The following is a 120,756-nucleotide window of genomic DNA, read 5'->3' on the forward strand; positions in this document are numbered from 1 at the left end:
GGACACAAATCCTCTTACATGAGTTGTACCTGTTTATCTGCAGCCTTCACTTCTCTACATTCATTCAATGTCCAGAATTTACTCAGCTTGTCTGAGATTTCACAGGGGGCAGCGAGCTGAAATGACCCACTGCAGAGCTCAGCTTTAAGTTTTATACAATGTTCATTACTCTGACTATAAAACATGTCTCTGTTACTGCATAAAGAAGTAAAGGAAATTTTAAGACTAAACCCCCCCATCCTGTGTGGTGCAGCAAGCTATCGAGGTACATGACATGTTCATAGGAGGGACATATCACAGGCATGTCAGCTGTCATTTCATTCAAAAGATAACTTAATGCCGGACTGTAAAATATACATAATTGGGCTGCAGCACATCAGACACAGAAATATTATAAAGTGGATCTGAGGAAGTTTCATAAACATTTTACCATCCAATCCTCAGAGCCGTTCCCATGTGATGTCATTTCTGCAGCTTGGGGGCCAATGACTCCGATACCCCGGATCCGGCTTATACTACAATAAACTAAACTTAGCGGTACAACAAACCAACTTCAGGCAAACCCCCCCACATTCTGTACCCCACTGTGCACCCCTATTATACCTCACAGTGCACCCCCACATTCTATACCCCAATTACACCTACTGTGTACCCCCACATTTTATACCACCATATTACATCTATTGTGCACCCCCATTACACCTCATTGTCCACATCCACTTTCTTTATCCTAATTACACCCCACTGTGCACCCCTATTATACCTCACTGTGCACCCCCACATTCTATACCCCATTACACCCCACTGTGCACCCACTATTATACCTCACTGTGCACCCCCACATTCTATACTCCAATTATCTACTGTGCACCCCCACATTCTTTACCCCCATTACACCCCACTGTGCACCCCTACTATACCTCACTGTGCACCCCCACATTCTATACCATTAGACTTCACGGTGCACTCCTATTATACCTAACTGTGCACCCCCACATTCTATACTCCAATTACTCCTATTGTGCACCCCCACATTCTATACCACCATTATACCTCACTGTGCACCCCTATTATACCTCACTGTGCACCCCCACATTGTATACCACAATTACACCCTATTGTGCACCCCTATTATACCTCACTGTGCCCCCCCCCCCCACATTCTATACTCCAATTACACCTCACTGTGCACTCCCACATTCTATACCCCATTACACTCCACTGTGCACCCCCACATTCTATACCCCATTACACCTCACTGTGCACCCCCACATTCTATACCCCATTACACCCCACTGTGCACCCATTATTATACCTCACTGTGCACCCCCACATTCTATACTCCAATTACACCTACTGTGCACCCCCACATTCTATACCCCATTACACCCCACTGTGCACCCATTATTATACCTCACTGTGCACCCCCACATTCTATACTCCAATTACACCTACTGTGCACCCCCACATTCTATACCCCATTACACCCCACTGTGCACCCACTATTATACCTCACTGTGCACCCCCACATTCTATACCACCATTATACCTCACTGTGCACCCCCACATTCTATACCACCATTACACCTCACTGTGCACCCCCACATTCTATACCACCATTACACCTCACTGTGCACCCCCACATTCTATACTCCAATTACACCTCACTGTGCACCCCCACATTCTTTACCCCCATTACACCTCACTGTGCACCCACTATTATACCTCACTGTGCACCCCCACATTCTATACCACCATTATACCTCACTGTGCACCCCCACATTCTATACCACCATTACACCTCACTGTGCACCCCCACATTCTATACCACCATTACACCTCACTGTGCACCCCCACATTCTATACTCCAATTACACCTCACTGTGCACCCCCACATTCTATACCCCATTACACCCCACTGTGCACCCACTATTATACCTCACTGTGCACCCCCACATTCTATACCATTAGACTTCACTGTGCACCCCTATTATACCTCACTGTGCACCCCCACATTCTATACCACCATTACACCTCACTGTGCACCCACTATTATACCTCACTGTGCACCCCCACATTCTATACCATTAGACTTCACTGTGCACCCCTATTATACCTCACTGTGCACCCCCACATTCTATACCACCATTACACCCCACTGTGCACCCACTATTATACCTCACTGTGCACCCCCACATTCTATACCATTAGACTTCACTGTGCACCCCTATTATACCTCACTGTGCACCCCCACATTCTATACCACCATTACACCTCACTGTGCACCCCCACATTCTATACCACCATTACACCTCACTGTGCACCCACTATTATACCTCACTGTGCACCCCCACATTCTATACCATTAGACTTCACTGTGCACCCCTATTATACCTCACTGTGCACCCCCACATTCTATACCACCATTACACCTCACTGTGCACCCCCACATTCTATACCACCATTACACCTCACTGTGCACCCCCACATTCTATACCCCATTACACCCCACTGTGCACCCACTATTATACCTCACTGTGCACCCCCACATTCTATACCATTAGACTTCACTGTGCACCCCTATTATACCTCACTGTGCACCCCCACATTCTATACCACCATTACACCTCACTGTGCACCCCCACATTCTATACCATTAGACTTCACTGTGCACCCCTATTATACCTCACTGTGCACCCCCACATTCTATACCACCATTACACCTCATTGTGCACCCCCACATTCTATACCGCCAATACACCCCACTGTGTACTCCCATTACACCCCCATGTGCACCCCCACATTCTATACCCCATTACACCCCACTGTGCACCCACTATTATACCTCACTGTGCACCCCCACATTCTATACCATTAGACTTCACTGTGCACCCCTATTATACCTCACTGTGCACCCCCACATTCTATACCACCATTACACCTCACTGTGCACCCCCACATTCTATACCATTAGACTTCACTGTGCACCCCTATTATACCTCACTGTGCACCCCCACATTCTATACCACCATTACACCTCATTGTGCACCCCCACATTCTATACCGCCAATACACCCCACTGTGTACTCCCATTACACCCCCATGTGCACCCCCACATTCTATACCACCATTACACCTCACTGTGCACCCCCACACCCTAAACCACCATTACACCCAACTGTGCACCCCTATTACACCTCACTACGCACCCCCACATTCTATACCGCCAATACACCCCACTGTGTACTCCCATTACACCCCCATGTGCACCCCTATTATACCTCACTGTGCACCCCCACATTCTATACCACTATTACACCTCACTGTGCACCCCTATTATACCTCACTGTGCCCCCCCCCCCCACATTCTATACCATTATACCTCACTGTGCACCCCCAAATTATTTTTCCCTTATGGGGGGACTGCCCATATCCCCAATCAACAAAACACCTCAGAAGCCTCCTGCCTCCATGACGCATGCGTGCTACTCAGCAAGCCGAGACCGCCTCCACTGCGCATGTGCGAACTGAGAAGGGAAGGCGCTTCCTAATTGGACGGTGTCAGCGCGCCTGCGCAAATCTCGGTTCCCACAGCAACGGGTAAACAGACGGAGGAGCCGGTTACTAGGAGACGGGAGGAAGCTGCAGACAGAATCATCGCACAGAGCAACAGAAGACATGGAGTCCGGGGGACAGGAGGGGGACATGCAGCTGGAGCTGGACTCAGTCATCGGGTTTAATGGTGAGAAGGGGGCTGGGAGAGGGGGGGGAGAGGTGAAGGGGCCCTGAACCCAGTAGGGGCCCCGCTAGGATGACTCCGCCTCTCTTCTGATCTTCCTGATATTATCTTTATTTTTTCTCATTTGTTATATATTAACCATTTACTTCCCTACTGACATGTAAAATGTTTTTTTTTTTAATATAGAAAATTACTTAGAACCCCCAAAACATTATATATATATTTTTAAGCAAAGGCCCTAGAGAATAAAATGGCGGTCGTTGCAATTTTTAATGTCACGCGGTATTTGTGCAGCGGTTTTTCAAACGCAATATTTTGGGGGAAAAAATACTCCATACTACTCAAATATATTCTAAGAGATCCATTAATACCGGGAAAGGTATCAGTAACCCCTTCATAGATGTGTGCAGACTATTGCATTAGGGTGTGCACCCCAAAACTCAACCACACGTGTGTGTGTATATATATATATACAGTATTTCACAAAAGTAAGTACACCCCTCACATATGTGTAAATATTTTATTCTATCTTTTCATGTGACAACACTGAAGAAATGAGACTTTGCTACAATGTAAAGTAGTGAGTGTACAGCTTGTATAACAGTGTAAATTAACTGTCCCCTCAAAATAACTCAACACACAGCCATTAATGTCTAAACCGCTGGCAACAAAAGTCAGTACACCCCTAAGTGACAATGTCCAAATTGGGCCCAAATAGCCATTTTCCCTTCCTGGTGTCATGTGACTCGTTAGTGTTACAAGGTCTCAGGTGTGAATGGGGACAGGTGTGATAAATTTGGTGTTATCGCTCTCACTCTCTCATACTGGTCACTGGAAATTCAACATGGCTCCTCATGGCAAAGAACTCTCTGAGGATCTGAAAAAAAGAATTGTTACTCTACATAAAGATGGCCTAGGCTATAAGAAGATTGCCAAGATCCTGAAACTGAGCTGCAGCACGGTGGCCAAGACCATACAGCGGTTTAACAGGACAGGTTCCACTCAGAACAGGCCTCATTATGGGGGTGAAAGTGCCCGATATTGGGGGGGGGCAGGAAGGGGGTAAAAGTGCCCGGTATTGGGGGGGCAGGAAGGGGGTGAAAGTGCCCAGTATGGGGGGGCAGGAAGGGGGTAAAAGTGCCCGGTATTGGGGGGGGGTGGGCAGGAAGGGGGTGAAAGTGCCCAGTATGGGGGGGCAGGAAGGGGGTAAGAGTGCCCGGTATTGGGGGGGCAGAAAGGGGGTAAAAGTGCCCGGTATTGGGGGGGCAGGAAGGGGGGAAAGTGCCCGGCATTGGAAAGAGCAGGAAGGGGGTAAAAGTGCCTGGTATGGGGGGGGCAGGAAGGTGGTAAACGTGCCCGTATTGGGGGGGGGCAGGAAGGGGATGAAAGTGCCCGGTATTGGGGGGGGCAGGAAGGGGGTGAAAGTGCCTGGTATTGGGGGGGGGCAGGAAGGTGGTAAAAGTGCCCGGTATTGGGGGGGGCAGGAAGGGGGTAAAAGTGTCCGGTATTGGGGGGGTCAGGAAGGGGGTGAAAGTGCCTGGTATTGGGGGGCAGGAAGGTGGTAAATATGCCCGGTATTGGGGGGGGGGGCAGGAAGGGGGTAAGAGTGTCCAGTATTGGGGGGGGCAGGAAGGGGGTGAAAGTGCCCGGTATTGGGGGGCAGGAAGGGGGTTAAAGTGCCCGGTATTGGGGGGCAGGAAGGGGGTGAAAGTGCCTGGTATTGGGAGGGGCATGAAGGGGGTAAAGGTGCCCAGTATTGGGGGGGGGCAGGAAGGGGGTAAAAGTGCCCGGTATTGGGGGGGCAGGAAGGGGGTGAAAGTGCCCGGTATTGGGGGGGGAGGCCGGAAGGGGGTGAAAGTGCCCGGTATTGAAGTGGTTTAAATAAAGAAACAATGAAGGAAGAACCTCCAGCAGTGACAGCGAGGTCGGTTATTGATGGATGGTTGCCTCCACGTCACAAGCTTAACCAACCTTTCCATTCCAGGCCACGTGCCCTCTGGGCTGATCTCTCACCCGGATAGGGAGCACCTCATCTACCCCTTAGGATGCACCGTGGTCATTGAGAACCTCAGCAAACACAAGCAGCATTTTCTTCATGGCCACACCAACAATGTCTCCTGTGTGGCTGTCTCCAATAGCGGACGATATCTGGCATCGGGGCAAGTCACCTACATGGGGTTCAAGGTCAGTTCCCCATAATCCCTCTCAATCCCTCTCATATTTACCTGTACATTCACACCTAGCGTCCAACCCCAGTGTATGAGCCTCCGGTGTTTGGGTGAGGCTGGAAGGTACACGGCCGCTGTTCTATCAGAAAACCCTACCCCATCAGATTTCCCTACCTACGTCATTTCCGGTGCAGGCTCGTCATGCACCAGCTGTAGCCGCGTCACACGTCCTACTGCGCATCAACGGATCGGGTAGCGGCATCTCTTATAACAAACATCCATCCGATCTCCATGGCATACACTGCGCCGAGCCGACAATGGGACAATCCTATACCCTACCCTGTTATCAGAGATCCCGCTGCCCGACCCGTTGGTGCGCATGCGCCGGCGCATGCACACTAGGACTTTTGCCTGACCCTTACCATGTTATCAAAATGCCCTACCTATTCTGCGCATGCGCAGTAGGACTTGTGTCGCGGCTACAGCTGATTCATGACGTACCCACAGCTGATCCGCAACCGGAAATAACGGAGGTATGGAAATCTGATAGGGTATGGTATTCTGACAGAACACCGGCCAATGCTGCTGTTAGAAATCATGGGGCCTCGTACAGCTCACCAGACGAGGTTCCCCTCCCCCTCCAAGCCTGGGTGGTTGTGTGGGTGCAGGTATAGGACCCCGAATACGGCTCCAGCCGCATGAACAAACTGCTCATTCACATGGCCAGAGCAACTGTGTGAATGAGCCCTTAAAGTACAACTGAAGGCAAAGATTTTATTTTTGCTTTGGACAGAGTGGAGAGGGATTCCCCTCTCTCTATTGGTCCTGTTTACCATTATCATTGAAAGTAAAAGAAAATCCCAAATTTTGGGTTGTGCCCAGAAAAGTAATAGAGGGCAAATCTTCCAATGGGGACACTAGTTCTGGTGACTTGGAGGTCCCCAAGAAATTCCCTTAATTTGCAGGGTTTTCCTCTCACTTCCTGTTTTGGCTATGGGACAGGAAGTGAAGGGGAATCTCCACAATGTGACACAGATGGCAAAAAATTAACTGACAGGGGTTATAATCCTCCCTGACTCCAAAATGGGGAAAAGAATTGCCTATAGTTCTACTTTATGTTTTCTTTGAATCATTTTTAAAATTTTTTTTTTTTTTTACATTTTTTTATAGCCCGAGGGGCGGAATTTGGTGAACTCTAAGGGGTCTAAACAGACCCCTAATGTCTCAAGACAGAGAAAATGATTGAGGACACAAATCTCAAATCCTTTTTCAGCAGCCTCAGTTGCTATAGAATGAATGAACAGGAAGCACACTATACAGAGGCTTCCTGTTCATTCACAAGCTGGGCATAGAAAACAGGGGGAGGAGACACAAGGGAATCAAAACTGCAGAGGAAGGGGATCCTGGAAAGGAGAGGGGGTGATCGGAGTGGCGAAGGGGGGCCAATCGCTGAAACTGATCCTGCTGTGGCTCCTCCTGCGGCTGACAGTCTCAGGAGGGAGAGGAGGGGAAGCTGGCTGTGCTGCTGGGGGGGGGGGGGGGGGGGCGGGTGCCTGCGACATATAGCTGCCTGTTGAACTGATGGGGCCCGGGCCGTATAATGTTTGGCAGGTGCTACCACCTTATCAGCCCTGCTGCCGGCGGCCTGTCACAGTCTATGAGACGCTGACAGCTGCTGTGGCTGGACAGGGCTGGACGGTGCACTGATGGGTACAGTATATATGCAGGGATGAATGCTTGGAACACAAGAAGTCTGCATTCTGAGCATTCCCCCCTGGGTGCATGCTGCTCTAAATATGCGACCACTCAGTGCACCATCCAGCCGCAGCAGCTGTCAGCTTCTCATGCACTTTGGGTAGGCCACCAGCAGAGGGCATGTACCTTCCACCTAGGGCTCCATTCACATACTGGTGTATCGAATCGTGAACAGAATTGCTGCGATTCTGCCCACGATCCCGAATCATTGCAATTTGCGGGAGGACCGTGCTATTCCCGTGACTTGCAATGGCACCCCAAACGCGGCGCTATTTTGCTGCGATTATCTCCAGACGATTCACGGTAAAATCGTGCAATCAGAATCACAGGACGTCTGTCGCCCAAAAAAAAGTACAAAAAAAAAAAGGGCGGAGCTTCTATGCATTACTGACTATTTGTTCATACCCTTACATTGACCATATCACACTGGACCAGAGCGCCAGCTATCTCCTTATTCAAAAAAAGTACAAGAACTTCTTTTGAACAACAGGCTCCCATGATTCTGTTTGCGTGATTTCTACAGTGATTCATTGAGTGAAAATCGTGGCAAAATCGCGCCCCGTTTTGAGTACTGTTGCAAGGCGATCCGACACGCCAGTATGTGAATGGAGCCTCAAGGCAACAGCCTCATACAACGGGGTTACAGACCAAGTGTATTCAAGGCCTTTAAAAACTTCTCCTGTATGGAATTATTTTTTTCTCTCCCTCTAGGCGGACATTCTCCTGTGGGATTACGCTAAGAGAGAGTCTTGCGGCACACTGACCCTGCACAAAGTCAAAGTGGAGGCCCTGGCGTTCTCACCAAATGACCAATACTTGGTGTCACTGGGAGGGCAGGATGATGGCAGGTACGTCAGGCCAGTCATGTGACAGAGATAGAGAACGGCATAACCTGCCAACGTCGTTACCTAAGGATGCCATTCCTGGGCAAAGAATGCCCCACTTCTTCTTTTAGACACCATAAGAGGGGAAGCCATGCTGTAGGCTCATATATTATAGAAGAAAGAAAACTCCCCTTGGTGTTGGGACTTTTAAGGCATTGTATATTGCAGGGGTCTTCAAACTACGGCCCTCCAGTTGTTCAGGAAGTACAATTCCTATCATGCCTTGTCATGTCTGGGCATGTCAGAGTTTTACAATGCCTCATGGGATTTGTAGTTCCGCAACAGCTGGAGGGCCGTACTTTGAGGATCCCTGGTATATTGGATCATGACAAATGAAAAAAATATGTAAATAAAACTAATGTTTATTAATCCATAGAAAAATATAAAAAAGATTATAAAATAGTTACACATGCAAGTGAAGATACCAAAAATGCATAAGATACATAAGAGTGTAGATGCAGCACAATAGCAATGACCTGAAAATGCACCGACTGTGGAGGGTGTAGTGATGAAATTGTGACTTTCTCTATCCAACGCGTTTCGGAGAAAGAGCTCTCCTTCATCAGGGGGTATGGACGGTATCACTACAAGTCAATCACAGAGCGAGACATGTGGATATTGAATGTATCTTCTTAAAAACAAGGTCTGGTATTTCTGCCTGCCCACCCAATATATGACACGCTGTACTGTATAGAGGGTCGTTAAGAAAGAAGGCAATGCCATAAAGTTATGATCTTATAATGTTCCTCGGATTTTATGTGGAAAAGCCACAAATCAGGATAATAGATATCACTGAGACCCAAAAGAACTCCATCCCTGGAAGTCCCAAATACTGATGTAAATGTACCGAAACTGGTACAGCTATAAAATTCCACGGATACCCGCCGATATCAAAATGGTATACGTTTCGGTGTCATCTGTTACAAGTCCAGGCTCCTTATGTTCATATATTAGGTTGTTATTGAACAGTTTACCTAAGGGCCCTTTCACACTTTAGAGAGGAGGAAAAAGAAAGGATGAATGTCCTAGAACAGGGGTGTCAAACTCGCCGCTCAGCATTATGGTTCACATCAAAGGGCTGGTTGTATCTGTAAGACTAGATGTCCAGCAGAGCACCCCCATTCCCCTAAATCAGAAATCAAGAGTCCCCTACCCCATTACATCACAGTGCAACCCACCTTACCATGTGCTGCTGGAAAGAAGCTGAGGAGCAAAAGTGTGGGGTCTGGAGGAGGACTAGAGGAGGGCTGGAGTCTACTGAATGCTGATACCAGGGGAGGCAGAGACTAGAGAAGCACAGGATCTGTAGGAGGAATAAAAGAAACGGCCGCACATCACTGGAGTTCCAAATGCCTTTATTGTGATTACAAAGTGGCACGACAAAACACCAACCAGTCCAGGTAGACGCGTTTCATACAGTACAACTGTGCTTAACCATAATTAGTAATGATTAGGAACAGTTGTACTGTGTGAAACGCGTCTACTTGGACTAGTTGGTGTTTTGTCGTGCCACTTTGGAAATCACAATAAAGGCATTTGGAACTCCAGTGATGTGCGGCCATTTCTTCTTTTCTTGACATTGTTCAATGGAGGAGAGCCAGGGGCTGGCACTAATGTGGAGGCTCCATCGGATTCACTCATCTCACCCGGAGCAGCAGATCACAGGGCCTTGTGTTTGACAAAAGATAAAGCTAGGGACATCTAACCTAACAACTACATAGAAAAAAGATTAACCATCACAATACATGGGCGACACCTAGTGTCAAATTTTTTTTTTTAACATTTTAGAATAATCGCCCGACCTAAAAACATTGGGAAGAAGCATCTAAATCGGGCCAAGAAAGTCAAAAGTTAGAGATGAAACAATTAAGATCAAAGTCAATGTTTATTCCTTGTGGGTGAAAAGAATTTAATTCAAACATTAATTTTGATTCGCTTCTGCTTAATTCATTATTCTTAGTACTACATCTCCAGTGGGGCTTATAGTTTTCATTCGCCCAGAATTTTAATACTGAGGGGTCTTTTGAATGGTATTGCGCAAAATATCTTCAGACACTATCGTTGCTAAAACCTTTGAATATGTTCTGAATATGTTCATGTATCCTCTTCCACATTGGACGTTTTATTCTCCCTACGTATTGCATCAAGCACAGGCATTGGAGGACATATAATACACCTTCCGTCCTACACAAAATAAAATCCTTAATGGTAGATTCTTTATAAGGCCCCTTTCACACTTATGCAACTTGTCATGCAACTTTGGACATCAGAACTGCATGACATGCCGTTCCCCATGTTTTCCAATGATACCCATTCATATATGCGCGACTTAAAGCAGAGTTCTGCCTCCCCCTCCAAAAATTAAAAGTCAGCAGCTACACATACTGTACACATACTGTACACATACTGTAGCTGCTGACTTTTAATCTTAGGACACTTACCTGTCCTGGAGTCCAGCGATGTCGGCACAGCAGCCGATGTTTTCATTGCCGCCACTATTACCGGTCAGGGAACCCGGCAGTGAAGCCTTGCGGCTTCGTGGGCGTGTCCCTACAGGCATAGACAATCTGAACCTAAACAGAATCCAGGTTCAAGAAAGAAAGAGGAGCTCAGACAGGCTGAGAAAAAATACAGTCCAAAGAATTTGCAGGAATAATCCATGGCATGGGAAGTAGGAAGAGTCTAAACTGAATGTCCAGAAGTCTAATTAAGCTTTCCTGGTTAGGACAGGTGTGCACTGCAGAGACCAGAACTGCAGTGCTGCGTAACACCCAGATAGCAAAGGTTCAAGACTGTTAATTTTAATGGTTGCCATGGCTCCATCTCTGATCTTTCACGTCCTCCATTATCATATAGGAGCCTTCTTAGAGGATTTGCATTTTACCGATAATACATCCAATTTAGGGGCAGCAGGTTTCTTATTTTCTCCATGTCAGTTGTCAGATTTGTTCTTTCAGCGTCATCCTATGGAATGTGTTAACCAGAGAGGCTATCTGCGGGAGCCCAGCGTCATCGCTCAGTGCCGGACATGCCGTGGCTGTGGCCTTCTCTAACAGCAGCGATGATGTCTTCATAACTAGTGGAAAGTAAGCTGACTACCTTGTTTCACAATCTTCTGTCATGTTAATGCTTTGTCCTCACACGGAGCACTCTTACTTGGGATTGAACAGAATAAATCTTTTGAAGGGCCAGGCCCTGATAATGGACAAACGTTTTTGGATACTTGACCATTACACCTATTGTATGGCTAAAAGTTTGTAGAACCCTCCAAATGATGGAGTTCAGATGTTCCCAGTGAAAGGTACTGTTAATATTACAGCATACAAAGACATTGTAGACATTTGTGCTTTTCCAAACCCATGGCAAAAGTTTGGTGAAGACCCTACTTTGTTCCAGCATGACTGTGCCCCCCTTGTGTACAAAGCCAGCTCCATAAAGACATAGTGTGACCAGTGGGTGTGGAGAAACTAAAATGGCCTGCACAGATCCCTGAACTTAACCCTACTCAACACGTTCGGGTTAATTGGAATACTGACTATTAGCCATGTTTTCTCATCCAACATCAGCACCCAATGTCACAAAAGGGCATAAAATCCCAAAGACGATCTTCAAAGTCTTGTGAAAAGCCTTCTGTAACGTACCCGGTGCTGGAGTCTGAAACGCAGAGGTAGGCCTCTCTTACAGCTCTGGCTCAGGAGCCCTGGTAAGGTAATAGAGAATGACAGAGCACACGAGTGCCTGTAAAGTCTTCTGCCAGCAGGTGCTGATGTACGTTAGGGTGCGCAGATATGACTGGCTGGATGCACACATGCAGAAGAACCAAAGCTGGTGGCAAGTATGGGTCAGCTAATGCAGGTGCAGGTATAAGAGCCAAGGCAAGGTCAGACAGTCCAGGTCAGCATCGTTCGGGCATATCAAGGTACAGACAGCCAGCAGCGGAGTAGTCAGGAACCAGGCCGGGGTCGGTAACAGCAAGGCAGATCATCCAAAGGAGCAGGAAGAAGAATAGTCCAGAGGTAAGCCAGGGGTCAGTACGGGTGTCATTCAGGTACAGATAAGGTCAGGAAAAGAGGATCAACACAGGAACAGATGCATAAACTCTCAGGATTGTAATAGACCTAACGGCACTGACACAGAGGACTAGTGCCGTTTAAATAGCCCGCCTGGCGCTAATGCGCACTGGTGCATGCGTACCTGCTTTTGCATGCGTGCGCACCTACTTGTGTTACACAGCCACGGGCAGTGGTTCTTAGGCTGTGCGTGCAAACATTTTTCCTGACACCTTCCAAGAAAAGTGGTGACTGTGGGGTCCAACTCCATATTAATGCCCATGGTTTTGGGAAGGGATGTCCAACACGCTCATATATACTGTAGGTGTGATGGTCTGGTGTCCATAAACCTGTGCCCATATGCTGTAGTGTTTGTTTGCTTTTGATGATCCTAGAAATTTTACCCACCTAACACTTCCATTATTGACTCCGGTGGTACAATCTCTGTTTTTTTAGCTCCCAGGTCTGCTCACCTTCTGCAGCGACTACACCATTGGTTGTATTTGCCAGTTCTGCTGGATTTCTAACTTATTTTAAAGTTTAAAAATTGCAACTGGGGGATGGGAACACTTCCAAGGTGAGCACAACCAGACCTGAGAATAATAGCAGGAGGATTTTGTTGCCAGAGTCTCTGATATTTATAAGGCAAGGGAGCGACTCAGCCTCCTGAACTTTACCTTCAACTCTAAAATACAATTTTGGGTAGGTTGGACAGGCAGAGATTTCACTGCAAGAGTTTGTGAGAGACATAAGAGCTTGTTAACTGTCCAGTATCTACTACTTATTTGTCATATGTTGTACAGTAAGACATACTACTGGTAGTGCAAAAGCTTGTAATGTTGTCTATATTATTCTTACTGACCCCAATGTTGTGTCTCTCCACAGCGGCACGCTGCGTGTCTGGGAGGTGGACCTGCCGAACAGAAAGATGCGTCCAACTGAGTGTCAGTTGGGTCAGCTGAAGAGGGTGGTCACCTGCCTGGCTGTGAGTCATATACTAAATCCTGTCTTTTTGTCTTTGTTACACGCCTTGTCTGATCAAGGTGCTTCCTCAGCCCCTTCTCCCTTACAAGAAAAGAAGCCCTCTGTCATGGTCAGGCTCGGAGACCAGTAGCTATAATAGTACAGAGACTCCCATCGACCAGCAGGATGAGTATACAAGGGGGTCACCTTGGGCTCACGCGAGGTGCGGGGTCTAAGTTCTAACCAGTGTTCATCAGAGCTCCTGATGCTGGGGATGGGGTTTGCTGCATGTTAGTATCAAGTTGCGGTCCTCAGGATCGCCCCAACAGGAGGTGAGCAATCAGGGGCCCAGTAGCAGATATGGCAGGCAAGGATCAAGCAGAATCATAGTCCATAAACAAGCCAAAAGTTGGTAACGAGTGGTTGCAGGTTGGGATTAAGCAGAAACGTAGTTGAGGAACAAGCCAGAGGTAGGTAACGAGTGGTATGGTAGGTACAGACGGCAGCACGAGTGACAAGAGCAAGATATTGGCTGGAGAGAGCAAAATAGTCTGGCAAACAGGAAGTGCAGAGACATGGCCTAAATCAGGATGTTCATGGGAGGAGCAAAGGGTTCAAGGTTCATGAGAAACAATACGTAAGGCAAGGAATACAAGCAATACATAAGGAATCAGGCAGCATCTCAGGTGGCACAGTGAGAAGAGTTATTGCCAGACACAGCAGAGGTCCCAGGTTTAGGTCCAGGCCCTGACAAGCAAACTGCCCTTCTCTATATAGACACAGACAAAACAGCACGAGCAGCTGCGTTACCCACCTTCTGCTCTCTTTGTATACTGATACATCTAGACAGGCCTTTCACTGCTTTCAGCTTTTACTGATATCAGGACGCTCCAACTCTTTCTGCTTTCAGAGGCAACACTGTCACTTTACTATTGCTTTATAGGCAGTGGTACAGCTCCTGCATTACATCTGTGGTTCCACACCTTATATAGGAGAAACAAATAGCTACAGAACCATAGCACATCATTGTCTAATGCAGTGGTCTCAAAACTGTGGCCCTTGGGGCACTATTTCATTCACAGACACCAACGAAGGGGCACAATTCCTCACAATGACACCACACAATGGCGCACAGTTCCTCCCAATGACACCAACAATGGGACCCAATGACATCAATAATGGGGAACACTTCCCACCAATGATACTAGTGATGGGGCGCAATTCCTCCAATGACTCCAACAATGGGGCACAATTCCTCCCAATGAAACCAGCGATGGGGCACAATTCCTCCCCCAGACACCAACGATGGGGGACAATTACTCCCAATGATACCAGTGATGAGGCATAACTTCTCCAATGACACCAACAAAGGGGCACAATTCCTCCCAATGAAACCAGTGATGGGGCACAATTCTTACCAATGATACCAGTGATGGGGCACAATTCCTCCCAATGAAACCAGTGATGGGGCACAATTCCTCCCAATGAAACCAGTGATGGGGCACAATTCCTCCCAATGACACCAATAATGGGGCACTATTCCTACCAATGACAGCAATGATGGGGCAATATTCCTACCAATGACAGCAACAGTGCGGTCAAATTAAACCAGCAATGGGGCACAATTCCTCCCAATGAAACCAGCAATGGGGCACAATTCCTCCCAATGAAACCAGCAATGGGGCACAATTCCTCCCAATTAAATCAGCGACGGAGCACAATTCCTCTCAATGACACCAATGATGGGGCAATATTCCTACCAATGACAGCAACAATGGGGTTCAATGACACCAACGATGGGGCAATGTTTACTCCAACTGATGCTGGGACATTTTCTACTCCCGATGACCACAGTCCAGCCCTCCTAATGCTGAAGGACAGTAAATTGGCCCCTTGTTTGGAAAGTTTGGAGACCCCTGGCCTAATGCCACCTCTAAATTCTCCCCTTGCTTTGCAGGAGTAGGTAGGTCTGGAGGTCACAATAGGTAGACACAGTCAATAACTGATTATATTCGCCATCTTTTCTGGGTCATTGACTTAAAACACAACTGATGTCTCACACCTTGCTATCTCCTTATAGGGGGTCTCAACTGTGGCTCCTGACACGACCAAAGGACTGTACAGTGAATATAATGCTCCCACCCTTGAAATTTACTTCTGCCACAATTGATATTTCTCTTAGAAAGTTCCAGTATATTAGATCTGGGTGAACAGAAAACCATAGAAAATGGATGGATAGACCAGAAAAAAATAACTAGAAGTCGGTCTACAAGCTTTTTTCCTTCACTGACTTCAGGGGCCCCAAAGGGCCAAAGGGCAACATGGAGCCTGCACCAGGAGGCTACAGAGATCAGTAACTTGACTCTGATAGCTTCTATATTATTATCAATGTATGCAAGTAACCTCTTAGCCCTGTTTACTGCATGTGGCCAAAGGACCGCACACTAACTGCCAAAGGGCCGCATGTGGCCCCCGGGATGTTATGATTTATGACTCATTTTGTACCCCTGAAGGTTATGATTTATGACTAATTTGTGCTAGGAAATGTCCTAAAATATGTTTTGAAAATGCTACTTTCTGCTCTCCTGCTCCAGTGCTCTGTTGTAGCAGAGCTGAGTAACAGCCACACCCCTCAGCACAAGTGTCCCTACACAGACTTGTATTATAGAGAAAGGTTGGGGGCGTGTCTGACCAGGTTTATTACTGAGTGCTGATTGTTGTGTGAACTGGGTCTGTTCTGTTGCCTGTTGGAATGTACGGTCATATTCAGACACCTTGCACATGTGCTGTAACAGGAACATGCAGAAAATATGAAAAAATGGGAATAATGTGAATGCATAATTTAGTATATGACTTCAAATTAACTTTATTAACAAGCGCTGCAGAGGGCATGTATGCATCTCTCTAGGTCCTGGATGGTTGTCACCTGGTGTAATTGTTGTTCCATAGTGATTTGACCATTGTCCTCCTCTCAGGTGGCAGAAGATGACAGCTGCTTCTACTGCGGCACCTCTACAGGAGATATCCTGAAGATGAACACAAGGACCAAACTGCTGAATAGCTGTGGGCCCCAGAAAGGCAGATTCAGCCTGGTAAGAGAACCTGTCACGTTTCCTCTATAATACTTATGTAGTCAAAGAACAGCAATGTTCACTGAGGAGGACCGGTCACCTACACACAACAACTAGGAACAACTATCTAAAAATGCAGCACATAACTTGCGGTGACCGGCTGCTACAGGTGTATCATTTTCTTTGGGATCACTTTTTTAGTCACAATGGCTGATATAAATATTCTTGAGCAATGAAAACGTACTCTTGCACATTTTGCAAAAAAAATTGTTTGGGGGGGGGGGGGGGGCGAGGGAAGGGGTGCCTAATTTACTTATTAAATGCCTCTAATGTCCATCCTGCCGTTCATTTGTTCACCACACCAATCTACTTGCAAAATTTCTATTGATGCCGGTGCCCTCATTTTCTGAGATTGGGCCTGTAAAATGCAGGCGGCCCTATTCCTGGTTCTGACTGCTGGAAGGCATGTCCAGAGCAGGATCATGTGACAAGAGACCTGCCCAGAGGTACTATGGAGGGTCTGATGACTGGTGGGTATATATTTAGGAAGCAGAAGAAGAGATTCATAAAGCACAGATCCACTGAATGAATGAAGCAGAAGCAAGGAGATGCATGCAGTGCAAATTCCTCTATGCCAAAGAGAACAGTAAGCAGCACATGTGTGGGAAGCACAGAGCCACAGATTGAATGAAGCAGCAGCAGGGGGGTCCTTGCACTGCAGGTCCTCAGGTACAGCTTCCTCTCCAGCAAGGAGAACAGTGAGCAGCAGGGCCAGGGATAGGCAGAAAAGGTGCCCCCCTTGGCTGCTCCAGCTAATGAGGGGGGCAATATGGGTAGAACCTTCAATCTACGATTCTGAAGTAGTTCAGGGTTCCTAGGGGAGAAGAGCCTCACTTTGACCCTTTTGCCTTGGGTGCTAAAGAACCTTGTCTTGGCACTGCTGAGCAACACAGTACAGGCGGTCCCCAGGTTACAAACATCCGGCTTACAAACAACTCCTACTTACAAACGGAGGGAGACAACAGGAAGTGAGGAGAAATCTACCCCTAGGAAGGGAAATTCACTCCTGGAAGAGTTCTCATGGGAAAAAGGTGTCTCCACTGAAGCTTTATCTCTAATCCTTGTGTAGTATGGTAAGCAACGGGTTAAGTTGCTGTCTGCAAAATGTTACAATACTATGTATATGTCTGGGAGCTGGGTGTGTCTGAAGTTTCAGTTTATGCGTTGTGTTCAGTGAATAAAGAAGCAACCTGTACAGCCTGGTCTGTGTTAATACACTACATTTTGGCGACGAGGATGGCTAGCTTTCTGGATTTACCGGCTATCGGACCGTTTGATGTGTCTGGAGACCACACTAGTCTCTCACAGCGCTGGGACAAGTGGAAGAAGGGATTTCAGCTCTATGTTATAGCCACTGGAGTGACTGCACCTGCTCAGAAGAGAGCCATGCTGCTGCATCTAGCTGGACCTCAAGTTCAGGACATTTTTGAAACCCTGGGAGCAACAGGGGAAGATTCAGACTATGAGACAGCCATGAATAACTCAAAATTTTCTAAATCCAGTTGTCATAGGGACAGAAAGTGAGGAGAAATCTTCTGAACAGGGGCATGGACAGGGGTATTAACCTTTCCCTATGCTGTCCAAAAAAACTAAAAATTATTATTTTGGCTGGGGCAACACAAAAAAATTTACTTGTTCTGACTTACAAACAAATTCGACTTAACCACTTAAGCCCCGGAGGATTTTCCTGCTAAACGACCAGGGGGTATTTTGCGATTCGGCACTGTGTGACTTTAACAGACAATTGCACGGTCGTGCGACGCTGTATCTAAACAAATTTGGCGTCCTTTTTTTCCCACAAACAGAGCTTTCTTTTGGTGGTATTTGATCACCCGTGCGATTTTTACTTTTTGTGCTATAAACAAAAAAAGAGCGTACATTTTGCAAAAATAACAATATTTTTCACATTTTTTTATATGAAATTCCCCCCAAAAAAAATGTAAAAATCAAAATCTTTTAAAATTTTCGGCCAATTTGTTTTATGCTACCTATGTTTGGTAAAAAAAAATCGCAAAAAGCGTATTTTGATTGGTTTGCGCAAAAGTTATCGCGTTTACTAACAAAGGGAAAGATTTCTGTCATTTTTGGTGTTTTTTTTTTTAACGTGTAATGGCGGCGATCTGCGTTTTTTTTGCGGTACTGCGACATTGGGGCGGACAGATCGGACCCTTGACTGACATTTTGGACACTTTTGGGGTTACCAGTGACATTTCTACAGTAATCAGTGCTATATATATGCACTGTTACTGTAAAAATACACTGGTAGTGAAGGGGTTAACTTTATTTGGGAGGGAGGGGCTGTGTGTGTCCCTAGGGGCGTGCTTTCTACTGTGATTGGCTGTGGCTTGAGCTGTAAGGACACTGATCAACGGATCTACATACTAGATCCGTGTGATCAGTGTCTTTACAGCGAGGAGAATGACAGGTGGCTTGTTTACACAAGCTGCCTGACATTCTCCCTCTCCCCCGCCGATCGCCGAGTGACCGGCGGACATCGGGTCCGCTGGTCACACGCGCGGGGGGGGTCCGTGACCGCGCGGGAGCGGGAGCGCGCCTCCGCGCGCGCGCGCTCGCTCCCCAGAGCCTCACAGGCGAGCGACGTAGACCTACGTCACTCTGCCTGTGAGGGGCTGACTGCCGCAGTAAATATACTGTGAGCAGTCGGCAAGCGGTTAAGAACAAACCTACAGTCCCTATCTTGTTTGTAACCCGGGGACCACCTGTAGGGGTATCACCAAATCTCACTCCAAATCTGGTGAGACTAGCAGTCTGAGGCAGCAGTGCCTTAGATCAGCAGTCCCCAACCTTTTAGAAACCAGGGACTTGGGGGATTTGGTGGACGGGTCGAGGGATGGGATATATTTGCGGAGTCTGTCCTAAGCCCCCTTCACACCACAACCCCCCTTTACAGCACAGCCCCCGCCTTTATTTCAGGGTCCTCACATCACATCCCCCTTTACATTACAGTACCCCTTTACAGTGCAGTCCCCTTTATATCACAGTGCTCTTTTACATTAATGTAATGGGGACTGCTCTGTAAAGGGGGCACTGTGATGTAAAGGGGGAACTGTGATATAAAGGGGGGTTGTGATGTAAAGAGGACTGCATTGTAAAGGGGGCAGTGTAATGATTCCAATGACCCTTTACAGTGCAGTCCCCTTTTTATTAAAGTGCCCCTAGCAATCACAGCTTCCTCCATCACAATGCCCCTGCATCCTCCCCCCCCCTCACCCCTTTCCTCTCTAACATCACACATCGATAACCTCTGGCTTCCCTGCACAGGACTCCAGGCTGTGATCAGTCTGTGTGTCCTCTCCCAGCTCCTCCGCCTGCCCAACTGAGGATGTCATCCTATCAACAGGGCAGGGAATGGGAGGAGCTCTCCATTCTGATATGCAGCTCCTCCCGCCCCCTGCCCTGCTGATTGGATGAAATAGTCAGGTGGGCAGGCGGAGGAGCCGCGAGAGGACACACGGGCATGGCCGCACAGCAGGAGGTGAGCGGTTCATGTGGTTTGTGATAGCCCTGTGCGGACCGCGGTTGCCTCTCACCTCCTGCTGTGTGGCCCGGTCATCAATGGCAGCCTGGCGATGGTCCGCGGCCTGGCAATGGTCCGCAGCCTGGCAATGGTCCGTGGCCTGGCAATGGTCCGCAGCCAGGCAATGGTCCGCGGCCTGGCAATGGTCCGCGGCCTGGCAATGGTCCGCAGCCTGGCAATGGTCCAAGGCCTGGCAATGGTCCGTGGCCTGGCAATGGTCCGCAGCCTGGCAATGGTCCGCAGCCTGGCAATGGTCCGCGGCCTGGCAATGGTCTGCAGCCTGGCAATGGTCCGCAGCCTGGCAATGGTCCGCGGCCTGGCAATGGTCCGTGGCCTGGCAATGGTCTGCAGCCTGGCAATGGTCCGCAGCCTGGCAATGGTCCAAGGCCTGGCAATGGTCCGCGGCCTGGCAATGGTCCGCGGCCTGGCAATGGTCCGCGGCCTGGCAATGGTCCGTGGCCTGGCAATGGTCCGCAGCCTGGCAATGGTCCGCAGCCTGGCAATGGCCCGCAGCCTGGCAATGGCCCGCAGCCTGGAAATGGTCCGCGGCCTGGCAATGGTCCAAGGCCTGGCAATGGTCCAAGGCCTGGCAATGGTCCAAGGCCTGGCAATGGTCCAAGGCCCGGGGATTGGGGGACCCTTTAGATGATCTCACACTGCACATATACAGCTATGAGGCTACAGAACAGGAGTTTCTAGGCACAGGAATTGCTCTGCTATTTATCAGGAGGAATTCAAGGCAAAAGGAAACTTCTTCAGCGTTCTGCATAGTTTCGACTGATGTTCCCTGTAAGCAAAAAATTCTAATTTTTTTAAGTTCATGTTCATTTTAAGGCATTTTCTAGCTTCATTGTATAAAATTATACTGATTTTTTTATTTCTCTTTAGGGAGTGACTGCTCTGAATTTACTGAAAACGGGAGAGTTTCTGATTGGCTCTGGAGATGGAAAACTGTCACTCTGCAAAGAACCGAACTATAAGGCAGCTAAGTGAGTGTCACGTGCTGGGTGTCATGTGTAGCTTATAAGCCACAAATAAGGTTTATTGTCATTCACGAGCTTAGCTGAAGTTGGTATAGAATAATATTATATATTATTATATATAATAATAATAGAGCACACTGAGGTCTGGAGTACGCGTTTCAAGGGGCATCCCTTCTTCATCAGAGACAAAAGTTCTGATAAAGAGGGGTTTCCCCTTGAAATGCGTTACCAACATTGGACCTGGATGGCTTCTTCCCATGCTGTTGGTTAAGTGCTGCAGATTTGGCAGTTGCGGCTTTGTTTTCACTGATACGCTTGTTAACCTAATCTGTTCTTAGCGCGTTCTGGCGCCCGCCCTCATTTTGCTGTTTTTTAGTACTCTAGAAAATAAGCTGAACCCATAAAAATCGTGTGCTGTCCAGTTCATAAAAAATAACCCAGCTAATGATGTTGTATGACTGTGCTTCTCCATCCCCTAGGAGTGTCCAGCTGCAGGGTGCCATCACCTCCATCACCCTCCGAGGGCAGGGCCACCAGTTCTTCGTGGGCACCTCCCAGGCACAGATCTACCGTTTCAACTATCCGGAATTTAAAGAAGAGCTTATAGCTACCTGTCACAGCGAAGCCATCAACGACATCGTCTTCCCCTTGTATGTATGCTTGGTCAAAATATGAAATGAATATATAATAAGTATTCAGTGATTATCCTAAACTAGATGAAAACAGAATGTTATTTAGATTGCTAAAGCCCTGTGTATTGTAAACATTTGCCATTTTTGTAACCACTTCAGTACTGGCCACTTTCACCCCATTCCTGCCCAGGCCAATTTTCAGCTTTCAGCGCTGTCACAATTTAAATGACATTTTTATAATTTTTTTAGACAAATAGAGCTTTCTTTTGGTGGTATTTAATCAATACTGGATGTTTTACTTTTCACTAAACAAACAAAAAAATGACTAAAAAATTTTGAACAAAAAAAAAGTTTCTGTTATAAAATGTTTCTTCTTCACTGATGTACAATAATGAGACTGCACTGATGGACACTGATGAGGCTGCACTGATGGAGACTAATAGGCTCCACTGATGAGGCTGCACTGATGGACACTGATAGGCTGCATTGATGGACACTGATGAGGCTACACTGATGGACACTGATGAGGCTTCTCTGATGGACACTTATGAGGCTGCACTGATGGGCACTTATGAGCAGGGCCGGGATAAGGGGTGGGCAGGAGGGTGACGGCTGCCCTGGGCACTCGGGTATCATGTGAGGTGGGGGTATACCACAAGGAGATGGGGGGGGAGGAGATTTGTGTTTGAAGGGGGAATTTGGGGGAGGCGGCAGGGGGTAAGTATTGCTCTAGGAAGGGAAATTTGGTGGGAGTGCTAAGAGTGGTTATTTAGGGGGATTTGTTTTGGGAGTGGGTATGGGGGAAAAATTAATTAATATTAATGCTAGGAGGGGGGATTTGGGGGAAATTTGTGCTGGGGGGGGGGATTTGAAGTAGGGGAGAAAAGACATGTACCATGAGGGGACATTTTAGGGGCAGAGGATTTGTGCTAGGAGGGGTGAATTGTTTTTTGTTTTGGGGGGGGGCATTTGAGGTGGGGAGATTTGGGGGATATGAGGGGCAAAGATTCAGGCAGAGAGGGGGGATTTCAGCAGGGGGGTTGGGTTTGTACTTGGAGGGGGATGTATGCTTGGGGGATAAGCATGCTCAGTGTTTTTATGGGGGGGGGATTTTTGCTGACACATGATGCTCATACATATTGGGGGAAGGGGGTGCAGTTTGGCATGTTTACCCTGGACTCTAGATGGCCTTGTCCTGTTACTGCTTATGAGGCTGCACTGATCAGCACTAATGAGGCTGCACTGATGGGCACTGATGGGGCTGCAATGATAATCAGGGTATTGGTGATCAGTGCCCTGATTATCAGTGTAAACAATGTATGGACAGCCTTGCCAGTTATGGGCTGTCCTTTCCTCACTCAGACACAGCATGTGAAGAAAGGATTGCCGATAACTGGCATGTCTGTTTACATGTGACCTGCTGGCTGATTACATGGTAAAGGGCTGCTGTGATTGACCCTTTACTGCAAAGGACACAGCGGTCACAGAGTGTGCCCGATGCGCGCCCCAGGGAGCATGCAGGTGAGATTCTGGGAGGATGGCCTTGGATGCCCTCCCAGAACTGGAGGACTGCACTGTCGGCTATAGCGCGGTTGGGAAATGGTTGAATAGAAAATCTTGTTTTCTCCATGTTTTCATCTCAGCACTGCAAATCTCCTTCAGCCACTTCCTGTCTACATGGCTTTTCTCAAAACGTTTCCTGATGGTGACAAGAGTGGACCATGCCTTTGTAATATGTGTGGAAATGGCCACTTGTGGTCTCCATTGGGAGTCAGTGTCCAGAGTGACAACGCAGGAGCACAATTAGGAGACAGGGACAGGGCGATGTTAACCGAAAACTGTAAACCCCCCCCCCCCCCTGTGTATCGAGCAGACTGACGCATTTCACCCAAAGCATTCTTAATTGTAGCCCACTTTGGGTGAAGCATGTTAGAGTGGGTGGTCCACAGGCGAAGGCGGTAATTTCAGCATAAAGTTTTTCTGAATTGAGTGATGTCATTGGCATGCAGCTGTGCATTATCTTCTTCTTAGGTTAGGACTCCAAAAAACAAAGACCACCTTGTTAATGCAATGTGACAGATCGCATCATAAATGTCCTTTTCATTTTGCTTATAATTACACTCTGAACCCCTCCCCCATCATTAACCTAACATCTAAACTAGCTCAGGTCCCATTATGTAATTTTATTATGACCACAGTTGCACTTCTATTACCTTCCCGGGTTTTATTTTCTCCAGTGGTACATCAGAGCTGTTTGCCACGTGTGCCAAAAATGACATCCGGGTTTGGCACACAACCAGCCACAAGGAACTGCTGCGGATCACCATACCCAACATGACCTGTAACGCCATCGAATTCACAAGAGACGGCAAGAGCATCCTATCAGGTGAGACCAATGTTAGGTTAATTATGCTTAATATCCCACCTGCTCTGTGATTGGTGGAATTACCTATAGACCACGGTTTTTAGTAATGCGGGAAATGTTCCACCTCCTGGAGGAATACCCATAGAGCACAGTGTTGAGCTTTGCAGAGGACATCCCACCTGTCCTCTGATTGGAGGAATAACCATAGAGCAGAGTGTTTAGCACTGTGGGGGACATCCCACCTGTTTCCTGATTGGAGGAATAACCATAGAGCACTGTGTTTAGCACTGTGGGGGACATCCCACCTGTTCTCTGATTGGAGGAATAACCATAGAGCTCAGTGTTTAGCACTGCGGGAGTCGGAGATATCCCACCTGTCCTCTGACTGAAGGAATAATCATGGAGCACAGTGTTTAGAATTGCGGAGGACATCCCACCTGTCTTCTGATTGGAGGAATAACCATGGAGCACAGTGTTTAGCACTGTGGGGGGCGTCTTACCTGTCCTCTGAGTGGATGAATAACCATAGAGCACAGCATTTAGATCTTTGGGGGGAGTCTTACCTGTCCTCTGATTGGAGGAATAACCATAGAGCACAGTGTTTAGCACCATGGGGGACATCCCACCTGTTCTCTGATTGGAGGAATAAACATAGAACACAGTGTTTAGCACTGCAGGGGTCGGAGATATCCCACCTGTCCTCTGACTGGAGGAATACCCATAGAGCACAGTGTTAGCACAGTGGGGGTTGGAGATATCCCACCTGTCCTCTGATTGGAGGAATACCCATAGAGCAGAGTGTTAGCATTTCCGTCTTGCAATACTAAGATTCCGAGTTTATAAGTCACTACTGGGGACGCTGTCTGCCATGAGTTTTCTTTCCACCACCCAAACACATGCCGGTAGGGTCTGACCACCCCAAAATTCGCATGTATGCTTCTATGACTAAGCTAGAGAGATTAGATAGTAAGCTCCTGTGGTGCAGGGACTGATGGGAGTGGAAAATGAATCAAACATACACGCCCCTTTTTCATTACATTGAATGAAGAGAATTAACAAATGATATTTTTTCCACAGCCTGGAATGACGGAAAGATCCGAGCATTCACACCTGAAAGCGGACGACTCATGTACCAGATAGAAAATGCACACAGCATGGGGGTGACCGCCATTGCAGTGACGAGCGACTGCAGGAGGATTGTGAGCGGAGGAGGGGAAGGGCAGGTGAGTGACCTCTGACACTGGGCCCTAAAGCTGGCCTCCAGGCAGATATAAAAGACACAAATGCATGCAGCATTGTACATGAATAAATCATAAAGAGTATTAAATACAAGCAGTATTAGAGATAAAGAAGGCCCCATAGGCATGCTCCAGCTTTTCTCTGCCTAGTGTCCTACTCCTGTAGGGGGCAGCATAACCCTACGGTCATGAAGATAAAGAGTTGTGTCCATCATTGAACATCAGAGAAATGGATTTTATGGTAAGTCAAAAATCCCATTTTTTTAGTAGCTTGGGAAATGGAATGGAATCATTTTTATTGCTGTTCGTTCCTTACTGTCCTGGTGACACTCCCCCCCATCCATTGATTTTAAAGGTGTCACAGAGACAGGAAGTGACAGAAAATGAAGAGATATAAAAGCATTCCAGAAATAAAGTGTGCTGAAATGTAGCAGCATGCCTGCAGGAGGAGAGAGCTGATTAGTGACCTCATCAGTCGGCTGCTGCTCCTTCCCTTTCCAATCACAGAGAAATGACCAATGTTTTGCTTTACTGCAGCAAAGAAAAGTCAGGTCATCAGGCTAGGCCTACAGTCTGCTGTATCTGTATATGCCACGACCCCCCTAATCAATATGCAATTAAACATTTTCAATCAAATCATTTTGTTTGTAAGAAATACTGATTTTGAAGCCTAGTGAGGTCATCACTGGGTCTGTTTTCTGGTCTTTGCTCATAGCAGGATTGAGTATGGTGAGCATAGCCAGCAGGCTTCTGGAAACATCACAGGACCCTGCCTCCAGCGTTATATGTTATATGAAAGGGCACACATCTCTGGCATCCCTTTAGACGTGCATTCATGCTACCCACTGGGTGCTGAAGGCTTTATCTGTGATAATTGTTGATTGGTTGCTTGACTAATTGAGTAACTGGTCAGTAGATTGTACAGATAAAGTCTGCACCACCCAAATCATGACACTTTCTAAAATTGCCAATTATAAGACTCTTTAGGTTCTCATATTTGCTGTATAATTTGATGTCTACTGATGATTCACTAAGCTCATTTGCATAGCTCCCAATTGTCCCTGATTTCAAGGGACTGTCCCTGATTTGGAATAAAGTCCCTCTGTCCCTCGTTCCTCCTCATTTGTCCCTCATTTTGGTCTGAACTATATAGTCTTCTATAAAAATGCATGTTTTAGCTTTCCAAAAAGTGTTTCCCAGTGCCAAACCTTTCATCCAATTTCTAAATTGCTGTATTTGTAAATGTCAAAAGCCAGTAAAAAAAAAACACTTGTGGATTTAACTAAACATTTTTTTTGTATAATTCTCCTTTAAAGAGGAAGTAAACCCTCCTCTGTAACTTGTACCTATAGGTAAGCCTATATTTAGGTACTGTAAATATCTCCTAAACATGTACCGTTTAGGAGATATTTACCTTAGATGCAGCCAGTGACGTCACTGGCGCATGCGCTCTGAAGGAACGGCCGCTCGTGCCGTTCCTTCAGAGCCCCGTGCCGTTACCGTCGGCTCCCGCGCGCATGTGTGGAAGTGACGTCATCGCGGCTCCAGCCAATCAGATGGCCAGATGCCACAAACCCGGAAGAAGGGCGACAGAACATGTCACCCATGGACAGGTAAGCGGTCGGCACTGCGGGGGCTTCGTTCTTAGGTAAGTATTTCATATTGAGCTAGTATGCGATGCACACTAGCTCATTATGTGTTTTTCTTTAAGGTGTTCGTTTAAAAAAAAAAATCGGAGGTTTACAACCTCTTTAAGGGGAAGTGGCAGGGGGTGTGTCCTATGCTTATATACTTTTACTAATAGGTTTCCCTCATTCCCATTTCAAAAAGTTGGGAGGTATGCATTTGCATCTCTGTCTGTATGTACTGCTATACATATTAAATAAATGCAACTGAAAAAAAAAAAAAAAGTCTTCACCACCCAGGAAGCATGTACATCTAAAGGGATGCTATGATGTGTTCTTTCATATAATGCCCATGTGCAAAATGATTGATAGCAAAGAAAGCTAATAGCTATGAGAGGTGGGCAATGACAGTACAGGTCAGAGGGAAGGAATTTGTGAGGATTTAAGTTATTCAGAGAGGAAACAAAAGCAGGCCCAAGTTGGCTCCTGCAGCTTCAAAATGTTCTCTTTGTGGAGGGAATTGAGAGTTGGGTAAGGTTGGAGTTCAGCTTTAAATCCATCCCCAAGTAACTGAGACTTTATCCTGCAGGTGAGAGTTTGGGAGATCGGCCGGGAAAGCCAGCGGCTCGTGGAATCCATGAAGGAACACAAGTCGGCGGTATCTTCCATCAAACTGAAGAGCAACAACCGGGAATGTCTCACAGCCAGCTCAGACGGAGCCTGCATCATATGGGACCTCGTGTCAGTTCTTCACCGATTACCCCAACCCCCCCCCCCCCCCCATTTGTGTGTTTGTGAGCCAAACCTTTGTATGGTAGTGCTGGCAGATCCCAACCAACAGCCTCAGATACTCGTTCTCTGTACACGGCATTTAGGACTTCCCTAGGAGGACGTCAAAGCGGTCCTAAACCGCTGCACTTTTTTTTCTGTACCTGCTAGGCAAAGGCATGATGTGATAGTATGCATCGCATCGCATACTAGCACATTATGTGAAGCTTACCTCAAAAAAAAGCATTCCAGCGGGTCCATCTTCACCCGGTCTTCCTGCCGTGTTCACAGACTCAGGCACTGTGATTGGCTGGAGCCACGATGACGTCAGTCCCCATGCATGCGCGCGGGAGCTGCCGGTCATGGGGGTCCGCTCACAATATGGGAGAACTGTCACCCCTGTTACACTTTCCAGTCTTCTTCTGTAACTTGGATCTGTTCTGTCCTTGCAGGAGGTTTGTACGGAAACAGATGATCTTATCCAATACATTGTTCCGGTGCGTCTGTTACCACCCCGAGGAGTTCCAGATCATCACCAGCGGCACTGACAGAAAGGTATAACCAGGGGTTAGACTCACCTTTATCTACAGTTCAAGGGAGATGGCAAAGAACCATGAATTCTGATAAATAACATTTTATATGAGTGGTTATTTAGAAGAGAAAATTGCATCCTATCCCTGAACAGAGTTAGACCCGTTGCACACAGGGCTGTTCAGCTGCAGTGCGTCCCTCCCAGCACTTTGTTGTGCCCAGGAGGGACTGGTGTGGTGCCCAGGAGGGACTGGTGTGGTGCCCAGCCCTGCTGCAGGCAGCCTGTCAAAGCCTATGGCATGGTGTGGCTGGACGGGGGAACCGGGTGGGACCGGCATTTGGGGCTCTGATGGTGCAGGGACAAGGTTCCCAAACACAGATCTGTTTTCTGGAACAGACAGGGCCCTAAATGCCGCTACCATTCAGTACAGCGTTCAGCCACAGCCTGCCCTAGACTATGACAGGCTGCCTGCGGCGGGGTTGGATGATGCACCTGTCCCTCCTGGGTGCAAAGGGCCTTAAAAGTCAATTCCAGTTGAAATTAAAAATATTAAACTTTAAGATGCAAACAGGGCAGTGGTCTCTAAACTGAGGCCCGAGGGCTGGATGTGACCCTTTGCTTACCTTTGTCCAGCCCTTGAGGCACTATTTGCTCTGCTGACACCACCTAATCCTTCCACAATCTATACAAAACTAAAAAGAAAGGCTTTGTCTTTATATAATCTCACTTTGCTGGTAAATTAAAGAGAGTCTGATTGGAATATTTCTTTGCAGATCGGGTACTGGGAAGTGTTCGATGGATCGCCAATAAGAGGTCTTGAGGGATCGATGTCTGGCGCCATCAATGGAATGGACATAAGTGACAGCGGAAGTCACTTTGTGACAGGTAACATCATTTCCATGGCAGTATCCTCTGTACTGAGCTGAGGACCCATTCTGACCACCAATCAATGATGGATCACGGCAGAATCGGCCTACGGGCAAGGTAGCAGCTTTCCCATCCTTGGAACTGACATTGACTGAAGGACTAACAGGCACAGCATAGTCCCCCCAGCCCCCCCCCCCACATTGTCTGTTCTGACTCCATCGCACACTTAGGGCTCGTTTCCGCTTGCTTCAATATGTGGTGTTGGGCGCTTTTTTAAAAGCATCAACAGAGCGATCCCCGCTGAGCTAGCAGAGTCCGCCGAGCCGATCCGCCCTGTGTCAGAGGGGCCTTGTGGTGAAGCGGTTAAATCTGGTCACTGGAACCCCCCAGGCCCAACCAAAGCTCCATTATAATACATAGGTAGAATCGGTGAATAATTGAAGGACCAGTGAGCATTAAAATGCTGCTCCCCTCAGCCACTGAAGAACTACAGGTCTCAGCAAGCCCTGCCAGCTTCAAGTCAGGACAGAGCAGAAATCCTGGTATCTTTTCTGAAGGTAACCTTTCTTATTTTCTCTCTTCCAGGTGGAGATGACAAACTGGTAAAAGTTTGGGATTACAACGAGGGCGAGGTGACCCAAGTAGGCATCGGACACAGCGGCAGCATCAGCCGGCTAAAGATCTGCCCCCTCTCCAAATACATCATCAGCGTCAGCAACGACGGCGCTATTCTGCGCTGGAAATACCCGTATCCCGTCTAGACAGCCCTCAGCCGATACCTCATTGTTTAACATGGTGGACATTTTAAAAGATTGAGGTGCAACTCTGGGAGAAATAAAAAAATGGAATTCAACACAGCGGATTTTGTTTTTCCGACTCCCCCGTAACATTGTTTTATTACCTGTTGATCCTGCCCAAGGCCAGGACAAGGGGTGGGCAGAAGGGGACAGCTGCCCCGGGCGCAGTGTGTAATGTAGGGATGGGGGTGCCGCAAGTTCCTTCTACTATAAGGCTGACAGAAGTAGTGACAGTGGTATCACTACCTCTGTCAGCCCAGCACTGGAAGCAAACAAAAAACACAAAGAAGGGCGCACCGACCTAGCGCATTAGCCTCAATATTGGCTTTATTAATATAACAGAAAAATGGCTACTCACAAACGAAGGTAAAAAATAATCATAGCTTGAGTGTCAGGAGTAGTCCACACAATTGTCCATTGTCCTGTTTGGATGATGGCTGACGCGTTTCGAGGCTATGCCTCTTCCTCAGGGCCACACTCAAGCTATTGAGTCCGATATGATTATTTTTTACCTTTGTTTGTGAGTAGCCATTTTTATGTTATATTAATAAAGCCAATATTGAGGATAATGCGCTAGGTCGGTGCGCCCTTCTTTGTGTTTTTTGTTTGCAGTACTGTTGGACTTCCCCAGTCCTTTAAGGCAGCAAGACCGTAGCCATCCGTGACGCCATATGTGAGTCCCGTGGGAAGAGTGGTCGGGGAGCCTGGTTTTTGGAGCGCAGGAGAAAGGTGGTTTATACACCATATTGGTTTGCAGCACTGGAAGCAGCAAGGAGATGAATAGAGAGTACGGAGGAGGTGCAGACTGTGCTCTCTCCCCCTCCTTCTCATATCTTCGCACATAATGAGGGGGGGCAATTTGACATTTTTGCCCTGGCCACTGAATGATTTTGTCCTGGCAGTACGTTCATTATATTTCCAGGCAATATTTATAACAGAGTGACAACACTGTTCATTCTGCAGTAAAATCACAGCAGTGTTGTCACCCTGTAGACAGGCCAATTGTAGATGGACTTTAATATTTTCACAAGTATTTATATAGCGCCAACAATTTATGCAGCGGAACACGATGATCGCTGCTGGCAGCTATAGCCATCGGCAGTAATTGAATACAAAAAACAAAATCGCTGGTTGTACTGAAGTCGATTGATGGATCTACTTCAGTACAACCAACCTACCTATAGATGGATCCAATCTCTGCCAGTTCCTGCTGAGATTCCATCCATCCATGGCTGGCTTAACAGTTGTAACCCCCCCCCCCCCCCCCCCGGCAGTGTTATGTGGTTTGTCCCAAGCACCGTAACTGCTGTCTTCGCTGGACAGCTTGGCCTGTTGCAGGAAGTGGACTAATATCAGATCTACTGGCAGGATCAACAGCTAATAAAACCATGTTATAGGGAGGACTCAGAAAACCGGCTGGATTCATGGTAATGACAGATTGCATCTAATGCATCGTTATTGAGTTTGCGCATATAGTAGTTCCACGTTAAACAAATAAAGCTTTAAATAATACAATTCCAATACTTTTCATTGGTGCCTCCATTGTATCCAATCCCATGCAGACTTTCAGGCATTGTTAGCATCCAATCCTTCCTGGTGAGTCGACTGCCTGTGTCTCATCGCTGCCCCTTGTGGCTGCTTATAGCGGTTACATCCCTAGTGCATTCCTGAGGTCAATAGTCACACTATGGCAGTGATGGTGAACCTCAGATGTTTTGAAACTACATTTCCCATGATGCTTAACTTACACTACAGAGTGCCTGAGCATCATGGGAAATGTAGTTCCAAAACATCTGGGTTGCCAAGGTTCACCATCACTGCACTATGATGTAGTAACTTGGGGGAGGGAACCACAGCAGCCAAAGGGGAGACATAGGCATCTGACGCACCCGGAAGTGTTGAGTGCTGAAGATTCTCACGTTACCTGAAACTCTTCAAGGGAATGGATGCAGCGGAGGAGCGAATGGTAAGTTTAATTTGTTTGTTTTACAATGCTGTATTTTTTTGTCATACATTTTTAATGTTTTTAAGACGCTAAGGAGCAAGCTGCATTAAACTTTAGCAGTCACAAGAAACTATTTCTGGTATCCTGGATGGAACTGATGATAGATACTTACAGGTCACATCTGATTAGGGCTCGTTCACATGGGTGGTAAAAGCAGGCAGTTGAGCCTTGGTTTTACCACCCTGACTCTCAACATAGGAAATGCAGGCGCTCGGGGCATGCAAAGCATTGAGGCAACAGCAAAAATTAAACCCCCTCTGTCAGTACCGCAGCTGAAAGCAACCCACTCAAATGATCTGGGGCCAATGCCCTCAACCACCCTGCAAATGCATGCAATGAAGGTGCTTCTGGCTTTTTTTTCAGGTGACAAAATATCGCCTTCCAGCTGCCTGTGAGCTGCCCTATGAAAAGTGATCCACTGTGATTGCTTTTCAGAGGGGCAGCGAGTTCTGCCACCTGTCTGAGCAAGACCTGATTGCTATGGATTACTGCACAGCACTGACCTATGAACTGTCCCATCAAAGGGTTGGTCGACCCAGAAGGGCATATTTTGATTAAAGGGGAAGTCAGCTGTTATCTCAATATTTGGCTCCTCCCTTTGCCATCTCCCCTATAGAAAGAAAACTATAAATCCAGCAGGAGGAGTGGGAGTCGCTGATAATGCCTGCGGCCGGTATACAGAGCCGGGAACACCGAGATCTCATTACCGGAGAAAAAAACATCAGAAAAAACGGAGAAGCTGTTATTTTTTTTCTTCAGCATCCACCAATCACTGAAATCCTGTATGTCTCTTTAAATATAACGTAGAAGTATAACATTGTAAATAAATATTCTGCGTAATGACTGCACTGACCACACCGGGTATATGGATCAATATATATATAATATGGCCCAAACTACGTCTTTACTTTACAATTCCACCCGCTAGGAATGAGTCACCATAACGTTCTCTGGGCGTACAAGTCTATTCCGAGACTCCGGGCGTACAAGTCTATTCTGAGGCTCCGGGCGTACAAGTCTATTCTGAGGCTCCGGGCGTACAAGTCTATTCCGAGGCTCCGGGCGTACAAGTCTATTCTGAGGCTCCGGGTGTACAAGTCTATTCTGAGGCTCCGGGCGTACAAGTCTATTCTGAGGCTCCGGGCGTACAAGTCTATTCCGAGGCTCATTTCATGTTTTCTATGTTGTTTTCGTATTCTTTTACTTTGAAATAAATATTTCCTCCTTTGTAATATTTTTGGTGATCTTTTATGCTGCTAATACTACTAAGTGATTTTTTCTGCTGCTGTAATAAGCTCTCCTAGTGCTAGAGGGTGAACCTGCCTTCCATGTAACTCCGCAGGAAAGTATCACTGTACAGCTTACAGTGAGCCGGGACTACAGAACCAAATCAGTGCATAGCATAGCAAAACCTCCTCATTCCATCACATGCAAAAAATAAGAGAATTATTCCATATTTTCTTTTCTCTCTCTTTTTCTTTTTCCTCCCTCTCTTGTCTTTCTATCTTTTCTCCCCTTGTTCCCTCCTATGTTCTTCTCTTCTCTGTTGTCCATTTCACTTATCAGTCTCTCTGTGTCTTTTCTTTCCTTTTTATCCCTTTTTTTTTTGCTGCTCCTTTTCCTTATATACCTGACCCTGTTTTTTCTCTCTTGGAACCGGATTCACGAAAAAGTGAAGTGAAGTGAAGTAATTTGTGTGTTCATTGTCTATCCTAACATAGGCAAAAGAATTTCTTTTTATATTTTATTTATTAGCCTGTACATGATTCGATGTTTTCTCTCGACTTCATGCTTAGGAAAATACATTTAGAGATTGAACAGAATCTCTCCCTTTCTCCTCTCCTCTCCCCTCGCTTCTCCCTCTCTCCTCTCCCCTCTCTCCTCCCCCTCTCTCCTCTCCCCTCTCCCTCTCCTCCCCCTCTCTCCTCTCCCCTCTCCCTCTCCTCTCCCTCTCTCCTCTCCCCTCTCCCTCTCCTCTCCCTCTCCTCTCCCTCTCTCCTCTCCCTCTCTCCTCTCCCCTCTCCCTCTTCTCTCCCTCTCTCCTCTCTCCTCTCCCTCTCTCCTCTCCCCTCTCCCTCTCCTCTCCCTCTCTCCTCTCTCCTCTCCCTCTCTCCTCTCCCCTCTCTCCTCTCCCTCTCTCCTCTCCCCTCTCCCTCTCCTCTCCCTCTCTCCTCTCTCCTCTCTCCCTCTCCTCTCCCTCTCTCCTCTCCCTCTCTCCTCTCCCTCTCTCCTCTCCCCTCTCCCTCTCTCCTCTCCCTCTCTCCTCTCCCTCTCCTCTCCCTCTCTCCTCTCCCTCTCTCCTCTCCCTCTCTCCTCTCCCCTCTCCCTCTCCTCTCCCTCTCTCCTCTCCCTCTCTCCTCTCCCTCTCTCCTCTCCCTCTCTCCTCTCCTTCCCCCCCCCCCACTCTACCTCTCTCCTTCTCTCCTCTCCCTCTCCCTCCTCTCCCCTCCAGTGGCGACTCTAGGAACAATATATAGGGGGGGGGGCACATAAGATACCACAGTGGGGCACTCATAATTTTCACTACTATATCATACCACTGAAAAAAACTAAATAAGTATATATATATAAATATAAATAAGGTTACAAAATAGGAGAGTAAAATGATACATTTTATTGTACTAAACTAACACCTAAAAGAAAAGGTTTCAAGAGTTTTCCTTTCCTCCTCAGGTATTGCTTCACAACTGAGAGAGAGGAAAAGTCTTAAAAGCTTTTCTTTATAGTTTAAAGCAATTTCAGCAAACAGTTTATGCAGTAATAACCCCTAGTATTGGTGCCAGTTTATGCAGTAATAAAGCCGAATAGTGAAGCCCATTTTATAATTTTATTGACATGGATATATACATATTTTATATGTCAATAAAATTATAAAACGGGCTTCACTATTCTGGAATCGCTATTATGTTTTGGAGCTACCCAGGGCAACCAAATTGAAGGTATACCATCCAATTTATCTCACCAAGGAGAAGATTTGGCACGCTATAATCTCCTACAGATTGGATGATCCCTCATAACAGGGTCCACCCTTTCCGGTGAGTGGGGTTCCTGAAGGGGTTCAAGTCACCTGGCACGAGTGATCATCTTTAAGCACTTTAACATCTGCACTGAAGCACTTCATTGTATTTTGTTCATGTGTCAACATTTGTTTTGGCTATATTGCACTTTAGTGCACATGAAATCTGAACATTTTTATTTTATTCTGTGGACTTTATTAATTCACTGGACACTTTATTAATTATTAGCAATTTTAATTTATATTTATGGTCACACTTTGCACCTTATGCACGGAATATTTGCACATTCTTTTAAATTCCACTACGTTTGGTTATTTATGATACACATTATGGAATCTGACCACTAGATGGCATCTACTTCAATCAGCCATTGTTCCTATCACACGCCTTACATTGCCTAATGATCATTAGCATTCATTAGCATTTTTAGCAGCCAATTACTAAAGAAAATGATGGTGACTAATGACTGATGAAGCTCAGAGATTCAACGATCAAACAGCTTCTATATAGTTTCTGCCACACCTCGGAGCTGACTGCTTGATGTATATTGTCATAGCTAGGTCAATGTGTATACATTCACTATGATGTCATAACATATCACCAGATTTATTCATCACAAATATTTTTATTACTCCCAAATATAACATCTGATGTGGGTGAGGTGCAGCGCGCTCTCTCTTATACCCACAGACACAGCAAGAATGAATCAACACTCATTGTCTCTCCTCTCCTGAAATACTCTGCACTGCTGGAGGACTCTGCTCCTTCCTCTATAACTCTCCTCTCCTGAAATACTCTGCACTGCTGGAGGACTCTGCTCCTTCCTCTATAACTCTCCTCTCCTGAAATACTCTGCACTGCTGGAGGACTCTGCTCCTTCCTCTATAACTCTCCTCTCCTGAAATACTCTGCACTGCTGGAGGACTCTGCTCCTTCCTCTATAACTCTCCTCTCCTGAAATACTCTGCACTGCTGGAGAACTCTGCTCCTTCCTCTATAACTCTCCTCTCCTGAAATACTCTGCACTGCTGGAGGACTCTGCTGCTTCCTCTATAACTCTCCTCTCCTGAAATACTCTGCTCTGCTGGAGGACTCTGCTCCTTCCTCTATAACTCTCCTCTCCTGAAATACTCTGCACTGCTGGAGGACTCTGCTCCCTCCTCTATAACCCTCTATTTCTGTTCCCGCCATGTTTGTTTCCATTCTTTTTACTGACATAATTTGCACTCTGATATTTACTGAAAACCCTCAGAGTGATTTCTGAGTGTTCGCATTTCATCCACTAGATGGCGATGAACATCAGCGCTCCACATTGTGGCTGGCTGCGATATTCGGTTACATTGTATTCAACGGAGAAAATGTTTATTAAACCCAAAAACAAACATTTATTATATTGCGGCTCACCGATCCTGAGATCTGACGGCTGCATTCCTTTTCTCTTTTAGGATTTCTTTCCTTTATTTTGCACATGGTGATCCAGCCAGTAAGTCTGCTTTTTTGTTTCTCAACAGAACAAGCTCTCCTGTATATGTACCAGTTACAGGGACGTGATAAACCATTTACCACTGACAGGGGTGCTCACAATGATCAGCTTTTATTTATTGATGTAAAATCTTTATTCCAAAAGGAAAATAATTGTTTGCTGTAACTGATTAAAAAAAAATATTAGCTGGAGTTTGGCTTCAATTTGTTAGTGTATCTAAATCTGATAAGTACATCTAATACTCCCCTCCCCCCCCCCAGGCTCACAATGCTACTGTCCTGTGCCTTCTGTGCTCCTTCCTCCAGAGTGGGGAGGCGCTCTAAAACAGGAGGTAAAAACAGAGGGGAAAAAAGCTAAAAAAAAAGAAAAGAAAAGGAATGCAGCCGCCACATCCAATGATTGCTAAGTGTAAAATGTTACATTTCTGGCTTTAAATGATATTTAAGTTATTTTTAGATCTTTTCTTAACCACTTAAGCCCCACTTAAGGAGGATTTGGCTGCTCAAAGACCAGGGCCTATTTTGCGATTCGGCACTGCGTGACTTTAACGGACAATTGCGCGGTCGTGCAACGCTGTACCCAAATTAAATTTCCGTCCTTTTTTTCCCCACAAACAGAGCTTTCTTTTGGTGGTATTTGATCACCTGTGCAATTTTTATTTTTTTCGCTATAAACAAAAAAATAGCGACAAATTTAAAAAAAACAATATTTTTCACATTTTTTATATGAAATTCCCCAAAAAAATGTAAAAATCTAAATTTTTTAACATTTTAGGCCAATTTGTTTTCTGCTACCTATTTTTGGTAAAAATAATCGCAATAAGCGTATTGTGATTGGTTTGCGCAAAAGTTATTGCGTTTACTAACTAAGGGAAAGATTTATGTCATTTTTGTTGTTTTTTTTTTAACGAGTAATGGCGGCGATCTGCGATTTTTTTGCGGGACTGCGACATTGCGGCGGACAGATCGGACCCCTGACTGATATTTTTGACACTTTTGGGGTTACCAGTGACATTACTACAGTAATCAGTGCTATACATATGCACTGTTACTGTAAAAATGACACTGGCAGGGAAGGGGTTAACTTTATTGGGGATCAGTGGGTTAAATGTATCCCTAGGGGCGTTATTCTAACTGTGGGGGGGGGGCGTGGCTTGTGATGTAACCACAGAGACATACGATCCTACATAGCAGGATCATATGATCTCTGCAGTTACACCAGGGAGAATGACAGACAGCTGTGTTTACATCAGTCGCCTGCCTTTCTCCCTCTCCTGCGAGAGATCGCGAGTGACCGGCGGACATCGGAGCCACGGTCACTCGCGCGGGGATGTTAGTGAACGAGCGGGGCGGGAGCGTGCCTCCGGCGGCGTGCACTCGCCCCCTAGAGGCTCGTGGGCGAGCGACGTACCCCTACATAGCTTTGCCCAGTAGGGGCTGACCGCCTCAGTAAATAGTCATGCAGCGGTCGGCAAGTGGTTAACATACACAAAAAAAGGATATAAATGTACATAATTCATTAAAATTCGCCAATACTAAAATCCGCATTCCATACACAGTGACCTCCCATTTGTCCTCTCATTTACAGCTGTTGAGGAACTACAAGTCCCATGAGCCATCGCAAGGCTGACAGTTACAAGCATGAATCCCTTAGGCAGAGGCATGATGGGACTTGTAGTTCTGTAACATCTGGAGGGCCGTCAGTTTGACACCCCTGATGTACAGCATGGGTGCTCGACCTGTGTCCCTCCAGCTGTTGAGGAACTACAAGTCCCATCATGCCTCTACCTATGGGAGTCATGCTTGTAACTGTCAGCCTTGCGATACCTCATCGGACATTGCTACAGCAGGAGGGCCACAGAATGAGCATACCTGATATACAGTATTAAATACATAAAGAGAGTCCTATGACCACCTTGGTGATGCCTCAACGCAGTTCATGGGATCCCCCTGGAGTCCTTCGGATGAAACGCGTCGAGGCATCAACAAGGTGGTCATAGGAATCTCTTTGTGAATTAATACTGTATGTGATTTGGACTAAAACATACGGGAGTCCTCTGTGTATTCAATTTAGATTTTATTCTTCTGGTATTGTGACTAATGATACTTAAAATATATATAATATGCAGTATCTGACAAAAGTAAGTACACCCCTCACATTTTTGTAAATATTTTATTCTATCTTTTCATGTGACAACACTGAAGAAATGAGACTTTGCTACAATGTAAAGTAGTGAGTGTACAGCTTGTATAACAGTGTAAATTTACTGTCCCCTCAAAATAACTCAACACACAGCCATTAATGTCTAAACCGCTGGCAACAAAAGTCAGTACACCCCTAAAGTGACAATGTCAAAATTGGGCCGAAAGTGCCAATATTTTGTGTGGCCGCCATTATTTTCCAGCACCGCCTTAACCCTCTTGGGCATGGAGTTCACCAGAGAATCACAGGTTGTCACTGAAGTCCTCTTCCCCTCCTCCATGATGACATCACAGAGCTGGTGGATGTTAGAGACCTTCCCCTCCTCCACCTTCTGTTTGAGGATGCCCCACAGATTCTCAATAGGGTTTAGGTCTGGAGACATGCTTGGCCAGTCCATCACCTTTACCCTCAGCTTCTTTAGCCAGGCAGTGGTCATCTTGGAGGTGTTTGGGGTCGTTATGTTGGAATATTGCCCTGCGGCCCAGTCTCTGAAGGGAGGGGATCATGCTCTGCTTCAGTATGTCACAGTACATGTTGGCATTCATGGTTCCCTCAATGATCTGTAGCTCCCCAGTGCCGGCAGCACTCATGCAGCCCCAGACCATGACACTCCCACCACCATGCCTGACTGTAGGAAGACACACTTGTCTTTGTACTCCTCACCTGGTTGCCCCCACACACGCTTGACACCATCTGACACCAAATAAGTTTATCTTGGTCTCATTAGACCACAGGAGATGGTTCCAGTAATCCATGTCCTTAGTCTGCTTGTCTTCAGCAAACTGTTTGCAGGCTTTCTTGTCCATCATCTTTAGAAGAGGCTTCCTTCTGGGATGACAGCCATGCAGACCAATTTGATGCAGTGTGCGGCGTATGGTCTGTGCACTGACAGGCTGACCCCCCACCCCTTCAACCTCTGCAGCAATGCTGGCAGCACTCATACGTCTATTTCCCAAAGACAACCTCTGGATATGACGCTGAGCACGGCACTCAACTTCTTTGGTGGACCATGGTGAGGCCTGTTCTGAGTGGAACCTGTCCTGTTAAATTGCTGTATGGTCTTGGCCACCGTGCTGCAGCTCAGTTTCAGGGTCTTGGCAATCTTCTTATAGCCTAGGTCATCTTTATGTAGAGCAACAATTCTTTTTTTCAGATCCTCAGAGAGTTCTTTGCCATGAGGTGCCATGTTGAACTTCCAGTGACCAGTAAGAGAGAGTGAGAGCGATAACCCCAAATTTACCACACCTGCCCCCCATTCACACCTGAGACCTTGTAACACTACCAAGTCACATGACACCGGGGAGGGAAAAGTCCAAAGTGTCCCCTTTTTGTGATTTCATCACCAGGAAGCCGGTCCGGAGCAATGCTGTGCAGCCGACGCTGGACTTCATGTAGACAGGAAGTGGCTGAAAGAGGCTGCAAGAGATCAGCAGCACTGAGATGGGAAAATAATGAAACAAAACGTGAGAAAGGATTCTTATGGAAAAGAAAGGCAGGGGTCGCTCTAGGGGGGAAGATGGGGGTTGATGTCATTGGGCCCAGGTGTGGTGGGATGGGCAGGAACTGTGAGGGTTTCCTGGTGGAGATTTCCCGGTGAGGTCACACTCACTGACCCCGGGAGGAAACTCATGTTTTTCCCGGATCTGGATAACAATGGCTCATTGAATGCGATTAGTGGCTGCCGAGAAAAAAGCTTTACCCGGCGATTCACAGAGAAATAGACCGGAGTTATTAAAGGATCCAAACCTGCCCAGATCAGCCAATAAGATTCTCCTGTTCAAGTATAGAGACGGGGGATGGGCTGTTGGATGGATATTAGGGAAGGTGGTTGGACAGGTTCAGCCTGATCTCACTAAGCCGACCCCCCCCCCCCCCCCTCCCCGTCCACCAGCTTCTGTATAAACATGAATGATTTGGATGGCCTGTTGTTTATGATGGGACACTATTCCTCCCACTGACACCAATGATGGGACACTATTCATCCCACTGACACCAATGATGGGACACTATTCCTCCACTGACACCAATGATGGGGCACTATTCCTCACACTGACACCAATGATGGGGCACTATTCCTCCCACTGACACCAATGATGGGACACTATTCATCCCACTGACACCAATGATGGGACACTATTCATCCCACTGACACCAATGATGGGACACTATTCCTCCCACTGACACCAATGATGGGGCACTATTCCTCCCACTGACACCAATGATGGGACACTATTCCTCCCACTGACACCAATGATGGGGCACTATTCCTCCCACTGACACCAATGATGGGGCACTATTCCTCCCACTGACACCAATGATGGGGCACTATTCCTCCTACTGACACCAATGATGGGGCATTATTCCTCCCACTGACACCAATGATGGGGCACTATTCCTACCACTGACACCAATGATGGGGCACTATTCCTACCACTGACACCAATGATGGGGCACTATTCCTCCCACTGACACCAATGATGGGGCACTATTCCTCCTACTGACACCAATGATTGGGCACTATTCCTCCCACTGACACCAATGATGGGACACTATTCCTCCCACTGACACCAATGATGGGACACTATTTCTTCCACTGACACCAATGATGGGACACTATTCCTTCCACTGACACCAATGATGGGGCACTATTCCTCCCACTGACACCAATGATTGGGCACTATTCCTCCCACTGACACCAATGATGGGACACTATTCCTCCCACTGACACCAATGATGGGACACTATTCCTCCCACTGACACCAATGATGGGGCACTATTCCTCCCACTGACACCAATGATGGGGCACTATTCCTCCCACTGACACCAATGATGGGGCACTATTCCTCCTACTGACACCAATGATGGGGCATTATTCCTCCCACTGACACCAATGATGGGGCACTATTCCTACCACTGACACCAATGATGGGGCACTATTCCTACCACTGACACCAATGATGGGGCACTATTCCTCCCACTGACACCAATGATGGGGCACTATTCCTCCTACTGACACCAATGATTGGGCACTATTCCTCCCACTGACACCAATGATGGGACACTATTCCTCCCACTGACACCAATGATGGGACACTATTTCTTCCACTGACACCAATGATGGGACACTATTCCTTCCACTGACACCAATGATGGGGCACTATTCCTCCCACTGACACCAATGATTGGGCACTATTCCTCCCACTGACACCAATGATGGGACACTATTCCTCCCACTGACACCAATGATGGGACACTATTTCTTCCACTGACACCAATGATGGGACACTATTCCTCCCACTGACACCAATGATGGGACACTATTACTCCCACTGACACCAATGATGGGGCACTATTCCTCCCACTGACATCAATGATGGGGCACTATTCCTCCCACTGATGCCAGGACATTATCTTCCCCCGATGGTCACACTTCGGCCCCCCCTAAAGTTTGAAGGTCAGTAAACTGGCCCCTTAACGTTCCCCTTAAATTGGCCCATAGACATGAGATGGTCACCTGACGTCGGGGGATGGTATTCTGAGATTAGAGGATTCTTTGTAAATCTGCACACTGGGTATCAAAATCGCCACTTTTAAGGGCGTTTACGTTTTTTGTTCTGCCCCTCCATGTTGGCCTCGGTGGCTGTGCACAGGCGTTTAGAGGCAGAGAAAAAAATAACATTACTTGCGTGTTCAGGAAAACGCCAAACGCTCATGAAATTAAAGAATGCCCAAACGCGCCTAAATGCGTTTCCAAAACGAGGCTTTGGGTGCGGTAATAACGCTGCTTTTCTCCTGCCAGGATTCAGAAGAGCTGTGCATGCCCCTGTGGGGAGATTTGAGTTGGGGGGGGGGGGGGATTGGAGAGTTCATGCTAGAGAAGGTGGTATGGTAGAGGGGGGAGGGGGAACTTTTTATTTGGGGGGGTTTGTGCTAGTTGGGATGATTGGGGGGTTTGTGCTAGTTGGGATGATCGGCGGGGGGGGGGGGGGGTATTTGTGATAGGAGGGGTAGTTTGGCGGGAGAGGATTTGTGCTAATATGGAGGATTTAGGGGGGGGGTTGTGCCGGGAGGGGGGATTTGGAGTAGAGGGGGGGAGGGGGGTTTATGTGTACTTTATGTGAAGAGTAGAGGATCAATTTTAGGAGGGCTGATTTTTTTTGGGGGGGAGGGGCTTGAGCCAGGTGCGCAGACATTGGTTTTTGGGGGTGAAGGTCCCTATTATTGAGCACAGTAAAATAAACATTTCCCAGTATTGATGACCATTAAATCCGATGGAACTCTTCACACCTGTCAGTTGTGTTTTTAAAATTCCAGCATGATGCATTTTTAAAGCAGCAAAAAAAAAAAAAAGCCCCAAAAACGCACCCCCCAAATGAAATGAATGGAAAAACACATCAAAAACACACCCGCGGTTGCGTTTCTTTGAGTCACATGTCCTTTTTCACAGGTGCAAAATGTACCAGGAACGCAGCAAGAACGCATAATGCGTTTTTGCAAGGGAGCGATATGACAGTCTGGTTCTTGGGAGGAGTTATGCAAATCTCAAAATGCTTTGACGGGTGGACGTCAGTCTGGAGGAGAGGGCAGGCTGCAGGTAAGTAACGCCCACACATGATGCTGGGCCTCCATGATTGACAGAACTGAAATCCAATTAATGAAAGGGGCGGGACCAGGGTCAGTGAGGCTGGGGGGAGGACAGAGTTAGATGATGCCGGATGTCCCCCAGCCAGGAAATAGGGGGGGGGGCTCTATGTGATTTGCTGCAGCTTGTAATGCACATGGTGAGAAGCTCACAGTGTGCGGTGATATCAGAGGAAGCCGTTTTAGTCCAGGAGACGAGCCGGCACACCTGTGCGAGACTGAAGGGGAGGAGCCGGGACACCTGTGCAAGACTGAAGGGGAGGAGCCGGGACACCTGTGCAAGACTGAAGGGGAGGAGCCGGGACACCTGTGCAAGACTGAAGGGGAGGAGCCGGGACCACCTGTGCAAGACTGAAGGGGAGGAGCCGGGACACCTGTGCAAGACTGAAGGGGAGGAGCCGGGACACCTGTGCAAGACTGAAGGGGAGGAGCCGGGACACCTGTGCAAGACTGAAGGGGAGGAGCCGGGACCACCTGTGCAAGACTGAAGGGGAGGAGCCGGGACACCTGTGCAAGACTGAAGGGGAGGAGCCGGGACACCTGTGCAAGACTGAAGGGGAGGAGCCGGGACACCTGTGCAAGACTGAAGGGGAGGAGCCGGGACCACCTGTGCAAGACTGAAGGGGAGGAGCCGGGACACCTGTGCAAGACTGAAGGAGAGGAGCCGGGACACCTGTGCAAGACTGAAGGGGAAGAGCCGGGACAACTGTGCAAGACTGAAGGGGAGGAGCCGGGACACCTGTGCAAGACTGAAGGGGAGGAGCCGGGACACCTGTGCAAGACTGAAGGGGAGGAGCCGGGACACCTGTGCAAGACTGAAGGGGAGGAGCCGGGACCACCTGTGCAAGACTGAAGGGGAGGAGCCGGGACACCTGTGCAAGACTGAAGGGGAGGAACCGGGACACCTGTGCAAGACTGAAGGGGAAGAGCCGGGACAACTGTGCAAGACTGAAGGGGAAGAGCCGGGACACCTGTGCAAGGCTGAGCCCTCGTTCACATTGGAGAGATTTGTCATGTGATTTTACAGGTCAAATCACATGACAAGTCGCAGCCTATTACCGTGCCGACTAAGGCCGCTTTCACACTTGTGCGACTTGTCATGCAACTTCGGCCATCAAAGTTGCTTAACAAGTCGTTCCCCATGGTTTCCAATGATAACCATTCATATATGTGCGACTTAAAGTCGCAGCGACTTCAAAGTGGTTCATGCACAACTTTGGTCTGACTTTTATGCAACTTGAGGGCCACAGACTTCAATGTTAACCCTTAGAAGTTGCATGAAAGTCGTACCTGAATGTTATACAATGCAACCTGTGTGCAACAGATGTCCATTATGACTGGTCAAAGTCAAAGTCGTATCCAAGTTGCACTCATCCAAAGTTACGTCAGAGTTGCACCAAAGCTGAGGGCTTCACAGAACAGCTGTATTTTATACTGAGATTACATTACACACAGGTGGATTCTATTTACTAATTAGGTGACTTCTGAAGGCAATCGGTAACACTAGATTTTATTTAGGGGTATCAGAGTAAAGGGGGGTGAATACAAATGCAGCCACACTTTTACAGATTTATTTGTATCATTTATCATTTTCCTTCCACTTCACAATTATGGCCACTTTGTGTCGGTCTATCACATAAAATCCCAATAAAATACATTTACATTTTTGGTTGTCACATGACGAAATGTTGGAAATTTCAAGGGGTGTAAATACTTTTTCAAGGAGCTGTATATTGTAATATATTGTATTGTGTTGTATATGTATATATATATATATATATAGGCGCTAATAAATCCTGTATAATAATGATTTCCTTCGGTGTAAATAACAATGGAAGAGTTTGCGGTTGGGAAAAGCCGCTGTCACTCAGGAATCTGCTTTGCCTGTCTGTCCAGCTCTGACCCCCCCTTCCCCCCTCCCCAGCAGGCTGATTAGTAAGCTGATCCTATGAGTGACACATTGTATGAGGAATGTGTCATCTGCAGTACCCAACACTCACCAGCAGAGGACCCCCTCCCTCCCTCTCTGCCTCCACCCCCCTGCTGCACAGACCTGTCTGTGTCTCTCCCCTTGTCTTCTTTGAAAGTAAAGCTAATAAGATTCATAGACAGGAGGTGGAGCTGAGCACAGGAGGATCTCCACTCTTCCCAGCAGCCGGCACAACTGACACTGCTGAGCACACAAGGGGGCCATGGATCGCTCACCTTCCCCCCGCCAGGTAGGGATCTTTCCGCAACCCTTGGGATAAAGCCAACGCTCCTGGCTGTCATGGGGAGGCTGGCATTTTAAGGAGGAAGCTCAGTTGCCAGTCCTGCTTTCCTTCCTGGTCTAAAACAAACAAATAAATAAGGATAGAAGAGCAGCAGGTAGAGACAGGTGAAGCCATGGAGGAGAGCAAAGCCACCAAAGACAAGAGCCAAGGGTCCAAGAAAGTCTTCCGCAGCCGCTCCTTGAAGTCGGTGGGGAATTTCATGCAAAGGATCCTGAGAACTTTGAGCAGTTTGTCCCACCTGGGAGATGGCGAGAGGGGCCAGCCGGACCTGGAGGACGACGACGGGGGCTTCAGGCAGAAGAACCACCCCGGAGAACTCGGCAGAGGGGTCCCTCAAGAGGAGATCAGGGTGGTGCAAGGAGGCGACAGCAACAACAACCTGGGAAAGGGTCAGGGGCCACCCCGGGCGCAGGAGATGCCCAACTGGAGCTCGGAGGACAAGGTGCCCGGGGTGCTGGGGCTGAAGAACCACGGGAACACTTGCTTCATGAACGCAGTGGTTCAGTGCTTGAGCAATACGGATCTTCTGGCGGAGTACCTGGGGATGGAGCAGTACCGGATGGAACTGGGCAGAGCAAAGGTCAATGGGTTGGTGCAGAAGGACTCGGCGGAGGAAGCGCCAGCTAACGGCGGCAGAGGGGAAGTCACCGATAGGCTGGCCTCTCTGGTCAGGGCGCTGTGGACCCTGGAGTACACCCCTCAGCTATCCGTGGAGTTTAAGGTGAGCGACTTCTTTAATTGTAACTCTTTGCATGCTTGAAGTACTGGTCTGCCCAGCCTTAGGCAAAACATGGGCACTACAAAACCCAGCACGCAGGGCTGGATCTACCTGTCCGATGTGGGGGTGCAGTAAAAAATAAATGTCAGTGGGCAGAGGATGGGAGGTCAGCAGGGCAGAGGGTAGCATCAGCAGTTTGTAGGGCACAGGACAGGGGTCATCAGGGCACAGGACAGGGGTCATCAGGGCACAGGACAGGGGTTAGAAGAGCAATGTACAGCATCAGCAGGGCAAAGGACAGGGGTCAGAAGAGCAATGTATGGGATCAGCAGGGAGGGGGGTCAGAAGAGCAATGTATGGGATCAGCAGGGCAGAGGACAGGTGTCAGAAGGGCAATGTACAGGGTCAGCAGGGCAGAGGATAGGGGTCAGCAGGGCAGAGGATAGAGGTCAGCAGGGCAGGTCAGAGGACAGGGGTAACTGCTGGCAGGGCATTCAGCAGATCTTCTTTGTCTTTTGGGGGGGGGGGCACAGCCCGTCACCTTTTGATTCTTCAGTTGGTGTTGATGTTGGCACTACAAGTGTCAGCATGCATGATTTACACACAGGTTGGAGGGAACTCCAAATGCCACCATGATCCACCAGAGGGAAACTCTTGGGTCCCAGGGCAGATGAACTACAAGCCTCAGCTGGCTTTGTAAATGCTGGAGCTTGTAGTTCCATGCCAATGCTGCTGGTCATTAAGTTCCACCACTGGTAATGTCTTCTGCCAACAGGGCCTGCTGGGTCTTGTAGTCCTCCTGCTGCTACTGGTCCCCGGTATTTTACCAGCAGAGCATACTGGGTCAGTTAGTTCCACCACAGGTAGCATTGTCTTCTAGCAAGGCCTGCTGAGTATAGTAGTTCTTCTGCTGCTGATGGTCCCAAGTACTTAGAATAGCAGGGAATACTGGGTCGTTTAGTCCCACCATAGGTAATGCTTCTTGACATCAGGGCCTGCTGGTTCTTACAGTCCCCCTGTTGTTGGTGGCCCCCAGTACTTTACCAACAGAACATACCAGGTTGTTTAGTTCCTCCACAGGTAGCGTTGTTGTCTAATAGGACTTGCTGGGTGCTGTAGTTCTTCTGCTGATTGTGGCCCTAAGTACAAGCTGGAATACTAGATCATTAGGTTTCACCAAAAGTAATGCCTACTGCCTGCAGGAACTGCTGAGTCTTACAGTCCCCATGGTGTTGGTGGTCCCCAATACTTTACCAGCAGAGCATACTAGTTCCACCGCAATAGCACTGTCTTCTAACAGGGCCTGCTGGGTCTTGTAGTACTTCTGCTGCTGGTGTCAGTGGGAGGAATAGTGCCCCATCGTTGGTGTCACTGGGAGGAATAGTGTCCTATCATTGGTGTCACTGGGAGGAATAGTGTCCCATCATTGGTGTCAGTGGGAGGAATAGTGTCCCATCATTGGTGTCAGTGGGAGGAATAGTGCCCCATCATTGGTGTCAGTAGGAGGAATAGTGTCCCATAATTGGTGTCACTGGGAGGAATAGTGTCCCATCATTGGTGTCAGTGGGAGGAATAGTGTCCCATCATTGGTGTCAGTGGGAGGAATAGTGCCCCATCATTGGTGTCAGTGGGAGGAATAGTGTCCCATCATTGGTGTCAGTGGGAGGAATAGTGCCCCATCATTGGTGTCAGTGGGAGGAATAGTGCCCCATCATTGGTGTCAGTGGGAGGAATAGTGCCCCATCATTGGTGTCAGTGGGAGGAATAGTGCCCCATCGTTGGTGTCAGTGGGAGGAATAGTGCCCCATCATTGGTGTCAGTGGGAGGAATAGTGCCCCATCATTGGTGTCAGTGGGAGGAATAGTGCCCCATCATTGGTGTCAGTGGGAGGAATAGTGCCCCATCATTGGTGTCAGTGGGGGGAATAGTGTCCCATCATTGGTGTCAGTGCAAGTAATGGTGCTCCATCATTGGTGTCAGTGGGAGGAATAGTGCCCCATCATTGGTGTCAGTGGAAGTAATGGTGCCCCATCATTGGTGTCAGTGGGAGGAATAGTGCCCCATCATTGGTGTCAGTGGCAGGAATAATGTCCCATCATTGGTGTCAGTGGGAGGAATAGTGCCCCATCATTGGTGTCAGTGGGAGGAATAGTGCCCCATCATTGGTTTTAGTGGGAGGAATAGTGCCCCATCATTGGTGTCAGTGGGGGGAATAGTGTCCCATCATTGGTGTCAGTGCAAGTAATGGTGCTCCATCATTGGTGTCAGTGGGAGGAATAGTGCCCCATCATTGGTGTCAGTGCAAGTAATGGTGCTCCATCATTGGTGTCAGTGGGAGGAATAGTGCCCCATCATTGGTGTCAATGGGAGGAATAGTGCCCCATCATTGGTGTCAGTGGGAGGAATAGTGCCCCATCATTGGTGTCAGTGGGAGGAATAGTGCCCCATCATTGGTGTCAGTGGGAGGAATAGTGCCCCATCATTGGTGTCAGTGGCAGGAATAGTGCCCCATCATTGGTGTCAGTGGGAGGAATAGTGTCCCATCATTGGTGTCAGTGGGAGGAATAGTGTCCCATCATTGGTGTCAGTGGGAGGAATAGTGCCCCATCATTGGTGTCACTATTCCCCCCATTGACACCAAAGTTGGTGCATGGTTTACTCCAACTGATGGCGGGGCATGTTGTTCTTCCGATGGTCACAGTCCGGCCCCCCTAAATTCTTAAAGACAGTAAACTGCCCCTTTGTTTAGAAGGTTTGGAGACTCCTGCCTTAGATAATTCCATTATTTTATTTTTTTTTTTTATATTTCTCTTTTCTTACATTGTTAGTAAATATCTTCTCCCTGGTGGTGAGATGTGAGAAGTATGTGAACGCCTCCTCCCAGTACATGGAGTCGGTGTGAATGTGGTGTGAATGTGCCTGTGTACACAAAGCGGTGACACCATGGAGTGACAATGTGATGAAGTCACTGCATGGATTTCACAATCCGGATTCTTGTTTGTATTGGAGGCGGATCTTATCTGCCCAAACTCTTCAATAATTATTCCGCCAGAATCAGCCGATCGGGTCCTTCTGTTCTCAGCGCTCGGTGCTCACTGTGATGTAAAATCACCATTGCTACAAAATGTTCAACGACTGCAACTAAAACAGAGAGAATATTAAAAAAATAAATAAATAAATCATAAAAATGTAAAATAATTTTATGTTAAAAAGTAGTTTTATGACTGTAATATTTGTAAAGGATAATGAACTGACATCCTTCTTCATTAAATATTCTTACAGTGCAGCCCAACCAAAAATTACCATAAAAAGTAATAGAATAAAAATGCAATAAATAATAAAAATTTGCGTGTCTTCAATCAAAGTCCTTTTAAATCAACAATATATAAAGCTACCCCCCAAAAATCAAAGTTCATGTGTAAAAAAAAAAAAAAAAAAAAAAAAAAAAAATGCAATATAAAGAGTGATCCACCACAGTGTTCTTCTTCTAAAAATGTGTCTTTATCAGTCTTTTTAAATCAACAATATATAAAACAACAATTGTATCAAAAAGAGTTTTTATTCACAAAATATTAAACATCAGCACAAAAATATTTTGATATTTGGTAAATAAAAGCCTTTTGATACAATTTTAACAGTAAACTCTAAGGCTGCATTCACACTTGAGCGTAGCGTTTTTTACCGCGATTTTACCGCAATTTTTTCAGGCGTTTTTCATTGACATCTATCAAAAACGCTGGTAATCAGCCCAAAAAGAAGCTCATGTACTTTTTTCAGCTACAGGCGTTTTGCAAAACGCTCAGATGTGAACAGGGGCCATTTAAATGAATGGGGGTTTTACTTGTTGGGCGTTTTGGAAGCGTTTCTTTTGAGCGTTTTTGGAGCTGAAAACGCCCAGGTGTGAATGGAGCCTAAGGCTCCGTTCACATGTAGGCGTTTTGAGGCGTTTTTTGGGGAGTTTTTCTGCTCTAGGATCAGCTCTCAAAACGCCCAACAAGACAAATCCTATTCATTTCAATGGCCCCTATTCACATCTGAGCGTTTTGACGCTGTAAGCAAAACGCCCAACGCTCAAAAAAGTACATGAGCTTCTTTTTGGGCAGATTACAGGCATTTTCCATTGGTTTCTATTCAATCTAAAAACGCCTGTGACAAAAAACGCCGGTAAAAATCGCGGTAAAATCGCGGTAAAAAACGCGAGAAAACGCTACGCTCAGGTGTGAATGTAGCCTAAGCCCCCCCCCCCCCGTTCACATTGAGTCCCGGTTCACACTGGTGCGGTGTGGGAAACCCTGCGATTCAGTGCCGGTTCCCACATCGCTCCTGAATCGCACACTGATTCACACTGACATCTGCGAAGAGCTGCGGGTGTCATTGTAAAGTCAATGACACCTCCCGGATCGGTTCGCAGTGCAAAATGTCTAATGGTGTGGGAGTCGGATAGGATGGGCGTGAACACCCATGTGATCCGATTCCAGTGTGCACCCAAAAGAAAGGGTCCTGCACCATTTTGGTGCGAATGCGATTTTAGTTATACTGTTTGTATGGTTGAATTTGCATCACACCGACATTGCATGTGATCTACACAGCACTGCGTTGCGAATCGCATGAGATGTCTGTGATTGCACAAATGTGAACCCAGCCTGAATGTTGCTTTTCATCTGAAATCCCACAGTTTCAAAGCCATATGGCGGTGCGACTTTAGGTGTGATTTTGAAGACACCTGTGCGGTTTCCTGCACAGACGGCTATGCAAGTCGCACCCAAGTAGCAGTGCAAAAGTAGTGCAGGATCTACTTTTTTCAAATCAGTGCGGCACAGCAAAGTCAGCGCCGCATCAATTTGAACGTGGCCATTGCCGACAATAGCATGCGATTTGACCTGTAGATAAAAACAAACTGTGCAGCTTTGACCAAAGTTAAATATTGCCCTTGCTGTAAGTGTAAGAGATTTATGTACTTCCTGAAGCCTGACCAGAAAACTCCCAGAGATGGCATCATCCTGCCCTGACTTGTTGCTAGGACGTTGCTAAGACGCTCCCAGCCGTTACTGCTCACCTTCACCATCACAGGAGTGAGTTCTCAAACCCCCCCCAATATATGTGTTCCACTATCTGTTTTGTTGCAGCATCAGTAAGCTCAGGCAGGGGGGGAGTGCACGTGAGGGGGTTTGATTCGGCTGGGTAAACCCCCCCCCCCCCCCCAACAGATGACATTTAATTTGCTAAAGCACTGTGTATTTTTTTTTTTTTTACATAAATGTTTACATTTATATCCCCCCCCTGCTCCATTTCTGTGCTGCTGATCTCCTGCAGCCTGTTTGCAGCCACTTCTTGCCTACACGCACCCCAGGGATGGCTGCATGGCATTTCTCAGGACGGATTTCCTGATGATGACAACAGTGTGTTTAAATGGCCACTTGCTTTCTCCATGTGAAATGAATGTGTCAGGGTGACAACACAGGAGTACAGTTAGGAGACGTGGACTGAGTGTTGTCACCCTGTAACAGGAATTTCAAGGCAGAATCACCAAGGGTTCGTTTAATGAGAACTGCAGATTGCATTTTATGTTAAAATGTATACAGTATATATATATATATATATATATATATATATATATATATATATATATATATCAGTATCTGACAAAAGTAAGTACACCCTCACATTATATCTTTCCATGTGACAACACTGAAGAAATGAGACTTCGCTACAATGTAAAGTAGTGAGTGTACAGCTTGTATAACAGTGTAAATTTACTGTCCCCTCAAAATAACTCAACACACAGCCATTAATGTCTAAACCGCTGGCAACAAAAGTGAGTACACCCCTAAGTGACAATCTCCAAATTGGGCCCAATTAGCCCCCCCCCCCCGGTGTCATGTGACTCATTAGTGTTACAAGGTCTCAGGTGTGAATGGGGAGCAGGTGTGTTAAATTTGGTGTTCACGTGCCTGACGAAGGGGTCCTGCGTGACTCTGAAACGTTGCACTGTTTCTGATGTTTCTGATTCCTTTCTGCAATAAAAAGTAACTTTGGACTGCTTTGCAAGATCCATGGTGTGCTGGTGAATATGTATGTACCTTTAAATTTGGTGTTATTGCTCTCACTCTCTCATACTGGTCACTGGAAGATCAACATGGCACCTCATGGCAAAGAATTCTCTGAGGATCTGAAAAAAAGAATTATTGTTCTACATAAAGATGGCCTAGGCTATAAGAAGATTGCCAAGACCCTGAAACTGAGCTGCAGCACGGTGGCCAAGACCATACAGTGGTATAACAGGACAGGTTCCACTCAGAACAGGCCTCACCATGGTAGATCAAAGAAGTTGAGTGCACAAGCTCAGCGTCATATCCAGAGGTTGTCTTTGGGAAATAGACGTATGAGTGCTGCCAGCATTGCTGCAGAGGTTGAAGGGGTGGGGGAGGGGTCAGCCTGTCAGTGCTCAGACCATACGCCGCACACTGCATCAAATTGGTCTGCATGGCTGTCATCCCAGAAGGAAGCCTCTTCTAAAGATGATGGACAAGAAAGCCCACAGTTTGCTGAAGACAAGCAGACTAAGGACATGGATTACTGGAACCATCTCCTGTGCTCTGATGAGACCAAGATAAACGTATTTGGTGTCAGATGGTGTCAGGCGTGTGTGGGGGCAACCAGGTGAGGAGTACAAAGACAAGTGTGTCTTCCTACAGTCAAGCATGGTGGTGGGAGTGTCATGGTCTGGGGCTGCATGAGTGCTGCCGGCACTGGGGAGCTACAGATCATTGAGGGAACCATGAATGCCAACATGTACTGTGACATACTGAAGCAGAGCATGATCCCCTCCCTTCAGAGACTGGGGGGCAGGGCAGCATTCCAACATAACGACCCCAAACACCTCCAAGACAACCACTGCCTTGCTAAAGAAGCTGGGGGTAAAGGTAATGGACTGGCCAAGCGTCTCCAGACCTAAACCCTATTGATCATCTGTGGGGATCCTCAAACAGAAGGTGGAGGAGCCCAAGGTCTCTAACATCCACCAGCTCTGTGATGTCATCATGGAGGAGTGGAAGAGGACTCCAGTGACAACCTGTGAAGCTCTGGTGACCTCCATGCCCAAGAGGATTAAGGCAATGCTGGAAAATAATGGTGGCCACACAAAATATTGACACTTTGGGCCCAATTTAGACATTAATGGCTGTGTGTTGAGTTATTTTGAGGGGACAGTAAATTTACACTGTTATACAAGCTGTACACTCACTACTTTACATTGTAGCAAAGTCTCATTTCTTCAGTGTTGTCACATGAAAAGATAGAATAAAATATTTGCAAAAATCTGAGGGGTGTACTTACTTCTGTGAGATTATGAATGTATGTAGGTATGTATAATTACAAGCTATACATAGAACAGAAGAATTTGGAGCACACAGATAAGAATATTTAAATGAAGTTTTCACATTGCATGGACTCCCTTCCAATCAGTCTCCAGCTTTAATTGCACTGATGTAATGCGTCATGTGATTCCAGCTCCCAGTCTGTGGGAGGGGAGGGGGAGGATGGGGGGTGAAGAAGCATTACTGACAATTCCACATTCCCTTCCAAATATAACGCTAGGAGCAGCGTCTGGGATAAACAGCTTGATATTGACATGAAAAGTTTATTGAATACATTGTATCAACATGTTTCAGGGGTCGCCCCCCATTCATCAGGGCCTAAAGAATGGTTAGTGAATACAATATATCCAACAGGGTTCAGGGGAAGGGCCCCCCTTCATCAGGGCCTAAAGGAGAAATGTAATGTTTATTGAATACAATATATCCAACAGGGTTCAGGGAAAGGACCTCCTTTGGCAGGGCTTAAAGAATAAGCGGCATTTTTATTGAATATAATGTATGCAACACGTTTCAGGGGAAGGGCCCCCTTTATCAGGGCTTAAAGAATAAGTTCAATGCTTATTGAATACAATCTTTCCAATGCGCTTAAGTGGAAGGGCTTCCCTTAATTAAGGCTTAAAGAATAAGTGCAATGTTTATTAAATACAATGTGACCAGCACATTTCAGGGGAAGGGTTCAACTTCATCAGAGCTGAAATAATAAGGGCAAAGTTTTATAAATCTAATGTAAGCGTTCATTCATAACTGAAGCATAGTAAAATGTGTTTACTATGCATCAGTTTGTAAATGAACAGGAAGCCTCTTAGCACAGAGCACACTCCATTCATTTCCTGTCCAGTGCACCCAAGGCATGTGTGTTTGAGCTTTGGGGTGCACACCCGAATGCAACAGGCTGCACATGTCTATGTATCCAACACGTTTCAGGGGAAGGGCCTCCTTCATCAGAGCTTAAAGAATAAGTGCAATGTTTATTGAATACAATATATCCAACGCGTTTCAAGGGAAGAGCTTCCCTTCATCAGAAATTAAAGTGATTGTAAAGTCTCATTTATTTTTTTCTATAAAAATAACAAACATGTTATACTTCCTCCTCTGTGCAGTTGGTTTTGCACAGAGCAGCCCAGATCCTCCTCCTTCTCGGGTCCCTCTTCTGTGATCCTGGCCAGAGGCGTAACTAGAACCTTCAGGGCCCCGATGCAAGAAACCATGAAGGGCCCCCCAGACCCCTGGCCGGGGCCCTTCCCTTCAAGCCCGGGGTTATTCCCACTAATCCTGGGGCTCTTTACTCTCGTTGCATGGCCTTTTATTATGGTCCCGCAGCAGTATCCTTTCACAAGTTCTGCAGTGGGCCCCCTTCCTGCAATCTTGGGGCCTCCCCACAGTGGTGCAATGCCAGGGCCCGGTCGCAAGTGTGACCTTTGAGATCCTGGAAGTTCACGCACTGGTTTGCTACCGGGCCCCCTGGAGCATGGGGCCCGGTAGCAATTGCAACCCCTGCAACCCCTGTAGTTACGCCCCTGATCCTGGCCCCTCCCTCCTGCCGAGTGTCCCCACAGCAATCAGCTTGTTATGGGGACACATGAGCCGAGTCACAGCTTCCTATGTCTATTCAGACACCAAGCCCCGCCCCGGCCCTTCCCCCCCCCCCTCTCCCCCCTGATTGGCTAGCTGACTTATTGGCTGCCGCTGCTGTGTCTCAATCAATCAGGAGGGAGAATCTCAGATGGCTGAGACACTCGGGGACATCGCTGGACAGAGAGGGACATCGCTGGACAGAGAGGGGGCACAGGTAAGTATTAGGAGGGCCGAGGGGGTGGGGGGGGGGCTGCTGCACACAAGGCTTTTTATCTTTAGGCATAGAATGCCCTAGGATAAAAAAAAATCTTATGACTTTACAACTCATTTGAAGAATAAGTGCAATGTTTATTGAATACAATACATCCAACGTGTTTCAAGGGAAGGTCTTCCCTTCATCAGGATTTAGAGAATAATTGCAATGTTTATTAAATACAATATATTCAACATGTTTCAGAAACAAACACTGGAGGGTGTGGCCATCTGATCTAGGTAACAGTATGTATTTGTGGAGGGGGAGGGTGGTTTATGTTGGGTCAGGGGACAAAATGGATAAATGCACGTGGCTTTAAAGTGCACTTATTGTTGAAGCCCTGACGAAGGGGGGGCTTCCCCTGAAACATGTCGGATACATTATATTCAATAAACATTCCACATATTCTTGAGGCCCTGCCAAAGGAGGTCTTTTCCCTGAACTGTGTTGGATACATTGTATTCCATAAACATTGGACCTTTCCTTATAAGCCCTGATGAAGGGGGGCCCTACCCTGAAACACGTCGGATACATTCTATTCAATAAACTATCCATATCAATATTAAGCTTTCTACTGTTCCCGGATGCTCCTAACTTCTTACACTGGAAACAGACTCCGGAGGCCACGGCCGTCTCATAGAGGTAAGTATGGGGGTGGAGGGGGGGGGGGGATGGGTTAGGTTAGGCCATAGGAAGGGGGCAGAAAAGATACAATGGACTTTGTCTTAAAGTGAGCCTGTCCTTTAAATGTGGACAGTATCCGTTATAACGCTACTTTGAGGTTGAAAGGGCTAAAGTATCAGCGTATGCACTCAGAGATGAGATTGATTGGTGTATTCCCCCCCTTCGTGTCGTCTCCCCTCCCCCGGGATTGGGTCAGGTGACGGATCGCACCTTCGGATTGGATATCATTCGGCTCTCAGGTGTCAGCGCGTGCAATTCCAGTATTTCCAAACCCGAAACAATGACCTCGTATTTATTTCCTCCTTTTTGGTCTGCTCAAGCGGAACTAAACCCTCCTCTCCTTTCCAGCCAAGGAAGCCAAAGGAAGCGGCCATCATCAGCTGACCAATCACTGAACAGAATTTTATTCAACATTTTTTTTTCTCTTAAAGTGATAATAAAGCCTTGTGTTTTTTTTTTAAATAACAAACATGTTATACTTTACCTGATCAGTAATAGATTTGCACAGAGCCGCCCCAATCCCCGTCTTCTCCATCCCCCGCCGATGCTCCTGGCTCCTCCCTCCCTGCAAGTAGCTCGGCAGTAGGGGGCTCGGCCCTGCCCCCTCTATCCTCATTGGCTCACTGACTTTAACAGCAGTGGGGACCTTTTTTTTTTTATTGGTTTTATTTAATATTCTTATTTTCTGAGATGGTGAATTTTGGGGAGTCACTCGCTGGAAGCCGTAATCCTCAATGTGTGAAATCTCTCCCTCTGTGTGACATCTATAGAAAATATCGGAGATTATCTCTATGAATCCAATCACTGAAATAAATGTAACTTTTCGATGATTCTAATTTTATGAGATGTCCCCGTATTTACCATTGGGGGAATCTCCAGGGATTATATATAGAGCATAGAGAGGAACAAGGACGAGTACATCAGTTTTAATGCATCAAATCAAGTGACTTTGCCTAGGCTGAGGTGATATTATCGGTCTGCTGCAGGCAGGGAGAACCATTTCCTCAGTCTCCCTCCCTTTATATCAGTCTGTTGAAGGCAGGAAGAAGCATTTCCTCAGTCTCCTCTCCAGCAATATGTCAGTGTTACACTTCCGGGTATTATTTCTTACAGACATCCCAGCACTCCCCCTGACAGTGCCTTCATCTTCCGCCATCTTTGTTCAGACATCATCCTGGGTCTCCATCTACTGCGACTGAGATGGCGGCGGTTTAGAGATGACACAATCTTGGAAGTCCTGGAGCCTGGGCACTTCATGACTGTGTTCACAAATGTCTGACACAGATCAGCCCCTGCTGCAGCCTCTCACCCCATGATTTTATACAAAGTTACAATGTACAGTCTGATCACTGGGGGAGGGGAGACTGGGGAAATGCTTCCTCCTCCTTCTACAAAGTTACAATGTATAGTCTGATCACTGGGGGAGGGGAGACTGAGGAAATGCCTCCTCCTCCTTCTACAAAGTTACAATGTACAGTCTGATCACTGGGGGAGGGGAGACTGAGGAAATGCCTCCTCCTCCTTCTACAAAGTTACAATGTACAGTCTGATCACTGGGGGAGGGGAGACTGAGGAAATGCTTCCTCCTCCTTCTACAAAGTTACAATGTTCAGTCTGATCACCGGGGGAGGGGAGACTGAGGAAATGCTTCCTCCTCCTTCTACAAAGTTACAATGTTCAGTCTGATCACCGGGGGAGGGGAGACTGAGGAAATGCCTCCCCCCTTCTACAAAGTTACAATGTACAGTCTGATCACTGGGGGAAGGTGATTGGGGAAATGCCTCCTCCTGCCTGCAGCAGACTGATGACATCTCAGCCCAGGCGAAGTCTCTGGGTTGGAGTTGAAGGTTGGAGGATTTCCTGGTCAGAGTAAATATTGATGAGGTTTTTGCTGCGGGTGCACAGACCGGTCTGGCTGCATTCTCTTTGTGTATTTAGGATGTGTGGCGGCGCTCCCAGCCGGTCCCTTCCCCGTCCTTCCTTGTCCCGGCTATCATGGCGACTCCAATACAAACCTTTGAACTTGGTTGCCAGGTTACGGGACAATCGGCGAGTTTTCCTGCAGGGAGGCGTCCGGGACGAGTGACGACACCGAAGGGAAAATTCCTTCTCTAAGATAAATATATATATATAGAGGGAGAGACGCTCCACCTGCTGCAGAGCCAGGACATACGGTTACATCAATAATCTCTCCTCTGGAAAATGCTCATTGCCTGGCTGTCATGCTGAGCCTCTGTTTTCAGTAGTATTTTGGGGGGTGGGTCCCTGGGGCCCCATTGGGGGGGAGGGGTTTTGTACATGGCTGGCATCCCCCTCACTGACCTGTGAACTGTGTGGGATGCGGATGGTGAGGACGGGTGGTGCCCCCCCCCTCCCCCGGGCACCGATGGAGACAATGACTCCTTGTGCCACCCTGGGCACAGCGGTGCGGAGTGCTGCAACCCCCCCCACCCTCCCTAACCTCTCATATATGAGATGTAGCTGCAGGTGGTCTTTTTATCTGGGTGCCCCGGCCTGCGGAACTACAAGATCCAGCATGCCCTGTCATTAAAGCCTAACTCCGCTAACGTTTCTTATTATGTTTTCTATAAAGCGGGGGTCTGCAAACTACGGCCGGGGGCCACATGCAGCCCACTGCAGCGTTTTATCCGGCCCATGTGTACATTCTCTGCTTCTCACCCCCCCCCCCCCCCCCAGCAAGAGGGGGCTCTGATGTAATGGGGACTCTGAAGGGGATAATGATTTATGGGGGGGACTCGGGTGAGGGACTGTAATGTAAGAGGGAGGACTCTGATTGGAACCCAAATGTAGGGGGGATCCTGATGTAAAGGGAGACAGTGATGTGGACCCTAATGTGGGGACTCTGATGCTGAGGGAGGTGATCTAATGGGGACCCAGATGTAAAGGGAGCATATGATGGGGACCCTGATGTAAGGGGGGGACTCTTGTAGGGGCTCTAATGTAAAGTGGGGACCCTGAAGTAAGAAGGAGAAGGAACGCTGATGATGACTCTGAGAGGGGAGACTCTGATGGAAACCCAGATATAAGGGGGGGGGATGCTAATGGGGACACTGATGTAAGGGGGGGATCTTGATAATAGAGGGGACCCTAATGTAAGAGAAGCCTCTGATGGTGACCCTGATGTAAAGGGGGGGCACTGATGGTGGCCCTGAAGTGGGGGGACTCTGATGAGAACCCTGATGTAATGGGGGACACTGATGGAGACCATGATGTTAGGGGTTCTATCGTAGTGCTCTGATGGGGGCTCTGAAGTAAGGAGGGACTCTGATGGAAACCCTAATGTAAGGGGGAATGCTAATGGGGACCTTGATGTAAGGGGGACCTCAATAATAGAGGGGTCCCTGATGTAAGGGGGGACTCTGGTAGGGCCTCTAGTGTAAGTGGGGACCCTGAAGTAAAGAGAAACTCTGGTGGGGACCCTAATGTAAAGGGGGCTCTGATGGGGGCCCTGAAGTGGGGGGGGGGACTCTGATGGAGACCCTGATGTAATGGGGACACTGATGGGGATGATCATGTTAGGGGGCTATGGTGGGGACTCTGATAGAGAGGGGATGCTAATAGGGACCCTAATATAAGGGGGGGGGACCTTCATAATAGGAGACCCTAATGTAAGGGGAGCCAATGATGGGGACCTTAAAGTAAGGGGGGACTCTGATCGGGAATCTGAGGTAAAGGGGACTCTGATATAAGGGGAGGGGGGACTCCAATGTAAGGGGGGGGAACTTGATAATAGAGGGGACCCTGATGTTAGGGGGGCTTCGAAGTAAGGAGGGACTCTGATGGAAACCCTGATGTAAGGGGGGATGCTAATGGGGACGGAGACAGGGGAGGCGGGGGTTGGACCTTGATAATAGAGGGGACCCTGATGTAAGGGGGGACTCTAAAAGGGCCTCTAGGGTGTGAGGGGACCCTGAAGTAAAAAATAAACTCTGATGGTGGCTCTGAGGTAAGGGGGGACTCTGATGTAAAGGGGACATTAATAGGGACTCTGATATAAGGAGGGGGAGGGGGGAAGACTCGGATAGAGACTCTAATATAAGGGGGACTCTGATGAGAAAGGTGCAGATTGATTGTATCTTTGTTTCATCCTTATTATTGGCTGAAGTTTATTTGTTCTCTATAGTTGTGAATCCTTTTATTCTCCTCATCCACCCCCACCGATGCCCCCGCCATTACCTGCCATAACCGGTGGGGGGAGGGGGGGGTCCCACAATTAGCTGTGAGTAGGCGGCCTCATTGAAAGCAATGGGAGGTTGCGGCCTCTTGCAGCGAATCGCACCCACTCACATAGAATCGCTCTGCAGCCGTCACATGGGACTGATTGGCTCAGGAGGCGGAGTCTCTTCACAGTATCTGACAAAAGTAAGTACACCCCTCACATTTCTGTAAATATTTTTTCCTATCTTTTCATGTGACAACACTGAAGAAATGAGACTTTGCTACAATGTAAAGTAGTGAGTGTACAGCTTGTATAACAGTGTAAATTTACTGTCCCCTCAAAATAACTCAACACACAGCCATTAATGTCTAAACCGCTGGCAACAAAAGTCAGTACACCCCTAAGTGACAATGTCCGAATTGGGCCCAATTAGCCATTTTCCCTCCCCGGTGTCATGTGACTCGTTAGTGTTACAAGGTCTCAGGTGTGAATGGGGAGCAGGTGTGTTAAATTTGGTGTTATCGCTCTCACTCTCTCATACTGGTCCCTGGAAGTTCAACATGGCACCTCATGGCAAAGAACTCTCTGAGGATCTGAAAAAAAAAAAAAAGAATTGTTGCTCTACATAAAGATGGCCTAGGCTATGAGAAGATTGCCAAGACCCTGAAACTGAGCTGCAGCACGGTGGCCAAGACCATACAGCGGTTTAACAGGACAGATTCCACTCAGAACAGGCCTCGCCATGGTCCACCAAAGAAGTTGAGTGCCGTGCTCAGCGTCATATCCAGAGGTTGTCTTTGGGAAATAGACGTATGAGTGCTGCCAGCATTGCTGCAGAGGATGAAGGGGTGGGGGAGGGGTCAGCCTGTCAGTGCTCAGACCATACGCCGCACACTGCATCAAATTGGTCTGCATGGCTGTCATCCCAGAAGGAAGCCTCTTCTAAAGATGATGGACAAGAAAGCCTGCAAACAGTTTGCTGAAGACAAGCAGACTAAGGACATGGATTACTGGAACCATCTCCTGTGCTCTGATGAGACCAAGATAAACTTATTTGATGTCAGATGGTGTCAGGCGTGTGTGGGGGCAACCAGGTGAGGAGTACAAAGACAAGTGTGTCTTCCTACAGTCAAGCATGGTGGTGGGAGTGTCATGGTCTAGGGCTGCATGAGTGCTGCCGGCACTGGGGAGCTACAGATCATTGAGGGAACCATGAATGCCAACATGTACTGTGACATACTGAAGCAGAGCATGATCCCCTCCCTTCAGAGACTGGGGGGCAGGGCAGTATTCCAACATAACGACCCCAAACACCTCCAAGATGACCACTGCCTTGCTAAAGAAGCTGAGGGTAAAGGTGATGGACTGGCCAAGCATTTCTCCAGACCTAAACCCTATTGAGCATCTGTGGGGGATCCTCAAACAGAAGGTGGAGGAGGGGAAGATCTCTAACATCCACCAGCTCTGTGATGTCATCATGGAGGAGGGGAAGAGGACTCCAGTGACAACCTGTGAAGCTCTGGTGAACTCCATGCCCAAGAGGGTTAAGGCAGTGCTGGAAAATAATGGCGGCCACACAAAATATTGACACTTTGGGCCCAATTTGGACATTGTCACTTAGGGGTGTACTGACTTTTGCTGCCAGCGGTTTAGACATTAATGGCTGTGTGTTGAGTTATTTTGAGGGGACAGTAAATTTACACTGTTATACAAGCTGTACACTCACTACTTTACATTGTAGCAAAGTCTCATTTCTTCAGTGTTGTCACATGAAAAGATAGAATAAAATATTTACAAAAAATGAGGGGTGTACTTACTTTTGTCAGATACTGTATGTATTAAACTGATTTTTTTTTTGCTCACAAATGTTTGTATAATCCGCCATGTGACCTCCACCCTGGGAATTCAGGTGACCCAACCACAGCGGCGGGAAGGCTCAGCGCGGATCTCGGTGACGTTTCCTTTTTCTATTTTTAGTAACTAATATTGTGAGAAGATTTGTATTTATTTATAAACGTTTCCTCATTCCCATCATGTGATCCACGGAGCCGCCTGCAGGACAAAACGCTTTTTGATTGGTGGACGGTCAGCGGCTCGCGGCGCGGTGACGAAAGTTATTCACACGCCCATCTTCATGGCAGCGCGGGGACCGGCAGCGTCACATTATATATTCGTGGTTTTGCAGAAAGAGTTCCTTCCTGGAAAGGTCACCATTGGAGGAGCGTCTGACGATTCGCCAGCGCCCACCGTCTCACAACAATGGCGCTCGTTTACTTTACGACCAACTTCGCCTTGTTAGAAATAGCGCACGGCAGCATTGCGTTCCCTTAAAGGGAACCCGTCACAATATACAGCAACATTTCTCACACAAGCTCCTCCCCTTTTATCATCCCTGAACTCCAGGCATTGACTCCGCCTAGGCTGAGATGTCATCAGTCTGCTGCAGGCAGGAGGAGGCATTTCCTCAGTCTCCCCTCCCCCAGTGATCAGACTGTACATTGTAACTATGTAGGAGGAGGAGAAAGCATTTCCTCAGTCTCCCCTCCCCCAGTGATCAGACTGTACATTGTAACTTTGTAGGAGGAGGGGCATTTCCTCAGTCTCCCCTCCCCTAGTGATCAGACTGTACATTGTATCTTTGTAGAAGGAGTAGGAAGCATTTCCTCAGTCTCCCCTCCCCTAGTGATCAGACTGTACATTGTAACTTTGTAGGAGGAGGAGGCATTTCCTCAGTCTCCCCTCCCCCAGTGATCAGACTGTACATTGTAACTTTGTAGAAGGAGGAGGCGGCATTTCCTCAATCTCCCCTCCCGCAGTGATCAGACTGTACATTGTAACTTTGTAGAAGGAGGAGGAGGCATTTCCTCAGTCTCCCCTCCCGCAGTGATCAGACTGTACATTGTAACTTTGTAGAAGGAGGGGGAAGCATTTTCTCAGTCTCCCCTCCCCCAGTGATCAGACTGTACATTGTAACTTTGTAGGAGGAGGAGACATTTCCTTAGTCCCCTCCCCCCTCCAGTGATCAGGCTGTACATTGTAACTTTGTAGAAGGAGGATGCATTTCCTCAGTCTCCCCTCCCCCAGTTATCAGACTATACATTGTAACTTTGTAGAAGGAGGAGGAGGCATTTCCTCAGTCTCCTCCCCCCAGTGATCAGACTGTACATTGTATCTTTGTAGAAGGAGGAGGCGGCATTTCCTCAATCTCCCCTCCCGCAGTGATCAGACTGTACATTGTATCTTTGTAGAAGGAGGAGGAAGCATTTCCTCAGTCTCCCCTCCCGCAGTGATCAGACTGTACATTGTATCTTTGTAGAAGGAGGAGGAAGCATTTCCTCAGTCTCCCCTCCCCTAGTGATCAGACTGTACATTGTAACTTTGTAGAAGGAGAAGGCATTTCCTCAGTCTCTCCCCCTTCCTCTGCAGCAGGGGGCGGATCCATGTCAGACCTTTCTGAACACACCCATAATTGTGTCATCTCTGAGCCAGCATGTGGATGATGCCTGAATAAAGATGGCGCTGTTCTTCTGGAGAAATAAGCATAGTCATGGGGAGCCCTGTGATCTCTGTGAGGGGGATGGGGCTGAAGATGGACGGGCGCACAGACAGAGCGTCCTCTGTTGTCTTTGTGTTATTTATGCAACGTTTCCCCTTTAAGCAAGTGGAGCAACGCATTTCGGAAAAAGAAACGCGTCTGTCTGGAGGAGCGCCCCCTCCTGACGTCTCGGGGGTTCAACATTTCCCCATCTGTCCAATGGGAGATTTACTGACACCCCAAGGTGGGAGGGAACTCTGACGGCGAAATCTCACCATCAGAGACGCCATTGCAATATAAGCCAATGGCTGGCCCAGCCTGTCAGACTCCGCCCACAAATGAAATCTCACTTTGGATTGGGCTGACTTGAAATGTCCAGAGCCGTGTTTTCCGTGGGATCGCACACGAGAATGAGTTACCATTATAGTCCGTGACGCTCGCTGCGTCCGCGTTTTGCGTTAGGAGATGCGTTGCGGTTTTGCAAATTCCGATTCGCTGCTTTTTGGTAAAAAAAAAAAAAAGTGCGCAACATTCTAGCCAATGACAATGCATTGAAAACGCAATAAAAGCGCAAAGTACATATAAATGCGTTTTTCATGCAGGAAGGGAATAAATGTAAAACGCACGCAAAGCGTTTCATTCCACGCTAAACATGCGTTCTGCGCCGTGCGGAAGACACGCGTATTTTTGGAGGCGATGAGGTGAACCGGCCGGCGTATTCTATACTTATAGAAGTGAATAAAACTCTTTTTCAGGTAGAGCGGCTTGTTATCGATGCGTGTGTTCCCCTTTAAGCAGGAAGGGCAACGCATTTCAAATAAAAAGAAATGGCAGAAACCATTTATGGTGTTGGGGGGGGGGGGAGCGCTCCCTGGCATGGCGAGGGTTAAGGCATTGTCTGCCTCCTGAGCTGGAAGTGACTGAGACTCATCTAACCGGTTTGTTGAGCTCACACAATGGCTCAGTGTGCCACAACTGGACTGGGCAGTGCGCTTATTATCGTCACGCCGGCCGGATTCCTTTCCACCGATACTCAGAGGTTCGGAATCTGCCTCAGGGGGACTCTGCGGTGGAGGGGGGGGGGCACTTTAAGGGGAGGGGGGGTTCAAAAACATATTAGGCTCAACACAATGCGATGCGAGCTGTTAAATCAATTATTGGAATTGTTTTACCTGCCATCAGGGGGGTTTGCATGTTCTAATCTTGCAGTTTTGTGTGCCACTGCCCCACCCCCCTCTGTTCATTGGACAGGAAAGGCATGTTTGCATGTCAAACCCACATTGACAGGTGTTACTGCTCCGCCCCATTATGCTTATTGGACAAAGAAGCCATGTTTGCATGTCAAACCCAGAATGACCGGTGTCACTGCCTCGCCCCCTTCTGCTCATTGGACAGAGAAGCCATGTTTGCATTTCAAACCCAGATTGCCAGGCGTCACTGCCCCGCCCCCTTCTGTTCATTGGACAGAGAAGCCATGTTTGCATGTCAAACCCAGAATGACCGGTGTCACTGCCCCACCCCCTTCTGTCCATTGGACAGAGAAGCCATGTTTGCATGTCAAACCCAGATTGTTTGTTGCAGTTGTGCAGGGCATACACAACTGCAGCATTTTTCACCTTTATTGATGTGTGCTGATGGGGCAGCCATGATGGGCACTAATGGGCACTGATAGCTGGCATTGATGAAGAGGTACTGATAGAACAGACAGGTGGCACTGATGGCACTAATAAAAACTGATGGGCACTGATAGGTGGCACTGGTGAGGAGGCACTAATATGCAGTATTGATGGACACTGATAGGCACTAATGAGGAGGCACTGATAGGTAGCACTGATAGTTGGCACTGATGGGGAGGTACTGATGGCACTGATAGGTGGCATTGATAGTACTGATGGAACAGATAGGTGGCACTAATGGGCAGTGATAGGGACTGATGGGCACTGATAGGTTGCACTAATGAGGAGACACTAATATGCAGCACTGATGGGGAAAGATAGGCACTAATGAGGAGGCACTGACAGGCGGCATTATTGGGCACTGATAGTTGGCATTGATGAGGAGGCACTGACAGGCAGCAATGGTGGGCACTGTTGGGGCTGCACTGATTATTAGGACACTGATAATCAGTGCCCTAATTGTGAGTGTGGATATCCTTGCTGAGGACTGATACTTACCGGCTCTCCTCTCCTCACATGCTGTCAGTGTGCCAATAACCGGCATTTCCACAGCTGATCACATGGTAAAGAGCCTCGTCATCTCAGGAGGGATTTTGGTCCACTCTTCTTTACAGATCTTTTCTAAATCCTTAAGGATTCTTGGCTGTCGCTTGGCAACTCGAAGTTTCAATTCCCTCCATAAATTTTCTATAGGATGAAGGTCTGGAGACTGGCTAGGTCACTCCATGACCCTAATGTGCTTCTTCTTGAGCCACTCCTTTGTTGCCTTGGTGATATGTTTTGGGTCATTGTCATGCTGGAAGACCCATCCATGATGCATTTTCAGTGTTCTGGCTGAGAAAAGAAGGTTCTCATAGAAGATTTTACAATACATGGCCCCGCCCATTGGACTCCCAATGCGGAAAAGTCGGCCGATACCTTTATCAGAGAAACAACCCCAAAGCATCATGTTTCCACCTCCGTGCTTGACTGTATGGATGGTGACTGTAGGGAAGGTGACTGTAGGGACGGTGACTGTAGGGACGGTGTCTGTAGGGACGGTGACTGTAGGGACGGTGTCTGTGGGGACGGTGTCTGTGGGGACGGTGTCTGTGGGGACGGTGTCTGTGGGGACGGTGACTGTAGGGACGGTGACTGTAGGGACGGTGACTGTAGGGACGGTGACTGTAGGGAAGGTGTCTGTAGGGAAGGTGTCTGTAGGGAAGGTGTCTGTAGGGACGGTGACTGTAGGGACGGTGACTGTAGGGAAGGTGTCTGTAGGGAAGGTGACTGTAGGGACGGTGACTGTAGGGACGGTGACTGTAGGGACGGTGTCTGTAGGGACGGTGTCTGTAGGGACGGTGACTGTAGGGACGGTGTCTGTAGGGATGGAGTCTGTAGGGACTGTAACTGTAGGGACGGTGTCTGTAGGGATGGAGTCTGTAGGGACTGTAACTGTGGGGATGGTGACTGTAGGGACGGTGACTGTAGGGACTGTAACTGTGGGGATGGTGACTGTAGGGACGGTGACTGTAGGGACTGTAACTGTGGGGATGGTGACTGTAGGGAAGGTGTCTGTAGGGAAGGTGTCTGTAGGGAAGGTGTCTGTAGGGAAGGTGTCTGTAGGGAAGGTGTCTGTAGGGAAGGTGTCTGTAGGGAAGGTGACTGTAGGGAAGGTGACTGTAGGGAAGGTGACTGTAGGGAAGGTGACTGTAGGGACGGTGACTGTAGGGACGGTGACTGTAGGGATGGTGTCTGTAAGGACGGTGACTGTGGGGGTGGTGACTGTGGGGGCGGTGACTGTGGGGGCGGTGACTGTGGGGGCGGTGACTGTGGGGGCGGTGACTGTAGGGACGGTGTCTGTAGGGACGGTGACTGTAGGGATGGAGTCTGTTGTGTCTGTAGGGACGGTGACTGTAGGGACGGTGACTGTAGGGACGGTGACTGTAGGCACGGTGACTGTAGGCACGGTGTCTGTAGGGACGGTGTCTGTAGGGACGGTGTCTGTAGGGACGGTGTCTGTAGGGACGGTGTCTGTAGGGGCGGTGGCTGTAGGGATGGTGTCTGTATGGATGGTGTCTGTAGGGATGGTGTCTGTAGGGATGGTGTCTGTAGGGAAGGTGTCTGTAGGGACGGTGTCTGTAGGGATGGAGACTGTAGGGACGGTGTCTGTAGGGACGGTGTCTGTAGGGACGGTGTCTGTAGGGGCGGTGGCTGTAGGGGCGGTGGCTGTAGGGATGGGGACTGTAGGGACGGTGTCTGTAGGGACGGTGTCTGTAGGGACGGTGACTGTAGGGACGGTGACTGTAGGGACGGTGACTGTAGGGACGGTGGCTGTAGGGATGGAGTCTGTAGGGATGGGGACTGTAGGGAAGGTGTCTGTAGGGAAGGTGTCTGTAGGGATGGAGTCTGTAGGGATGGGGACTGTAGGGAAGGTGTCTGTAGGGAAGGTGTCTGTAGGGATGGAGTCTGTAGGGACGGTGTCTGTAGGGACGGTGTCTGTAGGGAAGGTGTCTGTAGGGAAGGTGTCTGTAGGGAAGGTGTCTGTAGGGAAGGTGTCTGTAGGGACGGTGTCTGTAGGGACGGTGACTGTAGGGACGGTGTCTGTAGGGACGGTGTCTGTAGGGACGGTGACTGTAGGGACGGTGACTGTAGGGACGGTGGCTGTAGGGACGGAGTCTGTAGGGATGGGGACTGTAGGGAAGGTGTCTGTAGGGATGGAGTCTGTAGGGATGGGGACTGTAGGGATGGAGTCTGTAGGGACGGTGACTGTAGGGACGGTGACTGTAGGGATGGTGTTCTTAGGGTCATAGTCAGCATTTTTCTTCCTTCAAAGACGGTGAGTCAAGTTAATGCCAAAGAGCTCAATTTTGGTCTCATCTGACCACAGCACTTTTTCTCCCAGTCCTTCTCTGAATCATTTAGATATTCATTGGCAAACTTCAGACGGGTCTGTACATGTGTCTTCCTGAGGGGGACCTTGCAGGCGCTGCAGGATTTCAATCCATGGCGGTGTATTGTGTTATCAATAATTTGTTCGGTGACTGTGGTCCCAACTGCCTTGAGATCATTCACAAGCTCCTCCTGTGTATTTCTTCCATTTGTGAATAATCGCTCCAACAGTTTTCTCCTTCTCACCAAGCTTCTTGCTGATGGTCTTGTAGCCATTCCAGCCTTGTGCCGGTCTCCAATCTTCTCCCTGACCTCCTCTGACATCTCTTTGGTCTTCCCATGATGGTGAGCTGTGATTGGTCTTCCCATGATGGTGAGCTGTGATTGGAGGAAAGAGATTCTGTGCACGGGTGTCTTCTATACACATAACGAGTTGTCATTAGGAGCTCCTTCTTACATTGACAGAACTAATCTGTGTAACACATGAGCCCCTACTGTAGCCAGTCTGTGGGAGGCAGAATTATTGTTGGTTGGTAGGGGATCAAATACTTATTTTACTCCCTGAACTGCAACTCCATTTATAACATTTGTATCATGTGTTTTTTCTGGATTTTTGGTTGATATTCTGTCTCTATCATATAAAATACACCGATGATAAAAATGATACACCCCCCATTTCTTTGTAAGTGGGCAAACTTACACAATCTGCAGGGGAGCAAATCATTATTTTCCCCACTATATACTGGAAGGTGATTACTACATACGCTATCTGACAAAAGTAAGTACACCCCTCACATTTTTGTAAATATTTTTATTCTATTTTTTCATGTGACAACACTGAAGAAATGACACTTTGATACAATGTAAAGTAGTGAGTGTTCTTTGCCATGAGGTGCCATGTTGAACTTCCAGTGACCAGTATGAGAGAGTGAGAGCGATAACACCAAATTTACCACACCTGCTCCCCATTCACACCTGAGACCTTGTAACACTAACGAGTCACATGACACCAGGGAGTAAAAATGGCTAATTGGGCTTAATTTGGACATTTTGACTTAGGGGTGTACTCACTTTTGTTGCCAGCGGTTTAGACATTAATGGCTGTGTGTTGAGTTATTTTGAGGGGACAGTAAATTTACACTGTTATACAAGCTGTACACTCACTACTTTACATTGTAGCAAAGTGTCATTTCTTCAGTGTTGTCACATGAAAAGATAGAATAAATCATTTACAAAAATGTGAAGGGTGTACTTACTTTTGTGATATACTGTACCTACACCAGCACAGACCTAGCTATCTGGCACTGTGCATGTGAGATAATAACAATGGGCAAACGTGTGCAGAATGAAAAACTTAGTTCAGTTAGTTAAATTAACTAATTTTGTTTAGTTAAATTAGTTTACGGATTTCTATGAGTTTTGTTTTGTTTATTCATTTTCAAATTAGATTCAAATTTTCCAAATTTGCCTGAATTTGAAAAATTGGAATCAGCATTCCAATCAGAATTTTCTTTGATTTGAACGCGGCTGCTGAATTTTTCACATCTAAGAATTACAACATATTTACATTTTACATTTGTTTCCAAATTTGAAATTTGTTATTTTGGAGGATTCGTTTACATTCGTTACTATTGTGATTTGGAATTCGGATACGCTGTCATTTCCAAATAATGAAAAAATTCTTCCGAATTTTCGATTCGGAAAGTAAAGAATCGCATGCGGCTAACAATAGCACAGAGATACTCTGTCGCAAGGATATAGATACACAGTAAAGAAGCGATGGGCAGCTGCAGCTAATCCATTAAAACTTGAATACTTGCCTAATAGTTTCTGCTTCTGATCTGGGTGAAAATACAGCAGCATAAAGCCCCGTACACACAGGCAGAATATCCGTGTCCTGTCATAAAGCCCTGAACACACAGGCAGAATATCCGTGTCCTGTCATAAAGCCCCGTACACACGGGCAGAATATCCGTGTCCTGTCGTAAAACGCCGTACACACGGGCAGAATATTTGCCGGTTCAACAGAAACCGGCCAACATTCGGCCCGTGTGAACACCAGCCTGTCCGACAGAAGGCAATGGCTGTGACCGCTGACTGGTGTGTTCTGGTGAGTGGGCGGTCCCCCTGTCAGAACACAATAACTCAGTGGGGATATTGCTGTACTAACATCGGATAGTTAGTACAGTGAGCTCCTCCCAAGCTCCTCAGTTTTTTTCGTTGTACAAAAAAAAAAACTGATGGTGTGTACCAGGCATTAGCAGCTCCTGTGTCTAAATGACCATGCGGCTCAGTTCTCTTTCTCTCCACTTCCTCCTTCCAAGGTTTATAAAACCAACAACCCAGGGACAGGAGGTGCATACATAATTATACATAACACAGTGATATTAGCAGCTAACAGTAGAGGGCAGCAGATCCCTACACCAACTTGCTGACAGTAATAGGATGATGCCACCAGCAATAGGTAATGGCGCTCTGACAGTAGAGGAAGTAATGAGATACAATGTATACCTTTCCTTCCTTAGTCTACATTGTGTCATTCAGACTTGGTTCAGTAAATGGACGCACACGTAAGGCGACTGGGCGGTTTCTACGACTTGGTAATCACTGACCGTGCTCCTTCTCTTTTCCAGAACGCCGTCTCCAAATATGGCTCCCAGTTCCGGGGGAACTCACAACACGATGCCTTAGAGTTTCTGCTGTGGCTGCTCGACCGCGTCAACGAAGACCTGGAGGCCTCAATGGGACAGAAAGCCAAGTTGGCCAAGGTAAGTGATATCCGAGTGCAAAGAGTGTAAACCCATAACAGCCAATCACAGAGCAGCATTTGGTGGATTCGCCGTACCGCTGCGTTAAAGCCGCGGTCACTGCAGGCTATCGGCCACAGGAAGTTTCCTGTCCGTAACACACTTACTGTCCTAGGGTGACAACACTGCTCCCCCCATAGATACAATATAATAAGTGTTGTCACCCTAGGACAGGACAACAAAACCACTCCTCCTCTCCTCTCCTGTATGAGTGGAGGTGTTTTGTAGTCCTCTGAGATCATTTATGAACCAGAAGTCCCATTAAAGTCGATGGAGATCTAAGCCTGGCGTGTATTACAGTGATGCAAAATTGCGAGAATTGTTTTGTAAAGTTTGTTAGATCCCGCCCACCCTCGCAGAGCCACACCCACCCTCCCAAATCCTGGTCCTTCATGCGGCATGAATGCCATTAGACGTGTGCAGAATAAGAAAATGTATTCAAATAATTTAATTCATTTTCGGAATTTGTTTTGTTCAAATTTGATTTGAATCCAAAATTTCGAATGGAATTTGAACCGAATTCCATTTGAATTTGAATTTATTCTATTCGAAAATTGAATTTTGGAAGATAGTTATATTCTATTTTATTCTGTTGTTTTTCTATTCTATACTCTTTAATTATATTCTATTCTCTTCAAATTCAAATGTATTCTAATTTTGGAAGATGGTTATATTCTTTCTATTCTTTTTGTATTCTATTCTATTCTATTCTATTTTTATTTGTATTCTTTTCTATTCAAAATTTGAATTTTTGAAGACGGCTATAATCATTCTATTTTATTCTATTCAAATATTTTGTTTATTCTATACTATTCTATTTTATTCTTTTCTTGTGCTGTTCTTTTATTTTCCATTCTATTTTAATCTATTCTTTTCCATTCTTTTCAAATCTGAATCTATTCTTTTTGAATTTCGGAAGATGGTTATATTCTTTATATTTTATTCTATTCTGTTGCTTATTCTATTATTTTCCAAATCAAATTTATTCTATTTGAAATTCGAATTTCAGAAGTTGGTTATATTCTTTCTATTTTATTCTATGCTAATCTATTCTATACTATTCTATTTTATTCTGTTCTTTTATTGTCCATTCTTTTCTAATGTATTCTTTTCTATTCTATTCAAATCTTAATTTTTATTCTGTTTTGAATTTCGGAAGATAATTATATTATTTCTATTTTATTCTATTATATTGCTTATTTTACTCCATTCCAAATCTAATTTATTCTATTTGAAATTCAAATTTCAGAAGATGGTTGTATTCCTTTTTATTTTATTCTATTCTATTCCTTTATTTTCAATTTTATTCTGTTCTTTTTTTCTATTCTATTTTGTTGTTTTACTCTATTGTTTTCTATTCTTATCTTTTCCTTTTATATTCTATCCCTTTATGTTCTACTCTGTTTTATTCTGTTATTCTTTTGTTTTCTATTACATTTTGTTCTGTTTTTAACTATTCTTTTTGTTTGATCATCTTTTTTTTTCTATTCTATCCCTTTAATTTCTATTCTCTTTTTTGTTCTGTTCTTTTTTTTCTAGTCCTATTTTATTCTGTTTTACTCTATTCTTTTCTATTCTATTTCTTTATTTTCTATTCTATTTTTTTCTATTTTATTTTCTATTCTAATCTATTCTATTCTATTCTTTTATTTTTCTATTCTATTTTGTTCTCTTCAGAAATATGGCGTTGTGAATTGCTTCCTCGTATAGCGATTGGTGGAGGTTTCCAGCCAACAAAAACTCTCAGACTTGTATAGTGACAGGTGCTCTTTGGCTGTAAGGGGTTAACTGACACCCCCACCCCCCCCCCTCCTCAACGCTATTTGTTTCCTCCAAATCCTAAACTGCCATTTTTCTTTCCGCCCGCCGCAATATATGAAATCGCCACTTCTAATCCCCTCTTAATGATAAATCTCGATGCTCTGAATCCAATTTAATTGGCTAAATCCAGCCAGACAAATCTGTTGATTAGCCGGGTGGGGGATGGGTTGGGGGAAGGAGGGGGGGGGGGGGAATTCTCAGACTGAGTGGCCATGTTTGTTTGGCTTGGTTTCTGTCATTTTCACAAATGAAGGCCAGGAGTAGCGATGCGCCACTGATGTGCAAAGTATTTATTGGTGCATTTAGGGACGGGCGAGCTGATTGGTTGGCCAGAGTTTCAGCCGACTTTGTGTCTATTTACAACTTCATTACCGGACACTCCTCCCCCCTCCCCCCCCCATTCCTGCCCGGGCTGATTCTCAGCTTTCAGCGCTGTCAGACTTTGAATGACGATTGCGCAGTCATGCAGCACTGTACCCATGTGACATTTTTATTTTTTGGGACAGATGGAGATTTATTTTGGTGATTTTTAATCATTGATGATTCTATTATAACATTTTGCAAATCAGTAAATTTTTTCTTCATAAATTTAGGCCAAAATATATATGATGACATACACTGATAGGCTGCACTGATGGCTGGTGTGACAAGTACACTGATAGGCTGCACTGATGGCCGGTGTGACAAGTACACTGATAGGCTGCACTGATGGCCGGTGTGACAAGTACACTGATAGGCTGCACTGATGGCCGGTGTGACAAGTACACTGATAGGCTGCACTGATGGCCGGTGTGACAAGTACACTGATAGGCTGCACTGATGGCCGGTGTGACAAGTACACTGACAGGCTGCACTGATGGCCGGTGCAGCCTGTCAGTGTAAAGTACACTGATAGGCTGCACTGATGGCCGGTCAGTGAAAAGTACACTGATAGGCTGCACTGATGGCCGGTGTGACAAGTACACTGATAGGCTGCACTGATGGCCCGTGTGACAAGTACACTGATAGGCTGCACTGATGCCCGTTGTGATGGGTACACTGATAGGCTGCACTGATGCCCGTTGTGATGGGTACACTGATAGGCTGCACCGATGGCGATTGTGACGGGTACACGGATAGGCTGCACTGATGGCCGCTGTGACGGGTACACGGATAGGCTGCACTGATGGCTGGTGTGACAAGTACACTGATAGGCTGCACTGATGGCCGGTGTGACAAGTACACTGATAGGCTGCACTGATGGCCGGTGTGACAAGTACACTGATAGGCTGCACTGATGGCCCGTGTGACAAGTACACTGATAGGCTGCACTGATGGCCGGTGTGACAAGTACACTGATAGGCTGCACTGATGGCCGGTGTGACAAGTACACTGATAGGCTGCACTGATGGCCCGTGTGACAAGTACACTGATAGGCTGCACTGATGGGCGGTGTGACAAGTACACGGATAGGCTGCACTGATGGCCCGTGTGACAAGTACACTGATAGGCTGCACTGATGCCCGTTGTGATGGGTACACTGATAGGCTGCACTGATGGCCGCTGTGACGGGTACACTGATAGGCTGCACCGATGGCGATTGTGACGGGTACACGGATAGGCTGCACTGATGGCCGCTGTGACGGGTACACTGATAGGCTGTACTGATGCCCACTGTGACAAGTACACTGATAGGCTGTACTGATGGCCGCTGTGACAAGTACACTGACAGGCTGCACTGATGGCCGCTGTGACGGGTACACTTATAGGCTGCACTGATGGCCACTGTGATGGGTGCACTGATAGGCTGTACTGATGGCTGCTGTGATGGCTGCACCGATGGCCGCTGTGTTGGGTGGGCAGATTCCTGGTTTCTGGCCTAGGCAAATGATTTCATACATTCCAGGAGTCTACAGGAGGGGAGGAGGGGATTTCTCAGCTAAGCACACCCTCCTGCCTGCATGCCTGAGCTAAGAGCAGATGGATTCCAGGCATTAAATGCTACTTGGATCATCTGCCCTTACTCAAGGTGCCTCCTGCTATTAATACTGGGTGTTGTTTTTTTTTTTTTTAATAAAGCGAGTTCTCAGCAAAATTAAGAATGGAGAAATAGATGGAGACATGGATGGGTGGGTGGAGACATGGATGGGTGGGTGGAGACATGGATGGATGGGTGGAGACATAGATGGATGGGTGGGTGGAGACATAGATGGATGGGTGGGTGGAGACATAGATGGATGGGTGGAGACATAGATGGGTGAGTGGAGACATGGATGGATGGATGGATCTGTGGAGACATAGATGGATGGGTGGAGACATAGATGGGTGGGTGGAGAGATAGATGGGTGGGTGGAGACATAGATGGGTGGGTGGAGACATAGATGGGTGGGTGGAGACATAGATGGGTGGGTGGAGACATAGATGGATGGGTGGAGACATAGATGGATGGGTGGAGACATAGATGGGTGAGTGGAGACATGGATGGATGGATGGGTGGAGACATAGATGGATGGGTGGAGACATAGATGGGTGAGTGGAGACATAGATGGGTGGGTGGAGACATAGATGGGTGAGTGGAGACATAGATGGGTGAGTGGAGACATAGATGGGTGAGTGGAGACATAGATGGGTGGGTGGAGACATAGATGGGTGGGTGGAGACATGGATGGATGGGTGGAGACATGGATGGATGGGTGGAGACATGGATGGATGGGTGGAGACATGGATGGGTGGAGACATGGATGGGTGGAGACATGGATGGATGGATGGATGGGTGGAGACATAGATGGATGGGTGGAGACATAGATGGATGGGTGGAGACATAGATGGGTGGTGGAGACATAGATGGATGGGTGGAGACATAGATGGATGGGTGGAGACATAGATGGATGGGTGGAGACATAGATGGATGATAAGGAACAAACTATTCAGAGAAAGGAGATACAATAAGACACGTGGCCACTCACTAAAACTAGAGGAAAGGCGGTTTAACCTTAAAGTGCGTAAGGGGTTCTTCACTGTAAGAGCGGTAAGGATGTGGAATTCTCTTCCACAAGCAGTCGTATCAGCAGGGAGCATTGATAGTTTCAAAAAACTATTAGACGGGCACCTTAAAGACCACAACATACAGGGGTATACAATGTACAACATACAGGGGTATACAATGTACAACATACAGGGGTATACAATGTACAACATACAGGGGGTATACAATGTACAACATACAGGGGGTATACAATGTACAACATACAGGGGGTATACAATGTACAACATACAGGGGGTATACAATGTACTACATACAGGGGTATACAATGTACAACATACAGGGGTATACAATGTACAACATACAGGAGTATACAATGTACAACATACAGGGGTATACAATGTACAACATACAGGGGGTATACAATGTACAACATACAGGGGGTATGCAATGTACTACATACAGGGGTATACAATGTACAACATACAGGGGTATACAATGTACTACATACAGGGGTATACAATGTACAACACACAGGGGTATACAATGTACAACATACAGGAGTATACAATGTACAACATACAGGGGTATACAATGTACAACATACAGGGGGTATACAATGTACAACATACAGGGGGTATGCAATGTACTACATACAGGGGTATACAATGTACAACATACAGGGGTATACAATGTACAACATACAGGGGGTGTACAATGTACAACATACAGGGGGTATACAATGTACTACATACAGGGGTATACAATGTACAACACACAGGGGTATACAATGTACAACATACAGGGGTATACAATGTACAACATACAGGGGTATACAATGTACAACATACAGGGGTATACAATGTACAACATACAGGGGTATACAATGTACAACATACAGGGGTATACAATGTACAACACACAGGGGTATACAATGTACAACATACAGGGGTATACAATGTACAACATACAGGGGTATACAATGTACGGTTAAAAGCAAACACACACACACATCATAGGTTGAACTGGATGGACGGATGTCTTTTTTCAACCTCACTAACTATGTAACTATGGATGGGTGGAGACATGGATGGATGGGTGGAGACATGGATGGATGGGTGGAGACATGGATGGATGGGTGGAGACATAGATGGGTGGAGACATAGATGGGTGGAGACATGGATGGATGGGTGGAGACATAGATGGATAGATAGGTGGAGACATGGATGGATGGGTGGAGACATAGATGGGTGGAGACATAGATGGGTGGAGACATAGATGGGTGGAGACATGGAGAAATGGATGGATGGGTGGAGACATGGATGGGTGGAGACATGGATGGGTGGAGACATGGATGGGTGGAGACATGGATGGGTGGAGACATGGATGGATGGGTAGAGAAATGGATGGGTGGAGACATGGATGGATGGGTGGAGACATAGATGGGTGGAGACATAGATTGGTGGAGACATAGATTGGTGGAGACATAGATTGGTGGAGACATAGATTGGTGGAGACATAGATTGGTGGAGACATAGATTGGTGGAGACATAGATTGGTGGAGACATAGATGGGTGGAGACATAGATGGGTGGAGACATGGAGAAATGGATGGATGGGTGGAGACATGGATGGGTGGAGACATGGATGGGTGGAGACATGGATGGGTGGAGACATGGATGGATGGGTAGAGACATGGATGGGTGGAGACATGGATGGATGGATGGGTGGAGACATGGATGGATGGATGGGTAGAGACATGGATGGATAGATGGGTGGAGACATGGATGGATAGATGGGTGGAGACATGGATGGATGGATGGGTAGAGACATGGATGGATAGATGGGTGGAGACATGGATGGATGGGTGGAGACATAGATGGGTGGAGACATAGATTGGTGGAGACATAGATTGGTGGAGACATAGATTGGTGGAGACATAGATTGGTGGAGACATAGATTGGTGGAGACATAGATTGGTGGAGACATAGATTGGTGGAGACATAGATTGGTGGAGACATAGATGGGTGGAGACATAGATGGGTGGAGACATGGAGAAATGGATGGATGGGTGGAGACATGGATGGGTGGAGACATGGATGGGTGGAGACATGGATGGGTGGAGACATGGATGGGTGGAGACATGGATGGGTGGAGACATGGATGGGTGGAGACATGGATGGATGGGTAGAGACATGGATGGGTGGAGACATGGATGGATGGATGGGTGGAGACATGGATGGATGGATGGGTAGAGACATGGATGGATAGATGGGTGGAGACATGGATGGATAGATGGGTGGAGACATGGATGGATGGATGGGTAGAGACATGGATGGATAGATGGGTGGAGACATGGATGGATGGATGGGTAGAGACATGGATGATTGCGGGGAGTTTGCTTGCAATATTAACCTCCTGGTGCCAGCTGCCGCCGGCCCTTTGAGGGGTTTGCTATGCCGGGAGGCGGAGCAGGGTTTCTGGCTGTCACGACGGTCACATGATCAGAAAAGTCCCCATTGCAAACGGTGATTGACAACTTTCCATGAGCCCCCGGTCACTGCGCCAGGAGTGCGCACGTCGTGCGTTTTCGGCATAGCGATGTCGGTGTTATTATGCACAAATATTCAGCCGCTGAGGACCAAGAGGTTAAATTTGAGTTCAGATAGTTTTCGGTTTGTGGCGCTCAGATGCTGTGTAGTTCCGCTTTAAGTAGCGGGCGGATTCCTGAGCACATTAGCGGGGTCTGGGTGGGGCCGCCATTCTCTCACGTGCTGAGTTGGGGGAAAATTCCCGTTCCCGTCAGGTCGCGGTGCGGTCAGCCGGCGTCCCCCGGGGCTGCAGTTTTGATACGCCGAAGTGTAGAGTATAAAAGGCAAAAACTCATTAACTCTTTACCTATCGGATGCTTCCACCCACGCAGACTGCGAGGATTAAAGAAAAGATCGCACTTTTACTTTACAGGATGGAATTACCGCAAAGCAGGAAATAATTTCTCCTTTCTGGATACAATACCATTGGAGGTTGCAGATTGTAGCCCCTCCCAGAGCGCAGTGATGGCGGGGACACCCTACTACATTATTGGATACATTGTATCAGAATCGTTTTATACGAGTGTTCTAGTTTATAAACAGGGGGTAATAATAGGCCCCTCCCACCAGTGCTGGGACAAGGTCATCACAGGCCAGGGCGAACATGACAAAGTGTACCCCCCAAGATGTATGAGCGTTATGTGTCAACAAACCCCCCCCCCCCCCCAAAAAAAAAAATAATAGAGCGCTAATCTACATTCTTAGCTCAAAACCTCTCATTCCACATATGCTTCCCCCCTCCCCCTCAAAAAAAAAAAAAAAAAATCCCCTCCCTAGCATAAATTCTCTACCCCTCAAACTTCCCCTCCGTTACGCCATATATATATATAATTACTATTTTTATTTATATATTTTACATTTCTTCATCTGAGCAGAAAATTGCGTGAAAGCGCGCGTTTCCGTTCATTTCTATGCGAATAAAAATGCGCAAATCTGCAACAAAAAAAAGAAAGCTCCGGAACTTTTTTGGGTTTCAGGCGTTTGGCTTCAGGTGACTTGGAGTGGAACTTGTTGGGTGCTCCGCCTGCTGTAAGCAATAGGGGGCAGAATTCCTGCTTCAGCATCTGTACGTCCCCGGCCACTGCCTCTGCAGCTAAAGGGGGTTGGGAGGTGGTAAAACCAATGGGTTTTACTGCCCCCCCCCCCCCCAACCGCTAGTGTGAATTAGCCTTAAGAATGTAGAAAGCTTCCACTTCTTATTAGGGGCCCCTGTCTACATACTTGGCGGGTGCAATTTGCATCTGGCGTTTGTCTTGAGTCTATGATGGAACCCATAAAAATACAGACCATTGTGTTCCCAGCCCCGCCCTCTGTATGGGTGTGGCACTGTGAAAGGCCTGCTGAATCCGGCATTTATGGATAAAGTTGACCTTATTGTAAAGGTAAATGAAATTTAAAATGGATCCGTGTATGGTGAGGGAGGGGCCACGATGAGCTCCCAGTCCCAGGGCGCCTATTGGGTGCTGCAAGGCTTCCAGATCCGCACTGCTGGGCCATTGACTCCGCCTCTGTTGGCCGCTCAGGGGTTAACACTTAAAGAGACAGTGTAAATAATTGAAAGCCCTCCTGTGCAGCGCGCCGGGGAGCTCACGCAGGATTCTTCTGCCTCAGTGTCTTCCATTCGTATAAATTTCCAGCGCTTGGCGGCTTGCGCTTCCCGAGCATTTCGTGTGAAGGCCTCGCCTGCCGGGCGCCCTCTTATCCCAGCGCATTACACGCAGCCGGCCTGCAATATTCATGAGATGATGAGAGCGAGCGAGCGAGAGGGCCCCACTGCTGGACAGCTCAGGAAAAAAAAAAAAAGAATATGGCCCGGGAGAAGATTCCATTTTTTAAAAGACTTTTTAAAAAAAAAAAATAAAAAATAATTCGATTGAGATAAATAGTTCGTTCTGAGCTGCACTCCGGGGTGAGCAAATATTGTCTCAATGTGCCTGAGCTTCCTGTAATGAAGACCGCTCACTGCTGCCCTCTCTCCTTGTGCAGGGAAACTGGTCTTGTCTCTGCCCCCTCTTATAGTTTTCTGCAGGCAGCCTGTAGTGGGTGGAGCCTGATAGACCACTCCCACAGCTCTGCTCTCTTTCTCTACTTGTGCAGGGTGACTGGTCTTATCTCCGCCCCCTCCTGTAGTTTTCCACAGTGGGTGGAGCCTGCTGGGCCCCTCCCACAGCTATGCTCTCTCTCTTTAGGGTAAGGTGTATGTCCTTGTCTCCGCCCCCTCCTGTAGTTTCATATACCTCCCAACTTTTTGTAATGGAAATGAGGGACACCTATTAGTAAAAGTATGTAGACATAGGACACACCCCCTGCCACACCCCCTTAAAGGAGAACTGGTCTTGTCTTGATTTATATCCTTTATGGCTGTTGTGAAATATATTTCAATAAGAGGTTTTTTTATGCCTAGTGTGAAGCTTTAAATTTTGTCTCTAGCCAAAAACCTTTTTTACATTTTTATGGAGTGGGGGAGGGGGTTATTCCCTGTGCCGGGCTCTATCACTGTGTCCCCGCTGGTGTGATTGGGGGAGGGGGTTTTTCCCTGTGACGGGCGGTATCCCTGTGATTGGGGGAGGGGGTTATTCCCTGTGCCGGGCGGTATCTCTGTGTCCCCACTGGTGTGATTGGGGGAGGGGGTTATTCCCTGTGTCGGGCTCTATCCCTGTGATTGGGGGAGGGGGTTATTCCCTGTGTCGGGCTGTATCCCTGTGTCCCCGCTGGTGTGATTGACCTTCACTTCCTGTTCTGGGAACACAACACAAAGTAAAGCAAATGTATCCATAGTGAGGGAAAGGCCCTCTTATCTGTCACTGGAACAAGTGTGCCTATTGGAAGATTTCCCGCAGCGGGGTATTATGATGTCATCACTGGATCTCTGCGCTTCTCTATGCAATGCGGGCAGATCATGGCTGGTGGGTGGGGCTGTGAAAAGTTTCCTGAAGACATCCCAGCCCCCCACCTCAATACTCCTCCCAGGAGCCCTCCGCCCCCCATAGAAGCAGTGAGTAATGCAAATATTAAAATGCCTTGATAGGTGGAGGAAGAGTGGCTACTCCTAGGCAGGGGACAGGTAGGTAACTCCCACATGTGATGCTGAGCCTCCATGATTGGAAGAACTGAAATCCAATGAAGGAAAGGGGCGGGGCCAGGGACGGTCAGGCTGGGGAGGAAAGTGTTAGATGATGCTGGATGTCCTTCCAGGAAATGGGGCGGGGCTTTATGTGACTTGCTGCAGCTTCTAATGCACATGGTGAGAAGCTCACTGTGTGCGGGGAAATCAGAGGAAGCCGTTTCAGGGCAGGAGAGGAGCCGCTACACCTGTGCAAGACTGAAGGGGAGGAGCCGCTACACCTGTGCAAGACTGAAGGGGAGGAGCCGCTACACCTGTGCAAGACTGAAGGGGAGGAGCCGCTACACCTGTGCAAGACTGAAGGGGAGGAGCCGCTACACCTGTGCAAGACTGAAGGGGAGGAGCCGTACACCTGTGCAAGACTGAAGGGGGAGGAGCTGGGACACCTGTGCAAGACTGAAGGGGGAGGAGCCGGGACACCTGTGCAAGATTGAAGGGGGAGGAGCCGGGTCACCTGTGCAAGACTGAAGGGGAGGAGCTGATACACCTGTGCAAGACTGAAGGGGGAGGAGCCGATACACCTGTGCAAGACTGACGGGGGGAGGAGGGAGGCGTGATTCCATGTCACACGCATGGTGGATTTTGTATCCGTCCGATCCTCCATGTAATCCTTATGTGTGCGTCCCGGGCGCCCCAGCTTAGTGTGACACCAGCTGGAATCCTCCTATTCAATGGCGGGAGGCCGGCGGTGTCTACGCAGCACAATTCCATGGGTCATGAATGGGGGGCGCCGCACGCCTGTCTGCCCTTTCTGATCACCGCTGATGAAATGTCATCCCCTCCTAATCCTTTAATCTCCGGATAGACTGCTATCCCTGGCGATGGCCCGTGTCACCGGAGTGCCCAGAGGTCACAGCCTGTCCGAAGGGGTCACCGGCAGAGGAACGCCCCCGCCTGAAAATGAAAGTGTCAGCGCCTTCCGAAGGACAGAGACGCCAAAAATATTCACCCATCAAAAAGGAACAAATCGCATCGGATGTACAATACGAAGGGTGCGAATGTAGCATAAAATTTATAGCTACAAACAATGTAACAGTCAGGGGGGGATGTTCATTATGAGAGGTTCCCCCATCCCTGTGCTGAGTTCCCGGGTCTGTACACCCGCTGTGCCCATTATGAGGGGTTCCCTCATTGCTGTGCTGAGTTCCCGGGTCTGTACACCCGCTGTGCCCATTATGAGGGGTTCCCTCATTGCTGTGCTGAGTTCCCGGGTCTGTACACCCGCTGTGCCCATTATGAGGGGTTCCCCCCATCCCTGTGCTGAGTTCCTGGGTCTGTACACCTGCTGTGCCCATTATGAGGGGTTCCCACCATCCCTGTGCTGAGTGCCTGGGTCTGTACACCCGCTGTGCCCATTATGAGGGGTTCCCTCCATTCCTGTGCTGAGTTCCCGGGTCTGTACACCCGCTGTGCCCATTATGAGGGGTTCCCACCATCCCTGTGCTGAGTGCCTGGGTCTGTACACCCGCTGTGCCCATTATGAGGGGTTCCCACCATCCCTGTGCTGAGTTCCCAGGTCTGTACACCACTGTGCCCATTATGAGGGGTTCCCCCATCCCTGTGCTGAGTGCCTGGGTCTGTACACCCGCTGTGCCCATTATGAGGGGTTCCCCCCATCTCTGTGCTGAGTTCCTGGGTCTGTACACCCGCTGTGCCCATTATGAGGGGTTCCCCCCATCCCTGTGCTGAGTTCCTGGGTCTGTACACCTGCTGTGCCCATTATGAGGGGTTCCCTCCATCCCTGTGCTGAGTTCCTGGGTCTGTACACCCGCTATGCCCATCATGAGGGGGCAATGACTGGCGGCTGGCAGAGCCATGAACTGTCTTTGTCCCGTGCAGTCATGGTTGGCCGTCTGGCGGGGTCAGGTGACTCCTGGCTGCACCTATATTTACTCTGCAGATATCTCATCCTCTGGACTGCTGTGGGCAGAGATCAGCCGTCTGTCTTACCGCTGCCAATAATAATAAAACCGCATGTGTGCCCAGTGGGCCGGCCTGGGGGCCGCTGCCAGAACTAATGGAGGCTGTGTCTTAAAGGGACCCTGTCATGAGAAAAGTATGAGGGCAGCAATTGCTAACATCCTTCCGCACCCAATATGCCCAGCCATCACTGTCCCCATATGACTGACAAGTATGCAGCCAGTAAAGTCATAAATTCTAATCGGCATAATGAAGCCCTTATATGGCCATGAGAGCCAGAGAAATGGAAGCTATAGTGCTGTCACTGCCACGTGTTTCAGGCCCTGGGAGCCATGGTGCTGCCACTGCCACATGTTTCAGGCCCTGGGAGCCATGGTGCTGCCACTGCCACATGTTTTAGACACTGGGAGCCATAGTGCAATCATTGTAACATGTTTCAGGCACTGAGAGCTACAGTGTGGTTACAGTAACTTGTTTTAGGCACTGGGAGCCACAATCCTCACCCCAGTGATTTTAGCAGCGTACAGTATTATATCATCTCATATACTGTACATGTGTTAAATGTTTCACTATACTTTGGTCTCTCCTCTCTTAGCAGAGAAAATGATTGGTTCCTTCTTGCTGAGGGAGGTTCAGCACGCTGGAAAATCGCCCTTATGATAATAAGCTCCTCCCACTTTTGTGTTTTCCAAAGACGCTGGGAGAGTCTGATAGTCGCCAACGTTACTTGAAATTGTTGGGTGTCACCTGCTGTATACCAGATGTTCACCTGCAGCCTCATGCTGGCCATATATAGAGGATATACAAAGTATCAATCAGAGATCGAATGTTACAAATGGTCCTTTACTTGAAAACAATCATTCGATACAGCAAAAGCCTTATTTTCCATCCAGGACCCGCTACCTGCATAAAATGCGATTTCTCAATTATACTGCAATCAATTCCTGGGAAAATCTGAATCTTTCATTGAAACAATTGTATCAAACAATTATATTGTGAATCCCTATGGCCCCATTACCTCCTCCCCCCGGGACAGAGCTCCCCTCCTCCCCCAAGTCAGAGCTCCCCTCCTCCCTCCGGACAGAGCTCCCACCCTCTCCCCCCCCCCCTCGGAGAAAGCTCCACTCTCTCCCCCCTAGTACAAATTTCCCCCTCACTCCCTCCTAGTACAGAGTTCCCCCTCTCTCCCCTTCAGTACAGAGTTCCCCCTCTCTCCCCTTCAGTACAGAGTTCCCCCTCTCTCCCCTTCAGTACAGAGTTCCCCCCTCTCTCCCCTTCAGTACAGAGTTCCCCCCTCCCTACCCCCCCTAGTACAGAGTTCCCCCCTCTTTCCCCCCCTAGTACAGAGTTCCCCCCTCTCTCCCCCCCTAGTACAGAGTTCCCCCCTCTCTCTCTCTCCCCCAGTACAGAGCTCCCCCCTCTCTCTCCCCCCCCAGTACAGAGTTCCCCCCTCTCTCTCCCCCCCCCCCAGTACAGAGTTCCCCCCTCTCTCTCCCCCCCCCAGTACAGAGTTCCCCCCTCTCTCTCTCCCCCCCCAGTACAGAGTTCCCCCCTCTCTCTCTCTCCCCCCCCCTAGTACAGAGTTCCCCCTCCCCCCCAGTACAGAGTTCCCCCCTCTCTCCCCCCCCCAGTACAGAGTTCCCCCCTCTCCCCCCCCCCAGTACAGAGTTCCCCCCTCTCTCTCCCCCCCCAGTACAGAGTTCCCCCCTCTCTCTCTCCCCCCCCCCAGTACAGAGTTCCCCCTCTCTCTCTCTCCCCCCCCCTAGTACAGAGTTCCCCCTCTCTCCCCCCTAGTACAGAGTTCCCCCCTCTCTCCCCCCTAGTACAAAGTTCCCCCCTAGAACAGAGTTCAACCCTCTCTCCCTTCCTAGTGCAGAGCTTCCCCCCTCTCGTCCCCTCCAGTACAGAGCTTCCCCCCTCTCGTCCCCTCCAGTACAGAGCTTCCCCCCTCTCGTCCCCGCAGTACAGAGCTTCCCCCCTCTCGTCCCCTCCAGTACAGAGCTTCCCCCCTCTCGTCCCCTCCAGTACAGAGCTTCCCCCCTCTCGTCCCCTCCAGTACAGAGCTTCCCCCCTCTCGTCCCCGCAGTACAGAGCTTCCCCCCTCTCGTCCCCTCCAGTACAGAGCTTCCCCCCTCTCGTCCCCTCCAGTACAGAGCTTCCCCCCTCTCGTCCCCTCCAGTACAGAGCTTCCCCCCTCTCGTCCCCTCCAGTACAGAGCTTCCCCCCTCTCTCCCCCATTACAGAGCTCCTCTCCTCCCTCAGTACAGAGCTCCCCCTCCCCATGCCCTCATTCTAAATCATTTCTGCCCAGATGTGAAATAACTGACAGTAGAGACACTGATAAGTAAAACACACATCTCTGCCCCTAAGATCCAACTCCTCTCCTTTTCTTGATGTTATTTTGTAACTTTTTATGATTTCATACATCTATACCATGATCATCATTACCCACAATGCACAGTGGTGCGGGGTGGAAGTGTTCTGCGGCAGACAGGCTTAGGGTCCGGATGCTTTTCTCTCCTGCCGTAGAGCCACTTCATGGCAATTAATGCGACTCCTTGTGGCATCTTGTAGCCTCTCACGGTGAAAGCGCCGCAGTACTGAGGATACTTTCTTCAACCGTCAGCTCAGCGCTTTGTAGTGCGGCTTGTAAATGGCGAGATTTCTTCTTTTTATTTCTATTTTTTTGATCTTTTGGTAAAGATAGAAACTTCAGAAAACTCACAAAATAAGTGAATTGCTGATTTTTTTCTCTAGAAAAGAAATGTGGGCGTGCCAGAATCAGAGAGCTTATTTATTACAGGTGTCTGTATATCGCCAAGGATATACACAGCGCTGTACACTCACATCAGTCCCTGCCCTCGAGGAGCTTACAATCTAATCTCTATCCTAATGACCCTACCAGCATGTTATTTTTACAGTGAGGGGAAAAAGTATGTGACCCCCCTGCTGATTTTGTATGTTTGCCCACTGACAAAGAAATGATCAGTCTATAATTTTATTGGTCGTTTTATTTTACCAGTGAGAGACGGAATAACAACAAAAATATCCAGAATAACGCATTTCAAAAAAGTTCTAAATTGATTTGCATTTTAAAGAGTGAAATAAGTATTGGATCCCCGATCAATCAGCACGATTTATGGCTCCCAGGTGTCTTCTATACAGGTAACGAGCTGAGATTAGGAGGACTCTTTTTTTAAAGAGTCCTCTGTAGCTATAGGGGGTCGCAGCTGGGGGGCAATAATAACAAGGCACATTTGTGGGGTTTACCCCCCCCCCCCCCCCAAATCCCACGTGCGAATGAGCCCTTAAGGAGGCAAATTATTTCAGTTCTGTACTAATTATACATTATTAACCCCTTTTGCGCCAGCACCTCCTGACCCTTTTAAAAGGTTTCAGATGCCGGGCTGGGTCCAAGATCATGTGACTGCACACTCTCGGCACAGCTGACTCAGCTAATTGGTATGCAAATAGATGGCCGTCCAGCGCCAAAACTCGCCAGCATATTTGCTTACTGTCAGCACCTAGGGGTTCACTCTATTAAATAGAAGCAGTGTAAGTAGCTGAATCTGACCTACTATTTGCTTTTTGTACAGCAGAGCTCAGACTGGGAGAGGTAGAAACAGCTCAAAGGAGCCAATCAATTTTACCTGCTGTGTCAGAAGCATGCCGATAAGAGGAGTTAGCAGAAAGACACAGCAATCAGCTCACCTCTGTGCTGCTTCTCCTTTCACTGTCCAGTCACCGGGTGGGGGCTGGTCCGGGATGATGTGGGCTCAGAGAAATTGGCCTGAATGATGCTGTCTCTCAGACTGAGGATTCCGGATTGAAGGTGACAAGTGCAGAAAAGCTAGTTTTGTTATTTTATCTTTTAATGGGCCATTCATTTCTATTTTCTTTTTGGCTGGAGTTCTGCTTTAATATTAAAAATATGAAACAATAAGAATTTCTTTAACACTTTTTTTTTTTGCGGTAAAAATCCACTTTCTGTATCTCTCTGGCTAGGGTGAGATTTTAACCCTTGCTGTGCCGCAGCTTCAGAAGCAGGACTTGCCAGAAGGCAATGGAAGCAATCCCCCCCCCCCCCGGGAAGCTGGCAGGAGGACTGCGCATCGCCTGGCATGATGTCTTCCTGTTATCGGAGGTTGAATTTCTGGGTGGGGGAGGAGGGAGGACCGCCGCAGCTTCACATGAGTCTGTGTGGGTGTTCTCCTTCTGCTTATCATATTCACCCAATTATAGAGAACGCTCGCAGGATTTCAGGGCACCTAATCCCTCGCAGGCCGCTTACCCTTCCCAACGCACGCCTGGCTACACTAAATCTTTCCTTTTTACATTTTGTAACAAAATAAAAATCCTTCATTCTTCTTCTGAAATCTTTTGCATGGAAATATTATACAGCAATGGAATCCTTCCTCTCCAACTCATCCATGAGCTACAGTGACTCCTCCTAGGATGACTTAATGTCATCAGTCTGCTGCAGGCAGGGGAAACCATTTTCTCAGTCTCCCCTCCCCCAGTGATCAGACTGTATACTGTAACTTTGTAGAAGGAGAAAGCATTTCCTCAGTCTCTCCTCCCCCAGGGATCAGACTGTACATTGTAACTTTGTAGAAGGAGGGGGAAGCATTTCCTCAGTCTCCCCTCCCCCAGTGATCAGACTGTATATTGTAACTTTGTAGAAGGAGGAGGAAGCATTTCCTCAGTCTCCCCTCCCCCAGTGATTAGACTGTACATTGTAATTTTGTAGAAGGAGGAGGCATTTCTTCAGTCTCCCCTCCCCCAGTGATCAGACAGTACATTGTAAGTTTGTGGAAGGAGGAGGAAGCATTGTGCAAGCTTGTAATCTTTATCTGGGATGACAACGCAGGAGCACAATTAAGATGCACGGACAGGATGTTGTCACCTTGTGGAAGAATCACAATTTTTTATTTTCTTTTAATGAAAGCTTAAGAATTAAAAGAATAAAGAACCGACTTTTGAAATTACATTATTAACCTGTTAAAGCTTCTACAACATTTTAACGACCGGGTTCAAATCTAAAGCACTGCCACGGTTATAGCTTTGTTTTTGTTTTTTTGGGGTGGAGCCATAATTTTAGCACACGCCTCCTTGGGGGAGGGGGGGTTGTATACATGTATTTGGGGCTGTTTGTTGCCCTCACATCTTTCTCTTCAATTAATTAATTTTTCTCCTGCAGCCTCCGATCTCTGAGCAGAGCAGCCTCAGTTCCTCGCCCTCCTCGCAGACAGATGGAGGACACAGCTTTGTACAAGAACACTTTCAAGCTCAGTACAGGTGAGGACTAATTACAGCGCCATCAGGAGGAGTGCTGGGGGAATCTGAGTTAACCCTCTGCACACTGCCATGCACCCTTACATATTTCTAGTAAACATTTGCACTAAAAACATAAATTCTTGGTTCAAATATACTGCAATGCATGTTCAGGCTTCTAGTGATCCCTCTCTGGCCATCCAGCCAATCCCTATTCTACTGTGCAAAATGCCAAATACTATACTCCTGTCATGCCAATATGGGGCAGACAGACACAGCTGGAGGAGGAGTAGATGGTTTTTACTTATAGGGAGGTATTTTTGTCTTTTGTTTGTTAGAGGGAAGTTATTTGTTAGTTACTACTGACCCCTGCATTCTACATTACATACTCCAGTCCTGACCTCTGCATTCTGCATTACATACTCCAGTCCTGACCTCTGCATTCTGCATTACATACTCCAGTCCTGACCTCTGCATTCTGCATTACATACTCCAGTCCTGACCTCTGCATTACATACTACTGACCTTTTGCATTCTACATTACATACTCCTGACCCCTACAGTCTACATTACATACTCCTGACCCCTACAGTCTATATTACATACTCCTGACCTCTGCATTATTAACATTACATACTCCTGATCTCTGCATTCTACATTACATACTCCAGTCCCGATCTCTACATTATACATTACATACTCCTGACCTCTGCATTATGAACATTACATACTCCTGACCTCTGCATTCTACATTACATACTCCAGTCCCGACCTCTACATTATACATTACATACTCCTGACCTCTGCATTCTAAATTACATACTCCTGACCCCTACAGTCTATATTACATACTCCTGACCTCTGCCTTCTATATTACGTACTACTGACCTCTGCATTCTACATTACTGACTCCTGACCTCTGCATTCTACATTGCATATTCCTCATCTCTGCATTCTACATTGCATATTCCTGATCCCTGCATTCTACATTGCATACTCCTGACCTCTGCATTCTACATTGCATACTCCTGACCTCTGCATTCTACATTGCATACTCCTGACCTCTGCATTCTACATTGCATACTCCTGACCTCTGCATTCTACATTGCATACTTGACCTCTGCATTACATACTCCTTACTCCTCATCTCTGCATTCTACATTAGACTCCTGACCTCTGCATTTTACATTTCATGCTTCTGATCTCTGCATTCTACAATACATACTCCTGACCTCTGCATTCTCTTTCATCTAAACTAAATACATCCATTTTTTTTAATTCTTTCCTTATAAAAACTTCTGTGCTTTCCATCGGTATTAAACCCACAAACAATCATTAATTATATTGCAGCCTACCAATTTCTGGATGTGACGGCTGCATTTGTTTTCTTTTGGGCTTTACTTCTTTTATTTTTCTTCTGGTGATCCGGCCAGTAAGCTGTCCTGCAGATGTAGCAGTTAGAGGGATGAGACACACCATTTACCACTGACAGGGATGCTTACAATGATCAACTTTTATTCATGTAAAACCTTTATCCCAAAAGGAACTGTTTGCAGTAAGTCATTATAAAGTGCGAGCTGGAATTTGGCTTCAATTTGCTTGTGTATCTAAATCTGCTAATGAGCTAATCCATCACACACTCCCCTCCCCCCCCCCAGACTGACAATACCCTCCTGTTCTCATTCATCCAGAGTTGGGGGGGGGGGGGGTTGCTCTAATACAGGAAGTATTTTACTGGTCAGATTACCAGGTGAAAACAGAGGGAAAGAAAAGCCTAAAAAAAAAGGAAACTAATGCAGCCGCCACATCTATAGTGCTGCACTAAATTTTTGATTTAATACCACTTTATAACTGAAAGTTCAGTTGGGCTTTAGGGATCTTTGAGGATGAATTACTCCATAGTGCATGCAGCTAGACAGGTCAGGGGTGGCTTATTTTATTGATTGTAACAATGTAACTTTCTGTGTATCCTGTGTTCTGTAATGGGAAATCGCAGGATAAATACCTGGGATGGGAACGGGAGATGTTTGCAGTCAGTATTATTGTGCAGACGGAAGCAGATCTGGCTGCCCAGGGAGAGGACAAAGTGGTGAGTCAGATCTTCACTGGTCCTGGCGGGGGGGGAGACACCGCTATAATTACCACCAGACACCTCGTCTGCCCCCGCTCCTCTAAGTATAGAGTTGCCTGTTTTCGTCTACATTTTTTTTTTTTTTTTTTTACCATTCTTGCATTCAGTAATAAAACTTATAAAAATAAATAAAATATATATCTACAATATCTCACAAAAGTAAGTACACCCCTCATGTTTGTAAATATTTTATTCTATCTTTTCATGTGACAACACTGAAGAAATGAGACTTTGCTACAATGTAAAGTAGTGAGTGTACAGCTTGTATAACAGTGTAAATTTACTGTCCCCTCAAAATAACTCAACACACAGCCATTAATGTCTAAACCGCTGGCAACAAAAGTCAGTACACCCCTAAGTGACAATGTCCAAATTGGGCCCAATTAGCCATTTTCCCTCCCCGATGTCATGTGACTCGTTAGTGTTACAATGTCTCAGGTGTGAATGGGGAGCAGGTGTGCTAAATTTGGTGCTATCGCTCTCACTCTCTCATACTGGTCACTGGAAGTTCAACATGGCACCTCATGGCAAAGAACTCTCTGAGGATCTGAAAAAAATAATTGTTGCTCTACATAAAGATGGCCTAGGCTATGAAAAAGATTGACAAGTCCCTGAAACTGAGCTGCAGCACGGTGGCCAAGACCATACAGCGGTTTAACAGGACAGGTTCCACTCAGAACAGGCCTCGCCATGGTCGACCAAAGAAGTTGAGTGCCGTGCTCAGCGTCATATCCAGAGGTTGTCTTTGGGAAATAGACGTATGAGTGCTGCCAGCATTGCTGCAGAGGTTGAAGGGGTGGGGGGTCAGCCTGTCAGTGCTCAGACCATACGCCGCACACTGCATCAAATTGGTCTGCATGGCTGTCGTCCCAGAAGGAAGTCTCTTCTAAAGATGATGCATAAGAAAGCCTGAAAACAGTTTGCTGAAGACAAGCAGACTAAGGACATGGATTACTGGAACCATCTCCTGTACTCTGATGAGACCAAGATAAACTTATTTGGTTCAGATGGTGTCAGGCGTGTGTGGCAGCAACCAGGTGAGGAGTACAAAGACAAGTGTGTCTTCCTACAGTCAAGCATGGTGGTGGGAGTGTCATGGTCTGGGGCTGCATGAAAGCTGCCGGCACTGGGGAGCTACAGTTCATTGAGGGAACCATGAATGCCAACATGTACTGTGACATACTGAAGCAGAGCATGATCCCCTCCCTTCAGAGACTGGGCCGCATGGCAGTATTCCAACATAACGACCCCAAACACCTCCAAGATGACCACTGCCTTACTAAAGAAGCTGAGGGTAAAGGTGATGGACTGGCCAAGCATGTCTCCAGACCTGAACCCTATTGACCATCTGTGGGGCATCCTCAAACAGAAGGTGGAGGAGCGCAAGGTCTCTAACATCCACCAGCTCTGTGATGTCATCATGGAGGAGGGGAAGAGGACTCCAGTGGCAACCTGTGAAGCTCTGGTGAACTCCATGCCCAAGAGGGTTAAGGCAGTGCTGGAAAATAATGGCGGCCACACAAAATATTAACATTTTGGGCCCAGTATGGACATTGTCACTTAGGGGTGTACTGACTTTTGTTGCCAGTGGTTTAGACATTAATGGCTGTGTGTTGAGTTGTTTGCTGTCTTGGTGACCACCTTCTGATGGAAAGAGGAAGTGAGGGAAAAAAAATTCCAAAATGGGGCCACAGCCTAAAGCAAACCTCGGAATGATTTCTGTGGTCCCCTAACTCTATGCAAAACTAAAAACCAAAAGTTTTGACGAGAGATACAATTTTACGGAATGGAGTCCATTTACTAAAGGCAAACAGACTGTGCACTTTGCAATGTGCATTTGCTCCAGAGAAAATGGGCAGAAGCTCTGCTGACTTCCATCATCCAATCACATGGAAGCTAAAATTCCGATTTTTTTTTTTTTTTTTTTGTATGTGATTGGTTGCTTTTTATTTACTAATCTCTGGAGCAACTGCACTTGCAGAGTGCACAGTTTGTTTGCCTTTATTAAATCCACGCCAATGTTTTGTATTGCTGTGCAGGGCTCCCCCGGGTTCCTGTGTTCTGACTTCATACCCACATTCCAAGGCCAAAAAAGTGGAAATGTGTCACATTCCTTTAAATGTTCTCATTGCAGATCTTCGCTCACCTGTCCGCACTGCCACAAGCAGAGTGACACGTTTGACCCTTTCCTCTGCGTCTCCCTCCCCATCCCCCTGCGACAGACCAGGTAAGATGTCTGCTATTCCAGAGGAAGAATTTAAAGCTGATCTCCAGGATGAGTAAATATTGTCCAAATCCACTCCTCATGTGTCTTCTTCTGGAATCTCAGTGAGATTTGTATATTCCTTCCAGATCTGTGCGCTCATCCAGTGTGAGACTTCCTGTCAGGGCCACTGATAAGGCAGTGCAATCCTTCATGTTGTACTGGGCCCAGGCCCCATCATCTAAACCGGGGGGGGGCACAGGCCCCATCATCTAAACAGGGGGGCGCAAGCCCCATCATCTAAACAGGGGAGCGCAGACCCCATCAGCTAAAAAGGGGGGGCGCAGGCCCCATCAGCTAAAAAGGGGGTCCCAGGGCAGCTTTTTTTGTTCATTTCTGCCTAAATGAATAAATAGATTTTACTAGTCCACACCCTCACTCCTACTTGCCTACCAGGGCTTAAATTACATTTCCCTGGGCCCCAACATGAGATGGGAGCAGAGGAGGGACTTCTTTTCGAAGAGAACATTTTTGAGGTGTAGGCAGATAAAGTCAGCGCCGCTTTTCCACTAACCACTGGAGGTGGCGGGGTTGGTGGGGCCCCATCAGGAGGGACGCATGGGGCCCATGATTTCTAACAGTGGCTCTACTTCCTGTAATAAAGAGCACTCACTGCTGCTCCCTCTCCTTGTGCAGGGTGACTGATCTTGTCTCCGCCCCCTCCTGTAGTTTTCTGTAGTAGATGGAGCCTGCTGGGCCCCTCCCACAGCTCTGCTCTCTCTCTCCTTGTGCAGGGTGACTGATCTTGTCTCCGCCCCTCCTGTAGTTTTCTGAAGTAGGTGGGGCCTGCTGGGTCCCTCCCACAGCTCTGCTCTCTCTTCTTGGGTTTGCAGAGGCATTTGGTGCACACAAGGTTGATTTATATCATTTGTGGTTATTGAGGAATAAAATAAAATGAAAGCTTTGTCCAAGATGTCCATTGTTTCGGTTGCCTTCCATCTTCTGATAGATGGGATTTCCTCACTTGTCTCTTTACAGCTCAGAATAAATGGCTCCTCCGCTCAGGCTGGGGATTTTCATAGAGTAAAAACAGAAAGGAGCTTCAGACACATTTTAGAGATATAGAAGAGCTGAAGTCATAAAAATGGAGGAGTTTTAACTTTGCTCTCCTGACACTGGACAGAAAAGTTTTATTACTCGCCAGGTGTCGGATTTAACTCCTTTAAGGATCACTACATGTTTTTGCTGGTACCAAGCGTGACCCATTCAAGTGAATAGGGCCACGCCTCAACCCCCCTACAACTGTATGTAATGCATGTGGTTGTGGCACAGTGGGTCTGCATTTGCAGGGTTAAAACAGGAAGCGATAAGGCAACCTATCTCCTCCTCACTGCCTGTCGACCCCTCTGGAAAGTAATCCACTACAGATCGTTTTTTAAAGTGGCGGCAAGGTCTGTTGCACATCTAAACATAGTCTTAATTACACAGTAAAATGCTAATCTGGAGAGCATCTCATTGCCTATCATTATCAGAATAGAATTTTTTCCTGTTAGAGTATATAGGTGCATGCTACATAAAGATTTTTTTTTGCCTTCTGCTGGATCTATTGGGGGGTTAAAGGTTTCAGAGGCTGCAAGGTGGGTTTTTTTTTATATTGAACTCGGTGGCCATGCATATTTTTTTTACCTTTTTATTATGGAATCTTTTTTTTTTTTTTTGCAGTAGCTCAGTCCTTATTGAATGTCTTGTGTCCTCTGGAACTAATCTTTTGGGTTACTTATTGCACATGGTAAATACCGGATGGCGAATCATAGCTAGGCAAAAACATTGCCACTGCCGGGGCTGCTAAGAACCAGCTAATCAATAAAGCCTTGCCTTAGATACAGCTCCAAATTACCAGTAGGCCCCCTTCGTCTGCTCATTTTTGCAGATGAGCAGAACAACTCTACTAATAAAAAGGGGATGCAATGGGGGTGACAGCCATGCCTTTACTTTCTCATACCTTTACTGGATTAAAGTCCTATTTAAGTCAGAGATAAAGCTGTGCTATCAGCAGGTAGCTCAGTCCTTATTGAATGTCTTGTGTCTTCTGGAACTAATCTTTTGGGTTACTTACTGCACATTGTAAATACTGGATGGCATATCATAGCTAGGCAAAAACATGGCCACTGCCAGGGCTGCTAAGAATCAGTTAATCAATGAAGCCTTGCCACAGATACAGCTTCAAATGAGCAGGAGGCCCCCCTTTGTCCGCCCATTTTAGCGGATGAGCAGAACAACTCTACTAGTAAAAAGTGTCTGCAACGGGGGTGACAGCCATGCCTCTACTACTGGTTACTAGATTAAAGCCTAATTAAGTCAGAGCTAAAGCTATGCAATCAGCAGAGAGCTTGAATTTTGTTGATGGGGAGTTCTTGCTCTGACTCAGCCGGAGATCAGAGAGACCACCACCGCTTCCACATAGAGAGCAACGGTCCCACTTTCATACCTTTACTAGATTAAAGCCTAATTAAACTTTTAGTTTATGTAAGCTGATTATATTCTAAATGCCTCAAAGCAAAGAGTGAGCAAAGTCTTACAGATAATTTTGTTTAGAAATCAGAAATGGCATGAGTAGAAAAGCCTGACCCCTGAGAGCAGTCTGAAAGCAGTGATCTCTCTACAGAGGTCGGACACACACACACCCTGTTGAGTTAAAGCTGTAGTAGGGAGCTTGAGTTTTGCTGATTGGAGAGTTCTAGCTCTGATTCTTCAGGGCGGGTGCCTGACTTGTGCAGAGAAGGCCACTGCTTTCACACACAGAGCAAGAGTCCCACTCTTATACATTTACTAGATTAAAGTGATTGTAAAGTCTAGTTTAAAAAAAAAAGAACAAACGTGTTATACTTCCTTCCTCCTCTTCTCGGGTCCCTTGTTCCTGCTCCTAGCCCCTCCCTCCTATCGAGTGCCACCACAGCAAGCAGCTTGCTATGGGGGCACCCGAGTCGAGTTGCAGCTCTGTGTTACCATTCAGACACAGAGCTGCCGTTCTGCCCCGCCCCTTCTTTCCTGATTGGCTCACTGACTTTGATTGACAGCCGTGGGAGCCGAGGGAGAGTCCCAGCATGGCTGGGGGACTTGTGGACATTGCTGGACAGAGAGGGGGATCAGATTAGTATTAGGGGTCCTGGGGGGGCTGCTACACCCAGAAGGCTTTTTATCTTAATGCATAGAATGCATTAAGATGAAAAACCTTCCTGACTTTACAACTCCTTTTAAGGCCCAAATAAACTTTCAGTTTAAATAAGCTGATTATATCCCAGTAGCATCAAAGCATAAGGTGGATAAAGTATATGAAATCGGAGATCATTTTATTTAGAAGGCAGCCACAGTTTGAAAAGAAAAGCCTGATCCCTGACAGCTGTGTGGAAGTGATGATCTCTCTGCAGAAGTCCGCCATGCCCCCTTGCTGTGTTTGAGCTATAGCTGTGCAGTCATGGGGGAGCTTGAATTGTGCTAATTGGGGAGCGCTAGCTCTGACTCAGCAGGGGGATGTTTTGGACCTCTGCAGAGAGACCACTGTTTTTTACACTGGTGGCAGGGGTCAGGTTTTCTGTTCAGGTTGTTGGTGCTTTCTAAAGAAATTTACTTGTAAAACTTTGCCCACCTTATGCTTTGATGCAGCTGGACTATAATTAGCTTATTTAAAGCGGAGTTCCGGCCTCAAATCGAAAATTTGACATCTGCTTGCTCTAAGTAACCTGAAAAGAATTGGATAATCTTTTTTTTTTTTTGCTTTACTTACCTTGTTTTTGAAGAAAATATACTTGCCTTCTTTCCACTTCCTCCCTCTGCGGCCGCAGCCCGTCTCTTCCTGCTTGCATTGACTCCTGGGAGCTGAACGTCATCGCTCCCAGGAGTCAATGCCCTGCATCGGCCCTGCTCATCACTTCCGGTGCAGGCACATCATTCCCTGCTAAACAGCTTCTGGGCATTCTGGGACTCCGACGTCACCGAAGAGGACGCTCTGGCTTGAGCTGCCCACACTTGAGATGGCAGCGCTGGACAAGACATTTTAAGGTAATTATTTCTTCTAAAACGTAAGTGAACCCGGGGACAGTCCAGAGGCTATCATTGCTGAAATGCACTTTTTTGAGGCCGGAACTCCGCTTTAAAGTGAAAGTTAAGGCTGGGTTCACACATGCTGCGCCTCAGAGCAGGGGGTCCAGTGCGTCCCTAATTATGGAATCCAGTCCAAATTCACACCTGATTTGGAGCCAAAGATGCACAGGACCCTTTCCAAATGTGAACCGATTTCATTGAGGGCCAGTCACACTCTCCTGTCATGCGAATTGGATGCATCAAATTCACATAAGTGTGAACCTAGTCTAAATTAGGCTTTAATCTAGTAAAGGCATTAGAAAGTAAAGGGTTCACCCTCATTGCAGCACTTTTTTGCTATAATGGTTGTTCTGCTTATCTGCTATAATGGGTGGGTGAAAAGGCTTGCTGGTCATTTGGATCTGAGTGCAATGCCACCCTGTGCATGCATCTGTGACAAACCAGTTGGTTAACCAGTTCTTACCAGTTATATAATTGTCTTATTTAAAGAAAGGAGAGGCATTGCTTTCACCCCCATTGCAGTACCCCTTTAGTGCTTGGGTTGTTCTGCTCATCCGTTAGAATGGGCAATCAAAAGGGCCTGTTAGTCATTCAAAGCTGAGCATAATGCCACCATGCATCTGTGGCAAAGCTTCAAACTTAGGGTTCTATTGGGCTTCAAAATGATACACAAGGGACCCTTTTAAGTGCGAAATTGCAATGGTTAATATCTAGAAACCGCAAATATTAGTCTAATGAAAAACATTGCATGTTCCAAATCAGACATCATTAGGCAGAAGTGTAAACCCTGAGCTGGAAACTTCCACCGACAAGAGTGCGCGCCCAGAATCCGCCACGAGCGGGTGGGTGGCCTTAATTAATACAACAAAAAAAAAGAAAGAAAATTATACGGGAGGGAGAGAGAAAGAAAAAAGATCCAGTAATTATAGCTGGTGAGTGCTGATAATATCCTTGACGTTTATCTGACTCCCACTGCCAGTCCTGCCAAGCAGCACAGAGCCTGGAAGGGGTTAATCCCGGAGACCGCATAAGAAAAGCCTATGTGCTGCACCTCGGTGTTATTATGTTTCTCACAGTCATTAAGGCTCTGTAATTGCTGTTTATGAAATATGCATTACTGTTTACTATGCGGCGTGTACTACACATCGCTTCACAGAAACCGCGCTCACACAGGTACTTCTTTGTTATTTGGGCTTGTTGTGAAAATGAATGTGGACGTCTCAGCAATAAATTTCCCACATGTCACAATATACAACAATAGGATCCATTTTTGAAAAAAAAAAGCTCCCTTTTTTTTTTTCTTTATTAAAAAGCCATCCTTGAGTGACATTGCCTAGGCTGAGATGATGTTCTCACTCTGCTGCAGGCAGGAGAAAGCATTTGTGGTAAAGATGAGAGGCAGCAGCAAGGGCTGACATGTGTCAGACATTTGTGAACACAGCTGAGAACTTGCAGAAGAAGCATTGCCAATTGATATGCTTTTAATTTTAATAAAAAACCTTTTTTCTTTCATCTTTCTCCCCATCTCGGTTTTGCTGATCTCCTCTGGCCTCTTTAATCCACTTCATGTCTACATGCACTCCCTCAAGTGTCAGCTGCACATCATTGCTGTGGACTGGCTTCTTGATGGTGACAGTGGTGGACTATGCCTGAGCAATTTGTGCGGGAACTGCTGCTTGTAATCACTATCACAAAGTGACAATGCAGGAGGGACAGAGCGATGTCACCCTATAACAGAAAACTCCTGAATATGGCGGGGTCAGAAAATGCTTTTAATTGAATGAAAACTGCAAAATTAAAAGATGAAAAAATCTTAAAGCGGAGTTCCGGGCACAGATGTCATTTTTTAATAAACATACCCCCGGGACAGTCAGGGTTAGCACATTCCACAATGGCTAGCATCTGATCTGTCCCGGTTCGCACTTACCTGCAAGAAGAAATACTTACTTAGAAGTTTTCTTCCACAGCGTTTCCATCTCTCTTGTGGGCAGCTGAAGCCGGCGCGGTCCTCTTCTGTGTCTTCTTCCGCGTCTTCTTGTCCCAGAATGCGCCGCACCGGCCCCTCTCGTCACTTCCGGCGCGGCACCGCATTCCTCCACAGCTTCTGGGCATGCCCAGAAGCTGTTTAGCAGGGGAATGCGGCGTCGCCCGGAAATGACGAGCGGGGCCGGTGCCGTCGCATTGATTCCTGGGAGCTGTGACGTTCAGCTCCCAGGAATCATAGCGAGGCAGGAAGTGACGGGGTGAGCCGCGGCTCCGAGGGAGGAAGTACTCTGAGGTGAGTATCTTCGATCTTCAATTGCAAGGTAAGTAAACAAAAAAAAAATAAAATAACTATCCAATTCCTTTTCAGGTGAGGCATACCTAGCGGAGGGGCACAAAAAAAAAATATTGTTTTTGTGCCCGGAACTCCGCTTTAAATCATACTGTGATGGATTGCAGCAGGGACTGCTTGATGTCAGACATTTGTGAACACAGCCAAGGACTGCACCTTGGGCCTCTTCCCGACAACCCTGGGCTGTGTTTGTCGGAGTCTGCGGGCAGGGGGTTATCAGGATCTAGCAGCCCCCTTTAAGGGGGCAACCAGATCCCGCCCTCCCCATGTGAATGGGTATCAGGTACATAGTACCCCTACACAGTCACCAAAAAAGTGTACAAAAGTAATAACCACACGAGACAGTTTTTGACAAATCATTTATTAAAAAATAAAAAAATAGTGTCCCTCCGATATAGATCCAGCGTCAATCATGCCGCCCTCCGACCTAAAAGAAAATGAAAAAAAAAATAAAAACGCTCTCGCTTCCTGGGAGGCCTCCTGCTGTATGCCCGTTCCGTGCTTTCACATTTCTTATATAGGCAAGGGGCGGGGTCACCTGTTTGTCACCCGTGGCACCGCCCCCTTCTGACATCACGTGATCATGTGACATCAGAAGGATTTGTGTCCTGTTTTTTTTTACTATTGGACACTTTTTTTGGTGAATGGGTAGGGGTACTATGCACCCGATACCTATTCACATGGGGGGGTGGGATTTGGGAGCCCCCTTGTTAAAGGGGGCTTCCAGATTCCGATAAGTCCCTCGCCCACCTACCCCATCAACCACAGCCCAGGGTTGTCAGGAAGAGGCCCTTGTCCCCATCAACAAAGAGGCAAAGTGCTCTGTGGTGGGGTTTGGGCAGAGCCCCCCCCCCCTCTGCCCTAAAGCACACCCTCTCCCCTATGTTGAATGCATGTGGCCTGGTATGGTTCAGGAGGGGGGGGCGCTTGCTCATTCCCCCCCTTTCCTGACATGCCAGGCTGCATGCCCGGATAAGGATCTGGTATGGTTTTGGGGGGGGACTCCGTTTTTTTTCTTAATTTTTTTTTACTGGCACTTTTTTTTTTTTTTTATTCAGCTGTCAGCGGGGAAACCCATTGACAGGTGATGACTCATTAGTTGTTCAGGACGCCCCGGCCGGCTTCCTGGCCCCGCTCCTTAGCAACCAGCTTACACTATGAGCTGATTGGGCAAAGCTTTGCCCAATCAGGGCGCAGAATGCACTGTGCAGCGCTCAGTTTATTGCAGGGTGTTCATCAGGGCGAACATCCTGAAAATTTGGGTGTTCGGCGAACGGCCAAGCAGGCAAATGTTCGGCCCGAACTCATGCCCCAGCTGAACCATTCGCCCATCCCTATCCAGAAAGTAGATGGTGATTCTGCCTGATGCCTGAACAAAGGTGGCACCATTCTTCTGGAGAAAAAAAAAAGCAGATGAGGGCATTGTCAAGGGGAGTAGTGTGATCTCTAAATGTCTGGAAGGGTTACACTGACACATTACTGAGCATGCTCTGATCAGCCCTGATAAATATTTCCCATGATGCTTTGCTTTGTTCGCAGGGCTTTGAACGTCACTTTGGTATTCCAGTCTAGGCAACAGCACTTCCTGCGCATTGGGTTGGCCGTTCCGTTATTCGGCACCGTGGCAGCACTGCGGCAGATGGTGGCTGATTGGGGCAAGATAACCGCCGACCAGGTAATGTAGAGATACCTCCTCTGACAACCACATTGGGTGTGATTATATTTCTAGAATGGTTATTTCCCTATTGTAATAATGTAACATTGTCATGGGATCCCATTACCTTTGCTGTGCTATATTGTTGCACAGAATAAGAAGGTTGATAACCCCATCGTGTCATCATCCTATTGGTCCAGCCCTCTTATGTACCTCCCCCTCCCACCACTAAAGCAGCCACTCCCACTAAAAGCCTGATTTCAGCCTAGCTGAACTGAATTGTGATTTCGGGGCCTTATGTAAAGCATATTTATTTTTTTTAGATCTGTGCGAGTTCTTTTCCATTCTTATATAAAATGTAGAATTTTGAGATGTAAATTCATTTTATGCAGCTGTTTTATTTGGCTCTTTGTCCTATAAGGTCATTCTGGCTGAGGTGTACTCCAATGGATTCAAAAGATCCTTCTCGGACGATGAAGACATGAACACCATAGCAGAGGGTGACCCAGTCTATGCCTTCCAAGTTCCCCTTCCGTTACCCAAGGCTTCCAGGACCTCAGGTGGGTTTGCAATGCTGAAATGTGTAGCTTCTCAAGATGGCAACTTGGCCGGACTCATGAACATGGAGATTGAATACTTTTTCATGGTAACCTGTACTGAGAAAAATGCTAGGGCTGTCATTGATGAACTCCTGAAAATACTAGTTCCCCTTCCCCTACCTAAGGCTCCTGTTTCTAGTAGGACGTCAAGTGGGTTTACATTCGAAGGAATAGTGCCCCATGGTTGTTGTCAGTGGGAGGAAGAATGTCCCAACTTTGGTGTCAGTGGAAAGAATAGTGCACCATTGTTGGTGTCAGTGGATGGAATAGTTCCCCATTGTTGGTATTAGTGGAAGGAATAGTGCCCCATCTTTGGTATCAGTGGGGGGGGGGGGGTATAATGCCCCACCATTGGTGTCAGTGGGAGGAATAGTGCCCCATCATTGGTGTCATTGGGAGGATGAGTACCCCATCATTGATGTCAGTGGGAGGGATTATGCCCCACTGTGCCAGTGGATTGAATAGTGCCTCATCGTTGGTGTCAGTGGAAAGAATGGAACCTCATCGTTGGGGTCAGTGGGGAGAATAGTGCCTTGTATGAGTGGGAGGAGTCTTAAGGTCCGGATAAAGGTAAGTATAAGGCTGCAATCGGCCTGTGGGTTGCAGTTTGGAGACCATTAATCTAGCCCACTTGGATGATGACCCCCTCAAACTTTTGCTTTGGCGGCAACTGTAAATTTCTTCATTTTCCCATTACTTTCTGTCTCGGTGTCAGTAGTCACCATAACAAAAAGAGAGTGTGAATCTACCCAGCTGCAAAACAGAGAGCAATAAAAACTTAACAGAATGGCTTAACCTTTCCCACATCTGTCCAAAACTTAAATAAAAAAAAGGTTTTGCCTTTACATACATCCTTTGTGTGTTCTTAATTTCCTTTCCTCTTGCAGGTTACCCCCACAGCCTTCCCTCTTCTCCCCGCAACTTCAACTCAAACGCAACAAGGTTACCCGAAGGAGGATCTGTCTCCTCTGAGTTCCTGGCCTCCAGCTCCAAGCTTCTCATCCTCCTGTGCAACCTGGATGGCACGGGTCAACAGGCCCCTAGGTAACTCTGGCTTCAATAAAGCACCATTCCTTCCTAAACATTGTCCTCCATGATATTTACACTGGGACTCTTCACTAAACGTCTCTTTATTGTCACAGGTTTGGCCCTCCACTGGTCCTGAGGGAAGACAGGACAGTAAGTTGGGATCAGCTGCAGCAAGACATCCTGGCCAAGACCCATTACTTGATGAGGAGTGACGCACACTTGCCTGTAAGTAAAACTTCAAATGGTTAATAGAATCATTTTGTCGCGATTAGATCGATTCACTAAGAATGGACAAGAGTGACAGTCCTGAAGGTACATTGTCAATGGGTTGATGGAAGCTTTAAGGCCATCATCCCTGCACCTTCTGCACTATCATCCTCGGATCTTCTGCACTATCATCCTCGGATCTTCTGCACTATCATCCTCGGATCTTCTGCACTATCATCCTCGGATCTTCTGCACTATCATCCTCGGATCTTCTGCACTATCATCCTCGGATCTTCTGCACTATCATCCTCGGATCTTCTGCACTATCATCCTCGGATCTTCTGCACTATCATCCTCGGATCTTCTGCACTATCATCCTCGGATCTTCTGCACTATCATCCTCGGATCTTCTGCACTATCATCCTCGGATCTTCTGCACTATCATCCTCGGATCTTCTGCACTATCATCCTTGGATCTTCTGCACTATCATCCTTGGATCTTCTGCACTATCATCCTCGGATCTTCTTCACTATCATCCTTGGATCTTCTGCACTATCATCCTCGGATCTTCTGCACTATCATCCTCGGATCTTCTGCACTATCATCCTCGGATCTTCTGCACTATCATCCTGGGATCTTCTTCACTATCATCCTCGGATCTTCTGCACTATCATCCTGGGATCTTCTGCACTATCATCCTGGGATCTTCTGCACTATCATCCTCAGATCTTCTGCACTATCATCCTCGGATCTTCTGCACTATCTTCCTTCTGCATACTCCAAGTCAGTGGCTTGCTAAGGTATGACAAGGATGATTGTCTTGAACGTACAATGTCAAATGGTTAATGGAAGCTTTAAGGCCATCATCTTTGGACCTTCTGCATGCTTGCTTCAGATCAGTGACTCACTAGGAAAGAACAGGGACAGTCCTGACAGTAAAATGTCAAATGGTTAATGGAAACTTTAGGGTCATCATCCTTGGACCTTCTAATTACTCCACGTCAGTAACTCACTAAGAAAGGGAAAAGATGACCATCCTGAAAGTACAATGTTGAATCGTTGATGGACGTTTTAAGGCCATCATCCTTGGAACTTCTGAATGCAGCATGCTTGCTTCAGATCAATAACTCACTAGGAAAGGACAAGGATGACCATCCTGAAGATTCAATGTCTAAAGGTTAGGGTAAGCTTTAGGGCCATCATCCTTGGACTTTATGTTCGATCCAGGTCAGACTTTGTAAGAAAAGACAAGGATGGCTGTCCTGAAGGTACAGCTCAAATGGTTAATGGATTGAGGCCATCATACTCAGTCATTCTGCATGCTGCAGTTCAGTTGCTCATTCATGAAAGGACAAGGATGTCAAAAGGTTAACAGAAGGTTTAAGGTCATCATTTTTGTACCTTCTGCATGCTTCAGATTAGTGACTTGCTAAGGTTGCAATCACACCTGAGCTTTGCGTTTTTGAGCATTTTTTTACAGCATTTTTTAAGCATTTTTGAGCTCTCATTTTTCTTTATTAGCTAATAGAGAAAATTATCATCTTTTTCAATATGTGTTGCTATGTTTTTCAGCCTTTTATTCCTCTTCTATTTTTTTTATTATTATTATTATTGTTTTTTTTTTTGTTTTTTTTTTTTTGTTTTTTTGTAAGGGTTTAAGGGTTAGGAATTAAAAGTAAGGGTCAGGATTTAATTTATTTTATTATTTATTTATTTTGCTGGGTTAGGATTAGGGTTAGGGGTTAAGATTTGGGGTAAATATTAGGGTTAGAGTTTATTATTAGGGTTGGTATTAGAGGTAAATATTAGGCTTAGGGGTTAATATTATTATTTGGATTAGGGGTAAATAATAGGGTTAGGGGTTAATATTAGGATTATGTTTAGGGGTTAGGGGGTTAAGATCAGGGTTAGGGGTTATTATTAGGGCTAGGATTAGGGGTTATTATTGGGGTTAGGGGTTAAGATTTGGGGTAACTATTAGGGTTAGAGTTTACTATTAGGGTTAGGATTAGGGGTTATTATTAGGTTTAGGGGTTAGTATTAGGATTAGGGTTAGGGGTTAAGATTTGGGGTAAATATTAGGGTTAGGATTAAGGGTTATTATTAGGGTTAGGGGTAGTATTAGGGTTAGTTGTAATATTAAAGTTAGGGGTTAGGATTAGGGGTAAATATTAGGGGTTAATAATAGGGTTAGGATTAGGGGTTATTATTTGGGTTAGGGTTATTTTATTTATTTATTTTTAATATGTTTTTATTTTTTATTTATGATTATTACTATTTATATATGTAATTTCATTATTTATTAATTATAATTTTTTTATTTAACAATTGCAATTGAGCAGAAAAGCACGTGACAAAATGTGCTAAAACGCTAAAAAACTTGCAGATCAAGTGTTTCCATGCCTTTCTATGGAACAGAAAACCCTTCTTGTTCAGATGACTTTGTAGTGGAGACGTTCAAAAACAAGTCAAAAGTTGCACTTCCCATAAACTGACCTTTATTTTAATCCTCTGTTGGTGATTGGTAGAGCACTTTTTCACTGCTGCCAGATAATCCTCTGTTAGTGATTTGCTCCCTGTGCCATGACTCCTCCCACTGAGTTGCATTTTTTTGAAACCATAAAAGGTATCAGGGTAGGCATCCTCATGGTGACAGCAGTGGACCATGGATGCTTAATGCAGGGCCATCTTTAACACAGGGCCAAACGGGCAGCTGCCCCAGGCCCAGTGATGTGTGCTGAAACAAATGAAGACTTGTAGTCTCCATTTGAAGCCAGTGTTGATCCAGGGAATGTCCGATTTCCTTTCGGGTGATCAGGAGGGAATTTTGTGTATATGGGATTGTATGGTTGGGGCGGGTATAGGATTGTGTATATGGGATTGTATGGTTGGGGCGGGTATAGGATTGTGTATATGGGATTGTATGGTTGGGGCGGGTATAGGATTGTGTATATGGGATTGTATGGTTGGGGAGGGTATAGGAATGTGTATATGGGATTGTATGGTTGGGCGGGTATAGGATTGTGTATATGGGATTGTATGGTTGGGGTGGGTATAGGATTGTGTATATGGGATTGTATGGTTGGGGTGGGTATAGGATTGTGTATATGGGATTGTATGGTTGGGGCGGGTATAGGATTGTGTATATAGGATTGTATGGTTGGGGCGGGTATAGGATGGTGTATATGGGATTGTATGGTTGGGGCGGGTATAGGATTGTGTATATGGGATTGTATGGTTGGGGTGGGTATAGGATTGTGTATATGGGATTGTATGGTTGGGGTGGGTATAGGATTGTGTATATAGGATTGTATGGTTGGGGTGGGTATAGGATTGTGTATATGGGATTGTATGGTTGGGGAGGGTATAGGATTGTGTATATGGGATTGTATGGTTGGGGTGGGTATAGGATTGTGTATATGGGATTGTATGGTTGGGGAGGGTATAGGATTGTGTATATGGGATTGTATGGTTGGGGTGGGTATAGGATTGTGTATATGGGATTGTATGGTTGAGGTGGGTATAGGATTGTGTATATGGGATTGTATGGTTGGGGAGGGTATAGGATTGTGTATATGGGATTGTATGGTTGGGGTGGGTATAGGATTGTGTATAGGGGATTGTATGGTTGGGGTGGGTATAGGATTGTGTATAGGGGATTGTATGGTTGGGGTGGGTATAGGATTGTGTATATGGGATTGTATGGTTGGGGTGGGTATAGGATTGTGTATAGGGGATTGTATGGTTGGGGTGGGTATAGGATTGTGTATATAGGATTGTATGGTTGGGGAGGGTATAGGATTGTGTATATGGGATTGCATGGTTGGGGCGGGTATAGGATTGTGTATATGGGATTGTATGGTTGGGGCGGGTATAGGATTGTGTATATGGGATTGTATGGTTGGGGAGGGTATAGGATTGTGTATATGGGATTGTATGGTTGGGGTGGGTATAGGATTGTGTATATGGGAATGTATGGTTGGGGAGGGTATAGGATTGTGTATATGGGATTGTATGGTTGGGGTGGGTATAGGATTGTGTATAGGGGATCGTATGGTTGTTTTTTTTTATTGGTTGAACTAGATGTCTTTTTTCAACCAGACTAACTATGTAACTATATGACAGGGTGACAACGCAGGAGGGCAATGGGAAGACGGGGATGGAGCATTGTCACCCTATTACAGGAAGTGCCTTAACAAGGACCTCCATGGCGGGATCACCAGGAATTATTTTACTATAGGCTTCACATTGCAGATTAAAAAAACGTTAAGAATGTTAAAGCTTCTACGACATTTTAGTGATTGGGTTTGCGTCTCCTCTAAGTTTGACATAAATGGCTGCGGCTGTATCCAGCAGTGTATAAAACTTGATCCAAAAATAAAAATCTCGGTCATCGTGACCACCTGCATCGGCCGCCGCAGACGTTTCAATCCATTTTGCTGCGTTAGGCACTTGAAAGGCTGAGCCGCTCTCCTTTTATATCCTGAGCATGTTCCATGCGGCGGGAGAGCCGGGGTCAGCGTCACGCAGGGATCAGAGTGCCGCAGCTAGAAGAGGAACGCTGGAGGGGCAAAGAAAATTGTCTTATCGCTGATTGGTGTCATTTCACAGGAATTTTTTTTTGCTCTATTTTCTCTCCGCAGAGCGGCGGCGTCATCTTTCAGATTCGCGTGGGGAATCCGGACAGCAACTGCTACTTATCTGCCAAGGACGCCCGGCCGCTTCAGCACACCGCCATAGACAGGTCTGTGTATAGGGTGTCATTAACCCTTTCCTTTATCTTAGGGGGTGTGCCTACCTCAGCACAGGGATGGTGGGAACCCCTCATAATGGGCACAGCGGGGGTACAGACCCGGGAATTCAGCACAGGGATGATGGGAACCCCTCATAATGGGCACAGCGGGTGTACAGACCCGGGAACTCAGCACAGGGATGGTGGGAACCCCTCATAATGGGCACAGCAGGTGTACAGACCCGGGAACTCAGCACAGGGATGGTGGGAACCCCTCACAATGGGCACTGCAGGTGTACAGACCCGGAAACTCAACACAGGGATGGAGGGAACCCCTCATAATGAGCACAGCGGGTGTACAGACCCGGGAACTCAGCACAGGGGTGGTGGGAACCCCTCATAATGGGCACAGCGGGTGTACAGACCCGGGAACTCAGCACAGGGATGGTGGGAACCCCTCATAATGGGCACAGCAGGTGTACAGACCCAGGAACTCAGCACAGGGATGGTGGGAACCCCTCATAATGGGCACCGCACAGGGATGGTGGGAACCCCTCATAATGGGCACAGCACAGGGATGGTGGGAACCCCTCATAATGGGCACAGCAGGTGTACAGACCCGGGAACTCAGCACAGGAATGGTGGGAACCCCTCATAATGGGCAGAGCGGGTGTACAGACCCGGGAACTCAGCACAGGGATGGTGGGAACCCCTCATAATGGGCAGAGCGGGTGTACAGACCTGGGAACTCAGCACAGGGATGGTGGGAACCCCTCATAATGGGCACATCGGGTGTACAGACCTGGGAACTCGGCACAAGGATGGTGGGAACCCTCATAATGGTTGCTTTCCTTTGCAGGGCTCTGCAGCTCTGTGGAAGTGGGGGGCCACCTCATGTCAAGCTTGCTGTGGAATGGGACTCCAAAACCAAAGAGAGGTAAGTCCGGCTTTTCACTTCTACAACTCCAGCCAGAACTTTTATTTTTTTAGGTGTGGGTACGGTGAGAGGAGGGCAAGGAGCTTTGTCAATTTTTTATTGCTGTCCATGGCTCTGTTTGGGAGATTCCCCCCCCCCCCCGCCTCCCCGTTTTTGTCTGTTCGAGAAAAAAGGAAATGATGGAAATTTCCTCTGCATCCTGTCTGTGTGGATGGGGTCACACAGAACAGGAAGTGCAGGGAAAACTCCAACTTCATTGTTTATTGGAGAGTATCAGGCAGAGCAGGAGATAAAGGGAAATCTCCACACTTCCTGTCTAATTGGCGCGTATCAGACAGACCTGAAAGTGAGGGACCAATGTCCTCAACAAGGACATGGACAGCAAAAAATATACATTTCTTAGAACCTCTACCGCATTAGGATTTTATTGCTCCTGTATAAAGTCCTATGACAGCCCTGGACAAAGGGTCTAGTATAGGGTGACCAGACGTTCCCGGTTTCCGGGGACAGTCCCCCAACTGAGGACAGTCCCCGGACCAAGTCAATGAAGCAGCTGACAGCAGAGCTTCTCCTCCTCTCCCCACTGCGGCTGTCAGCTGCTTCATTGAAAGCCACACAGGGAGATCAGTGCTTGTAGCTCCCACACCGCCGCACAGATCATCCCCAAATGTCCCAAATCTCTGGGCCCGGTGCCCTCCTCTGGCTCCCCTTGCCCTCCTCTGGCTCCCCTTGCCCTCCTCTGGCTCCCCTTGCTCTCCTCTGGCTCCCCTTGCTCTCCTCTGGCTCCCCTTGCCCTCCTCTGGCTCCCCTTGCCCTCCTCTGGCTCCCCTTGCTCTCCTCTGGCTCCCCTTGCCCTCCTCTGGCTCCCCTTGCCCTCCTCTGGCTCCCCTTGCCCTCCTCTGGCTCCCCTTGCCCTCTTCTGGCTCCCCTTGCCCTCTTCTGGCTCCCCTTGTCCTCCGGTCCCCCCTCTGTGCTCTTCCGCTCCCCCCCTCCTCCTGGATCTGTCAGGATGGAGAGCGGAAGAAGGAGCTGGTAAATACAGTATCTCACAAAAGTAAGTACACCCCTCACATTTTGGTAAATATTTTATTCTATCTTTTCATCTGACAACACTGAAGAAATGTCAGTGGCTCAAAGATCTCCCCTTTTCTTAAGGGCTATACAACAGATATGAAGATGGTTGTAAATATATGAATTCCAATATTGGCTTCATACTGAGTATATCAGCTCATTTTATAAATATGAAAATTCATCATAAACACATTAATATGTTTAAATATAACCGATAATATAAAAAAATAAAAAATTAAAGTATAAATTGCAAAATGGAAAGGAATCTCCATAAATGAATACAATATTCTTAGACAGTCTGATGCTCTCTGCAAACTTCCTACATGTGTACCATAAAATCGGGGTCCCCTCCCTAAAGCTGAAGTGAAATGTATGCATGTAATACCTTCCTTTGCCCCCCCCCATATTTTTTTGTGTGTATACTATATTTCTAAAGTGTCTTGGCACTGTGGACACTAACATATACATATGTGTCTCCTCCTATATCAGACTAGTATAAAAAAATTGAGTAGGAAAATGGATTTTAATGGCACAACACAACCTTACACAAGGCTACAATAAATTTAAAAATATGCATTTTATTACAATAATGAAAAATAAATAAATAAACAGTTACAATACAAATACAACACACTAGTATTCAGGATGGACCGGTGTCTTAAGTATTGGATGCAATTGCCAAAAACTATTATAAACTTGGGTCCCTTAGCCAGGGACTACTTATATACCAATAGAGATAGGCACCCAACACAATGGCCACATGTTCAATATTGAGGTATAATCAGCCCGACATGTTTCACGCCCCTTCTGCGCTTCTTCAGGAGCTCAATACCATACAAATACTTTCTACTTAAAAAAAAATACAGTAAGTTATGTAGAAAGTATTTATATGGTATTAAGCTCCTGAAGAAGTGCAGAAGTGGCGCGAACCATGTCAAGCTCACTATACCTCAATATCGGACATGCGGCCATTGTGTTGGGCGCCCATCTCTATTGGTATACAAGTAGTCCCTGGCTAAGGGACCCAGGTTTATAATATTTTTGGGCGATTGCATCCAATACATAGGACACCGGTCCATACTGAATACTAGTGTGTTGTATTTGTATTGTAACTGTTTATTTTTATTAAAAAGTATTGTAATAAAATGCATTTTTTTGGTTTATAGCGCAAAAAATAAAAAACACAAAGATAATCAAATACCACCAAATGAAAGCTCTATTTGTGGGGAAAAAAAGGACATAAACTCCATTGGGGTACAGCGTCACATGACCGTGCAATTGTCAGATAAAATAACGCAGTGCCGTATAGCAGAAAATGGCCTGGTCCTGAAGGGGGGTAAATCTTCCAGAGGTCAGGTGGTTAAATAAAAAAAATAAAGTGTTGGCTGGAGCTGAGCTTCAACATATACGTTTCTTCCAGACTTTTCGGGAACATCCAGGAGGAGGTGGTGCAGGGTGACGAGTCGGTGAGGACACAGCAGTTGGATCACCAGCAGCAGACCTGCACGTTGGATGAGTGCTTTCAGCTCTATACGAAGGAGGAGCAGGTGAGTGCCGCCATCTTATTTTAAGTGAAAAATATCTCATTGTTGCTAAAATCTGCTCCGGCACTTTTCTTAAAAGAGAAGAGCGTGAATTGAAAATAATAAACCTAACATACAGTACTTACCTACTTGCTGCAGCTCTAATGGGACCGAGCGATTGCATGACCGATGATTGCTCAGTTCTCGGTCTTCACTGCTCTAACCCTTCAGTGCTCACTGGTAGGAAAAGGGTGGGATCGACTGGCTGAGAGGTGGAGCCTGCTTCCGGTAAGGCATCTGGGTGGATCCCAACAATATGGTCAGGATCCTTGCAGAGCCTGGAACAGCTCTGTGACGTCAGCCAACGGCGGCTTTAGTCCATTGTTGGCTGAATCTGGGTCGCAGGAGTGCAGAACCAAGTGCCCCCCTGTGACCCATAGGCTTTGGCCATTCCAACCCATCTTCTGATAGAACACAGAATTAGGAGTTGGGCTGCACATGCTCAGTTTGGTGTGTATTGCTGGAGAGTTTTTCTTTTTTCTTGGGAGGGTGCATGTGATCAGCACAGGGCCAATCAGCACTGTCCAGACAGAGGGTCAGGAGTCCTGCGTCCTGATAGGACAGCAAATGCAGTATGAAAACTCCTACAAGCTTTACTAGGAACTGATAGAAGTCACAAGACTGCTATATACTGCTGATGAGAAAAGTCATTAAGCTGTTTATATTTACTAAAATAATTGCATTTCCACGGTCTGTGTATTGTGGGAGATCAGTTATAGTGAATGCAGAGTCCTGGGGAGATCAGATATAGTGAATGCAGAGTCCTGGGGGGGATCAGATATAGTGATTGCAGAGTCCTGGGGAGATCAGATATAGTGAATGCAGAGTCCTGGGGGGATCAGATATAGTGAATGCAGAGTCCAGGGGAGATCAGATCTAGTGAATGCAGAGTCCTGGGGGGGGGGGGGATCAGATATAGTGAATGCAGAGTCCTGGGGGGGATCAGATATAGTGAATTCAGAGTCCTGGGGAGATCGGATATAGTGAATGCAGAGTCCTGGGGGGATCGGATATAGTGAATGCAGAGTCCTGGGGAGATCGGATATAGTGAATGCAGAGTCCTGGGGGGATCGGATATAGTGAATGCAGAGTCCTGGGGGGATCAGATATAGTGAATGCAGAGTCCTGGGGGGATCAGATATAGTGAATGCAGAGTCCTGGGGAGATCAGATATAGTGAATGCAGAGTCCTGGGGGGATCAGATATAGTGAATGCAGAGTCCTGGGGGGATCAGATATAGTGAATGCAGAGTCCTGGGGGATCAGATATAGTGAATGCAGAGTCCTGGGGGGATCAGATATAGTGAATGCAGAGTCCTGGGGAGATCAGATATAGTGAATGCAGAGTCCTGGGGAGATCAGATATAGTGAATGCAGAGTCCTGGGGGGATCAGATATAGTGAATGAAGATTCCGGGTTTAGTAACACTTTAAAGAACCTCGTTCTCTTTCACTTATCTGTTCTTGCGTAGAGAGAGATTTCCTAGAAATTTTTCGGTATTTGGAAATTTCCGATGTATCCAAATTTCCAAATTATAATAGTAACGAATTTAAACGAATCTGAAATAACAAAACATAATTTCAGACAAAATTTGAATCAGAATAGTTTTTAAATCAAACTTCGATTTGAATTTCTGAAGAGCATAAAATAGACTAGAAAATAATGGAAAAAAAATAGAATAGAAATAAGTAGAGTAAAACTGAACAAAATAGAATAGAGAATAAAAGAACTCTAATTTTTCCACCGCTCTTACAGGAAAGAATCCTTTCCTTTTACCGTCTTTTCTCATTTCTATTAGCCATATTAAATTTTTATTGGGTTTGACTTTTTATTTTTCCTTTCTGATGTAGTTGGCCCCTGATGATGCCTGGAGGTGCCCTCACTGCAAAGTGTTACAGCAAGGAACGGTCAAGCTAAGTCTATGGACCCTTCCAGACATCCTTATTATCCACCTAAAGAGGTTCCGGCAGGTGGGTGGACGCAGGAATAAACTGTCTACTTTGGTCAGGTTCCCTCTCTCTGGGATGGACATGGCGCCCCATGTGGTCAAGCGGGTCCAGGGAAGTAGAGGTCCCGCAGGACCGTGGTCTTCCTGGAAGATTGATGGGAGTCCGGTGGATGTCTTGTATGACCTGTACGCCGTGTGTAATCACCATGGAAGCTTACAGGGTGGACACTACACAGGTGAGGAAATGTTCGGTGCATTCTAAATCTACATCATATAATTACCCCCAATATCCCTTCCCCCTCCAAGTAAATACTTCTTCATTACAGATGAGGGAAAATTAGAGCTTCTTTTCCCTGAAATTTTGGCAAAAATCAGGAGATTTTATAGAAGTTCCACCAATTTTGTGAAATACATTAGCGTAAATGAAGAAGGGTGATTGTTTCAGTGGGGCGTTAAATGCCTCCTGAGGGTTACAGAAGCTCTGTTCATTTATCCTGGATCCATTATTGTCCCAAAAACGACCCCTCAGTAGTCTTGTATAGCCTTCAAGATACTTGGTGTTTTGTGATAGAGTAGGGGGGGTGGTTAAACTATGGAGGTGGGGTGACTATGGTACGAAGGAGGGAAGATGCCCATGCTTTGGAGGAGGGAAGATGACTACGCAAAGACCATGCTATGGAGGAGGGGAAGATGACCATGCTATGGAGGAGGGGAAGATGACCATGCTATGGAGGAGGGGAAGATGACCATGCTATGGAGGAGGGGAAGATGACCATGCTATGGAGGAGGGAAAGATGACCATGCTATGGAGGAGGGAAAGATGACCATGCTATGGAGGAGGGGAAGATGACCATGCTATGGAGGAGGGGAAGATGACCATGCTATGGAGGAGGGAAAGATGACCATGCTATGGAGGAGGGAAAGATGACCATGCTATGGAGGAGGGGAAGATGACCATGCTATGGAGGAGGGGAAGATGACCATGCTATGGAGGAGGGAAAGATGACCATGCTATGGAGGAGGGGAAGATGACCATGCTATGGAGGAGGCAAGGTGACCATGCTATGGAGGAGGGGAAGATGACCATGCTATGGAGGAGGGGAAGATGACCATGCTATGGAGGAGGGAAAGATGACCATGCTATGGAGGAGGGAAAGATGACCATGCTATGGAGGAGGGAGAGATGACCATGCTATGGAGGAGGGAAAGATGACCATGCTATGGAGGAGGGAGAGATGACCATGCTATGGAGGAGGGTAAGATGACCATGCTATGGAGGAGGGAAAGATGACCATGCTATGGAGGAGGGAGAGATGACAATGCTATGGAGGAGGGAAGATAACCGTGCTGTAACGGAGGGAAATAGACCGTGCTGTGAAGGAGGGAAGAAGACCGTGCTGTGGAGGAGGGAAGATGACCATGCTGTGGCGGAGGGAAGATGACCATGCTGTGGCGGAGGGAAGATGACCATGCTGTGGCGGAGGGAAGATGACCATGCTGTGGCGGAGGGAAGATGACCATGCTGTGGCGGAGGGAAGATGACCATGCACTCAGGAGCTACATTCCCTTTGACAGTTAATGACCCCTGATATGCACAAGCCTTATTTTGCATATCAGATAAAACACCAGGGCAAAAAGTTAAGGGAAACCCTACATTTTTACAGCTATCTCTGGAGCAGTTAGTGAGCGACAACTGTTATTTCTCCTCATTTTGGAGAAATTTCCACTCACTTCCAGATATGTCTCCAGGAAGTAAAGGGAAATCTCCCCATTTGGACTGGAGTTTTATCCAGGACCTACACTAAAGTCAGAACTACTTTTTTTTATTTTCGCTTCTGGTAGAAACCTTAATAAAAATTAAGGAAAACAAGAACGAAATTCCTCCAATAATTTACCAATATTCCTTTTTGTGCTCACAGCCTACTGCAGGAACTCGATGGATGCTCGTTGGTACAGTTATGATGACAGTAACGTGGAATTGGTCCAGGAGGATGAGGTCTGCACCCGGGGGGCTTATCTGCTGTTTTACCAAAAGAGGAATGCCATCCCTGCCTGGTCTGCCAGCAGCTCCGTAAGAGGTACCATAACTCTTTGTAAAATGGCAATTTGGGTGGTTGACTATTATCCTGAATAGGACTAACCTTAACAGCGAAGATAGTCTTCCACATGGGTGGGTGGAGATGCATATATGAGGTTTGGTGTGTATTTCTACAAGGTGGCAACATGCAGAGAGGACTTTATTAACACAAAGCTGCTTGTTGGTATTGTCTATGGCAGTGGTCTCCAAATTGCTGCCCAGGGGCTGGAAGTGGCCCTTTGCTTGCCTTTATCTGGCCCTTGGGGCACTATTCCTCCTTCTGACTTCAATAATGGGGCAAAATTCCTTCCATTGACACCGACGATGGGGCACTATTCCTCCAACTGACCCCAACAATAGGGTGCTATTCCTTCCACTGACACTAACAATGGGGCACTAGTCCTCCCACTGACACTAACGATGGGGCACTATTCCTCCAACTGACCCCAACAATAGGGTGTTATTCCTTCCACTGACACTAACAATGGAGTACTATTCCTTCCACTGACACCAATGATGGGGCACTATTCCTTCCACTGACACCAATGATGGGGCACTATTCTGCCCACTGACATCAACAATGGGGCACTATTCCTCACACTGACATAAATGACAGGGCACTATTCCTCCCACTGACTGACACCAACGATGAGGCACTATTCTTCCCACTGATACTAATGATGGGGCACTATTCCTCCCACTGACACCAATGATGGGACACTATTCCTTCCACCGACACCAATGATTGGGCCCTGTTCCTCCCTCTGACACCAATGATGGGGCACTATTCCTTCCACTGACACCAATGATGGGACACTATTCCTTCCACTGACACCAATGATGGGACACTATTCCTCCCACTGATACCAATGATGGGACACTATTCCTTCCACCGACACCAATGATTGGGCCCTGTTCCTCCCTCTGACACCAATGATGGGACACTATTCCTTCCACCGACACCAATGATTGGGCCCTGTTCCTCCCACTGACACCAATGATGGGGGACTATTCCTCCCCCTAATACCAAAGATAGGGAATCGTTTATGTCCAATGACGCCAGGACATTTTCTATTTCCACTGGCCAATGTTTGGGCCTCCTAAAATCTGAAGAACAGTAAACTGGCCCTTTGGTTTGAAAGTTTGGAGACCCCTAATCTATGGCAACCAGTCAGCATTTCTTTCCTTTCTCACCCTATTGTGGAATAATACACTTTCAGATACCATGAAGCTTATCATGTTGGAAAATTGGGAGATTTTTTTTTTTTTCGGTTCTATTTTCAGCAACGTTGTTAGGACCTTGCACTGTAATTCCAGGTTCCACAAGTTCCTCCATGTCGGATCACTGGGTCCTTCGGCTGAATGGAAGCAAGAGAGAGAGCCTGGCATCTCATGCTACTACCAACTGCGCACCACTTCCACAAATTCCAGACTCTGCGGTCTTCCTGGATGAAGAGGAGGAGAACGAGAACAAGGACCAAGGTAAAGATCTGGCCTTCAGATATGTGGAATAGCTGGTGAAATTCAAGTTCCCAACACTTTGTAAAAAATACTATGTGGCAAAAGTGTGTGACTCCCCCCCCCTCCCCCCTCCCTCCTCCTCCTTCCCAAATTATTGCATTTTGGTGCACAAAGCCAGGTCCATAAAGATAGTTTAGTGTGGAACTACTTAAGTGGCCTGCACAGTGCTCTGGTCTCAACCCTACTGAACGTCCTAAGATGAATGTGAGCCTGGTCTTCTCTTTCAAATGCTTTTCTGGCTTAAACGCTTGCTACATATACTGCGATGGGGCGACTCCTACAGGTACAGCGGCATACCCGTACATCGCTGCCTGTTTCTGGGTTTCGGGAGCCCACCTACGCCCCGGTGATTTGACACAGTGGGAGTTTGTCAGCAGATCCCGGCCAATGATTCACGGGTGGCACCTGCTGATAGGCTATGTCCAATCACAGCCCAGAGCTCTGTGTTGACAATCAACACAGGGCTCTGTACAGAGGGAATGATCACTTTGTATCTTTTCCCTGCAAAGCAGGGGAAAAAAAAGGAATCAATCTGTAGTAAAAAGCAGCATGCCTTACACATTGTTAGGCACGCAATTAACCCTTTGATTGCCGCTAAATATTACCCCTTCCCAGCCAGTGTGATTAGTACAGTGACAGTGTATATTATTAGCACTGATCACTGTATTGATGTCACTGGTGATGTCAGTGTCAGTTAGTTCCTTTCAGTGTCAGTGTCAGATTGCCCACCACACTCCCATTATAAAAAATCTAATAAATAAAATAGGGGCTGCTCTAATCAGTTCTAAAGAAAAGTGTCCATATCCAAGGAGAGAACATAGGAGCAATCTTCTATTAGTGTTGTGGAGACCACCACCAACACCCAATCACACAGCCTCTAAACAATTACCACAGACCCTCACTACAAACGTCTATGAAAGCGGTAGATCATATATATGGCGCAAGTGGCAATAGAATTTTCTCAGCGTTCCCCCCTCAGTACTCCTCTCCATTGGTCTCCATAATCAAAATATATCATGCGGAGATAAGCAGGACGCATCTCATAGTGTAAACGTCACAAGACCACTTTATTATAAGCAAGAATCACATAGACTAAGGTTAAAAACTTTCGGCATGTCCAACATACCTAGTGTGTCCACAGTATATCCACATGCAGTTGTTTCAAACCGACGAGATGGCTACCACGTCCCAGTCTGTAAGAGTGTTGTGCGTCATTGGCTCCCTCCTACGCGTTTCGTCACAATATGACGTCACTTTCATTATAAGTCACTGTTCACCGACATTACCAGTATAAAAAAATAAATAAAATTCCAGTATATATCCCATACTTTGTAGACGCGATAACTTTCACGCAAACCAATCAATATACGCGTATATATATATATATATATATATATATATATATATTATATATTTTAATTTTTACAAAATTTTTCATCTTTTTCCATTTATATAATAGAAAAACCCAGTGGTGATCAAATACCACCAAAAGAAATCTCTATTTTTGTGAAAAAATTTGAAAATTTTGTGAATTATTTGGGTACAGATCGTTGCATGACCGCGCGGTGCGGAATAGCAAATAAAATGTCCTGCTCATGTAAATTCTTCCGGAGCTGAAGTGGATAATGGGCACAAATTTACGCAGATACTTTGAAATCAAGGTTTTTGTGAAGGGGGGAGTTTTGGTTTTTGGAATGAAATGCCCACTAAGATCATATAGATGTGATGGCATTGGTCAGATGTCTACAAACATTTTGGCCATGTAGAATATTTTAGGGTGGTCAACTATTTATTTTTTGTTTTCCTTGCAGGTTGTGGCACAAAGTCTTTTGTCCGTGGGGTCAAGGGTCGTAGTGCCAGCATGAAACTGTCTTCTGCTTCCAAGATAAAGCTGAGCCTTAGTAAGGCGATGCCACTCCGATGGTCGTTCGGGGCAAAGGATAGGGCAAAGCCCAAGACTGGTGAGCTAGTGGAATATTTAGAATCAGGCCGTCGGCCGAAGTACACGAATGAGTCTATTGTGCCATTGATGACCAACACAGACAAGTCAACCGGTGGACCTCAGCCAAAGGTAAACCATGTGAATACTCACAGTGCCAATGGAGTCAACTCAGCCAGTGGTCAATCAAGACCAACAACGTCATCCTCAAAGACAGATACTTCAGATGGAAAGCTTCGAGAGAAACTGAGCCGCCAAGATAGCAGTGCTGTGACCGCTAAAGGAGATGGACCTTTACAATCCCAACTCAGGACTACGGGTGTAGAGGGTCCAGCGCCCTTTGACTCTGTTGAAAAAATCAAAGGAAATTTAGGTAAAAAGGGAGATGGAAACCAAAGAATCCTTACTAAAGACAGCAACAGCAGCAGGCCAAGAACCTCAGAAACTGGACCTCAGGAGGAGAAGTCAGCAAAGTCGAAGTCTACTGGCTTACCCAAGAAAGAATCCAGGAGGCCGAGCACATCAGACATTAAATCTGACCTCCATACCAGGACAACCAGGACATCTCTGCCTAATGGGGTTTTAGCTGATGGAAGGACTAGTGGCACCATGCCACGTCGTCAGAAAGAGGACCATACCACCAGCAAAGCACAGATGGACATCAGGAGAGCCCATAGCTCAACCAACGTCCAGAATAAGGTGGAGTGGACTATGAAGAGGTCCACCTCTCTGTACAAAAATGGAAGTGTGTCTCATCAAGCTTCCAGGCAGGTGGCGGCAGCAGCAGAGAAGCCGTCCTCAGGTACACTTCAGAGAACGAAATATCAAACTTCATCCCTAGGAAGGAAGAAAACTGTGCCTGAATCCAGCTTCTAATGGTGCTCTTAACTCCCTTTTGCCACCTTTATGACAATGACTATAGTAGGGGAACCGGCATACTTTGTTGCTCACTATGTCGGTTCTCAGTCGGCATTTCGGGTTGCTTTTTGGGATCTCATATTTATTGTATTAAAGAACAGAATATTGCAGGTTTGGTTCCCCGCCATGTCTTCACTATTGTGCTGGACCCCACCCAGGAAATCTCTACTCCTGACAGCCAAAAGCTGAGCTATTGTTGTCACCAGCCTGAGTGAGCTCTTCCTGCAGAGTATAAATAATGGCGGTATGGCCTATCATCGGTAAATTCTCCAAAGAAATAAACAGTAGAAGGTAGACGATCAGACCGGTGACACCAGCAGCTACATTCATCTGTGATGGCCATTTCAGGGTGGGCACAGCAGCAAAGACCTGTTTGTGGGCCCGCCTCCTCTGGGCAGAGGTGCCCTGGTTATTATGAATGCTCAGTACAGGGCTGTATACAATGTATCAGTGCAGGGCTGTGTACAATGTATCAGTGCAGGGCTGTATACAATGTATTGGTGCAGGGTTGTATACAATGTATCAGTGCAGGGCTGTATACAATGTATCGGTACAGGGCTGTATACAATGTATCAGTGCAGTGCTGTATACAATGTATCGGTGCAGGGTTGTATACAATGTATCGGTGCAGGGTTGTATACAATGTATCGGTGCAGGGCTGTATACAATGTATCAGTGCAGGGCTGTATACAATGTATCAGTGCAGGGCTGTATACCATGTATCAGTGCAGGTTGTTTACAATGTATCAG

At 47.0% G+C, this 120,756-nt stretch overlaps 2 protein-coding genes across 2 annotated transcripts; both read left to right on the plus strand.

The window, feature by feature from the left end:
• Nucleotides 1–3,611: 3,611 nt before the first annotated feature.
• CFAP52 (cilia and flagella associated protein 52) lies at nt 3,612–30,043 on the plus strand. The gene is made up of 14 exons (XM_082272632.1): nt 3,612–3,742; nt 5,724–5,923; nt 8,374–8,510; nt 11,504–11,632; nt 13,481–13,580; nt 16,534–16,650; nt 21,116–21,216; nt 21,690–21,860; nt 24,080–24,228; nt 25,285–25,430; nt 27,660–27,811; nt 28,291–28,393; nt 29,144–29,255; nt 29,823–30,043. The coding sequence occupies exons 1-14, from the start codon at nt 3,679–3,681 to the stop codon at nt 29,996–29,998; spliced, it is 1,857 nt and encodes a 618-aa protein (XP_082128758.1). The 5' UTR covers nt 3,612–3,678; the 3' UTR covers nt 29,999–30,043.
• Nucleotides 30,044–45,518: 15,475 nt separating this feature from the next.
• Nucleotides 45,519–120,236, plus strand: USP43 (ubiquitin specific peptidase 43). The gene is made up of 15 exons (XM_082272715.1): nt 45,519–46,376; nt 71,157–71,291; nt 88,948–89,045; nt 93,287–93,379; nt 101,331–101,466; nt 101,867–102,005; nt 102,932–103,088; nt 103,187–103,298; nt 107,925–108,025; nt 108,873–108,950; nt 111,442–111,568; nt 113,454–113,787; nt 115,471–115,629; nt 116,946–117,110; nt 118,961–120,236. Exons 1-15 carry the CDS (start codon nt 45,768–45,770, stop codon nt 119,962–119,964), a joined length of 3,447 nt encoding a protein of 1,148 aa, XP_082128841.1. The 5' UTR covers nt 45,519–45,767; the 3' UTR covers nt 119,965–120,236.
• The last annotated feature ends 520 nt before the right edge of the window (nt 120,237–120,756 follow it).

The sequence above is a fragment of the Pelophylax lessonae genome (assembly GCF_965119305.1).
Source record: "Pelophylax lessonae genome assembly, chromosome: 11".
Classification (NCBI taxonomy): Eukaryota; Metazoa; Chordata; class Amphibia; order Anura; family Ranidae; genus Pelophylax; species Pelophylax lessonae.

Bases quoted from the DNA above. Each gene is read 5' to 3' on its own strand.
- CFAP52 (XM_082272632.1), top strand. From the start codon at position 3,679: ATGGAGTCCGGGGGACAGGAGGGGGACATGCAGCTGGAGCTGGACTCA. The intron at 8,511-11,503 runs GTACGTCAGGCC...TTGTTCTTTCAG, and splicing joins GGAGGGCAGGATGATGGCAG to CGTCATCCTATGGAATGTGT. The intron at 21,861-24,079 runs GTATGTATGCTT...TATTTTCTCCAG, and splicing joins AACGACATCGTCTTCCCCTT to TGGTACATCAGAGCTGTTTG.
- USP43 (XM_082272715.1), top strand. From the start codon at position 45,768: ATGGAGGAGAGCAAAGCCACCAAAGACAAGAGCCAAGGGTCCAAGAAA. The intron at 102,006-102,931 runs GTGGGTTTGCAA...TTCCTCTTGCAG, and splicing joins CAAGGCTTCCAGGACCTCAG to GTTACCCCCACAGCCTTCCC. The intron at 108,026-108,872 runs GTCTGTGTATAG...TTTCCTTTGCAG, and splicing joins CAGCACACCGCCATAGACAG to GGCTCTGCAGCTCTGTGGAA.